The sequence below is a fragment of the Pelodiscus sinensis genome, chromosome 10 (genome assembly GCF_049634645.1).
Source record: "Pelodiscus sinensis isolate JC-2024 chromosome 10, ASM4963464v1, whole genome shotgun sequence".
Lineage (NCBI taxonomy): Eukaryota > Metazoa > Chordata > Testudines > Trionychidae > Pelodiscus > Pelodiscus sinensis.
The window spans coordinates 29090431-29212326 of record NC_134720.1 but is presented as its reverse complement, the minus strand read 5'-3'; the positions used below and the strand labels follow the sequence as shown (position 1 = coordinate 29212326).

Sequence of the window (121896 nt, the reverse complement as noted above, 5' to 3'; positions counted from 1 at the left end):
GGGATAAGGCAAAGAAACTCCTATTCCCTTTTGATAGCGTGTTCACAGACTCAAGCAAATTTGTGTGAACCATGTTTAGTTTCTGAATGCAGGCTGGGTTTGATCAAAAGACGTGTGTGTGTGTGTGTGTGTGTGTGTGTGTGAGTGTGTGTGTGTGTGTGTGTTGTGATTCAAACTGAATGTGTTACATGGCTTAGCCTTTAGTAGGCCCTAGTTCAGGGGTGGGCCTGCGAGCACAGTAGGAGCCTCAATTCCCTGCCTGCCCCACCTCCTGATGCTGCTCCGAGCAATTTTCTGAATGCTGCAAGCCTGGAGGGAGAGGAAGAGAAGCTTTGTATGCTACTCCCACCCCCCAGAACAATCTTGCAGCTTAGTTGGTTTGTGACCAATGAGAGCTGCCTATTTGGAGAATAGGCAACACATAAAGATCCCTTTCCCTCTCCCCCTGAGCATTCAGAAGAGCACATATGGCCCCCTCCTTGCTGAGGAATCTGCTGGGCAGGGCTGCTGGTCATGAGCCTCCCAGGTAAGCGCCTCTCAGCCAGAGCCTCCTTTTAGCACCTCAGCTCCTCCCTCCCTCCAATCCTCTGTTCCCTCTCCTGCACCCCTACCCCATTAACCCAGACCCTCTGTATCCTTGCTCCTTCACCCATACTCCTTCCCAGACTCTGCACCCCCTCCTATATGCCTTCTGTAGATCACAACCTCCTCTCAGACCTGGCACAATAATCCCCTACCCTCGGTCACAACTCAAAGTCCTGCACCCCCTGCACTCCTGCCACAGGTCTCAACCCCCTCCCAGACCCTGCATACCCTCCTAAACTCCTCCTCCAGGTCAGAATTCACCTCTGCACCCATGCTTCCTTCTGGACTCTGCCTCAGGTCACAACCTTTTCCTTCACCCATCCTCCATCTCAGACCCCACACCTCCTCCATTAATATAATGGAAGAGTGTGGTCCTTGGAGTAGTACCTAATCACAAATTATTGCCCACCCTGCACTAGTTGGTGAGTGTCAGAAAGAAACCAGATAGCTCTCATCAAGTAAGGGATATTACAGTGAGAATGAGTTCTCCCAGTTCTAGGATGTGTCTTGAGGGTTCTGGACCTGAATCACTGGAAATATTTTAGCTATATTGTAGCTTTGTCCAGGGACCTCTTCTTGTAGTCAGGGGGTTGATTTTTAGAGGTTGTGAAGTTAGAGATGCATTCAAAAGGAATGGCAAATCCATGAAATGAAACTTTATTCAAGTGTGTAAACTGAAGATTCAGCACCTAGCATCATGTACGCTGACTTTATATTTGCAAATTCAGTTATTCAGGGAATCAGGGAAACATTTTGAGAGATTATTCACAATACAAATCAATCCAGGACACACTTACTAAGTACCTGTTAGACATGAAAATGAGCTAACAATGAAACATAAAAGGGTAAATTTTGTGTTGATCTTAGCTTTATTAACCTAGTTGAGAAGGAAAATGTTGATGTCTCTTAAGGAGTTTTCTACTGAGTACTTATAGAATAGGTAGGAAAATGAAGCTAAAACTGTGTATAATGAAGAAACTGCTTGTTAAAAGAATACTATTTCTACAAAGTGCTAGAAGAGATTAAATTATGGAAGGCTGCCTTGACTCAGACACAGAGGACATGCATGGTTAGGCTTTATAATGTGCAACATCATATGGTACATGTTTGACTGAAGAGAGTAGTTTTTTATTATTTAAATTTAGATTTTTTTGGTTCAGCTGCTTGGTACTCACAACCGCGCATGTAGTATTTTCCAGCGCTAGTCCTCTGGTATTATACGTTGTTTGTATAAAAAATGAACACCACTTTGATATTATAGTTGCTCTTGCTTTGAGCTCTTTTTGTTTGCTTTATTATCACTATTTATTGAACTGAACTGTACACATAGACACTAGCAAACCCGGAGCAATGCCAGTGTCTTATCTGCTATATTAACAGTTTCAATTGTTGCAAATTCTCTCTTGTGTTATGTTAATGGACTTTTAAATGCTTATCTGTTGTATAATAGCTGGGTACACACAGTGTTTCATGCTGTATTTACAGTGCTTGGCATGTTAAAGTTAAGAGTTAGAGCATGTCTACACTGCAGGGCAAAAGTTGAATTAAGATAGGAAACTTCAGCTATGTCAATTGCATGGCTGAAGTTAAAATAACTTAATTCGGCTTTTGGCACTGTCTACACAGCAGGAAGTGGAAGGAAGAACACTCTTTCTTTGACTTCCCTTACTCCTCATGAAATGTGGGTTACAGGAGTCAGAGTAAAAAGTTCTCTAGCTCAACATTATTTCAAAATAACGGCTTGCTGTGTAGATGCGCACTATGTTATTTCAAAATAATGTCAGTTATTCCAAAATAACGCTGCTGTGTAGACGTTACCATTGCCCAAGACTTCACAATGGCAGGGAAATTATTATGTGAGATGTGCCCAGAAAATCCTGACAAGTGACTCACGCCCGTACACTACAGAGGAAGGCAAAAATCAGCCTCAATGATCACTGCCAATCTAATTTGAAGAAAATTCTTTTCTGAACCCACATATAGTGATCAAGTTGCATTTGTTCCTAATTATGCAATGGTCAACTGAACTTTTATATTGTCTTCCTGCTCCTCTGTCCCCTTACAATCAGAGGCCACTGTTATTGTGATGTTTGGATTCTATTCTTAACTAAAAGCTTTGAGATAATGTATTTAAATTATACCTTAGCTGATTTGAAAGAATGTATATGTATATTTTCATTCCTGTTATATTTTTTGGGGGGGAAGGGGGTAATATTGATCTTTCATGCAATCTAATGCATTTCAAATTAAACAAAAAATCCTCTTTGCTATTTTTGTGCATACAAATTGTACTCCTCATTTCTATGGCTCCTAAGCCCTGTGGACTCTTTGACCCTAGTAAATATTGTGCTTGCTTTTTGTAATGCTCTGCTCTTTTCAAGACTTAGCAATTTTAAGTGCTCAGAGCTGCATGCCAGGCAGGATGTGTCTCTTTTTCTCTCTAAGGGCGGATCTGTTTCTGCTTGCTGCATCTTGAATCAGACAGGCTGAATACCAGTGGTTATCAACAAAATCTAGGGGCAAGAATAGGCTAACCTATTGCTGCTTCCTTAAATGGTGCATCTGGAAAAACACCTTTTTGTAACATAGGAATTTGGCAATAACTCATTTGGCTATGATGATATAGAAAAAAAAGTATTTTCTTGTGCTGCCTTGGGTGGCTGAAAAACTGATTTCAAAGAACAAGCTTAGCAAATTCAGTTTGTCTTAAAATGAAGTCTGGTCCAAGTACATTCTGCCTTTTAAACACCAAAATAATTTGTTTTATGGATGGGGGAATGTAGTGCACTAATATACCTGGACTTCAGGAAGGCTTTTGACATAGTCCCACATGACATTCTAATAAACGATCTGGAAAAATGTGGGCTTGGAGGAACTATCATTAGATGGATATATAATTCATTAAACATCTGCAAAAATGGAAAACTATTAATGGAGTGATGTCAGATGGGAAGGAGGCCTTAAGTGGGAATCCACAGGGATCTGGTCTTGGTTGGGATTGATTTGGTCTTGTTACGGTGTTGTTTCACATTGTTGTTAATTCCCTGGCTATAGGAATAGAATGCATACTGATCAAATTGGCAGACAATACAAAGCTGGGTGGGTGTGCTCACAAACACTTTGAAGAATAGGAAAACAATTCAAAGGCATCTTGATCAATTGGAGAACTAGGCTATAGACAACACAATTAAATTCAAGGAAATGTAAGTTTCTACATTTAGGGAAGAAAAAACATATGCACAAATACAGACTGGGAGATAACTGGCTTGGCAGCAGCACTGTTGAGAAGGATCTGGGAGTTATGGTGATTTACAATCTCACTATGAGTCAACAAAATGATGGTGTTGCAAAAATAGCAAATGCAGTTTTAGGCTACTTTAACAGAAGCAAAACATGCAAGTCATGGGAGAGGATAATACTGCTCTATTCAGTGCTGGTTAGCCCATATGTCCAATTTTGGACACCACTTATGGAAAAGATTTAAAGAGCGTGAAAAGGATCCAGAGGTGAGCAACAAAGATGATCAAGGGGATGGAGTGCAAAGTCCAAAGGAATTGGAAGAGAATTGCCACAGAAGGAGGGACAAAAGGTGACGGGTTCAAACTACAGTGTAGAAAATTTAGATTAAATATCAGGAAAACTTTCCTGATTTTCAGAACAGTTTCCTTTGTTGTGAAAAATAACCCCAGGTGGTGACCATTTCTCTCCATTCCTCTACATTCTTAGTAGAGCACAGAGAACTGCAGTAGCAACTTACTTCTATCCTTCAATCCCCATACTTTAGAAAGGAACGATTAAATCCAACAAAAACAGTAGGAAGCCGATGATTGCTCCTTCCTCTGCCTAACAACTAGATCATGAGAAAAGTGAGGAAAATCCCTTGGGCGCTCATTCCTCCAATCTAAACCAACGGGCTGGGAAATCTAATAGCTCATTTTCTTTCTTCTACCTGCCTGTTGGGCAGAGGTTGGGAAAATTTAGAGGGTAGGCCCAGTCATTGGGAGCTGGGGAGAGAATGAAGGGTGCTGCAGAATTCTATCAACATTATTAGTGTGACATTATTAATATGCAGCAGGGGCGGTCCGTGAGCCTAGGCAAGCTAGGCAGCTGCCTAGGGCGCTGCTGGCCCGGGTGCCCGATGATGACGTCACAGGGCGCTGGGGTGCCCCATAATGACATCACAGCCATTGATGGCCATGCAGGCAGGGGCGCTGATTGCACCACCCTGCCTAGGGCGCCAGCTGCTGCATCCGGCCTCGGGCCGCTCCTGATATGCAGTATTAGTATGACTTTTTTTTGGAAGAGAGAGGAAGAGTACCCCGGCAGGCCACCCTGTAACACATACACATACTACATTTACTCATAAGAGATAAATGTACTGATAAGCTGAATGATTCTACTAAACCAGGCATCAGTGAAATAGTTAATGTTGGCCTTTAAACTGTAATCATTGAGCTTCGGCAGTAACACCAGGTAAGATTAATGGAAAAATGTATCTCTCTCGTGCTGTGTTTTTCAGTCTCAGTAGGTAGCAGCGGTGGCTCATATCTGAAACTTATATTTGATTAGAAGAGCCGGAAATTTAAATAAAAATTTCCAAATGTCTAAAGTTAGGAAGTTAAATCCCCTATCTTAGGACATAAGTAAGTGGCTAGATTTTTAGAGCACAAGGTCAGGCCATTTTGGTTGGCAACTTGAAAGTCAAGAGGAGCTATGCAACAGACTTCAAAGAACGTTGGATCAAGCCCTTAATTAGATGCCTCTGTATGAATTAACTTGTCTAATTTTAGGCACTCGGATATGAACATTTTGGCTTTTTATGTTTTTTTAGAGACCCCGAAGAAACTAGTGTGGGCTGTGTAGTGTCCATTCTTTTCCACATCACAGATCTATTGCTGGAAGAAGCATGACTTAGACTTGATTACACAAGAATTCTTACTGTGATTTGGAACTCAAAGAGAGAGGGATTTCCTTTCTCTCCACCTTCCCGCATTTTTGTACACAGGATTCATGCCGTGCAATCCTTGTATTTTGTCATCTGGCATAAAAAAGACCCAAAAGAATTTGTTCAAATTATCTCATTGTATAGGGATGTGGAGCTAGCTAATCTGTGACATGGAAACAGATCTCATTTTTCTTTCAGTCTATGTGCTTACATCATTGGAAAGGGGAAATGAGATTTCAGTGTAGGTTTTAAACACAGTGTAAAAAGTATGGGTTGAAATTCTATAGCTGCACTGATTTGTTGCTTCTATGGGTAAGGTGTAATGGTTTGTTATTTTGTAGGGTTGTAAAATATTTGTCCAGTGCTCTAGATATTAGTTTGATACAATGTAGATATTTTTCTTCCTATAGCCAGATTCTGCACCCATTACTTACATCCAGCAGTGCAAGGGGTATTCAACATGATGAAGACTGGCACAATATAGTCCTTAGTATATGGTACATTGTAACATGGCATGACTCACTGCCACAGCACCTCCTGCTGGACACTTGGGAAATTATCTCTTCAACTCTGGAGCGCCTTCTTGCAGCTGGTGTCACACCTACTATTACCTGTTAATGTCTCCACCATTTTATGTTAGGACTCATCTCCCTCCCAGACCATGGTGCCCTCCCATCTGAGTACTGCCCTGCCACAGTGCCCCCACAGTTTAGGGTCCTCACACTCAGGGAACCCCTAGCCCCTATGCCCACCTTTGCCTCAGTGACCCTACTGCCAGTCTTCATTTAGCTTCTGCCTCAGGGACAAACTGCAGCCTGAAATGGTCACTCATCATTAGCAAGGGGATGTGGACCTGCTGCCTTCTGCCTCCCTGCAGCCCTAGTACTCTCAGATCTTGCTTCAGGCCCTACTACCAGGGAGTTTGCTGGGCCAGAGCTTCCCCCACCTCTGCCTGCCTTTCTCCAGCCCTGCTCTAACTCAGGAAGCCTCTTACTTCCCTGGCAGCTAGCTAGGTCCCCCCCTGCTGCACAGCTAGAGAAAGAGTGAATCTGTCTCAGCTCTTCAGGAACCTTTATTTATACAGCCCCAGCTTGGCCCTAATTGGCTGCATCTGCCTCAGTTGCTGGCTCCACCACTCCAGCCCTCTCCCAAGGCTGCCTTTTAACCCTTAAAAGGCCAGTGCGGGCCAGATGGCCTGTCACACTTCTTTTCCACCCATTTTTTGTATGTTTTCAAACACAACTCATTCCTTATTCCAGAATCTCAAATCTTCATCTCTACCCAAAATCCCAAATGTCTTTTTCTTCTACTAAAACCAAGTCCAAGATTTCCTCTGCTGCAGGCTCTGTCTTTCATTCCTTTTAATTTAGGTCTGGGGAGCTTTTCTACTGCAAGGCCTGGTCTTCGCTATAGCAGAAGGTCAAAGTAAGAGACGCAACTCCAGCTATATAAATTGCATAGCTGGAGCAGACATATCTTAAATTGCATTTCTGTACCATCCACACAGTGGCAAGCCGATGGGAACAAACTCTCGCATTGGCTTCCCTTACTCCGCATGAGGAGCAGCAGTATTGGCACCAATAGGGGCACCTTCTGAGTTCAATTTAGTGGAAAGATTGACTGTGGCAGGGTTGATCTTCCATGTAGTGTACATGTGCCCCCAGATGAAGTATGCTGACAGAGTGTGTATCGTATCCTGCTCTAGTGACCAGTTTGCATAGAAGATAACAGTTTACCATAGATTTCACTTCATGATTATGCTCTTTCGGGTTAACAGAGGTCACAAAACTTGCTGCAGCATGTGAGCCTTTTATTTCTGCAGTTTAAATCCTTTACAAAATAAAAGGAATGCTTTGCAAATATTCATGTCGTGCTTGTGCAGAGGCCATGGTAATTGTCTTTGCATTGTTCAAGCATCTTTTACGGTGCCATTCAAGCAGGGTTATTTCCTAAGGGTGAGCCAATTAAAGAAAGTTATTTCAACTGAAAGAGGGGCCATGCAATGTATGAAAGCTAGCCAGAATCCCTCCCCCACATAAAGATACAATGTGACAAATGGGTACTTAAAGTTGTAGGTTGTTTATTTTGTGATAGGAATTTTTTCACTCCCAAGACCCAGACTTTCAGAGGAGTTCAGCCTTCCTCTTGTGTTTCCAGTCTGCTTAGTTTCTGCTCCAATTTTCATTTTGTTTTCACATTGGCAATGTCCTCTCTCATACTCTTTTCTTCCCTTTTGACAGTATCTTCTAAGTATGAAGTGAACCAAACAATGTTCAAGGTTAAATCAAACCCTTGAACTCATAATGTTTCAATAGGCTTGTAATTAGCTCCTACTGAGAAAAGAACAGCTTCAGAATTTGCCAGGATTTTCAGAGGGATTTAGTAGCCTGCTAACAAACCTCGTAAATGTCCCTCAGCTCATGTAAGCATCAGATATTCCAAAGACCACACCACACTGAGACCAGAGAAGTTTTTGAATGAAGCTACCTCAGACTACACACAAAAGCCAAAGGAATAAGGGAAAAAAGTTAATTTTCTAGAAGGATAGTTTAAGAAAATAAAAATGAGAGAGTTTATAAGTTTTTTCATCTTAAATGGAAAATGGTGTTTTAAAACTTTGTAAAAGTTAGAGGGGATTTTCAAAAATCAACATGGAATATTTTTGCTGTTTTGGTGCCAAATGGCATCAGTTTTCTGTAGTGTTCAGGTTGGCATACAAACAAAAAAAGGTGCATTTAAAAGGTATGCCTAGCAGACTGTGCACCTCACACAGGCCTGCTGACAGGGGAAACAGAAGGGGCAGTTGCTCTAGGGTCTGGGGATTCAAAGGAGCCAAAGGCTCCTGGCCACTGCTGTTGCTACAGAGCTCCGGGCCCTTTAAATCATCACGAAAGTACCATGCTGTGTTTGCTGAGTGCTAGAACTGGGCCTCCCCCACCTGGCTCAGGACCTGCAAGGGCTTTTGATTCTCCTGACCTCCCACTATCACTCAAACTTCTCAGACACTTCGCCAAAGAATCAATGCACATAAAACAGACATCAGGCTCTCTCACAGAGAGAAAACTGTTGCTTGCCATTTCTACCAGACTGACCATTCTCTCAATGGCCTTAAAACATACACATTGCTTCAAAGAGGTTTTAACTCCAGACTTCAAAGAGAAGCTTCAGAACTGTCATTCATGCTTAAATTTGACACTTTACATATGGGCCTTAACAAAGATGCTAATTATCTCACCCATTACAAAGATAGCTTCCCCAATTATCACCCCAATGTCATTACCTCACAGACACTAACCTTCTCCCCTCACCCCTCCTCGTTTTTAAATCTGATTCGTCAATTTTATATGTGTTCACTTTTTTTTTATTGTATCACTTTGGTATATATGGTTGTGCCAATTTTCTTCCACAAAGTGATCTGAGGAAGTGGGTCTGACCCACGAAAGCTCATTACCTAATAAATCATCTTGTTAGTCTTTAAAGTGCTGCATAGTCCTGTCTTTTGACTCTGCTAAAACACAGTGTTTGTGAACAAGGAATCTCACAAATTCCCTTTTGCCTGGCAAGAGTGTGAGATGAGTTTCAGTGTTTGTCCAACTCAGAAAGAGATCTGCTACCCAAACCTTCACCCTTTTAAGACCCTCATATTAAATTTATCTGATAAGTAGCAAGTTTTATTACTGTGTTTGTATTAGGAACCTACTAATGACCATACTTGGTCAGACCAATGGTCCATCTAGCTCAGTGGTTTCCAACCTTTTAAAGTATGAGAGCTCTTTTTGAATTTAAGTGCAATGCAGGATCTACCTCAAACCCAAATACTTTTGCCCCACCTCCTTCATGCCCCTTCGCCAAGGCCCCACCCCTGCTCACTTCATCCTTCCTCCCTTCTCCATCCTTCCTCCCTTTCATTAGGCAGGGGCAGAGGGTTGGGACACAGGCTTTGGTTTTGGGCTAAGGGATTCGGGGTGTCAGATAGGCTTTGAGCTGAGCCTGGGGCAGGGGTTGGAGTACAGGAGCGGGTTTAGGGTAAGGGTCTGTAAGGGTGTTTAGGTCTAGGTGTGCTCAGGGCTAGGGCAGTGACTTGGGGTTCAGGAGGGGTTACATGACTTTGACAAGGATTCAGGATGCAGGCTCCAGCTGGACACTGCTTACCACAGGTGGATCCTGTATAGTGGTGCAGTGGGGCTAAGGGAGGCTCGCCTCTGTCCTGGCTCTGCACCACTTCCAAAAGCAGCCAGCAAACTCCCTCCATCCCAAACCCTGTTGTGCCCCCCAACCCCATTCTGTGGAGATAGAATACAGCGTGGGAGAGGGAAACAGCTCCAAGGCAAAGGGCAGGAGTTATGCAGCAGTGAGGGGAGGAGCAGCTGAAGTACTGCACTTGACAGCCTCTTGGCCAAACCAGTCAATATCACCTCTCAAAGGCTCCAAGATCTACCAGTAGATCCCGATCTACCGGTTGGTGACCACTGATCTAGCTCAATGGCATGCCTGTGTTCTGACAGAAGCAAGTACCAGATGCTTCAGAGGGAATGAACAGAACAGGGCAATTATTGAATGATCCATCCCCTTATCCATTCTCAGCTTCTGGCAGTTAGGGTATGTCTACACTGCCACCCTAGATAGAACTAGGGTGGCTAATGTAGGCATTCGAACTTGCAAATGAAGCCTGGGATTTAAATATCCTTGCAGGAGGAATAACAGTAGTTCGAATTAGGAGCTTTAATTCGAACTACCTAGTCCGTGCCGTGTGTAGCAGGTAGTTTGAACTATGGGCATTTAAAAAATGGCGCACACCTGGGAACATGCAAATGAAGCCCGGGATATTTAAATCCCGGGCTTTATTTGCAAGTTCGAATGCCTACATTAGCCACCCTACTTTGAACTAGGGTGGCAGTGTAGACATACCCTTAGATATTTATTGACACCTGGAACATGGATTTATGTCCTTGACCATCTCAGCTACTAGCCATAAATGGAAGTATGCTCCATGAATTTGTCTATTTCTTTTTTGCACTCAATTATACTTTTAACCTTTACGATACTCCCTGTCAATAAATTTCTGACTTTAGTTATCTCTTTTTTAAGATTAATAGTCCCAGTCTCTTTGATCTCTTCTTGCGTGGTAGCTGTTACATAACTTTAATCATTCTTTGTTGCCTTTTTCTGTACCTTTTCCAAATCTAATATATAATTTTTGAGATGGCGTGACCAGGTTTGCATGCCGTATTCAATATGTGGATGTAGCAGGGATTTATAGTGCGGGATTATATTTTCTGTCTTCTTGTCTATCACTTTCCAAATGGTTCCTAACATTCTGTTTTTGACTACTGCTACACATTGAGCAGATGTTTTCAGAGAAATATCAGTGGTGACTACAAGATCTCATTCTTGAGGGGTAACAGCTAATTTAGACCCCAGAATTTGTATGGGATAGTTGAGATTATGTTTTCCAGTGTGCTATACTCTCCATTAAGACCATGAAAAAGTAATTAGCCCGATCACATTATTCCTGACTGCAAGGGCAGACCTCCACCGTAGTTTTACTGTTCAGGAAGAGAGTACAAATCAAGTTTTTTAACTGTGATCTAAATGCCTAGCCTACTTCTTTGTGCTGCAGGTTGAAAATAGCAGTGTGTGTATGTTAAGATAAAAGGATAGAAACAGAGCAAAGAGTGGCATCTGAGGCAGCATGACACTGCTTTTTCTTCCAATTTGGGCATGGTCCAAACTGCAAATAGGCTCTTCCTCTTTCATTTCCAGTCAATGCCCTGTTAAAAAACCAAAGTCACAGAGAGAAAAGATGGAGAACTTAGATGACAAACTGTCAGAGTGTGACTTAGATTTGAACTGTCTATATCTGTGTTCTGACTCAATGTGAGATTGAGCTGTAAAACTTGGATCCAGATCCAAATCCAGACTTTTCCAAGGTTCAACAGAGAGTGGGATCCAGGGTTCTGATTTGAGCCTATTTCTAGTTTTATTGTCCAACCAGACTTTCTTGCTGATGTATATGTCTGCATTCGTTCCCACTGAATTCATGCCTCAGAATTCTTAAATGAAATGAAATGGGTGTAAATGAATGACAAATCACTAAGCTTTGCTTCAACTACTAGCAGTGCTTCAATTCACAATGTGTTTGTCATCTAAGATGGCTTTGCATCCAAAAAAAGTGCATTTAAAAGCTGTTGCAGTAGCCACTCCATGTATACCTTTGCTTCTCCATAACTGAACTGCTGACATCCGTAGTACTGTGAACAGGCCTAATACTATTAATATATATATATATTTAAGAACTAGTGCGCCTGTGTAGTGGGGTGACTGCTCCCTCTACCCAGAAAGGGTTAAAGCAGACCAGAGGCAACCTGAGCAGAGGCCCAGCCAATCAGAAACAGGCTTGTAGGGAGCCAATCAGAGGGCAGCTTATTGGATCAGCCCTTTTATGAGGACCTGCTCAGCAGATTAGAAGACAGTTGTGTTCTGTCAAGCAAGGGTGCAGGACTGGCTCCCAGTGATGGAAGAGCACCTTCGTAGAGCAGTACTGGGCAGGCTTTGGGGAGTTAGAGAGTGAGTCTCTGGCCTGATACTTCATAGGCTGTGGCTTTGATACTGGACCAAGGAGGTGGAAAGGGTTACAGGAAAAGAGGCCCAGGAAATGATAGGCAACAGAGGGCAAAGGAGGAGGGCAGGCAGCTGCCAGAGGGGCTGAGGGCCAGGACCCAGAGTAGCGGTTGGGCCTGGGTCTCCCCCTTCTCTCTTGCACTGCACCCAGCCCATGGAAGAGTGGCCTTTATAGACTGTGGCTTGTCCCTGAGATGACAGGCTAGACTGGGGCTGCAGTTGGCCAAAGTGGCAGACGCCCAGAGCTAGAAGATGGAGAGAGCACAGAGTGACAACGGGTGAGACACCGACCAGAAAAAGGCGCCCTGCTGAGAGTCAGAGCTAATTCTGGAATGACCAGCAGGAGGTACCACTGTGGTGAGTTGACCCCATTACAGCCTGATACTGAGATACATAGGACAATATTAGGGTTTTTACTTAGCTATTGGCCTATGCCTTGGATGTATAATGAAACACAGCTAAAGCCATAGATCCAAATTCTATGCTCATTTACATAGTTCTTCTGTTACCTGCAACTGACCACTACAGTCCTTGGAGTTATATTGGATTTACACTCACAATCATATAACTGGGGGTAGAATTTGGCCCTTATTATTTAAATAGTAGTAGCAGCAGCAGCAGTTTATAGTTCATTGTGTCACACTGTGAGCTCCCAAAATGTAGCCTGAACTATAAATCTGAGGAGTGTCTGGAAAATACAATTGCTGTTTGAACATCAAGCACACACTGTCCCTTCCTCTTCCTTCACTGAGTTAGTTTTTAAAAGGCCAAAAGCTGCTGTTGAGATAACAAGGACTAAAGAACTTACAGCAGGTGGTACCGACTGTGCAAGTATAACTCCAAACCAAAATAATATGGCACCCAGCTGTGGAGAAGCCTAGGGGATCTGAGAGTGACTCGGTTAGGAGGAAGTGAAAATAGAGAGTCTGGCTGGAGCCTTAGCCTTCCAGAAGTGTGTTACTATTTTCTCTTAATCTGTGAGAGAGCCCCGGGGAATGCCATGGTTAACATTAAAATAACCTCCTGGCTAGGCAGGAAGCAGATATATTCAAAAATATTCATGAACCAATTAGACAATCTCCATCCCAATATACAGCGAAATTGCAGAACAAAGCTACGAAACATTGTGTCAGACAGTGGGGCTCTCAGTATGTTTTGACACATAGAAGTTCATAAACATTATAAAACCATGCCATGCCATACATGCAGCTAAGAAACAGCCATATTAGTAGTAAATATGCTACAGGGAGCCAGGAAACACTACTGAGTTTGATTTCTGCCTATGCCACTTATTAGCTATGTGGACTTGAGTAAGTCAAGGTAATATTGCCCAGAAATAGCTGTGAGGAGGTTTCTGTTCTATGTCTGGCTCTGCCACTGAACCACAATTGTCTTGGATATGTCATTTAACTGCTCTGTGTTTCAGATTCCTCATCTATAAACTGAGAAAGATGGGACTTTTACTGAATCTACCTCTACAAAGCACTTTGAGGTCTAATGGGGGATGTGCTAAGTGTTAGCAGTAGGAAGTAACAAGTAATGATATTTTAAAATTATTAAAACATCTCTGTGTTTCAGGTTCTCCTCTGGTAAATTGGGGATTGTAATACTTATCTACCTAGGGTGTATGAAGATAATTCTTCACCTTTTGTGGAACTGTAAAAAATCCACATTTTAAACCCCAAGACATAGCTGCTTTATGTTAAAAGCATGAAATTCATAGAAATTTTATGTGGATTTTACTGATAATTGCTGTCAATTTTGTGAAAATAATGGGAATTAACACAGCACTGTGCTGGACAAAGTTCCATACATTTTCACAAACCATTTACCGGAGGTATCCTGGAAAAAGTTTAGACATAGCCTCAGTGGGATAAAGGAAATAGATAGGCAATAGCTAGTTGCATGACAGCCAAAGACTTTCCAAAATATTATCTTAAACCTTTTTGGAGTATTGTAGAAGTGGGGGAAAGATTATGATTCCAATCTAGTTTTCAGTGGCATCATATATGGGAGATTGATTCTGCTTTCCTACTGGTTCTATGCCCATGTAACTCTATTGACTTCAGTGAAGTTGCTCCTGAGGTAAATGAGTGATGGTTGCAAAATAATATTGGATCCACCTTAACTACACTTTTACTATGCCTTATTCCAGGTGTATGTCCTCTCAATATTGTAATTCTTTATACAATTTTCAAAGAAGTGATCTTTCTAGCTAAAGTTTTCTGTTTTTATTTTTTGCATGGAATTATTAATGTGTCTTCGGCAGTTTTTTCTTTCACTGAGTGAACCAAAATATGTACAGACATTGAAATCATCTGCTAGAAGATATCCAATAGTATGCTCACCCTCAGGAAAATCCAACATAAGCTATGCCAGACAGTTGAGAAAGCAAAGCTCATGTGTGTGTTTGTTATTGCACAATGAACTTAGAACAGTACCAGTGATAAAACCAAGGGGAAGATATTGAAAACTATTCCCTGCTTTTGCTTAGTCTTTCAGAACAGATGGTATAGTTGTGCTGAGGGTTGTGTGATCTTGCTGTAACCAGAGGTGCATAGTGCAGAGCATTCACCTGAAAGTCAATGCTAGTGGTTGAAAGAGATGTGTTGTAGAATGACCATTAGTGAGCTCTGAAGCTCGTAGAGTTGTTTCTCAATTTGTCCACATACATAAAGTCTACTCCACCTATGCTGCATTCAGCCTAAAAACAGATAGATAAAAAAGAGAGCTAATATGCAGTAAGCTGACTTTATGTTTATCTTATTCTGTGCCAGTCTTCTCCACTCAACCCAACATGGTTCTGAGTAAGGTGTATGTATATGGACAACTAACTCATTCTGCAGATTTTTCCCCCCATCCGATATATAGCGTATGTCAGTGGTCACCAACCAGTAGATCAAGATCTATTGGTAGATCTTGGGGTATGTCTACACTACAGTGCTATTTTGAATTAACTTAATTTGAAATAGTTAATTCGAATTAAGCTAATTCGAAATAACGCATCTGTACACAAAAACTATTTTGAAATAGCGTTTTGCTATTTTGAAATAGCACATCCACACTGAGTGGACCCTGAACCGAAGTTAAGGCTGGCTGGAACCAGTGCCGGCAGGGCATCAGGTTTGGACTTAGTGTGTGGGGCTGCTGCCTGAGGCTAACTGAACTCCGTGCTTAAAGGGACCCTACTCCCACCCTGGACAGACAGTTCTCAGGGTTCCCCGCTTGCTTGTCTACCTCGATGAGGGACAGCAAAGCAGTCCTGTCTTGGAATGCCCTGAGTGCCCGAACTCGGGACACCACAGCACTCGGACACATGGAGCCAGAGGTGCCCCTGGGCATGCCGGTCTCGTGGGGTCGTTGCCATCAGTCCGGCTGCACTTGCTACATGCTGCCATCCGGGGGATCCACCAGGGGACTGTCAGGATTCAGGAGGCCCTGAGGGAGAGTGTCCACCCCGAGGAGCTCTCAGAGCCTCCCTGGTCCTTCCCACTGGTGGCTCGTGCCCCATTCCTCCCTCACATCCATCCACTTACCCCTCGCTAGCCCCCCTTCCTGATGTCAAATAAAAGACACGTATGTTCAAAAATAGAAACTGGATTTATTGAACAATACTGGGGAAGGAGGGATGAACCTCTGGGGAGACTGGCAAAAGGAGGTGAGAGAGGGAAAGAGAGAGGATGGAAGAGGGGAGGGGGAAACCTGGGAGGAGGGAGCTGGAAGGGGGAAGCAAGGGGAAGAAGGGGCAGGAGAAGCTCAGGGCTCAGGGTTAGGGGTCTCGCCAGACCAACTTGACTTTCATGCTAACCTGCTCCTGGGTTCGCATGTGGCCTTGGTGGCCAGGCTAGCAGCTATCCTGCCATAGACGGCTGCATTCCTCCATCTAGTGCAGAGATCATGGACGTTGGGGGTATCCCCCCCAAACCTGAATAAGGTCCATGATCTCCACCCTAGACCAGGAAGGCACCCACCTTCTCCAGCCGCTGTCAGGCTCCTGGGAGCTGGAAGACTGCTTCTGGGGAGCGGTGGAGGGCTGGCTGCCAGTGGCTTGCTGGCTCATGTTTTGGGGCCACTGGGTCTGGGGCCCTGGTGGTCACTGCTGGCTTTGGGCTGGCAGGCTTGGAGCTGGCACAGGTACTGTGGCCAGGGTCTACCCCTTTAATGGCTCCAGGGCTGGGGGAGAGGAGAGTAAGTTTTCCTGGTTGTGCCCAGAGTGGCCACCAGGGCTCCCTGGGAAGGGCTGGAGACCCCCTATATCGAATTAAGTGTCTACACAGCACTTAATTCAAAATAGCTATTTCGAATTTGGTGTTACTCCTCGTAGAATGAGGTTTACCAAATTCGAAATAAGGGCTCAACTATTTCGAATTTATTTTGAAATAGTGGTTTGCCTGTGTAGACGCTATTAAAGTTAATTCGAAATAACTCCTGTTATTTCGAATTAACCTTGTAGTGTAGACATACCCTTGAAGCCTTTGACAGGTGATCCTGAGAAGTTTGGCTGGGAGACTGTCAAGTGCTGGCACTTCATCTACCCCTCTCAGCACTGCCCTGCTACTCCTACCCTCTGCCTTGGAGCTGCCCCTCACCCCAGGAGCCTCTTGCTTGCTGTGGCCATCTATGGCAGGATAGCTGCCAGCCTGGCCACCAAAGGCCACATGCGAACCCAGGAGCAGGTTAGCATGAAAGTCAAGTTGGTCTGGCAAGTTCTGATGTCAGGGTGCCTCTTCCCCTACCCTCTAACTCATCTCCATGGAGTCATGGAGGGCAGGGATGGAGAGAGTTTGCTGGCTGCTTTTGGGAGTGGTGCAGGACCAGAGTCTGGAGGTATTCCAAAATAGCTACCCTGTGTCTACACAAGCTGCTCAGTATTTCAAAATATTTTGAAATAATGGGCGTGCTATTATGGCATTCTGGTAACCCTCATTCCACGAAGGTTAAAGTATGTCTCAATTTGCATTATGCAAAATTGCATATCTTATTTCGAGTTTAGAGTGCTATGAAGATGCACCTTAAGAGAACAGGAAAAAGAACAGTCATTGTCACTTATAATGTTTCTGGATTCAAATTTCGAGGAAGATAAGGAAGTGGCTGGATAGATTTTGTCAGGGAGTTTTCTCAGGCATAAGAGAATGTGATGGGATATATAAACTCCAAACAAGGCATAGAAGGGTTAACAGTAGCTAAAGAACTTTATTAGCCTTACTAGTGTACCTGAAGTGAGTGGTAGGCTGAGAGAGGAAGCTAGCACAGGGAAGTACTGAGCAGTCAAAGGGAGAAGGTCCAGGAGGAAGGTAGTCTTGTATCTTCTCCTCTGAGAGGAGTTGCAAAAGACAGAGATAAGGAGATTCAAGAAAGCTTCAGGAGACAATTCATTTTTTGGTGAGCCTGGGCAAGGACAAAACTCAAGAGTTAGAGTCAGAATCCTGAGAATAGGATGGTGGGACGAGGGGAATTGGAAGAGAGACTAGAATTTCCCACGGGGATGGAAGTGGTCTGGAGATTGGTTTTTTGTTTGTTTGTTTCTTACTTCTCAGCAGAGACACTGGGACTGAAGAGAGACTTGAGGGGCAAAATACATTTGAGCAGAGTATATGATTTGTCTGCTGTGGTGGACATTATTTAGAATTCTAAGAACAATTGAACACTGACAGTGTTGGGGCTTGAATGTGACTAGGCCAAGACACCACAAGGCCATATCACAGAAGTCCTGAGGGAGGGCCACATCACTGAAGTTATAGCACAATGGAATAATGAGTCAGTTACAGAGAAAAAGTGTGAAGGTATTTCAGGGAGAAGGTGACTGTGATGGCTTAAAATCACAGAAGTCCACTTAGGTTTGTCCCCTGGCATGCTGATCATGCCACTGATGCTGCCTTCCTACTCTCTTACCCCATGTAAAAGTGTTACACAGCAAAAGCATATTAGGTCCACCCACTTTATCAATGAAAGAGAGCTATGCGTAGGGTTTGCTCCCTCCTTAGGTAAACATTATTTACACAGTGCTTGAAAGCAAACAAAATTGTTTTTATGAAGCAAAAAAAAAAAAAAAGGGATTTAAATGGTTGCAAGTGAAAACAATCAGATCAAAGTAATTTGCTATATTAAAATGAACAAATGATTTTTAACTAATTCTAATCCACTAAGCAATTTGTTACATGCAAATTCATACCCTAGTAGGCTGATCTTATTTTAAGTAAAAACTTCAAGTCAAAGTTAACCTTTACTCTGACTTCGATCTACAGCTTCTTCAAAATTCCTTGACTTTAGCTGGCCTTTGAAACTGCCTGGCACAGCCTAACAGGAAACAAATGACTGACTGCTTCCCATTGCTTAAATAGACTCTACCTCTAGGCAGTAACCCTTTGTTTCACACTTCCCATCCCCATGGAAAAATACCAGGTTCAAGAGAGATACCAGTACCAGAAGTCATCACATGTCTTTCTAGGACCAACCACAGTTTGGGCTTATAGGACATACACCCGTGGTCACCAACCAGTAGATCGCGATCTACCAGTAGATCTCAGGGGCTCTAAGAGTAACTCTTGAGCCCTCTCTGAACTGCGCACCTGTGCAATACATTTACATTAGATTTCCTCATTTGAGGAGCAGCTACTCACCGAGCAACAACACAGGTGAGTAGCTATGAGGAATGGTGGGAGCTGGGAGGTTGGGAGGGCTGAAACACCCCAGCCAGCTGACTGCAGCTTTCACCTGAAAGAGGCTGCCCCGCACTCCAGCTGATTGGTGGCTTCTCCTCTGTGTCTGCCCACGTGGAGCTTGGTGCACCCTGGCTGAGCGCCATGGCCAGCTGGCCAGGCAGCCGCTTCTCTTCCCTCCAGCCTGGCTGCCCTGCGCTTAGCCCAGGGAGGCTATGTCTAGCTCCAGCTGTGCTGGAGCAAGCTTCCCAGGCTGAGTGCAGGGCAGCTGGGTGGGAGCAAAGAGAAGCGGCTTCCTGGCCAGTTAGCCATGGCACTCAGCCAGCGTGCACCAAGCTCCACGTGGGTAGGCGCAGAGGGGAAGCCACCCTATCAGCTGGAGCACGGTTCAGCCTCCTCCAGACTGAAGGCCACAGCCAGCTGGCCAGGCAGCATCTTCTCTGCACCAGCCCACGTGGAGCGTGGTGCACCCTGGCTGAGCACCACTTCCAAATGTTAAAAAACCTCTTCCAAATGTTGGAAAAACCTTTTTAAAAAAGCAGCAGTATAAGGATTGGGGATAGCAAGTGATGGAGAGGAGGAGAATAGAGAGGGTGGGGCTTCAAGGAAGGGGCGGAGCTTCAAGGAAGGGGCGAGGCAGTAGATCTTGGCTTGGTCTGTCATTTAAAAAGTGATCTTGGGTGTAAAAGGTTGGAGACCACTGACATACACGAACATTCTCAAGATGGTGGTCTGAGTACTGAGTTGTTAAGTACCAGAGTATCAGTATGCCTCTCATTAGCACATTTAGAGTTATAAACAGATCCACACTTCATCTTTCTAACTTCACATATAAGTATGATACATGCACAAAAATAGGATATACACATTCGGCAGACTGTACTATTAACATTGGTAGGTTATATAAGGTATTTTGTCAAAAGCATCTTTGAGTTATGCATACTCATGTTCATAAATCAATTTTCATACAGCACAGGGAGGCCTGTGACTGTAACTGATGGGTAACATGGACTGGGAACATTAGAGGAGTGGTGTTGACCAAGAGGATGCTGTGCTAAATTACAAGATTAGCTAGTTGGAATAGGCTTAATTGTGAAGGACCTTAAAGACATTTGGGTGGAATCATATGCTTCTCTTTCCAATTGGATCTCTATATTTCATATAGAGATACCAGACCTGGCTGACTTTCATATAAATGCAATCTGCAATAGTAATGATAATAACTCCAAGCTTCCCTTTTGTTCAGCCAGAATACTCTTCAAAGACCTTACCCTATTTAAGTGATATATTAATGCAGAATATTTTCCAAAACGTTAACTTTAGGGGCATTTGTAATTGGTCAGATTCTATATATACATGATAGAACTAATGATTCTAAGAAATGATAGAAACAACAATAATAATAAAAATGGCGGATATCAAGAAGGCAGACTTTAGCAAACTCAGAAAGTTGGTAGGTAAGATTCCATTGAAAGCAAGTCTAAAGGGAAAATCAGTTCAAGAGAGTTGGCAGTTTTTCAAAGAGACAATATTAAAGCACAAGGGTATGTCTAGACTACATCCCTCTGTCGCCAGAGGGATGTAAATTAGAATAACAACATTGCAAATGAAGCTGGGATTTAAATCTCCTGCACTTCATTTGAATAAAAATGGCTGCCACATTTTGCTGAGTCAGCAGTTTGTCAGCAAAAAGCAGCTGTCAAGACGGGAATTGGGCGACAAAGAAAGCCTTTGTCATCCGTTCCTGTAAACCTTATTTTACGAGGCATAAGGGATCTGCCAGCAAAGGCTTTCTTTGGATGTAGTCTAGACATACCCCAAGAGCATATTATCCCACTACATAGGAAATATAGGAAGTATGGCAAAAGATTATGTTGGCTTAGCCAGGAGATTTTTAATTATCTAAAAATCCAGAGTGCTCTACAAAAAGTAGAAATTAGGTCAAATTATAAATGATGAACATAAACAAATAACACAAGTACGTAGGAACTAAATTAGAAAGGCCAAAGCACAAAAGGAGATAAAAACTAACTAGAGACATAAAGAGTAAGAAAAAATAATAATTCTATAAATTCATTAGAAGTAAAAGGAAGACTATGGACTGGGTAAGATTCAATAAGGGAAGGGGAAAGAATAACAGAAAATGTGGAAGTGGTGGAGGTATTTTCTGACTTCTTTGGTTTTGTTTTTTACCCACCAAGTTTGTGGTGACTGGACATTTAACATAGTAAACGCCAATGAAAATGAGGTACTATCAAAAGTTGAAATAGGAAAAGTACAAGTTAAAATTATTTAGACAAATTAGATAGCTTCAAGTCATCTGGGCCTGATGAAATGCATCCTAGAACACTCATGTTAGACCAACCTGATAGCTTTCTTAGTCAGGGTAACAAGCCTTATGGATAGGGGGAAACGGTGGACATGGTAGTTTTGGATGTTAATAGCACTTTTGATATGACCTGGTCAAACAAATTAGGAAATGAAGCTTAGATGGAGTGACTATAAGGTGGGAGCAAAACTGGTTCCCAGAGAGTAGCTAACAATGGTTTGCAGTCATGCTGGAAGACATTATGAGTGGGTTTCGCAGGGATCAGTTCTGGATCTGATTCTGCTCAATATCTTCATTAATGATTTAGACAATGGCATGGAGAGTACACTTACAAAGATTCCAGATAATATCAAGATGAGAGGGATTGGAAGTTTTTTGCAGGATAAGATTAAAATTCAAAATAATCTGGAGAAATTCTCAGAAGTAAACAGGATGAAATTCAATATGAACAAATGCAAAATACAGTAAAGCTCCATTGGTCCGGCATCCAATGCTCCGGCACTCCTGATGTTCTGGCACAATTGGGAACCCGGAAGTGCTCCAGGCAGCCTGACAATTGGAGCTGCTCTGCACCCGGCTTCCCCAATTCAGCCGCTGCTGAAACTGACCAGCAGCCGAATCGGGAAAGCCGGGGGCAGAGCAGCTGGGGTGCTGCCTGGTTAGTCCCGTAGTGCTGCCCCTCGGGGCTGCGGGACCAACCCGGAAGCACCCCAGCTGCTCTTGGGGACGCCTGGGGCAGAGCAGCTGGAGTGCTGCCGGGTTGGTCCCAGAGCGCTGAGTGGCGGCGCTATGGGACCAACCCGGCAGCACCCCAGCTGCTCTGTCCCAGGTGTTCCCAAGAGCAGTGGGGGTGCTGCTGGGTTGGTCTCGCAGCACCGAGGGGCGGCACTACCGGACCAACCCGGCAGCACCCCAGCTGCTCTGCCGCAGGCGTCCCCGATTCAGCTGCTGCTGAAACTGACCAGCAGTGGCTGAATCAGGGATGCCTGGGGCAGAGCCGGACTATCAGAAGGGGGGGCTCTGAGAGGTCTGGGGTGGCATCCCCCCCTCACCCCATCCTAGACCCCTTATAGCCCCCCCTTCCGATAGTCTGGCATATTTGATAATCCGGAACTCCCTGGGTCCTAAAGGTGCTGGATTATCGGAAGTTTACTGTACTCCATTTAGGAAGGAACAATCAGTTGTACACATACAAAGTGGGAAATGATTGCCTAGGAAGGAATACTGTGGAAAGGGATCAGAAGTCATGGAATATGAGTCAATGGTAGAACATTGTTGCAAAAAACAAACAAAACAAAAACAAAAAATTTAAAAAACCGACTATTATTCTGGGATTTATTAGCAGAAGTGTCAAAAGCAACATACGAGACGTAATTCTTTCACTCTGGTCGGATCTGATGAAGCCTCATTTGAAGTATTGTGTCCAGTACTTGGTGCCACATTTTAGTAAAGATATGGACAAACTGAAGAAAGTCCAGAGAAGAACAAAAAAATAATTAAAGGTCTAGAAAACATGACCTATGAAACAAGATTGAAAAAACTGGGTTTGCTTAGTGTAGAAAAGAGAAGACTGAGAGGGCACATCTTTCAAGTACATAAAAAGGTTGTTACAATGAGAAGGGAGAAAAATTTCCTCTTTAATCTCTGATGATAAGATGAGAATCAATAGGCTTAAATTCCAGCAAGGGAGGTTTAGGTTAGACGTGAGAGAAACTTTCTAATTGTCAGGATGGTTAAGCACTGGAATAAATTGCCTTGGGAGGTTGTGAATCTCCATCATTTTTTAAGAGACTGTTAGACAAACGCCTGTCAGGGATGGTAGAATGTGCTTGATTTTGCCATGAGCTCAGAAGACCGGTCTAGATGACCTCTTAAGGTCCCTTGCAGTCCTATTTGGGTTTTTTTCCATCTTGGTTAGTCAGCTAGCTATGAGAGAAACTTATATTGAACTTCTAGGTTGATATTATTCTTGGCCTTATTTCTCATGTGATTATTATTTTGGATATATGGTCCATTAGAGATGGAAGCAACCTGGAAAGCTATGCCTACAAAAGCGACTGGGCTACTACATCAGGCAAAGAAAGGGTACATTCTCTTATTGGGTTGACATCTTTTTCTGAAGAGGGATGAATTACACTAAATTAATACAACAAATGGTCTGGTAGCACTTTATAGACTAACAAAACATGTAGATGGTATCATGAGCTTTTGTGGGCACAGCCCACTTCTTCAGATGACCGGTGTAGTGGTCAATTGCGGAAGAACTTTGTATAATTTTAACTTGTTCTTTTCCTATTTCAACTTTTGATGGTACCTCATTTTCATTGATGTTTACTATGTTAAATGTCCAGTCACCACAAACTTGGTTGGTGAAAAACAAAACCAAAGAAATCAGTAAATACCTCCACCATTTCCATATGTTCTGTTATTCTTTCCCCTTCCCTTATTGAGTCTTAAGATACGTATTATTGCCAGGATAGCAGGAACAAGTAAAGATAAGGGTAAAGGGCAAGAATGCATAAACAATTCTGTTTACCCTAACGTACTGATCACGTAAACAGGGCCAAAGAACAAGAAGATCCAGATCAGAACCAGATCGATAACTAACAACTAAGCCCTAGATCAGCATGTAATGAGTAAGCCCTGGAAATTTCCAAACTGCCAAACAAGGCAGGAAAACAGTATTTAAGGCTGCCTCAGAGCCTAGCAAATTGGACTTCACCGATGGGCTTTGGGTACCGGTGCCTTGGAAGCTGAGACAACCTCCCACTTCGTCCGCAGCCTACCTGGGGTCCCAGGCTTGCAGGAAGGGATGTTAGATATGCCGTTTCTTTGTTATGTTGTTCTTCCATTTATGGGACACAGCTGTTAGCTGTCAGGAAATAAACTCCTTGTGTTTGACAGATACCTGTGTGGCATATTTTGTACCTTGAGAGCCCAGTGTCAGACCTTAGACTTACTCTGGCTGGCTACAACCGGAGAAGAAGTGGGCTGTGCCCATGAAAGCTCATGATACCATCTACATGTTTTGTTAATCTATAAAGTGCTACCAGACCATTTGTTGTTTTTTTCTGTACAGACTAACTCAGCTACCCCCTGAAGCTACAAAATTAATACTATTGGATCACTTCAAATTTCTGTACCATTTTTAAGGAAAAGGTTGAGGATATGCAAATGGGATATTTAGAGTTTTTTCAAGAATAGGATCATATAAAAACTGATTTAAATACATTAAAGACATTAGCTACCATTATAGCTCAAGAAAATGTTGTTTTGCACCATTTCTTAGAAATTTCAGCAAACAAATTAAGAGCTGTTACCCTTCACAACCCAGTTTTGGAAGAAGGATTAGGAGGTATGATTGCTGTTATTTCTTTGCAAAATCTTTTGGAAGTGACAGTAGCAACAGTTGAAACTTCCCTATGTGTTGAGAAATTATGTAGTCCTCCAGATGTAATTTAAGCTTATGTACAAAATTATGGCTCTATGGGAAAGTAAATCTGCTGAATGTGTCTGAATGTTTCACTCAGTTGTTGTGAAAGACGAAGTTGCCTCATGTTTTAAAATGGGAAAAATAATTTCACTTGGAAATAACTAGAGGTTGAACCTCTCTAGTCCAGCACCCTTGGGACCTGTCCTGTGCCAAACCAAAGAATTTGCCAATTCACAGGAGGTCAATATTGTCTAGCAGCATTACCAACACTTCCACTATTTATTGGTCTCTTAGAAGACAGAGTGAAATTAAAGCTAAATAACAGCCCAGAACACTGAGAGCCAGGACTAGTGGCTATAAACAAACTTTGTGGGACCTTGGCTATACCCATAACAAGTGGACATCTGGCTAACTAAAATCATGCCGGACTATGGATGTTGATGGACCAGAGAGCACCAGACTAGAGAGGTTCAATCTGTACTAATGTTCTCTATTACTGATAGAAAGACTTGGACTAGAGGGTTAAGACTCAAGCTTTTCACATATATACAAATATTAAGACTAATATTTCAGCCCTAATGTTTTATATTGTGTTAATTTTGAGAGTAAAATACTCTTAAAGAGAAATGTTTTGTTTTGTCAGTAAAAACTTTTAAGTCTGAGCCAAGAGAGCCTAAGGCAATATACAATAATATTGGATTAAAATCTAAAAATTAACCATTCCTTGCATACAGAATTATAGATCATGAGACATATGAATCATCTGCTGTTCCATTGCTATAATCTTCATGTGTATTAAACACTTAATTCTGAGATCACAGAATGAAGCATGTTAAAAGTTTTAGCAAATTATACTTTGTTCTTCATTGCCTGTTCTGGATGTGACTGACTAGCATGTTGATGTCACTCCATACAATCAGGATGAGTGCTATTGTTCTCAGATATGGTCTGTCAAATATTTTTAAAAAGAAAAATAATCTGCACTATGGAATCAAAATATATGTGGAAATGAAGTTCAAATGTATTTGTTCAGCTGCTCAGATACCTTGGTGAAGAGTGTGGTAGAAATTCACAGATAAAGTCTTCTAGTTAGTAATCACACACTAGAGGAAACATAAACAAGCATCAAGATTCCTCTGCCACTGACCATGAAATATAATCACCTCACATGCGACCCTATCTGAGATTAAACAGACTGAGAGGCTTGGAGGTCTAGTTTTATGGAGTATCAAGAACTTCTGAATTCTATTGTCATTACTGCTATTGAAATTCTTTGTGGCTATGGGAAGAAGTCACTTCTGGGCCTGTTTTCTGTTTACTGATCTGTAAATAGAAAATATGAAAATAAAAATTACCTATTTTACAGTGATGTTACAAGAATCACTTATTTAGTCCCTGATTTAGCAAAGTGCTTACGCATGTGCCTGACATTAAGCACATGAACAGTCTTATGCTGAAAGTTAAACTCATGCTCCAGCATCTTGCTGAATGTGTACCTTAAAAGTTTTTCTAAGGAAATAGTACATAGCAAGCTGGGTTGTAAATCTACAGCACACTAGCATTCTGCACACCACAGGCATGTCTACACTGTGGGGGCTGTAGTGGAATAGCGATGGTGTTGTAGCCATGCCAGCATAACTCTGCAACATAGACACAGATTATAGTGACAACGATGGTTTTCCTTTATTGTAGAAACTTCCCCCTCCTGGAACAACAGTATCTTAGGTCACGAAAAGCCCTCTTACATTGATCTATCTGCATCACTGAGGGTTAGGTTGTTTTGCCTATGGCACTTAGAGATGTGAAGTTTTTACATGCTGTTCAGTATAGTTAAGTCAACCTAAGTTTTAAGTATAGGCCAGGCCTAACTGTCCAGTCAGACTACACAAGAAAGGTTCGCTAATACTTTGAAATGGTAGTAGATTGTTATGTAGTAGGAAGTTTGTAGTATACATGGACAGGTACACATTGATAGTTAGTGCCTCTCATGTTAGGGAACTGGAGGCTTATATCCTTGCTTGCCATGTGCTAACAGTTTGACTAGCAAAAACCTTAGCACTTATACAGTGCTTTCAAACTGGAAAGTGTTCATTAAATAGAATTACTGAAGTCCACAAATATTTGGTAGTTCTGCCAGATGAGTCAAATGGAATCTCTCTCTAGGCTTTGGTCTACACTCGGGAGTTATTTTGAAATAACTCCCCTTATTTCGAAATAACAAGAGGAACATCCACCCTACCAAACCGATTATTTTGAAATAAGGGGCTGGTTATTTCAAAATAATAACTTCTGTTTTCTAGAAGGAATAACGCTTATTTCAAAATAGTGATTCTGAAATAGTGATTCATGGCTGCTCCACTGCTGCAATTTTGAAATAACTATTCCCCAGCGTCATTCAATGTAATTACTACACAGTGCTTCCTGGGACTCTAAGGGTGCATCTAGACCAGTGGTCCCCAACCTTTTGAGGTTGTCGGGCGCCAGGGGGCGGGGACACTAGCGCGCCCGGGAGGGCGGGGACACTAGCGCGCCCGGGGGCGGGCCCCCCCTTGCCGCATGCCCGGGGGCGGCCCCCCCCAGCTGCACGCCCGGGGGCGGGGGCGGGGGCGGGGGCGGGGCCCCCCCATAGCCGCGCGCCCGGGGGCGGGGGCCCCTCCAAGGGCCACGCGCCCGGGGCCGGCGCTCCCCCCGCCGAGTGCCGCGCGCCCGGGATTGGCGCTCCTCCTCCCCCCGCCAAGTGCCGCGCGCCCGGGGCCGGCACTCCCCCCCTCCCGCCGAGTGCCGCGCGCCCGGCGCTCCCCCTCCCCCCGCCGAGTGCCGCGCGCCCGGGGCCAGCACTCCCCCCCTCCCGCCGAGTGCCGCGTGCCCGGCGCTCCCCCCCCTCCCGCCGAGTGCTGCGCGCCCGGGGCCGGCGCTCCCCCCGCTGAGTGCCCAGGGCTGGCGCCCGCCCCTGCCGAGTGCTGCGCGCCCGGCGCTCCCCCCGCCAAGCGCGCTCTCCCCGCAAGCGCCCGTGCGCCATGTGCCCGGGGCCAGGCCAGCCCTGAGCACCTGGTGGGCGCATTGAAATGCCCCCGCGGGCGCCATGGCACCCGCGGGCACCGTGTTGGGGACCACGGATCTAGACTATACCTCTCTGTCAACAGAGAAATGTAGATTAGGCACGTCAAAATTGCTAATGAAGCAGGGATTTATTATAATTCATTAGCATAAACGTGGCCACTGCTTTATTTTGAAACAGAGTTTTTTCGAAAAAAATGGCAGTCTAGATGCAGATCTGTCAAAAATAAAGCCTTTTTCAACAGATCCTGTAAACCTCATTTTTTGAGGAATACAGGATCTGTCAAAAAGGGTTTATTTTCACGGATCCACATCTAGACTGCAGGGGGTTTTTTTTCTTCGAAAAAACTCTGTCTCAAAAAAAAGCAGTGGCCATTTTTATGCTAATGAAGCATGGGATATTTAAATCCCTGCTTCATTAGCAATTTCAATGTTCTGATTTGCATCCCTGCAGTCTAAATGTAGCCTAAGTTGAGGTAGCATGTCCACGTAGAGGGAGCCTGCCTCTTCCTAAGTTTGAGGCTTCACTGTAGTGTGGACATGCTATTTCAAAATGGTTATTTTGGGAGTTATTATTGTGAAAAAACTTATTTTGGAATATGTTCCTAGTGTAGACATGCCCTAGCTGATCTGAGGTAAATCTGGCTCACCTAGGAGTTGCTTTTCCCATCTATACTGCCAATCCATTCTCCATGCTCAGTTGCTACTTCAATATGATCTTTGTCATTCAATAAGTTGGCTATCAAAGTAGTCATCCCAGTCTTTTGTAGAGTCAGTTATTACCCAGTTTTCCACTAGACTCTAACGGTGAGAATTTAACCTCAGAGACTTATTATCTAGTTTGCTTTGAAGATTCCTAGACAAGACAGTTTGCATTTTTAAAATAAGAGCAATGTTATATTTTGTTTTTATAAAAACATCATGAATTTGTTATCTTTTATTAGATGATTTCCCTGTGCATTCTAGGATTCCATATTCATAGGCTATGTCTACACTACAAGGTTTTTGTACAAAAATGGCTGTTTTTGTGCAAAAACCAGCAGAGCCTCAAGCACATTTTTACACAAGAAAATTGACAGAACAGAGGGCTTTTGCCAGAGGAATAACTCATTTTTGCACTACAGCTCCTGCTCAAAAAGGCAGGTGTGGACGCTCCGAAAGGGGTTTTGTGCAAGAAACCCCTATTGGAAAAAACACAGGTGCTCTGATGGCCATTCTGTGAATGGCCATCAGAGCTGTCTTGCACAAGAGTGTCCATGCAGTGTGGATGCTTTTTTGTGCAAAAGCACATAGGTTTTGCGATGCGCTTTGAGGTCTTTTGCACAAGACATTTTTGTGCAAGAACTGTTTTGCAAAAGTCTTATTGTGCAAAAACCCTGCAGTGTAGACAAAGCCATAGAAGTGAATGATTTCTGATCAGTTTCCTCTGTTTGACTCATTCTTTTTAGAATCCAGCTTTTCTAAGCACAGTATTCCTACTGCAAGACAAAAAGGAGCACACAGTATTATGCTGATGTAGCAGAGAAAAAACAACATAAAGGGCACTAACGTTTGAAGAGCTCCAAAAAGGCATTTGGGGTGCACATGACTTGTGAGTCCATAATAGCCAAGCACCTACACAAAGTAATATATAAATGTATGTGAATTGTGACGAATGAAATAAAAAGCTTTTACAGTCAGTCTATGACTATCCAACAAAGCTCTCAGTGCAAAGAAAGGACTCAATTCTGACCAGTTTGCATTAACATTAATGAGATTACTCCTGATTTACTTTGGTATGAGATGCCCAGAATGTCCATTATGACAGTTGCTATGGTTGCTCCTTAAGGAATAATAACAGCTCTTCCATACAGGGATTTTCATTCTAAAAGATTATAGCAACTCATTATACAAATGGGCACACAGGGTCTGAGTGTATCCATGCAGGATGCAGATGAATTAGCTAATGTTCTATATAGCAATATATATATTTTTAGAAATGAAATCTCTGTCTGTCTGCCTGTCCATCTGTTTGTGCAAGAACTCCTCCTAAATGGTAACAGCAAGGGCCACCAAATTTGGGAGGCAGCTTCCTGTTACCCTAACTTAAAGCAAGGTCAGGGTTTGGTTGTGCCGCGAACACAGGAAATGGTGGGAATGGGGCTTCTCCCCCCAACATGGAAAGGGAGGAACAGAGAGAGGAGGGATAAAATCCTCACACTCACCACAGGGGCAGCAAGTGGGGCCGGGATACTGCAGAGTGAGTGGTGGAGACAGCCACACCAGCACAAGACTAACTGGTTGGGGATGGGGCTCTGCATGTTGCTGGCCATGCTACCTTCTATGGGTAAGGTTCCCCTCCCACACCCTGCAGCTACAGGGCCTGGGCATCCCCCCCACACTGCCTTCGGGGCTTCCCCACTGCTCCACATGGATGCATGGAGATTTCTTCCCTGCTGTGAGGCTCTTGTGTGTCCTAGTGATTTCCCCCTTCCCCTGCCACTTCATCCGGAGTGTGGTGATTCCCTTCATTCCCTCTCCCTTGCCTCCTCATGGGGATTCCTTTCCCTCTCCCACATGGCTCCTCATGGGACCAGGCCATGTCCTCCTTACCCCCCTACATGATGCTCCTCCTTTTATTTCCCAACAAAATTCAACCAACCACTTCTGGGGGCCTGGACACCCAATTCTCACTAAAGTTAAGTGCAAATTGAGCAGCTTTGATAGTAGCTGCTCTTAATAAACTTTGATTCATATTTGACTATTGTCATGAAGATATTCAGCCAGAAACAAATTTATCCCGGACTAGATGTTTAGGAGACAGCTAATGTAATATGGATCTGAGTCTTTGGATATCTGAGGGTACCAGCCTTCAGCTGACCCATATTTGATCAAAGTATTCAAGTAATTCTCTTTGGACTAAGATCCCTCAATCCTGTTCTTCTGCCACCTTCTTCTGATAGTTGCAAGGAAGGAATTGCTCCTCATGTGCTCTCCACCTCATGCCCCACCTCACCCATCTTCAGGAAGAGGGGCCACCCAGACTCGAGAGAACGTCTCATTTTCCACTTTTCCAGACTTAAGGAAGGTTTGAGCATTCTCATCACTTGAGGCATCAGGAGACTGGCTTGCCAGGATCTTACTCCCTTTGCAGCCAGGGAAGGCAGCCAGACCACTTGAATAGTCACTATCTTCCTCCAAGATTTGAAGAAGGGGAGCAGTACAGGTGTGCATCTGATGGGCTTACACTTCTGAACTAGCAGTATGAGGGGCAGCTCTATGCCTCTGCCTATCAGGTGGATACCAGCTGGGTATAAAGGAGCACTGATTAGCCTGTCATTCTGCCTGTGGTCTAAGGAATTATGCTCTTCCGAATCACATTTCCTGTCCCTGAATCATGACTGATCTAAATACCATTGAAAATAAATGATGTTTGAACCCCGCTGTCACCAACTTAAGTATATTTGAGTTATTTATTAGTCACTAGGCCCACCTGTAGTCATAGATTTAAATCTAATCCGAATCAGCTATCACTGTAAGGGTCTATCTCTGAAGATGGTTCCGTGGAATGAACCATTGGCCAGTATTTTAGTGTTAGTGGTAGGGAAATAAAAGGTTAACTGGTTAACCTCACTCTTAATGGGTGAGACTCATTGGTTCGGGTTAACCAGTTGGGGCTGGAGCAACTCCCCGCTCATCCTGAGCGAAAGGTTTCTCCAGCCCTACGGGGCCCACTGCAGGCAGGGACTTCTTTGGCCAGCCAGAGGAGTCCATGTATGTGGTGGGCCTGATTCGCTCCCTCCCCACAGCAGGTTACATGCCGGGGATCCCCAGAAGTGGGGCTGGCAAGGACTTGTTCACTGTGTTCAAAGCTAATATTTCTTCTGCAGAGCCCACAGCCCCTGAAACCGATAAAATTTTTAGCAGTTACACAATTATCTTTGTTAACGAATTTTTACATCCCCAGTTAGACAGGTCAACACATTGCTACAATCTTCTGAAAAATGAAACACAAAGCTGCCTTAAAAAGAAACAGCTGAAAATTCCCTACCAGCACAGGAAGAATCAGGAATGGGACGTATCAGTTTGTGACGGGGAGGAGTCAGACTACAGTGTTTTAAGGTGATCACGGACTGGCTGAATGGTCCTTGAAACTGCTCAAACAAGTATAAATTTCAGCAATCCTGTGGCCACTCTGATTTACCCCAAGAGCTGGCTATTGGATTGGGGCCAAGTGAAAGATGGCTAAGAAGCCATACATGTTTGAGGCACTTTCCAAACACAGAGGAAGATATAGTCTCTGCCCCCAAAAAGCATAGCATGTTTTTTTTTCAGCCGGCCATAACTGATGATGTGCTGTCCTTCCAAAGGTATTTTTGTTTTGGTGGCTATATCTTAATTACATTTGAAAATATGCAATTTATTTGTGGAGGGAAGGAATAAAATTGGAATTTTAAAAATGTAGATGACTTTGGTTTATATCGTCATTTTACTTTCCCTTTAACCCCCCCCCCCTACTGTTCTGACACTTTATCATAAATATTAATATTGTTTTTTAAAAATAAATTAACAGAAGGAAGACCCTGGAACTCACAAAGCTACAAAAATTCTTTCTCAATAGTGTCCCATAGTGCATAAATAGGCAATATGTATTAAATACATGTAATAATATATGTATATCAAATCCACTATAATGGTTTACAGCTATGTCCCAGATAGCTTGCATGAGCCCTGATTTGTAAACTCTCACATCTAATTAGGATTTTCCAGAGACTGGGAAGGATGGGATGGTATCACAGAAACCCAGCTGGCCTATAGTATACCTGCCCTGAGGCTCTTCTACCTCATGCTGGGGCTGAAACCAATATTGCCTAACACTTAGTAGCATGGTATCATATTCAGATTTGTGATGACTTTCTTGATCTTTCCCTGAGTGGATCTCAGATGCAGGAGAGAATGAAATCCATATTTGTCACTGGAATACCTATTTTGACTAACCTGATTTATTACTAATACCATTAGCTCACAGACATTTACCTTCCCCATCCTCCCGCATTCCCCTTCTGTTCTGAAATCTGATTTGTCCTTTTCATATGTGTTCATTTTTTTAAATTGTATCCTTTTGTATAAATGGTTGTGACTATTTTCTTCCACTATTTGATCTGAGGAAGTGGGTCTGGCCCACGAAAGCTCATCATCTAATAAACCATCTTGTTAGTCTTTAAAGTGCTACATAGTCTTGTATTTTATTTCAGCTACACCAGACTAACACGGCTACATTTCTATCACTATTCTACATGCAAGGCACTACATTTAGCCATTTGGAATGGAAATCCATCAACCATATGAAGAAACTTGCACAGATACAGACAGACATCATCTTTCTATCCAAGAGCAAGAAGATGGACATCGTACCCAAAGGACTGAAAGTGAACAATCCATTAAGATCAACATACTATACTGACTACAGTGAAAGACTCTGCCTCACACTATCCAAGAAATTAAGGAATCACCTGATGAGTATTTTATACAAGAAACAGAAAAACATCAAGAATGACATTTCTAACTTAGAGAGTCTCATCTCAAGACAAACATCCACACCGACTGACACTTTGCAAGACTTTTGTTTCACCGGACAAGAAATTTACTATACACACTTCTATTCCCTACAACAAAGAAAACTTACTATTATCAATAAACTATAGGCTGGTGATATCTAAACAGAGAGAATTCAGTCATTTTTGTAGCTCTTTTCATTATCTCATACTCAGCCATTCTATTCTTCAGAACAATACACAGTGACAATCCTGGAATCTTATTATGTAGATGGAATTTGGTAGCACCATGTTATAGGGACTCAGAATAGATTGCAATAACACAATTCAGAAATGTATTATTATACTTTTAAGTGCATCAAAATATTCACTGTATCACATCATACATGTTCACAATGAAGAAAAGATGAAGTACACTTGTATTATCATACAACTTTTAAATGTTGCTTTTGTTATATATATTACTTGTTCCCTTACCTAAAATAATATAATTGGTGTTTCCCAGTAGAGAAACTTATAGTTTCCATATAAATCATGATGTAGAAAAACATTCATGTGGATGTTTTGTGTTCACTGTAACACTCTTTCATTATGGAGCTCAGATTTTTGTAATGACCTCAAGGCTAGGAGATTTTAAAAAGTTTAAGAGACTATAATCTGAAAGAATGATAGGATTATAAAGACTCTTTTTTTCCATTCATCCCAGTTAGTTGGAAAGATATAGTCCAATCCAACAGAAACCAAGAAACACAAATACCACAGGACCAAAAAAGGAATGTGTCAGATTTAAATTAATGAGGAAGAATGGAAGCATGGTGATAGATATAGGATAGATTTTGAGGTCAAAGTGGGGTAGCACCCACATTTTTACATTAGATTTGAATTTACAAAGTGTGTTGATTGAAATTATTGTTCGCCACAGACCTGGTTTATTTAAGGTACAATTTCCCATACATTTATCTCCTTTCTTTTCAAAAAAATTAAATTGCTGATGAGTTAATCATCACCTCTTGAAATGGCCAGATACGATGAATAATTGAAATGAAAAACTTTTTATCTGAATGTAAAAAAGGAACAGAAAATTATTCATACAAGTTTTTTGTACAGTATATCAAATTCAAAGATCTGCTAACTAAGGCATGTTAATTCAGTTTGCTATTTCTTCCCACTGTCCATCTTTCTTTCATCAAATACAATTAAAATTAAATATTAAACAAATTGCTATTCACGGTAATGGAACAGGATGAACTATATTATAATTTAAGCACACCTAAGTGGACTGAGTGAACAGATCAATTTCAGTGATTAAAGTAATCACAAAAGAAAGAGGAACAGCCATCTCATAACCTAAGCAGTTGAGGGAAAGAATATTAAAAGAACAATTCCTGTGATCAACATTAAGTTTTCATTACTGCACTATTTACTAAATTTATAAAGGGGGCTCATATTTCAATATAAAAAGGGCACCTTGGTTAAACAAGAAATGATCTAGGGATATTATGTAAGTGATTTTCTAAAATAGATATTTACTTAAGAGAAAATTAATGAGTATGTTTCACAGGAAATAATGTTTTCTGTGATGCTGAAGTTTAAAGGTGGAATCCATCAAAATAAACTCAAAGAAATACCGCTGGGATACTTACATCAGTATATTAAGTGCTTACAACTAGCCATAACAATCTTTACTAAATGGTTCCAAAAAGTTGTCAACAGGATTTCTGGTCTCTGAACATAAATATTGATAGTTTATTAAGTAGATTTATGAAGAACTGAGCTGATACAGTGTTCTACTGTGCTAGGAAAGAAAATGCATGAAACTCTGCTTCCTAAAGGCCCCTCACCACTATCACTAGGAAAGGTTAAATAAGCATAATATTTGTACTGGTCTCTTTCATTCTTGGAAGACTATGTAAGTGTTCTCATTAAATATTTACTATTGCCAAATTTAATCAGCCCTATTATTTCATGGCCGTTTTAATAGCATTACCAGTAATGCTTTATACAACCATTTAGCTTCAAAAATATTTGTTACAGGCTGCTACCATAAATCTCATTGAGCATGATTTTTATTTATATTATAGCTTCTTTACATCACTCTGGCAGAATAAAGGCGATGTAACATCTACCCTGCAGAGAGCAGTAAGGAGGTCTTATGGTTAGGTATACACTACAAAAATGGTATTTAACCATAGTGTTTTAATCTGAGTTAGGTTCCCTGTGTTTTCATTCCGGTTAGTTAGCAGTGTAGATATTGGTGCTTGGCTTTTAACCTGGGTTAACAGTTTGAGATCAAGCCAATAGAGCAGCTTGCTGTAAACTTGAGTTGCTCACCCACATTAAAAGTTGAGTTGCAATGTCTTCCCTACTGTTTTAACCCAAGTTAGCTAACCTGACACTCCCTTTTTTTTTGCAGTGTAGACATACCCTGCATGTAAAAAAACATCAGGACCGTTTTGTCTATATTGTTTCTGGAGGGTGGAATGGAGATAAAAGACAGATAATCAGCAAATATGGGTGAAATACATTTGTGATTGCAATTTACAATTCTACACAAACAATAAAGCAGAAATCGTGGGGTATGTCTACACTACAGAGAATATTGAAGCTGTCATTGTTGATCTTCCAGGGTTCAAATTAGCGGGTCTTGTTAAGAGAGCTAATTCAAATTGAGAGGGGCACTCTAGTCCTGCTTCCACTAGGAGTAAGGGAAGGCAAAGAGAGAGTGTTCTCCCTTCAATTTCCTGCAGTGTGGACAGCACCAAAAGTCGAGTTAAGGTACTTCGACTTCAGCTATGCAATTAATGTAACAGAAATTGTGTATCTTATTTTGATCTTGTCCCATAGTATAGACATATCCTTATGGTATATTGTTCACTATTTTTTATAGATAGATTGAGCTGTATAGCTATAAAAACACATTCTGCTTAGTATTGATCATCAAAGTATCCAGAAATGTGTGGTTAAATGCTGGCATTTCGAGACATTTGGCTGAATAGATCCTTGACTGCAGAATGGAAATTTGGGTACCAGAACACAACTTATTTTGATATTTAAGGTAGCAGCACTTATTCTACTGTGCAAAATTATTTTTACACCATATTTATCAATATAAAAATAGATTCTATTTGGCATCATTATGTCATAATATTTTGCCTAGGATTTTGCATGAGAAATGCCTCAACAGGACTTGGCTATTTTTGTGTTCTTGTCACTTCTTTCACTATGAAGAGGAAGCTGTAATCATGCTATCTTTCTCTGGTGGTCCAGCTGAAAGCACTCAGATGTTTGGTCAAGAGTCAAGTCTGAAATTCATCCATGTGCAGAGAATCAGTACAAAGCCAGCACACCACTTATAGCCTAACTCCTTGAAATACTAGAGGCTGCAATTCCTCCAACATGGGTGTGTCTAGACTATAGGGATGTTTAGAAAAAAATGGCCTTTTTTTGAAAAATATTTATCTGCATCTACACTGCTGCTGCGTTCTGTTGACAGTAAATTGAAAGAACACGACGGTTTTGTCGACCGTGGAAAACCTTGATTTATGAGGAATAACGCCTTTTTTCGAAAGTGCTCTTTTGAAAAAAGGCGCTATGTAATACAAATTGTGCTTTTTTGAAAGAGAGCATCCAGACTGCCTGTGTGCGCTCTTTCAAAAAAGCAGTTTGCTTTTTCGAAAGTACTGATTGTAGTCTAGATGCTCTTTTTTGAAAGTATCTTTTGAAAAAGCTTCTTTTGAAAGAAGCTTGCAGTCTAGATGTAGCCTATGTGTCCATACTAAAGTCTGGACTGGAGTCTCCAATGTAATATATTTTGCTTAATCCCATGAAGTACTAAGCCCTTTCCTTTCACTCATTATGAAAAAAGCTTTTGACCACATTGAATGGGAAGTTCTACCAGGTCTGCTAGGCACCTTCTATCCCATGTGACATGGTCTTTCCACCACCCTGAAAATTTCTCTTCTCTCTTTGATTGCCCAGATAACATTCAAGTAGTTGCTGTCTCCATTTGTTCAATGTTTTTGCAAGAACTATTCTTCCCCCCCCCCCCCACACACACCATGGTGGCTCCATGCTATAGCTGTTTTGTGACCCTGAATCAGTAAAACATCCCAAATGCCCATACTTAATTCAATGGGACTTAAGCAGGTAATCAAAGTTAAGCATGTGCTTAATTGCTTAAGTGCCTATATTTGCTGTGGCTCCATGCTGCATTCTCCTGAGCCAGATAGGCAAAGCACTGGAACGCCCAGTGGCGATTTGTTTCTCCTTCCTTTTCTGCTCCCATGAGCAAGGCCTGAGGAAGCCCATAAGAACATAAGAACGGCCACACTGGGTCAGACCAAAGGACCAACTAGTACAGTATCCTGTCTTCTGATAGTGGCCAGTGCCAAGTGCCCCAGAGGGAATGAACAGAACAGGAAATCATCATGTGATCCTCCCTTGTCACCCTTTCACAGCTTCTGACAAACAGAGGCTACGGGCACCACTGATATTCATCCTGGCTAAGAGCCAGTGATGGATCTATCCTCCATGAATTTATCTAGTTCTTTTTTGAACCTTGTTAAAGTCCTGATCTTCATAATATCCTCTGGCAAGGAGTTCCACAGGTTGACTGTGCTTTGTGTGAAGAAATCCTTGTTTTTGTTTGTTTTGTTTGCTAGCTATTAATTTCATTTGGTAACCTTTAATTCTTGTGTTATGGGAGCAAATAAATAATTTTTCCTTATCTATTTTCTCCACAACAGTCATGATTTTAGAGACCTCTATCATATCCCCACTTAGTCTCCTCTTTTCTAAAATGAAAAGTCCCAGTTCTATTAATTTCTCCTCATATGGCAGTGTTCCAAACCTCTAATATGTTTTGTTGCTCTTTTTGGAACTTTTTCCAATGCCAAGATATCTTTTTTGAGATTGGGGCAATCACATCTGCATGCACTGTTCAAGATGTGGGCATAACATGGATTTATATAGAGGCAATAAAAGATATCCCCTGTCTTATTCTCTATCCCTTTTTAATGATTCCTAACATTCGGTTTGATTTTTTAACTGCTGCACATTGAGTGGATGTTTTCAGAGAACTATCCCCAGTGATTCCAAGATCTCTCTCTTGAGTGGTTTTAGCTCATTTAGTCCCCATCATTTTATATATATACAGTTGGGATTGTTTTCCAATATGCATTACTTTGCATTTATCAACATTAAATTCATCTGTCATTTTATTGCCCAGTCACCTAGTTTTTTGAGACCCTTTTAAAGCTCCTTGCAGTCTGTTTTGAACTTCATTATCTTCAGCAGTTTAGTATCATATGCAAAATTTGCCACCTCACTGTTCACCCCATCCTGCAGATCATTTATGAATATGTTGAATAGGACCGGTCCTAATAGAGACTTCTGTGGGACACCACTAGTTACTTCTCTCCATTCTGAAAACTGGCCATTTAGTCCTACCCTTTGTTTCCTATCTTTTAGCCAGTTCTTAATCTATGAGAGGACTTTCCCTCTTATCCCATGGCAGTTTATTTTGCTTATCCTTTGGTGAGGAGCCTTGTCAGAGGTTTTCTGGAAATCTAAGTACACCATATCCACTGACTCCCTCTTGTTCACATGTTTGTTGACCCCCTCAAAGAACTCTAGTAGATTAGTAAGGCATGATTTCCCTTTACAGAATCCATGTTGACTTTTCCCCAACAAATTATGTTCATCTGTGTGCTTGACAATTCTGTTCTTTGCTATATTTTCACGCAGTTTGCCCAGTACTGAAATTAAACTAAGTCTATAACAGTATTTCTCAACCAGTGGTATGAGTATCCTTAGGGGTACTCGAGAGAATTATGAGGGGTATGTCAACACAACTGAAATTTGAAGAAAACTGAAATTTTGTTTTAAGTTTTACAGTGCTTTATTATTTTTGTACTTTTTACACCCAAAAATTTTATTGCCCACCTGACTATGATTAAGTTATTTAAACAAATGTGTTGCAATGGTAGAAAAAAATTTGCGTCTGAAAACTGTAGGTACTGGGGGTACTTATAATTTTTTTTTGAAAAGGGGGTACTTTATAAAAAAAAAGGTTGAGAAGCACTGGATCACCTCTAGAGCCCTTTTTGAAAATTGGTGTCACATTAGCTATCTTCCAGGCATTTGGTACAGAAGTTGATTTAAAAGATAAGGCTAGATAAGGCAACCAGGAGGGAAGTGGAAGGGGAGGAGCCAGAGAGTGACTGAGTATAATCCCCAGTCAGCTAGCGAGGGTAGGTGAGTTTGTAGCAAACAAAAAGCTCGGTAAGTAGAAGGTGGTGAGAAACTGGCATAGACAATAAAAGGCATGGGTGATTGCACAAGTAAGGATCTCCAGTTGATTTGTGACCAAAGAAGGAGTCCCCAGGTAAGGGGCCTGAGTGAGGACCTTGTCACAAGACAAATAGGAAAGTCAGTGGAAACTCATGCTCTGCAAACAGCTGTTTTTCTTTTCCTTGAAAGTGTTCTTTTTAAAATAACCTTAATGGGACTTCTTTTTTCCCCCTCCTGTTTATGAGAAGTCCTGCAGGGATACTTTGCCAGGAATATAGGATACAATAGACAATGTTTTCACATGAGGGTGCTAAGCACTCAGCACCCTAAGGGACCTAAATAAGAGAGTGGATGTTTTGAGGTGCTGAACAGTTGGCACTGAGGTCAGTGGGAGCTGTGATTTCCCAACACGTCTGAAAAGTGTACTCCCCTCAGTCTTAGTATAATGGAACCCACCGACATGGGGGGCAAAGTGTGCGATTGCCCCAAGGCCCGATGCTCCCAGCCACCACCACCGCTTCTGTGGCAGTGGCTGGAGCTCTGGGCCTTTAAATTACTGCTGGAGCACTAGACCACCTCTCCACACACTCTGTGTGGCTCTCAGGGCTGGAGTGGGGGCAATGCCACAGTTTGTGAGGTGCTGAGGGCTGGCTGCCCTCAACCCTGTCCCTTCCATCCAGGGCCCCACCCTTTGTGGGGAGCTTGGCGATGGGGGTCTTCCATACCTTGGCCAGGGCCCACAGAAACTGTCAGCCCCCCTGAGTATAATACACATGTGAAAGTGTCTCTGCAATTTCACCACTATATCTGGAGGTTTCTAATAGTGCCAATTTTTTTCCAAAATATTCTCTTCTAGAGTTTTTCTATACTCTCCCATGGAAAAGAAAAGCAATTCCAGAAGGTCTGAAAACCTGCAATAGATTAACTCTTCAATGGTGTGAAATTCCCTGTGAACATATGACTCCAGTACATCCTCCTTTGACAGGATTAATAGCCTAGGGAATGGGGGAAGCTGTAGACATGATACATTTTAATTATAGTATGGCTTTTGACATAGTCCCATATGACTTTCATATAAGAAAACTAGAGAAATGTGGTTTAGATGAAATTACTATAAGTTTCGTGAAAAATGGTTGAAAGACAGTGCTCAAGGACTAGTATCAATGTTTTTCTGTTAAACTGAGAGGACGTATTCAGTGGGGCCCAGCAGGAGTCCATACTGGCTCCAGCACCATTCAATACTTTCATTAATGACCTGGATAATGAAGTGGTAAATTTGAATATAAATTTGGATATTAAACCAAGTTGGGAGAGGTTGCTAGCACTTTGGACAATGGAGTAGAATTGAAAATGAGCTGGAGAAGTTGTAGAATTGAACTGAAATCAACACAATGAATTTCAATAAAGACAAGTGCTAAGCACTACACTTAGGAAAGAAAAATCAAACGTAAGAGTATCTGGATTAGGAGAAGGAGCTTTAAAAAAGATTTAAAAAAAGATCCATTGGGTTATAATGGATCACAAATTGAATATCTTGACAATGCGATGCAGTTGTGAAAAAGGCTATTATTATTCTGGGATACATTGTTAGAATTTTTGTATGAAGCATACTGTGATGGAAGATAATTGTCCAGCTCTACTCAGTACTGGTGAGTCATCAGCAGGAGAAATGTGTCCAGTTTGGGGACCACACTTTAAGAAAGATGTGGACAAATTGGAGAGAGCTCAGAGGAGAGAAAGAAAAATAACCATAGAACTAAAAGGAACACTGAGAGGTCATCAAGTCCAGTCCTTGAACTCATGGCAGGATCATGCACCATCTAGACCATCACTGGCGGGCATCTGTCTAACCTGCTCTTAAAAATCTCCAATGATGGACATTCCACAACCTCTCTTGGAAATTTATTGCAGTGCTAAATCATCCTGACAGGAAGTTTTTCCTAATGTTCAATCTAAACCTCCCTTTCTGCAAGTTAAGCCCATTTTCCCCCCTATGATCAAAGGTTACAGAGAATAATTTTTCTCTCTTCCTAGTAACAACCTATTAGATACAGAAAGCTATCATCATTTCCCCTCTTGGTCTTCTCTTCTCCAGACTAAACAAACACAGTTCTTTCACTCTTTCATCATAGGTCATGCTTCTAGACCTTTAATCATTTTGTTGCTCTTCTCTGGACATTCTCCGATTTGTCCACATCTTTCCTAAAATGTCACACCCAGAACTGGACCCAATACTCCAGTTGAGGCCTAATAAGCACAGATAAGGTTGGGAAAACCTAACCTTCTAAGGAAAAGTTAAAATATTTGCACATTTATTCTTGAAAAAAGAGGACTGAGGGGGGATTTGATAAGTCTTCAACTATGTTAATGTCTGTCATAAAAAAGGGAAGTGATCAATTGTCCTGAAGGTAGGATAAGAAATAATGAGTTTAATGAGCAGCCAGGAAGATTTCAATCAGATATTAGAAACTGTAGAATCCCCGTCATTGAAGATTTCCGTTATAAGCATTTTCAGAAAAGAGCATCTAGATTGGCACGGACGCTTTTCCGCAAAAGCACTTTTTGCGGAAAAGCGTCCGTGCCAATCTAGACGCGCTTTTGCGCAAAAAAGCCCCAATTGCCATTTTAGCCATCGGGGCATTTTTGTGCAAAACAGTATTGTCCTGTCTACACTGGCCCTCTTGTGCAAATGATTTGCACAAGAGGGCTTTTGCCCGAACGGGAGCAGCACAGTATTTCTGCAAGAACACTGACCATCTTACATGAGATCGTCAGTGTTCTTGCGGAAAGTCAAGCAGCCAGTGTAGACAGCTGGCAAGTTTTTCCGGAAAAGCAGATGATTTTGCAGAAAAACTTGCCAGTCTAAACACAGCCGGGATGTGTGAAACTAATTGTTCCTTCCTAAGTGGAGTACTTTGCATTTGTCCTTATTAAACTTCACTCTATTTACCTTTGACCATTTCTCTAGTTTGTCTAGATCATTTTGAATTATGGACCTATCCTCCAAAGCACTTGCAACTCCTCCCAGCTTGGTATCATCTGCAAACTTAATAATCATACTCTCTATGCCATCATCTAAATAGATGAAGATATTGGACAGAACTGGTCCCAAAACAGACCCCTGCAGAACTGTCCTTGTTATGCCCTTCCACCATGATTGTGAACTGTTAATAACTACTCTCTGAGAACGGTTATCCAGACAGTTATGCACCCATCTTATAGTAGCCCCATCTAGATTGTATTTCCTTAGTTTATTGAGACCGTGTCAAGTGCCTTACTAAAGTCTAGGTTTACCACATCTACTGCTTCTCTCTTATCCACAAGACTTGTTATCCTATCAAAGAATGCTATCAGGTTGGTTTGATGTGATTTTTTCTTGAAAAAATCCATGCTGGCTCTTACCTATCACCTTATTATCTTCCAGGTGTTTGCAGGCGAGGTCCTTAATTACTTGCTCCATTATCTTCCCTGGAACAGAAGTTAAGCTGATTGGTCTGTATTTTCCTGGGTTGTTCTTATTTCCTTTTTTATAAATGGGCACTATATTTGCCCTTTTCCAGTCTTCTGGAATCTTTCCTGACTTCCATGACTTTTCAAAGATGATAGCTAAAGGCTCAGATACCTCCTCTATCAGCTCCTGGAGTATTCTAGAACGCATTTCATCAGCTCCTGGTGACTTGAAGACATCTAACTTTTCTAAGTAATTTTAACTTGTTCTTTTTTTTATTTTAACTTCGAAACCTACCCATTTCTATTAACATTCTCAATGTTAGACATTCCATCACCATCAATCTTCTTGACAAAAAACAAAACAGAGTATTAGTATTATAGGTAAAGCCATGCCAGGATACTGGGGCTATGTCTAGATTACATTCCTCTTTCAAAAGAGGAATGTAAATGAGACAAATTGAATGTTCAAACAAAGCACGGATTTAAATATCCCATGCTTCATTGACATATTTGTGTCAGAACGCTTTTTTGAAAATGGGTTTTTTGAAAGTGAAAGCACAGTCTAGATGGGGTTCTTTAGGAAAAAAACCCTTTTTTGAAAGAACTTGTACTCCTCATATATTCAGGAGTACTATATGGTGTACAGGAGAGCCAACAGCCCTGCCAGGTTCCTGGGCAAGGTCAGGAGGGCCCAGCTCTGTGCTCCCAGAAGGGGCAGAGGCTCAGGCAGAAAGATTGGGCTGAGGGCAGCCAGCCCTCAGCACCATCCAGACCATGGAGTCCCCCCTTCACTGCCTGGATCACACCACCCAGCACCTCACCTCTCCAGACAGCCCTAAAAGCTGCCTGGAGCATGCCAGGCAGCTTTTGTTTTTTACAGTGCAAACATTTGTAATAAAATAAATATAAAGTGAACACTGTACACTTTGGCTATGTCTACAATGGCATGATTTTCCGGAAATGCTTTTAACGGAAAAGTTTTCCGTTAAAAGCATTTTCGGAAAAGAGCTTACATGAGATCGTCAGTGTTCTTGCGGAAATTCAAGCGGCCAGTGTAGACAGCTGGCAAGTTTTTCCGCAAAAGCAGATGATTTTGCGGAAAAAATTGCCAGTCTAAACACAGCCTTTGTATTTTATGTTGTAATGAAATCAATATATTTGAACATGTAGAAAACCTACAAAATTTTCAAAATGGTGTTCTATTATTTTTAAAGGTGAGATTAATCATGATTAATGTTTTTAATCATGAAATTAATCACAATTTTCAATCCATTAGTCCTAGAAATAAGGCATACATTTTAAAACATTAAATGTTATTAATCCATGAAAGAATTTACCAAGCGTGTGGTGGATTCTCCATACTGGAAATTTGAAAATCAAGATTGGATATATTTCTAAAAAAAATATTTCAGGGAGTTACTATAGCTTGGACACAGGAGATCGGGGCAGATGATCATACTGAGTCTACACTGATACTGCCCTTTCCAGGTATGTCTACACAGCACCCTAAACTCGAAATAAGATACGGATTTTGCACTACACAAATTGTGTATCTCATTTCAAAACGATTTCAAAATAGCTTATTTTGAAATTTGACACATCTACACAATGCCAAATTTTGAAATAACGTGCTTTTTCAAGCCATCTCTTAACCCTTGTGGAATGAGGTTTACCAATACATAGCGCACCCATTATTTTGAAAAATATTTAGAAATAACAGGCACTTGTGTAGACGAAGGGTAGTTATTTTGGGTTACCTCCAGTATCCCTTAATAGTTATGCAGTATAGATGTACCCTCCAAAGAATTCCACCTGGGGAGGACACCTCTGAAATCCTCATGCAGTAAAATTCTCACTCTTGAGACTGCAATACACAATTCAAGGGTGATGGTTTTTGGCAGTTTGCACCAATGAGTTTTCATTCCAGGTGGATATTATATGTATATATGGGGCCCATCTGTGGACTAAGTAGATAAAGACAGTGCAGCAGCCATTGTTTTCTCACTTGAATGTGAAGAATGTTCACAAGTAGTTCTATTAAATGGTATGACTACTGATCCTTTATTTAAGTGTGTAGTGTTCATGTGGGTAGACTTTCCACACACCTTTCCAACATAATCATTTTCCATATGATTTTTTCTTCAGAAAGTAATTTTGGGGAGTGGAGAGAAATGTCTATTATTTTAGGCTCTGAAACCAAGAAATAGTAACCTTGTAGTGAAGAGAAAGCATGTTAACAGTGTCCAGTCATGCTATAAAATATAGAGAATACAACCAAACACTGGTGCATAGCAAAGAGGTCCCAAATCATCTCTGAAAAAGAACCAGCTGTCTTTTTTTCCTAATAACAGACTTCCCACCAAACTCTGATAACAATAAGCTATCAAGTGTCAACACTTCATTGAGTATTATGACAAGTGTATCCTGCAGAAAATGAAATGTTTGTCCCTTCCTCTTATCTACTAATCACTCTCAGGGTATTGCTTCTTATTGGCTATTGGATCTGGAGCAATTTAGATGAACAACCAATGAAATTAGGTTAATCATGTGATGGGCGAAAACATAAGTAAGATTTCCAGTCCTGCTTCAATGGTTAGTTAAATAGGAACCAAATCCATTGCGTATGCTGACATGAGACCAGCCTGAGATCCCTAACACAATATCAATGCTTGGTCACAACCAGCTTGAACCGATTTGTAGCCAAAGACCTGAATATGGAAGAATCTGTATCCTGTTTCAAAGTCAATGCCTTATAATAGACCTGTTAAACAAAATGTTACTGAGCTGCTATATTTACATCATGTGTGGATCCTTTTTTTCCATCTGGATAACTGTGTACTTATCACTGCAAGTTCTTGAAGATCAGGTAGTGAAAGGTATTTCAGATTTAGACAAAAGAAGATTGAGCAAGTCATATGATGCAGAATTCAATGCTTGAATGCTATTGACAGCAGGGATGGGCTGCAAGGACTTCAGAAACAATTGGGACATCAATCTTAAAGTTTTAAATCTAATACCAAATGGGATTACCTGGTATTATAAAAAAGTTCAAAGTCTCTTCTGATGGCCCTGATGTTCTGTCTGTCACTTACCTTGGGTTATTTCTCAGCAGAGCATGATAGGCTGTTTCCCTTTGGGATAACAAGTAGGTATGGAGGGCTCCCTATGGGGTGACTGTAGAATGTCTGGCATTTCAGAGCTGGAAATGGCTCACGTGGTTAGCAACTGACACCTCCTGATTAGATGTGAATGCCAGAAGAATTGAAATCCCTAAAATGGTCAGTTGGTTTCTTCCTCTGAAATATTTCCACTTTTATTCTTTCTCCGGCCATAGTCTTCAGCACACCAGTCATTGTGATGTACATAGCTCCCTTCCTCTCTGGTCCTACTGGCAGACAAGAGTGTCCATCGACGGCTATTAGCCAGGATGGGCATGGTGTCCCCAGTATCTGGGAATGGATGACTGGGGGGGGGGGGGTGCAACTCACTTGATTGCTTGCTCTGTTCACTCCTTCTAGGGTACCTGGTATTGGCCATTGTTTCAAGACAGGATAATGGGTTAGATGGACCTTTGGTCTGATTCAGTATGGCCATTCTTGTGTTCTTATGAAAAGGAGGGCTAGATTCTGAGTTAGGAGAATATATCTGGGGGAACGAGCCATCAGAACAGTAGAGTCCTAAGATCGGCTTGCTCTGCTTGTACTTAAAGCGAGCCTTAATAAAAAAAATACAGACATCCCCTAGTTTCATTGTCAGGGACGTCAGACTCCCAAGAGCAGAGAACTTCCATTTCCCATTGGAGTGCAAGCAAGAAACAAGGGGAAGAAGTGTGTGTGTGGAGACCGGGGAAGGGGAGAGAGAGAGTCTTACAGATACAGGAGCTTTACCATGCCTGACTCAATGCTGAGTGATGCCAAGTACAGTACCTTCCATTCTCAGATGCTCTATTGGGATTTGAGCAGAATTCAACACCTTGGGGGAAACACTTGTCATTGCAGAAAAACAGACCCAGAGATTATGCTGAGATTTTGTGTAAATTAATCTTTCACACTAACTTTTCTGGCGTGGCTCATTTCTTTTCTTTTGGAAGACATGGTGAAGTGGGAAATATAATTGGTTTCTCTTTCTTTTCTCCCCAATTCCTTTCCCCGCCTTCACCTTCCTTGCCGTGCAATGCTGTATGAGCGGCAAGAGTGCCCTCAGATGCTAGCCTTATTTTTGTATCTCAGATATGCTCCTGTCATGCATAGTCCTCAATGATATAGATTGCCTTACTGTTTTTCCTTTCTTTTCAATGCAGACAGCTTAGGTGAGTGTTCTATTGCTGCTGTAAACAAGCAACACATGAAAAAAACGTAGTTTTCAGCATGTTTATGAGATGCAGAGGTCAGTGAAAGGGAGGTGTGATTTAGGGCTCCTGATTCTCTTCCCAGCTCATTCTTTGGTGGCAGCTATACTTTTAATGCATTGTATATTAGCCCAGGGACAATTGTACGAGCATAGCTTTCATAACCACATGCCAGCAGGGTAAAAGAGTAGATATAGTGCATATAATAGTTGCTGGAAATTACTTTAAAGTTCCTTCGGAAGTCAGTGGGAATTATTAAAATCATTGTATTTTGAACTGTGACAACCTTTTACTACTTAAGATTGTAAGTCTTTTATGCAAATATTTTAACTAATGTAGCAAAATTAGCTTACAAAACCATTTTTATATTTGTAAAGACAATACTTTACTCACTGACAATTCCCATTAGAGCCTAGTTAACACTGATACAGTATTGCTCTATTGCATTAAATTTGTTTTACATGTTAAACTATGGAAAATGGCTGTTATTAAACACAGATGCTGTGAACTGTTTACAGAGATTTAAACTCTGTCGCACTAGGGTGAGGTGCCAGACCATTTCAAACCATTCCAAGTACAGAAGGCAAGGGAGATGTTAAAAACTTTAAGACAGTGCTCAGTCAGAATCAGGTCACTGCGTTATGATCTAGTTCTGAATCTGACTTTTACGGGTGTGTAATTTTCGAACATCACACAGAGTTGGAGAGCTGAAAGCATGCATTAAACCCCAACCGAACTGTTATCCTGTAAGTGCTTTTATACAAGCATGAGACACATTTGTGAAGCAGAAACCTTATATTCAGCCTCCCAAAGAGCTTTTCTAAGATGTTTAAATTTGTCTAGGGGACACTGGCCTGTCTTGTTTTATTTTACTTACTTATTAATTTCAGGATAGATTCTGATCTAAGAGACTTTAGTTTAAATCAACAGTGATTCCAGTGACTTTGGTGGCAAGTAAAGGTACTGTAACTTGCTCTCCTCCACATTCCTGTGGCTTGTTAACACACATTGAGGAGCACATTGAGGCTTCAACCAGGCTGGGCCCCAATTTATGCTAGATACTACACAAATGTAAGTAAGCTAGTAGATTTACCCGGCATTGCTTGAGTCCATAATGCAGGAATTCCATCAAGTGTATTTTGTTTCTTCATCCCTATAAATTCTTATAGTTTGCTATGTTTTAACAAAAATGGGCATAACAAAAAAAAGGTCAATATTCTTACCAATAACATTTCTTCTAGTTTTCAAACCTTAAGCATTGATTTACCTATGCCAAAACAGAGCACTATTCCAAATATCTCCATTTTATCTCTTTTTCCATGAAGTTTATTGAGAAGCAATTTTATTCCAGGTTCATCCTGTTTTTCTGGATCATCTTGGTTCAGTCTCTTTCAAAATTCACCTAGTTATGTCAATTTGAGGACTGTACTGACTTTGGTTTTACGAGAAGCAATTCCATTCCGGGCACATCCCATTTTCATGGCACAAGCAAACCCTTCTGTTGCTTTATCTTATGATAAGAGCAATAATTTTTGGAAAAAGGTAGAGGGCCGCACTTTTCCATCATATTAATGGAGAAGGTGCAGGGTCTGGGATGGAGGTTGGGTGCAGAAGGGAGTATGGGGTAAGAGGTTAGGGTGCAGGAGGGAGTGTGGGGTCTGGAAGGGAGTTTGGGTGAAGGAGGTGGTTGTGACCTGGGACACTGGACTGGGGTGTAGGGGTTTGGGTTGTGACCTATGGCAGGGGATTGGGGTACAGAAGGGGGTGCATGGGTTTAGGTTGGGACCTAGGACAGGAAGGGGTTGTTACCTGAATGCAGTGGTTTGTGTTGTGGCCTAGGGCAGGGGACTGGAGTGCAGGTTCTGGGAGGGGGTATGCGTGGAGGAGGGGGCAGAGGGTTTGAGTTATGTGGGATAAGGGATCAGGAATGGAGGGCAGAGGGGGAGGCTGAAGTGCCAGAGGCAGGCCCTGGCCGGGAAACTTACCTGGGTGACTCCTAGCTAGCAGCCCAGCACATTTCTGAGGCAGCCTCCCTGCCTGCCCCACCCCTGTACAGGCTGCAGAGGCCATGTGTATGTGTGAATAACTATAAGCCTCAGGGGAGTGGGGGGTGTGGTGCTTTGTGGGCTGCCTGTTGTTCAAACAGGCAGCTCCCATTGGCCAGAAACCAGCCAATGGGATTGTGCTGGGGGTGGGGCAGCTCATTTATTTAGGCTCACAGTTGTGTGAGAGAAATGGCCCTGCAGACACTTTTTTGAGTGGCATGTGGGTGGAGGGAGGCAAGCAGGGAGCCTGCCTGGGGCTCTCTGCTGTGTCCACAGGATCTGGTGGCTTGGTGGGCCAGATTTGGCCTGCAGGCTGTATTTTTCCCAGCCCTGGATAAGAGAAGCTTTATATCGAATTTGATGGTCCTAGCTCTTACCATTACTTTTTAGGAGATCTTGAGCAAATAGACTCAGGAACAGGCTGACAGGAAATGCACATTTCTAAAAGAGGGTATGTCTACACTACCCCCCTAGTTCGAACTAGGGGGGGTAATGTAGTCATACGGAGTTGCAAATGAAGCCCGGGATTTGAATTTCCCGGGCTTCATTTACATGAAGCCGGCCGGCGCTGTTTTTAAATGCCGGCTGGTTCGGACCCCGTGCCCGCGGCTACATGCGGCACGAACTAGCTAGTTCGGATTAGGCTTCTTAATCCGAACTAGCTGTATGCCTTGTGGAATGAGGAACTAGCTGTACGCCCGTGCAAATCCCGGGCTTCATTTGCAACTCCGTATGACTACATTACCCCCCCTAGTTCAAACTAGGGGGGTAGTGTAGACATACCCATATATAGTAAAGTAACAGCCCTAGTCCCAAATACCTGGCCTTACTTATTTAACTATAACACTAAAATGTTGTTAAATGAAGACAAGACAAAAATACCAAGCACCGTTTTTTTAATAGTGCCCTTACATTTTGAGACTTGTGAGGAAGAGAAGACAGGGAACCCGGGACATGCTGCATTGCGCATACTGTTTTTCATCAGAAGGAAATAGCTTAAGATAGCTTAGGAAATAGCTTTTTGCGGAAAAGTGTCTGTGCCAATCTAGACGTGCTTTTCCGCAAAAAAGCCCTGATTGCCATTTTCGCGATCGGGGCTTTTTTTGCGCAAAACAAATCTGAGCTGTCTACACTGGCCCTTTTGCGCAAAAGCTTTTGCACAAAAGGACTTTCGCCCAAACAGGAGCAGCATATATTTTCACAAGAAGCACTGATTTCAGACAGTAGGAAGTCAGTGTTCTTGCAGAAATTCAAGTGGCCAGTGTAGACAGCTGGCAAGTTTTTCCGCAAAATCAGCTGCTTTGCAGGTTAAAGCTAAAGGTATGTCTACACTTGCACCTTAGTTCAAAGTAGGGATGCAAATGCAGGCATTCAAAATAGTCAATGAAGCGGGGATTTAAATATCCCGTGCTTCATTAGCATGATCTCGCCGGTGCGCTAGTTCGAATCACAGCTGATTTGAACCAGGAAGTGCGCGCTGGGACACGTTAGTTCGAACCAAACTCCTTGGTTCGAACTAACGTTACTCCTCGAAAAATGTCCCATGCAGGCAGCTAGTGCAGTTTATAGAGGGTACTGGTTTTATGTTCTTGAAGTGAAGTTCCACTTAAATAGCAGGCAGCTGCATTCTGCACCTGCTTCCGACTCCAAGTGATCCCAGGATGTAGAACTGTATGCAGAGCACATTGCAGCCTTCAGATGAGAAACCCATGATTAATTATTGAAATTGGATAGAAATACATGCACACAAATGAAAAACTGCACTCTGCTTCAGCTACCAGCTGGGCATCAAGAGCAGACTTTTGTATCATGCAAGATCACATAAAAGGCTGTTATAAGGGAGAGGGAGAAAATTATTGCTAAGTTCTGAGGATAGGATAACAAGCAATGGGCTTAAATTGCAGTAAGGGTGATTTAGGATGGACATTAGGAAAAACTTCCTAGCTGTCAGAGTGGTTAAGCACTGGAATAAATTATGTAGGGAGGTTGTGCAAGTTCCATTATTGGAGTAGATTAGACAAATACCTGTCAGCGATGGTCCAGATAATACATAGTCCTGTCATGAGCTCAGGAGACTGGACTTGATGACCTCTTGATGTCTCTTCCAGTCCTATGGTTGTATGATTCTATGTTTTGTTATGCAAGATTCCATAGATGTGGTAGAGGTAAAACGTGGTTACTTTGAGAGTGAATCTAAGCACAATGACTTTTAGGAGCTACTGCATCAAGGGGTCAGTGGACCCTACATATCAGTTTGGAATCTGTTCAAGCCATCAACTAAGTGGTCTACTGGCAAGGTACATGATTTCAATATAGCCACTAGGCAACCCAGGAAAAGCAGAAGGGAAAATATCAGAGTCATTCAGTCTTCCAAAAGTGATGGAAAGTATAACTGGTGTAGCTAACAGTTACATACTTTGATGACAAATTCAAATGTGATTTTGATGGAGGTGTTTGTTTATATATGACTGACTTTTGTTCAGTGACTCAAATAACCCTGAACTCTTAGGAAATTGTAATAATGAGGGAAAAAAAGCCTACAGAGCCTTGGATCACATGGTCATTGCTACAATATGGCTCATGTCATAGTGACAAACAGGCACCCTTCAGCTGTTCAGAGCCCTATGTCAAAGGATTTCCTTACATCTCAGTACTCACCATTCTTCATGCACAGATGTCTATCACAAAACCCACTGCCACAACAGACCCTGACTGGCACTCTCATTTTCGTGTCAAAGGAGAGGCCAAGTACTGAACAAGAATGAAGTATAAATTGAATTTTTAACAAGGTGTGATTCTTCCAATTCAGGCCCAAGGCCTCCTGGCAGGGGAGGAACAGCTACGCTTCACACAGAAGAGTTTGGTACACTCTTCAGTGACCTAGGAGTGCTAACATGCTCTGTGATTTTTTTAATGGAAAGTTTAAAGTAGTCTATTCCTCTTTCTGCTTTTTTATTGGGTAATGTGAAACGACTTCAATTTAATAATTAAAGGCCAGCCTGTGCCCAGCATTGGCTACACAAAAAGGTAGGGTAAGTGTGTAGAATCTCATATCACTGTGTAGCTGCTGTACATAAGTCTCTGTGCACACACAGGGGACAAGGCACAACTAAAGGGGGTGCGGAGGAAGCAAGAGGAATTATTGAACAACTCCTGAAAAGTTGTATCACCAGGTGCAGGTGCATTCACTATCTATAGGCAAAAATCCCCTATTTCTACAAGTTCCTTTTGGGGGTGCTGCAGCTTCTTTATCATCCCCAATGCATGTCTGGACCCTGAGTATTTTTTTCGCATAATTCAATAGACATATTGATTGTGGCCATCTGAGTCTTCTTTTAAAACACGTAGAGCTTATGTTTCTTTCAAGTAGTTTAAATTAAACATGGGTGTGGAGAGACTGCGACTATGTAGTTTAATAATTAAAGATACCATCACAAACATAGTTTGCAATCTGCACAGTGCTTTTCTCTGGCCACCACTATGTTCAACTTAAGAGAAAAAGCTTTGAAACATTTAAAGAGTGTTAGGATCTTCTTGATGAGAATAACGACATGAACCACATTCACTGGAAAGCTCTGACTGCATTAGGCATCTGGCCTTATAAGGCATTATTATTAAAAAAAGTGAGTCTGAATATAGTCATAGCAAATGTCTGTATTTTGCCCCCATGGAATGAGGTGTAACAGTTAACTCGAACTAATTCCTTAGTTCGAGTTAACGTTTGACTGCTGCATGTAGCCACGGGCAGTTAGTTCGGACTAAGGGGATTTAAAAATGGCGCCCGGACGGAAGATGCAAATAAAGCCTGGGATATTTAAATCCCGGGCTTCATTTGCAACTTCAAATGCCTACATTAGTCTCCCTAGTTCGAACTATGGGGCTAGTGTAGACATACCCATATAGCCAATGCCTATTGAATAAGAAATGCTTGACCTTTTAAATATCAGTGGTGGATACCTTTCAAATATAAACTGCTAGTTTCATCTCTAGGGCTGATCCTCAGCTGGTATAAATGGCCATAATGTCATTTATACTAATTGAAGATCTAGCCCTCTGGCTTTAAAAAAAAAGACTACATGGCAAAAGAAATATCCTATACTATGAACATTTAAACATTTGGTCAGATTTCTTTTCTGAAAATATTGTCTCTGACAAATTGGAAGAGCAGAGAAAATGGAAGTTTTACCTTGTTCCCTCATTTTAGTCTAGCAAACTGGATTTCTAATCTTTCCTCCCATATTCAAGTCTCTCTCCCTTTCTCCTGCCTCATCCTCCTCCACACTACAGATCTCAGCTTTGGAGCCATTGTTGACTCCTCTCGTCATTTCTCTCATCACACCTAATGTGACACTTCCCAGGACTAACCAGGGCTGTGAGGCACCCCACTAGTCACTATCATCTGCTCTTACCATGAGGAAGCCCTGTCTATGCATGCTATGGATCAGCTGCCCCCTCAAGGCTGTGCAGGTCCTGCTGTTACTTTATAGGTTAGTAATTAGCACAGTCCAACCCTTGAGACTTCCATGCTTCTCCCTCTGACATCTCCTATCCCTGGTCCACTGGACACTTGAAATGTTCACAGGTTTGCTACTTCTAAAGAAACCTTGAATTGTAGCTTTCACGTCAGCAACTTTCACATCAGACCGTTGTTCCACTTAACACAGAGCACTTAGATTTGTACAGCATGAAAACAAATATAAGTTTATTTAATAAAGCATAAAAAATCAAGTAGAATATTGTATACAAATGGTTGCATATAAAATAAAACCATATCATTCATTCTAGAGCCTAGACTTAATTAACAAGACCTCCTTCATGTCTTGCTCACCCCAAATCCTTTCAGCACTTCATAGCCTGTTAGCTGTGACCCTCCTTTCATGAAATAAATATGCATTCAGTTTGCCTAATATGTGAAAGATTCCATGTGTCTTCTTGCATTTCAGGATATAACAGAATAATTTCTTCTCTTTATCATAAACAGAACACCCCTGCTGTATATTTCATCTTGTAAATTTCCTTTCTTGTAGATTTGCAATCTTTCATTCTGCCCCGGGCTCAGTATCCACATAAGAGGCACACAATATAAAATATACAAAAGCACCTACTGCCTAAAAGGAACATTGCTGAGGTATGTCATTTCCTGGTGACTTTAAGAACACAATTTTCAATATAGATGTGTAATGTGTGCACGCATCATAGTGGTTATGACAACCAGTGGGCTATGGGCTGTTCGTAGAGACCTCACATTGTAGGATTGAAGAATGAAATCATCCATTTAATGAATTATATCTATCAATATCATGTTATGTAACCTCATGGATTATGGAACAATTTTTTTATTAATAGAATTTTATAAATGAAAGAGTGTTAATCACTTTTGGATTAATTTGTTAGTAACCTGCTAAGAATGGCATTTGAAGAATCTGTTACTGTAACTTTTTTATATATTGTAAATAAAACCCATTTAAAAATGATTAGTCCATTTGAACTAAAGTGACTCCATATTGTAACTGAAACCCTATTTTAAACTTTGAACTGTCTTACCTAACTTGAAACAGACTTATGTGTCTGCAACCTCATTTAAAAGTGCGTGTGTGTGTGTGTGCGCGCGCACGCGATGGGGTCAGTCCTGGACGTCAGCCTGTCTTAAGGGCCAGCTGCTAGCACCACCTTGATGAATAATGTGAGCGAGCCCCACAAAAGAACCCACCCACCCAAGAAAGAAAGAGACAAAACCACATCCAGAAAAGAAGATCAAAGTTGCATCTGCCATTAACTGATGACTCATGGTCATACAGTGCCCCCAGGCAGTGGGACAGAACAGGCTCTATGGACTAAAACATATAAAAAGATGGGTGCAGAACTATACGATTGGGTCTTTTGGTTCTATCATCCTTTGGGAGCATTGGTGTGCACTGACATGACCTGGCTCCCCTCCTCATGTCTAACCACCTGGCTAGTGGACTAACATGCACAACTGAGGCTGGTAATTATGTCCCATCTGTAGAACTGTGTGTATGAGTGTCTGTATGTGCAGTGAATAATTTTAGTAGTTAGGGACCGTAAATGAATTCTGCATTCACAATAAATGCTGCATATTGCTTTATCCCCTAAATAAGATTCCACTAGTAATATTTCTCTAAGTGTAACAACACGCAACCTGTAAGTGAACTATTACACTTATGTCTGACCCAAGGGATATCTGCCTTCTGCCAGCTGGCACCCAGAAGTCAATGGGTCACATCAGGCTCTTGCCAGTTTCTCTTACTACTGCCTCTATAACAGCACCCAAATCCACTTCATCCTTTCTATCCTCATTGTCTAAACTCTCATCTGTACCTCACAATCAGCCTCCTGTGGCTGTTCTCAATGGTGCTCCGGTAATGAAGGCTCTAGATGCCACAATCAGCACACTCCACCCCATTCCCTGCTGTTCTCACCATCATGTTGCTGGAGAAGAGAGATTTTTCCATAAATATTTGTGTGTGAAGAAATAAAGGGCAGGAGATGTAATTGGTTTACACCCCGAGCTCTAGTACCAGCTGTCACTTGTAGCAGGTATAGAAAGGATTCACAGTTGGACAACAAAAATGACTAGAAGCATGGAATGACTTCTGAATAAAGAAAGAATGAAAATAATGGGATTGTTTAGTTTAGAGAGAAGATAATAACTGGTATAGGACTCTCTGATTTACCTTCCTATACCTACTTTTTCACATATACAAGAACAAGAGACAATGAACGAAATTTAAAGGAAACATTTAAACTTAAAAATATAGTTTTAATAGCTTTCTATTTAATATTATTCAATCACATATGACACATCTTCAGCAAATACAAAAAGGAAAACACACACTAAATAAAACACTACCACCCTCCATATAAAAATGTCAGTCATAACTTTACAAAAAAATCTCTTTATTGGCACAAAGCTAAAATGGCATAATATTCAGAGATTTAATTACTACCAGGGTTTGAGGAAAATATTATAAACATTAACCGTTGAGATGGTGATCTATCAATAAAAAAAAAAATCCAATGTGCTCTCAGAAGCTGGAAAACTCTTCAATCCACAAAATGAGGTAGCTCTTTCAATACTCTACATTTATGTCTTGTGCAAGGGTTCGTGTGCAAGAACTCTTGCACAAGAACATGTCCACACGGCCATGTGCTTTTGCACAAGAGCATCCATGGCAGTGTGGACACTCTCTTGCACAAGAAAGCTCTGATGGCCATTTTAGCCATAGGGATTTCTTGTGCTGTGTGACGGGGCAGAGGTGCCCTGCACTGAGAGCCCCCGGCGGACCGCTTGTCTGGCGGTGCTTGGGGGAAAGACGGAGAGCCCCGAACGGGGCAAGCCGCGGCTGGCCGCTCCCGCGCAAGCCGCAAACCGCTGCGCCGGCTGCTCGGACGCGTCGGGGAAGCCCGGTGATGTCACCGGACTGGTGACATCACCCGGCAGGCATAACTCTGGGCCAGAAGTCCACCCGCGCCGTGCTGGGCGGGGCCCCGCCGGCGAGTCATGGCACAGGGATTTAAATGCCTGCCAGGGAGCGGGTGTGGGGGGGAGAGTGCCAAGAGTGCTTGCCCCCAGGACCGGACAACGGATGGGCCCAAGCCGCGGAGGTAGGCTTAGACTCCGTGGGCCAACTCCGGGTGGGGAGAGGAAGTAGCCCAGGGCGGGCAAAGGGAGCCTGTGGACTGGCGCGTTGCAGCTACGGCCCCATCAGTCAGACCGGACAGGTAACACGTCCGAGTCCTTAGGGCCCTGGGCTGGGGTCCGTGAGAGAGGGCGGGCCCGGACCCCTCTCTCCCCAGCAGCAAGAGTAACGTGCCTCACAGGTCTCGGGCAAAGTGACAATACTGTTGACTGGGATGCTGAGAGGCGATCTTAAGGGGGACGGGACCACGGGACTGGTGGGTGAAGGGGGGCACGTTTACATGCAGGAAACCCCCGCTGCGCGTCCACACTACTCTCTTGTGTAAGAGCTGTTGCACAAGAGAGCTTACACTTGTTAGAAAAGAGTGTAGCTCTTGCACAAGAAGCCCTCTCTTACCACACTTTACTGTAAATTTTCTTGCGCAAGAGCGGGCGGGCAATGTGAATGCTCTGTGGAATAACGGCCGTTCTTGCACAAGATCCCACCAGTGTAGACATAGCCCAACATTCTCTGGTCCAACAACATCTGTGGTCCAGCCTGACCATGGATGTTGTAGGATCAGAGAGTCCTGGCATGCTGCAGACGGGAGGTAAGCTGGGAGGCAGTGTGCAGCTCAGCTGGGCTGCAAGGAGGAGCTAGGAACCTGCGTGTGGCTCAGCTGGCTGTGAGGAGGGAGGAAGGTGGGTAGGGAGCTGGCGTGCAGCTGAAGTGGGCTGTGGGGGGAGCCGGGAAGCCTGGTGGAGGAGGATCAACTGGGGGAGGGAAGGTGTGGAAGCATGGGGCCTGAAATGACCTCTCCTGATCTGGAAAAATCCCTCCTCTGGGACCAGTCAGGTTCCGTTGGGGTGCTGGACTAGGGAGGTCTATATAGATGTGATCCAAAATGGCAACTCTTAGGTTCCAATACTCTTAATGAAACCAGTAAGGGCTGACACTCAGATAAATACTCCCATTCTGCCTCAACAGTACATTATGGCTGTGTCTACATTGGTGCGATCTTGTGCAAAAGCAGCTGCTTTTGCGCAAAAACTTGCTGCCTGTCTACACTGGCCGCGAGTTCTTGCGCAAGTACACTGACGTTCTAATGTATGAAATCAGTGCTTCCTGTGCAAGAACTCTGATGCTCCCGCTCAGGAATAAGCCCTCTTGCACAACTGTTCTTGCGCAAGAGGCCAGTGTAGACAGGCAACATGAATGTCTTGCTCAAGAAAGCCCTATGGTTAAAATGGCCATCGGAACTTTCTTGCGCAAGAGAGTGTCTACACTGGCATGGATGCTCTTGCGCAAAAGCATATCTCTTGCGCAAATGCACATGCCAGTATAGACACTCTCTTCTGGAAGAGTTTTTGCACAAGAACTCTTTCCGCAAAAGAGTTCTTGTGCAAGATCATGCCAGTGTAGACATAGCCTATAGGAATTGCATTGACCAGCATAATTTCAGAATTGTATAAGTGACAGTAAAGGCCCTATAAGGCAATCATTGCTTATGGAATACATTCTCATGTCATATATCAAGGAACATAAAAGAGGAAATGTATTAATGTAAAAATGATGCAATAGAGCTTAGTTTTCAATTACCTTTAGCAGAATTTAATTAAGTTTGATGTTAGTCTAGAACTATTCAGGATGTACTAATTTTGTGTTTCCACTCATCACCCCAGCTAAACTGTTGTGTTTTCCTAAATTTTAGATATAGAATAGTCAAAAATTGGAATAAGCCAGTGTATCAAAGGGTTAAAGTGACAGGAGAGCAACCTGACAGTAAGGTTGACAAATAAGCTTGTCAGGTAAGAATCTAAAAGGCTAGCTGGGACATCTTGTTGTGAAGAAAAAAAGTGACAATGAAAGACTCTCGGTTTGCATTCAGAGATATTCTGCAGGCCAACATTCACACACCTGTGCATACCTCTACACCACATCTAGCTCCACTCCACCATGGTTGATGATATCATTGTACTCCTGGAGGGGGAGGAGAGGACGTCAGAGCACTGAGTTTCAGCAGCAATTCTATCACAACCTCTGCCTTTTTTGGGGAATGAAATTAGAAGCGGAGATATTGTTGGTGCCACAAGTGCAGAACAAGTTGACCTGAATTTTCAAAGCTGATGGAGGGCCCTATTGAAAAATGATGACCAGTAGCTTAACCAGTGCTCTGGTTGCATACCAGGAAAAAATTATTTAAGGTATTAAGTAACTTGATCCCTGCTAGCATCACTGAAGTAAATGTAACACACTCACCTTCTGGGTGTGGTGTACTGTCCCATCTAATGGCAGTGAGACCACTTAGAGAAAATAATGAGTCTGTTCTATAGTCTTAGCTAATAGTCAGCTGGCTTTTAGCTCAAACTGTAGAGAATAGTGCACTAAGCTCTAGAGGTCATAAGTTCACTTCTACCTGCTGGTGACTGGGATCTATTGTGGTTACATAAATATGTTGGAACATCATTTGAGAAGGCAGCTCTGAAGTTTTTCCTAGTGTTCCTGTTAACCCAGCACTTTGCCAAGTAAAGTCCAGTAACTGTGCCTGCATAATTATTAGAACCTAAGGGTCAGAATATGTGTGTCTTTGGATGTTTTTCATATTAGGTTTTAAGCTGGTGAGCTATTTTAATTCCAAAAACTGCTATTTATTTATTAAACTTATATGGCACCTATCATCTAAGTGCAGCACAATCAGATCACAAATAAAAAAACAACACTAATCATAATAATTGAAAAAAATCAAACAGCTCAAACAGATCCCCAGCCAGACCCAAAGGGCAGATGCTGCAGTTCTCAGGCAAGACATATTGCCATATAAGGTGTAACAATTCTCAGTTTACATGCAAAATATTGAAGAAATGCAAAACTGAAGGAGTCTAATTCTCTCATGCCACATTCCTTCCCGTCCAGCCTGATTACTTCAATGAGAGTCAGGATTGTTGACTCCCATTATGTCTCCTCCCCTCTTCGCCCCAAGCAAGGGAGGCCAGGTTCTTTTCAGTGGGAGAGAATTCCACAAGCAAAACTCGGAACAAGAAAGCTGAGCTGCTGCCTTCGTTCTGGCCCTGAATGGATTTTGTGACTAAGCCCCCACCACCTGGCTGCCTGACTGACTTACAGCTGGGCAGTGACTTATGGAGAGGGCATAATTCAAGTCTTTAAAGCTTAGATTCTGGAAAGCTTTATATACAGTGTATAAAATCCTTGCACTGTTCTGAATTAGTTTACGTATCACTGAGATCGGCTGTGCAGTTTTATGGGCAAAGAAGAAACCTACAAACCATAATACTGATTAAGGGAGAAACAGAATCTTCACTGACATCTTTTGCTTAGTATTCAGCTGGCTGCTAAATGCAATTCATGAACTATCAGTCTGGAGTGAGCATGTTTGTATCATGTTATGAATTATTTCCTTGTAGGATATTTTAGTTTATTATTTGGACATTTCCGTCCTGACCTCTATCAGCTAGATAGCTGTATGTATGGTACAGCTCAATATTTGAACTAGTTTTTCTGTGCTAGAGCTTCAGTTTTTTGAAGTCAGTGGATCTATACCTGTTTGTATCATCTGAGGATTGAAACCTTAAAGTTCAATATATGTTTTACATCCATTGAAGAAATAGTCATGCATCTGGTAGGACTCCTCATGTTGGACATTTCCCAGGTGGCTGTGACTGCATGCCAATGCTGAAGGCCACATGGCATTAGCTTGCTGTAGCTGGGCAGTTTAGATACTGTTCTAACTTTGGGTTTCTAGGCAAGTGCTCCAGATCTAGTGTCCTGTTGGCAGTGGGAACCCATGGATTGAAACAATGTTTGTTTCCTGCAAGGCTGCCAGGCAGTTCTAGCATGTTCCCCAGAATCCCACTGCAGATGGGAGCCTCCCGGTTTACAAAATGCTTTTTGAGAGAGATGTGGCCGTGAAAGACAACAGATACAGACTGTGCACAAGATTCTAAGACATTCTTACTATTTACTTATATTTTACAGGAAATACACAGCTCTATGCAAAATAATAAACACACATGTACAAATGTTCCCTGCCACAATCTAACTCACCACGTGGGAGAGTTCTTTGGATATAGTTCAGAGTCCTAAGAAGAATCCAGTCTTCTTCCTCATCCATTTGCTCTTCTGCATATAGAATCTCAGGCTGTTTGTTCACCTTTGGCCCTTCCCCCTGACTTCTCTCTCTCAAAATGGCTGCTGAGAGACCCTCTCTTTTGTAACCTCCAGCCAGCTTTGGCAGGTGACTCCTTGATCATCCTCAACAGGTAACTGCAGCTAAATAACTGGTGCAAGGCAACCTCTGCACTGATAAACTATTTCTCCTGGATAGGAGCCAACCTATGGACTAGAAGCTTCTATTTGAATAGAGACCCATCCAGATTTAATCACATTATCTTTAACCCTCTCTCCATTAACTTTTGGAATTCCAGTCCAGCATAGAAGTAAAGGACAACAGTGAAGGATAAAAAGCTGCACATTCAGGCCGTGTCCAGACTCAGGGGTTTTTTTGGGAAAAGTAGCCTTTTCCCGAAAAAACTTCCCCTGCGTCCAGACTCAAGCCGTGTTCTTTCGAAATTATTTTGAAAGAACGCGGCTTTTCTTTCGATGGCGGTAAACCTCAATTTACGAGGAAGAATGCCTTCTTTCGAAAGTTCCTCTTTCGAAAGAAGGCGTTCTTCAATGTAAATAGGCCATCTTCGAAAGAGAGCATCCAGACTCGCTGGGTGCTCTCTTTCGAAAAAGCGGATTTCTCTTTCGAAAGATCCGCCTGCAGTCTAGACGCGATCTTTCGAAAGAGGCTCTTTCGAAAGATGCTTTCGAAAGAGCCTCTTTCGAAAGAAGCCTGCAGTCTAGACATAGCCTCACAATGGGGTTTTCATCGTGACTGAGATACATACAGAGAATTCACAATTGCTCACATGATTAATACGTTGTGCCTCCCAAATCATGACAGAAATAAATAACAATAATTATGGTGTCTAAGAGCTATCAAGAGATTTAGCACCCATATCTAGAAATGAATCCCCCTTGCAATAGAATCCTGTGATTCAAAATGATGGATTGAGGAAGAGAAAATATAAAAATTGAGCTTCATTGCAAGTGGCTGGCTGCTAGTATGTCTCTGTGTGCCTCTGGCATGTGGGCTGACAAGTGCACAGAGACCCCCTGCTCACTCTTTCTCCCCATCTCTCCAGGGGCATGCAAAGTCCTCCCACAAGCCAGCCACTTCTGGGAGTCATGTGGCGCCACAACAAGCACACAACCTACCTGAGGCCTGCTCTACCACTGGCCAGGGGCTGCCTGTGGTAAGCATATTTCAGCATGAGCCTGCACCTTGCACCTCCTCCCATACCACAAGTCCATTCTCCAGAGCAGAACCTCCTCCTGCACCCAAACTTCCTCCTAAGCCCCACATCCCCATCTACGCCCTAAACCCCTACTCAAGCCTGGAATCCCCTCCTGCACCAAACTTCTACTCAGAGCTCACATCTCTTATTCTCTTCTCCACCCCAAATCCCTGCACCAGCTCAGAGCTTTGTGTGTGATGCAGCTTTCAAAATAGTTTGGTCAAAGACAAACGCAAATTATCTTCTCTTCTTTGAAAGGTTGCCAACCCTTCGGATAGACAAAATATATCTCATAAACATTGCCCTGCTTTGTAAATGCTTCACAAATGAAAGAAGTCTGAGTGAACTAAACAAAAATGACTCACAAAATCTATTTTGTGGGTATATTTTCCTCATACTTTAGGGTATAAAAAGTACTCAGCATTGTTATAACTCAGCTCCCACAGAGTTCAATGGAACATCTCCTATTGACTCTAGTGGGGAGCCTTTTTTGGCCAAGGTAAGTGCCTTTAAAAATCTTACCCTGTGATTTTCCTTAATTATTTATAATCCCACCAGTCTCAGTTGTTTTGATCTCTCACTGCATACAAGGGTTCATTGTCCCTCATTAAAGTAACTCAAAAGTCTCAGAGGGGTAGCCATGTTAGTCTGTGATGCTATGTTTACACAGGAGCATTATTTCAGAATAATGTCAGAAAAAAGAGGAGAGATGGGAAGGGAAAGAGGGAAAAAACGCCCCCAAAACCTTGTAAATTAAAATGTCCATGCTAAATGAGGCTAATAGAGTGGGGTATAAGTGCTTTTGATGTCATTTGGGTGTTGAATATGAACTGGATGGGTTGTTATGTCTTTGTTCCGACCTTGGTTAAATGTGTCAAATTTGCATATAAAGGCAATTTCCGCAATTTCTCTTTCTAGCTGGTTTCTGAAATTGCTTTGTAAGAAGACAGTCACTTTTAGATACATTAATGAGTGCCCAAGCAAGTTAAAGTAGCGGTCACTATAAACACAAATTTTCCTGTGTGTCTAAATCTGATGTTCCTTTTTGTTATTAGTACCTATTCTTGCAAGGTACATCCTTCGGAAAGCAAACTCGTGAGACCAAGTTGTGGGAAATATTAATGAGTGAATCCCACATAATTTAAAGAAAAGTAATATATTATTATTATCAATAATAATAATATTACATGCCCCTCGTCAGAATCTTTGTATGTCAACAAGCCTGTTTATAAAAGAACACAATTATAAATAGGGTTATGTTACTTAATTGAGCCCTTATTTCTGAATCAGGACCTCTCTGGGGTGTAACTAGGGCAGGAAGAGTGGGGCAATTACATGTGGTACAAATCTAGAGGGGCGGGAAAATAAGACAGAAAAATTATTTAAAAAATGGAAGGGGGTGCAAATGTGCTTCGTCACCCCAGGGACTAAAATGTCTAATTACAGCTCTCAGGCTGCTGATTAGAGTCAAGCTGGTATGGGAAACTGACCATAGTATGGAATTGTAACCCCTTTTATTCTGACTTTAAGGGTATGTCTACACTACCACCCTAGTTCGAACTAGGGTGGTAATGTAAGCAACCGGAGTTGCAAATGAAGCCCAGGATTTGAATTTCCCGGGCTTCATTTGCATCTCGCCGGGCGCCGCCATTTTTAAATGTCCGCTAGTGCGGACTCCGTGCCGCGCGGCTACACGCGAACTAGGGTGGTAGTGTAGACATACCCTAACATAGGTCCATACCCCACTAGAATAGTATCTACAGGGTTTTTTCTTCTATCATTTTCAATGGTAAGAATCCAGGTTAACTCTGTAGACTGAATGATAATTGGGCTCAAGCCAAATGATTAGCTTGTTTTCATCAACTGGAATAATTCACCTTCATATTTAAATGGATTTTATTCATTCGTTTTATACATTTAAAGCAATATTCTCATTATAGCTGGACAGGCTAAAACAACTAGAGACAGAGAATTGTTCCATGGCTTCTATTAACATTATGTTTACATGAGCTCTGGGCTCATTAAATATTTACTAGGTATTTTAGATAAACCATCTTTTCTGGCGGCTGTATGGGGAGGTCATATTTATTTAATTCATGCATTTTAGTGTATACTGCATAAACAAAAACAGATTTCTTAATTAACATAAAGTGGGACTAATTTCCATAAACTCAGATGCCAAAGGCAGCACACGCAAATGCCTAATTTTCACATGCTCACCGTATTTCAATGCACAAATCATATTAATTTTGCACACATTCTGAGGTGTTGAAAATCAGGCCCAGGGAGTGTAGAGTTGGTATGACTTTCTTAACATACTGTGCATTTCTAATGAATTGTGATAAGCCAATTAATTTGTCCACAATTCATATTGTATATGGAGTAATCTGAGCGACACCTGCAAAAAGGCATGGATACAAAGAGCTGTGCAAGAAGTAGACAGGCTTGTAGACATGTTATATTTAGTTGAGGTGCTAACATGCAAGGGAGGAACAGGAACATAGGATTTGAACAGTTCAGGCACAATTACAAGAATGTTTCTGGAGACAGACCTGGGATTTACCACTTGGCTGTAGAAAGCTGACTGCTGTTATAATATGCCAGGCATGTCAGAGGAACCTGAAAGGGTTGTGTGAGGGAAAGAGAGCAGTCATGAAACAATTGGATATATGTGCTTCTGACACATAGTGAGTGGCTGAAAGGGTCAGGAAGGAGAAAAGGAGAACCTCACATGAGATGTATTTACCTGTAGCTTAGCTCAAGCCAGTTATGAAACTGGATATGTTCTGTACTATATGTATTTTGGCATAGGTAGATTTTCTTTATATAATCATAATAAATCTTGAGGTTTTTTTTTAACCTTTTGACGGTGTTGAGATAAAGTCACTGAGATATGTCCTTGAAGCAAAGATGACCTTGTGACCTCTTAGGAAAGGAAGCCGGGGAAAACACAGTGCCTATCCTGGAGCCCTCAACTGAGGCAAGCCTCTAAGAAATATTATCTAGGCCTGTGGTTCTCAACTGGTGGTCCATGGATCACTGGTGGTCTATGGTGACTTTTTCGGTGGTCCACAGGAACATTGTCCAAAGTCACACGAAGTGAACAGGCGCTGCCGTTAGGCTGTTTTACACCGTGTTCACAAGCACGCGGTACATCATCCATAGCGTCACCTAGGATTCAACCGCATTGTGTTGCCAGTAACTTCTTTCTGAGGTACTGAGCCTCAGTGTAGCTGCCACCGTCGTGCTGAGTGGTTGCTGTGTCGTTATTCAAAGTAGGAATAAGAGATCCTCCGGAATAGGGCTTTATTCTGGAGGATCGGGCCAGTCTAGACCCTTTTTTCCGGCTTTTCCCCAAGCCGGAAAAAAGCGGTGGACATCTTTATTTAAATCCCGCGGGGGATATTTAAATCCCCCGCGGATTTCCCTATTCCGAAGTTTAAAATTAGCATGCCCCTTTCGAAAAAGGGGCCAGTGTAGACGTAGCCAACGGGTGTAACTAAGGGCAAATCTTGAACCATTATATTGAACTTAAAACAAGAATTCTTGAAATAAAATGTCTAAAAATAAAATGTAAGAGTCAAGTGTTTCTGAGGCCTCCTCTCGTCTCTCTTCATACTAACCTGGAAGGTTGATTGGAAAGTCACCAGTGCATCTGTCAAAATGTGGATCCATAGACCTAGCTCCCCCCATGCAGAGCACAATAAACCTTACTGTCTCAAACTATGGGCTGTGAGTGATTGTACAGTGATAGCACACAATCTTGGAGGGGTTCTTACCTCCTGCCCCTCTTAGATTCTTTTTTGAAAGGCCATTTACTAGGGCAACTTGCAGAGAAGAGTTAGAGCAGCAATTTGACTCAGAGGCTGGCTGTTGACTGCTGTATTATGAAAAAGTGTATTATGTTTTCTTTTAAAAAATTTTTTTTTTCTTATTGAAACTAATAGCTGCAAGAGCATCCTGCGCTGTGATCTTTTCAGTTTGTGTAGCTAATCAGAATTGGTTGCATGATCACATAGAGAATGTGGAGGATTGTACAGGTTGAACCTCTAAAATCCGGGACTCTTTGATCTGGCAACATCCATGGTCAGGCAGGACCACAGATATTGCTGGACCAGAGAGCCCCGGCTGGCCAGGTTCAGAAACACAGCCACGTTTGAGCTGGCAGTGAGGAGCACAGTGCTGGCCAGGGCTGACAATAAAAAGCATAGCCCCAGCCGGGGCTGGAGGCAGCAGGTTCAGTGGCCAGGAACACAGTCCTGCCCTGGGCTGGCACAGTGGGGGACACAGCCCCAGTCAGAGCTGGCATGGTAGGGGGCTGAAGGCAGTGGCAGGGAGCACAACCCCATCTGGGAGCAGATTCTATAGCCGGGTGGGGAGCCTTAACCTCCCCTTGTATGGCAAACTCCATGGTTTGGGACCACTCAGGTTCCAAGGGTGCCAGCAGGGGCAGCATGTCCATATAGGTGAACTAGGTAGTCGCCTAGGGCACCAAGTTAAATGGGGCGCCAAATGGTGGTGCAATATCATTGAGGGGTTTGGAGGTGGGGGCGCCGATTGCATGGTTTACCTAGGGCGCCAGTTGCTGGCAGCTAGTCTAGGGCCGCCCCTGGCGTGCCAGACAAGGGAGGTTCAATCTGTAAGCAGCACGGATGCTGTAGTAGATAGGGGCTGGTTGCTGGAACTCCCAGAGACAGCAGGGCTGGTGGCTGGGATCCCTGGAGCTGGCACCAGGACCCCAAGTGTCAGTGGGGCCCCTGGGTACAGGCTGGTAGCTGGGACCCTGACATAGGCACAAAATCTGGGCAGTCCTGCAACACCCCCCATCACCCTTACTTCTTGCATCTATGTCTCTAGATCAGGCATACTGCTCCAGTGCCATGTTTCCCTCCTAGAAGTGATTGTGTTTCATTAGGGCGTGGATTTATCCTTACATCTGCAGAGTGAAATTCACCCCCAGAGCAACTGACCCACACATGTAGAGCAAAGTCATGTAAGTACTCTCTGAACAGGAGTCTATTTCATTCACAGTCTGCAGAACATACCAGTTGTCATTGTAAATTATTATTAGTTCATATCAATATATATTCTTCATATGAATTGTGTTAACTTTTATTATCCCATGTCACTGTTAATACAAAACTAATATGCACATGTCAGATGAAAATGTAATAGACTTGCCACCTTTTGACAGCACGCCATTAAGTTGCTATCTGGTTGTTTGCACTGAAAGAGAAAATAAGTTTTCCACCAGGAATAATAATTTATTTTTCTGTTAATAACCAGAAATGTCTTCAGTGTGAGTCTAGTATTTATCTAGGAAGAGATAAGACCAATCGGTTTTCTTGTATTAGCTCTTTTTTATTTTGAATGGCTTGTTGCCAGTTTGGCTAGTTGTACAAGAACAAGAAACATTTCTCATGATGTGCATTTATGTGTTCCTTTGTGTTTCATATTAATCCCCAAGCAGTGTTGTCTGAAAGAAGCTCAGTAGTGCTGCAAGTAACCGTATGTACTAAGATCTGCAGTGCACTGCAGCTACTGTCTATCCTGTGTAGGATGCTCATGTAGATCCTTCTAGAAGAGTCTGTCATCAGGAACTAATATCCATAACATAGGCGAGTAAGGATTCAGGAATGGCACCTCAAGGGAAGGGAGGCAGGATGCCTCATAGAATTGTATTAAAATGGTGTAATGGTTAGACATGGAAGTGCAACAGTGCCATAGCGTCTGTTTATTAGACTGGCTAAGTGCAGCTCTTTTTGGCTGCACCAGTGTAAAAAATTGATGTCATCTGAAGCCCCATTCTTCTCTTTCTCTCTCTTTTCTATGTCTCATCTGCTTTCTGTGGCTTCATTTGTTTTTTCCTTGTTATGGGTCTCTCATTTACTTCTACCTGTTGGCTACCACTCCCCTTTGGCTCCACCAAGTCTTATAATTTGGAATCATTAGATTTCTACCCACCTTTTCTTTGACCTGCCCAGTCTTTCCCTTCATATACATGCTTGAAAAAGAATGCTAGCTTTCAGGCTGTTGTTTAGCCAAACTGGCTCGTTACCCATTTTAATTTGATGGGTTTGTAGTAGAGCAGCTGTGGCTGAGTCCTGCCAGAGAAACAATGGGGATTTTGTTCTGGAAGTGTGAAATGACATATGTTCTTGGAAGCAGAGAAATCATCTACCTGAAGTAGTTACTATAAAACCTGAAAGCGCACCAAAGAAGACAGTACTTATAATAATGGGATGACACATGCATTCTCCAGTAATATTTTACCCAAAACAGTTATCTCTGACCAACTCTGCATATACAATGTATGCCATGTAAATGAACATGCTAATCCGGGACCAATCTATTATTGGAATGTTTCCCAGGGCATCAAGTTAGTGTCATGATAACCAATGGCATCTGCATAGTCTGAAGAATTCTAGCAACAGTTCTGTGTAACAGGAACATGGTCAGTGCCAAGAAGATTAGTGCACCTATCACAGTATTCTACTGAAATGAAACACTAAGATCTCCACGCTTGCTTTTTATTACAAGCATCTACTGACATCAGTAGATCCACGTAAGGGAGGGGGAAAATGGGTCTTAATTGTTAATGGGTGGATAGCGTAACACAAAATGACAATGAAAATCAGAGGCTCCTGGTGTATTATTTATATTAATTAATCACATTTAGCAGTTGTATTTGGTAAACATACTGGGGCAATTTTTTCTCCCAGTTATAGCTGTGCAAGCCCATCACATCGGTACCATAGATGTAATTGAGGGCAGATTCCTTGTAATGCATACTTCTTTATAAAATGTATTTAACATACCAGTTTGGACATCATTGTTCCTTTATTCTTATAGATCACTATCATCATGACTATGACAACAGCATAAGACTTGAACAGAAGAGAAATGGGACTATGAAAGACACAGCGTGAAGATTATTGCTGCTAGATGGACCCAGTCACTGTGTACCGAGGCATCCAATTAAGGAAGATCTAGGAAGAACACTGCGGGTTTTTTTTGACTTGGCTTTGTGTTCAGATTGAAATGATATTCTATGACACAGTGATTGTCATAGATTTCTGTAAAGGGTTCCATATTCTGTTTTTATCTAACTGGCAATCTGTTTGCTTTAGTTTCTGTAAGCAGGGAACTCATCAAACTGTCTTTCCCTAGTAATATCTTGGGTTTGTCTGAGTATTTCTCTGAAAAAGAACTCTCTCTTACATCATCTTTAGACTTTTTAGCTGTGGGCCAGATGGTCTGGTGAGTGTTAAGAGCCCCTCTATCTTCCTGCATGTGTAAATCCCACCTTATTCTGCAGAAGTGTGGGGTGGGGGTGAGGGGAGGGAAGGAAGCTGATACCTTCATGGTATCAGTACCAAAGTTCCCGAATTTCCTCTGTGGGATCAGAAATCTGGAGATTGTAAGAGGGGGGGAACGGACAAGAAAGGGAGGGACAGGGTCATGTGTGAGAGAGACAGAGTTAGCTCAGCATTAATTAAATTGTCAGTGGATCATAATTCAAGGTAGCCCTTCTGCCAGCTGTTGTCAGCAGCAACATGATCCAGGTTGAAATACCTAGGGATTCCTCTTAAAATTAACATACCATTGGCTCAAGACCCCATCCACAGACCTAAGAAAACAACATTTTTCCTGGGCATTCTTAATAGGCAGTACTTCCTCACTCAGAAGTATCAAATCGGCATGTAAAACAAGAAAAAAAAATAGTAAAGGACAAGGGGACATGGTATTAACTTAGGGAAATAAATCAGCAGTATATTTATGTGAATCATCTTATGTTCTTTTTCTTAGGTTCTTATACGTGAAACTCACAGCAGTGGTAATTTTGGGAGTCAGCCTCTACCTCAGTTCCCCACCAACTAGTGTGGACATCTGATAGGTGAATGCCCCTTCAACGTGTCTCTTTCCACCATGCCCCTGAGTTACACCTTACACTATGGTTGGTGTCAGTGCTTAGTTCCAGAGTGCTCTTCAGCAGGCCTGTCTGCAGCCACTAGGCAAAGTGATGGTGGATCCAGTCCTGAGGTTCCACCACCTAGCCCTGCTGGTGAGTCTTCAGCTTGATTTGATGCTAGGTAGGGAGGGCCTCAGCAATATGTGCAGCTCCATGGCTGTCCCGTGACTTCAGCAAAAGCTACCTCCATGCTGTATCTCAGTGTAAAGCATAATTCTATCTCAAGTTCTTCAGATCAGAGTCCCTTTCCTCTTCCTTTGTCTCCCAAATTCCACCACCCCACCACTTCCCATCACTCTGACACCCCATCTGATTTGTATCACACTTGGATGGTTTCTAGGTGGAAAGCTTATGTAAATGCACTCTCTATAGCCATACGTTGCTCCTGTTTATGGGTAGATGGCAATACTGTGTTCCTTAGCCTAGGGTATGGACAGGGATCACACTTTATTTTAACATTACCTTCTAACTGGCCGTTTTCAATTCTAGGAAGGTTTGAGTGGTCTCATCTCCCTGTGACTTTAGTAGCAATAAGTCACTTTGCATTATTGCGCCCTTGAGGTCAGCAATAATAAAATATAAGAAAACAATGTCAGAGCATGAAAAAAGTGAAGGACTTTCCCTACTGACCAGCCATCTGTCTGATCTGCTTCACCATGTCAGCCACAGTATTTACTGAGCTACCTAAACACACCCAAAGAATTCAGTAGTTCTGCAGTTACTGCCAATGAAGAGAATGCTGTGGGCGGGTAACTTCAGAAGTCATCATGACACAAGAAATATAAGATATCGCAATCACTGACCTCCAGAAGAGCGAATATATTTGTTTATATTCAGTACCATCATAATTTTGAGGAAAGTCAGAGGAGAATGTGTGACTGAGCATCTATAATGCAGGAACTCTCTAGTCGGCTTAATAAAACGCCTGACTACCCAAACTTGGGTCTGCGTCTAGACTGGCAAGTTTTTCCACAAAAGCAGTTGTTTTTGCTGAAAAACTTGCCAGCTGTCTATACTGGCCACTTGAATTTCCGCAAGAACACTGACTTCCTACTGTCTGAAATCAGTGCTTCTTGCGGAAATACTATGCTGCTCCCGTTTGGGCAAAAGTCCTTTTGCGCAAAACTTTTGTGCAAAAGGGCCAGTGTAGACAGCTCAGATTTGTTTTGCACAAAAAATGCTTTTGTGGAAAAACGTCAGTGCCAATCTAGACGCTCTTTTCCGCAAATGCTTTTAACGGAAAATTTTTCCGTTAAAAGCATTTGCAGAAAATCATGCCAGTCTAGACGTAGCCAGGGAGTCTGTACATGGTCAAGATGTATTGGTGACTCATGGGGATAAATTTTAGACAGTAGCTCCCCCTTTTATAAGCTTAAAGATTGTGTTGTAAAGGCTCTTTGTTTGAACAAAAAACATCCCATGATAATGAGGGATAATAATGATAGTAGATTAGAAAGCAGAGAATGAGATGATTTATGCAGTGGGATGATTACTTTATTCATGTTAGCTGTATTTCTGTTATTGTTTTCCCTTCTTCATTAAGCAATATGCGTAAACTGTCTTTGGACTTCCTTTTGCTTCTAATATATTTGTAGAATGTTTTCTTGTTCTCCTTTATGTCTCAATCTAGACTGAGTTTGTTTTGTGCTTTCGTCTTCCCAATTTTGCCCCTATATACTTGTGTTATTTGTTTATATTCATCCTTTAGCCTAGTTTCTACTTTTTATAGCAAAATGCAGGACAATGTAGCACTTTAAAGACTAACAAGATGGTTTATTAGATGATGAGCTTTCGTGGGCCAGACCCACTTCCTCAGATCAAATAGTGGAAGAAAGTAGTCACAACCATATATACCAAAGGATACAATTAAAAAAATGAACACATATGAAAAGGACAAATCACATTGCAGAACAGGAGGGGGATGCGGGGAGGGGGGAAGGAAGGAAGGTAACTGTCTGTGAATTGATGATATTAGAGGTGGGGAGAGTGGGATGTTTGTGAGTTAATGGTATTAGAGGTGATAATTGGGGAAACTATCTTGGTAATGGGTGAGATAGTTCAAATGTTTGTTCAGTCCTTTTTGGAAAGTGTCGAATTTTAACATGAATGACAGTTCAGAGGATTCCCTTTCTAGTGCAGATGTAAAAGGTCTTTGTAGCAGAATGCAGGTGGTTAAGTCATTGAGAGAGTGTCCTTTCTGGTTAAAATGGCAAGAAACTGTTTTTTCTTTGTGATCTTGTCTGATATCTGTTTTGTGGGCATTAATCCTTTGGCGAAGTGTCTGAGATGTCTGTCCAATGTACATAGCAGACGGACACTTTCGGCACATGATAGCATAGATTATATTTCTGGATGCGCAGGAATATGTGTTCTTGATCTTATAACTCACTTGGTTAGGTCCAATAATGGTATCAGCAGAATGAATATGTGGACAAAGCTGGCAATGGGGTTTGTTGCAAGGGAAGGTACCAGGGTTGGTATTAGTGTGGTATGTCCTGTGGTGGTTGGTAAGAATCATCTTGAGGTTAGGTGGTTGTCTATAGGAGACTATGGGTCTGTCTCCCAGAGCCTCTTGGAGTATGGTATCCTGTTCCAGTATAGGCTGTAGTTTATTGATAATGTGTTGGACAGGTTTAAGTTGGGGGTTGTACGTGATGACAAGTGGTGTTCTATTGTTGGTTTTCTTGGGTCTGTCTTGAAGTAGATGGTTTCTAGGTATTCGTCTGGCTCTTTCAAACAAGCAATTAGAAACACTATCCCAGAGGACACTACTGCCAACCTGATAGCAGACCTATGTAACTTTGTTCTCACCCACAATTATTTCCAGTTTGAGAACAACTTATACCTCCAGATCAGCGGACAGGGGACTCATGTGGGTGAATAAGTCCCTGATGGCATGGCTGATGTGGTTAGGCCCTATGATTGTGTCACTTGAGTAGATATTTGGGCTGAGTTGTCAATGGGGTTTATTGTGGGGATTGAGTCCTGGTGTTTCTGTGGTTTGGTGTATAGTTACTGGGTTAGTGTCTCTGATGTGGTGTGTAATTGCTTGCACTACCACTGACTTACATTACCACTCCCAACCTTAACTTCCTCCCCTAAAATTTGCAAAACTATATTCAAAGTAACACATTACCAAGAGAGCTACATAATTCCATTTCCTATGTGAGCAGACTACAGCATTCCTAGCTGTATGTCGAGGGGCATGCCCCCTCAACAGTCCCAATGTTGGGTTATTGTCCCCTTTTCCGGGGCAAATATGTCCCAAAGGCCTAGTTAAAAGGCACAAGTCCCTCTATCAGGGTATGTATGGCTCAATAGCCTGATTCAAAATACAGTTCCCCCTATCACGGTATGTACGGCCAGAGGCCAAGTCACAAACACAGCCCTTTCTATCAGTGTATATGCAGCCCAGAGGCCTAGTCCACACACAGTTCCCTCTATCAGGGTATGTATGGCCCTAAGGCCTAGTTCACAGGTAAGCCTCTCAACTGCTAGGGAGCAGGAGTTTTCGGGGGGAGAGGAAGAGGAGAGGTAGGGGGACCCAGGCCCTCCCACTCCACCGGGTCCCAGACCAGGGGCCTGTTGATAGTGGAGGATTTTGCTGCCTGCTCAGCAGGAATTCTGGCCAAAGCGCGCTGAGCTCCCATAGGACAATCCTCCATCCTGGGCCACTTCCTACCATTCCCAGCGCTCTGCTCAGCTCTTGCAGTGTCACTTGGTGGGACTGGCCCTCCTGGATGGCTTCTCTGGCTGGGGCTGCTGAGGTTGCTTCTGCAGAAGCTGTTGCTTCTGGGGAGGCTGCAGCTGGGGCTGCTTGGACCTGAGCTTCTTCCCTTCTGGCAGTCAGCCCAGACTGAATGGCTCCATGAGCTTTTATATCTGGTCTCCCTTGCGAGCATGCCCAGCAGGGCTGTGGGGGCGGAACCCTCTCAGCTAGCTGGGCCAGGGCAACTCCCTGCTGTTGGTAGGTACACCCCGTCACACTGTAAAAAAAGCTTGACATAGGAGTTGCTGCATAATGTTGTTTAAAAATTGTAACCATTACGTGCACTTATTATTCCTGCAACATCATAGAATTAATGGATGTCATCACACCAAACAGATAAATTGTTACATTTCATGTCCTACTTCTGGATTCAAAATTGGTTTTTTTATTGTACTGTATTTTTCCTTCTAAATTTTTGTGCACTTACATTTTGAAAGCCGGTATTAATTCTTTGTCATAACTGATTGAGACCTGAGTAATGAACAAACTGTGTTGCACCTTCAGCCATGTTGTAAATGGGCCTTCCACTTTGTGCATGTAATTTGTGCTCACTAATTTTATGCTAACAGTTTTCTGCCAGTATAATGAATGTTAGAGGCACAAAAACACAGATTTGTGCCTAACCACTTGCCTGTATGAAAAAAGCCCTGTAGTAATTGTTAGTGAAGAGGCAATAGGGTTCTATAGAAATTAAAGTGGTTGATATAGAAATTATTTTAAAAATACCCTAGAAATTATTAGCAGAATATATCTTTGTTGAATTTTTAACACAAACTATAGCAACTAGGAAACACTGAGTCTCTGAAGAACTCTGTTCCATGATATATAATAGATGCAGACCTCCTACATGAGTTCCTTGTGTCCTGTTCCTGCCCAGGAAACAGACCGTTGCGTCCTGAACACAGATATGCAGAATGGGATGTCTCCATCCTTCTGTATCCATATCTCTCAGTCACTGAGTTAAATATTTATATGGGTTAGAGTAGCTCTGCAGCAGAGAGATTTAAAAATATTTTAGGGTTGGAGGAAAAGTCCTTCAGGTTGGAACTAAAATGGCTGGCAAGCCTTGAAATATTGCAAGTTTCTAGGCGCTGGTGTGGGCTGGAAAGGAGAACTTTTTGGCTACGTCTATATTGGCAAGATTTTGCGCAAATACTTTTAACACAAGAGTTTTTGCGTTAAAGTATTTGCGTAAGAAAGCGTCTACACTGGCATGTGCTTTTGCGCAACAGATGTGCTTTTGTGCAAAAGCATCCGTGCCAGTGTAGACGCTCTCTTGTGCAAGAAAGCTCCGTTGGCCATTTTAGCCATTGGGCTTTCTTGTGCAAGAAATTCATGTTGCCTGTCTACACTGGCCTCTTGCGCAAGAGGGCTTATTCCTGAGCAGGAACATCATAGTTCTTGTGCAAGAAGCACTGATTTCACACATTAGAACGTTAGTGTTCTTGCTCAGGAACTTCCCGCCAGTGTAGACAGGCAGCATATATTTGCGCAAAAGCAAGCCAATATAGCCTCTTAGTTGGAGAGGTAATAAATGGATGCTAGGGGAAAATATAAAAGATCGGCGAATTTTCTAAATTCTTTCTGGGAGGTATGTGAATGTTCTAAGAGAAATTAAAGAGCTAGAGACTCTCTTAGGCTATGTCTACACTGGAAGGTTCTTGCACAAGAACATCTTGTGCAAGGGTTCTTTGTGCAAGAACTCTTGCGCAAGAACACATCCACACTGCCATGTGCTTTTGTGCAAGAACATCCATGGCAGTGTGGACGTTCTTCTCTTGCTCAAGAAAGCTCTGATGGCCATTTTAGCCACGGGGATTTCTTGCGCAAGAAACCCCTGCCGCGCGTCCACACTGCCCTCTTGCGCAAGAGCTCTTGCGCAAGAGGGCTTACACTTGTTAGAAAAGAGCTTAGCTCTTGCGCAAGAATACCTCTCTTACCAAGCTTTACTGTAAATCTTCTTGCGCAAGAGCGGGCGGGCAGTGCAGACGCTCCGCGGAAGAATGGCCATTCTTGCATAAGAACCCGCCACTGTAGACATAGCCCTATTAATTTAAGGATTGAAGGTCATTTACATTAACTGCAGGAAGTTATGGCCAGTAGAATAATACCAAAATATGTTAGGCGCTCATGCAAGGCAAATGGATTCTGGTCTGGTGAAAAGGGGTTAGTCCTTCATATCAGTGGACCCAGACTGCTGTCAGGATATAGCGATAAAACATTTGTGGCAGTAGTTGCTGTTTGCCTGCTCTCTACACAAATTATACTACTGCATAGTAGATTAAGCACTGGACTGTTCAGCTACCACGGCTGTGATTTACTAGGGAACATTTTTAGCCACTATACAATTATGGACAATGTGGCCCAGTAAAATTACTGACTTTGAGGAGCATGCCTGTAATATACCATAGAGCAGACTGGGGGCAATACTGAATTCAGTGAGTCATAGCAGCTGCTGTTCAGAGCAGCATCACAAGGGAGTAATGCACCTTCAGAATCTTTCAACTCCTACACAGTATGTGCTTTTCAATATGATCCTCCTTCCAGCCAGATTTACAACTGAGTTGATTGAGTCATAAAGAGGTTGTGAACTTGCATATCTCAGCTTACCCTCTCTAAAACCCTTTGCTGTAGCCAGCAGACCATAATGTTCTTCTTTCTTTCACTCTCTCTTCCCAAACAAACAAAAGGATTGTATGTATTTTAAGCATAAAGCAAACATCAGGATGAAGTGAATTAATTTTTCATGACTTCCCAATATGGTTTGCAGCACATGGTACTTATGTTATTAAAATCTGGATTTATCTTCAATTTAATGAGCATTTAATTCACACTGTCTCTGCATAATGAAATACAGGCCTTAAATGATAGAAGAGCGAAATATTTCTATTGGAGATGTTCAGAACAGGCCTCAGCTAAATTAATGTACATTCATTCTGGACCTCTGACAACATACATGAAAAAGTGCTTCATCAGTTTACTCCATTTAGTTTGATAAGAGAACCTTGGGTGAACATTGCTTCTAAATGAATTAAGAGAACCAGCCACTCTAGACAATAACCCTTTTGAATGTTTAATTTTACAGGCACATAATGCACCAGTTGATGTGCATGTGGTCTCAGAAGATATCTTACAAAGCAACATAACACTAACAATTAAAGAGGGGAGAGATTTTATATGTCTGTCATTTTTTGTTTGTATAGTGGTTTGGATGCAATTCTGCAAACACTACAGACTTTAAAGGGACTTCTCATGGCAGTCAGTACTTAGGATCAGTGATTTTCTTTATTTCTTTTTCAGTTGGGGGGAGGGGGGGAATGTAAGCAGGGGGAATGGCCCTGCTATTGTGGGGAACTTTTTTGGCTTCTACACTACCCTAGAGAAATGGGCTAGTGAAAGGATTTGAGTCTCCACTCCCACTTCCTTTACCCAGAGGCCTCCCTGACCTCCAGGGCTCCCCTTCCACTCTCCTGTGTGGCAGAGTCCTCATAAACCCAATAAGGCTGGGCCCAAGATACCTGCGGCTCAACCCCTAACCTTGTGGCAGTCACCTAGGGCAAGGGCTGAGTGTTGCCACTCTGGGGTGCTCTTTTCTCATTGGATGTTTCTCTGACCCACAGATGATTACATACAATTCAAACAAATACAATTTATTAAATAGCAATTAATTAAAAAAACAAAAGAATAAGAAAAAATAGAAAAAGTTACTGGAAACATACACTCTGCTTTATGGCACAGAGACCTCAAACAGCCTCTCTGCAAATGTCAAGACAGTTCAGAGTCTGTTTCTGGTAGGTCCCAGGCCGCTGCCTCAGTGCTGCAGGAAGGCTGCAGGTCAGACACTTGCTGTGGGTGGCAGGGCCCTTCTCCCCAGCATCGGCCCTTCCCCAGTTGGAGTTATCATCCCCCTCCAAGTCTGCAAGGCCTCTGGTGGAGATCCCCTGCTCTGGGCCTCTACCCAGGATCCACCCTCTTGCTCACTGCATCCAGCTCCAGACTGCTCCAGCTCCACTATCTGCTTCACTGCCCCCAGTGCCTGAGCAGCTTCTATGGGTCTGTTGCTGAAGCTCTGCTCCCACCATGGTTCTGTTGCCTGCGCTGTGACTCAGGCTCTAATATTTGCTCTGTGGCTCAGGGTCTGTAGCTGCCACTTTGCTCCCAACATGGATCTGCCCTCTGTGTTGTGGCTCAGTGTTTCTGGCTGCGCTGGCTCCTCCCTACTCAGCTCAAGCACATGTCTTCATAGCTCGGACCCACTCAGTCTGACTGAGCAAAACCCAGCTCACACAGGAGCATGGAGGAGGAGACTCTTCCCCAAATTTCTCACTCCTTCATTGGGCTACCTGTCCTGTTGATGCTCTTCTCTGGACCTTCTCCAATTTCTCCACATCTTTCTTGAAATGTGGTGCCCAGAACTAGACACAATACTCCAAATGAGGCCGAATCAGCACGGAGTAGTGGAAGAATAACTTCTCGTATCTTGCTCACAACACTCCTGTTAATGCATTGCAGAATCATGTTTGCTTTTTTTGCAATAGCATCACACTGTTGACTCATATTTAGCTTGTGGTCCACTATGACCTCTAGGCTACATCTATACTGCAGCCTTCTTCTGCAAAAGCTTATGCAAATGAAGCACAGAGTAGACTATCGCTGTGCTTTATTTGCATAATTAATTAGCAACCATTTTTGCGCAAAAGGCTGTTGCACAAAAAGGAGGTGTGTAGATTGCTCCTTTTTGTGCAAAAAATCCCTCTTGCACAAGAGCCATTCTTCCTCATTTTTTCAGGAAGAATGGCTCTTGCACAAGAGGGGGTTTTTGCGCAAAAAGGAGCCATCTACATAGCTCCTTTTTGCACAAAAGCCTCTTGCACAAAAACAGCTGCTAATTAATTATGCAAATGAAGCATGGCGATATTCTACTTGGCGCTTCATTTGCATAAGCTTTTGCAGAAGAAGGCTGCAGTATAGACGTAGCCCTAAATCCCTTCTCCAGTATTCCTTCCTAGACAATCACTTCCCATTCTTATGTGTGAGACTGATTGTTCCTCCTAAGTGGAACACTTTGTATTTGTCCTTATTAAACTTCATTCTATTTACCTCAGACCATTTCTCCAGTTTGTCCAGATCATTTTGAATTATGACCCTATCCTTCAAAGCACTTGCAACCCCTTCCAGCTTCATATCATCTGCAAACTTAATAAGTGTACTCTCTATGCCAATATCTAAACAGTTGCTGAAGGTATTGAACAGAACTGGTCCCAAAACAGGCCCCACTTGTTATGCCCTGTCAGCAGGATTATGCATAGTTAATAAATACTCTCTGAGAATGGTTATCCAACCACTTATGTACCCACCTTATAGTAGCCCCATCTAAGCTGTATTTGCCTAGTTTATTGATAAGAATGTCATGCAAGACTGTATCAAATCCCTTACTAAAGTCTAGGTATACCATGTCCACCACTTCTCCCTTATCCACAAGACCCGTTATCCTATCAAATAAAGCTATCAGATTAGTTTGACATGATTTGTTCTTTACAAATCCATGCTCACTGTTACCTATCACCTTATTATCTTCCAGGTGTTTTTAAATGAATTCCTTAAATTACTTGCTCCATTATCTTTCCTGGCACAGAAGTTAAACTGACTAGTCTGTAGTTTCCTGGGTTGTTCTTATTTCCCTTTTTATAGATGAGCAATATATTTGCCCTTTTCCAGTCTTCTGGAATCTCTCCCGTCTTCCATGATTTTTCAAAGATGATAGCTAATAGCTCAGATACTACCTCTATCAGTTCCTTGAGTATTCTAGTATGCATTTCATCAGGCCCTGGTGACTTGCAGGCATCTAAATTTTCTAAGTGATTTTTAACTTGTTCTTTTTTTTATAATCTTCTAAACCTCCCCTCTAGCATTCACTATGTTAGGCGTTACTTCATCATCAGACTTCTTGGTGAAGACCGAAACAAAGAAATTATTAAGCACCTCTGCCATTTCCAAATTTTCTGTTACAGTTTTTCCTTCCTCACTGAGCAGTGCACCTACCTTGTCTTTGGTCTTCTTCTTGCTTCTAATATATTTATAGAATGTCTTCTTGTTTCCCTTTGTCTGTAGCTAGTTTGAGCTTGTTTTGTGCCTTTGCCCTTTTAATGTTGCCCCTGCATACCTGTATTGTTTGTTTATATTCATCCTTTGTAATTTGTCCTACTTTCCACTTTTTATGAGACTCCTTTTTGAGTTTTAGATCATGCAAGATCTCCTGGTTAAGCCAAAGTGGTCTTTTGCCATACTTTCTATCTTTCCTATGCAGCAGAATAGCTTGCTTTTGGGCCCTTAATAATGTCCCTTTGAAAAATTGCCAACTCTCTTCAGTTGTTTTTCCCCTTAGTCTTGCTTCCCATGGGACCTTACCTTTAAACTAGATTCATCGGGGGACGGTGACCAAAACCCTGAGGGGAGTGGGAAAGTCGGATACCGGGAAGAAATGCAGAGAGGAAGGGGCAAGAAAGGAGGACCCATGTTTCGAATGGAGAAGATAGGACGATCAACTGGTTACCTGAAGTGTTTGTACACTAATGCGAGAAGCCTGGGCCACGAACAGGAAGAACTGGAGGCCCTGGCCCAGACCAAGAAATATGATTTAATTGGGATAACAGAGACTTGGTGGGATGACTCGCATGACTGGAGCGCTGTCATGGAAGGGTATAGACTGTTCAGGAACAACAGACAGGGGAGAAAAGGAGGAGGAGTTGCACTATATGTAAGAGAGCACTACGATTGCTCTGAACTCCAGTATAAAGAGGGAGAAAAACCTGTTGAGAGTCTATGGGCTAAGTTTAAAGGAGCAAACAACAGCATTGATGTTGTGGTTGGTGTTTGCTACAGGCCACCGAATCAGGTGGATGAAGTAGATGAGGCTTTCTTCGGACAACTGAGCGAAGCTTCCAGATCGCAGGCCCTGGTTCTCATGGGGGACTTTAATCACCCTGACATCTGCTGGGAAACCTATACGGTAGTACACAGGCAATCCAGGAAGTTTTTGGAGAATGTTGGGGATAACTTCTTGACACAGGTGCTGAAGGATCCGACCAGGGGCCGTGCGCAGCTTCACCTTCTGCTCACAAACAGGGAGGAACTAATAGGGGAAGTGGAGGTAGGTGACAACCTGGGAAGCAGTGATCATGAGATGGTAGATTTCAGGATCCTGACCAAAGGAAGAAAAGAGAGTAGTAAAATACTCACCTTGGACTTCAAAAAAGCAGATTTTGACTCCCTTCGAGATCTGATGGGCAGAATCCCCTGTGATGTTAACATGAAGGGGAAAGGAGTCCAGGACAGCTGGCAGTATTTTAAAGAAGCCTTATTGAAGGCACAGAAAGAAACCATCCCGACATGTAGCAAGTGAGGCAAACATGGTAGGAGACCAGACTGGCTTACAGGGGAAATCCTTGGTGAACTTAAGCACAAAAAGGAAGCTTACAAAGAGTGGAAACTTGGACAAATGACCAGGGAGTAGTTTAAAGGTATAGCTCGAGAATGCCGGGGGCTTATCAGGAAGGCGAAAGCGCAAATGGAATTGCGACTGGCTAAGGACGTGAAGGATAACAAGAAATGTTTCTACAGGCATGTTAACAAGAAGAAGGTGATCAGAGAGGGTGTGCGGCCCCTAATGGATAAAGGAGGTAACCTAGTGACAGATGATGTGGGGAAAGCTGAAGTACTCAATGCTTTCTTTGCCTCTGTATTCACGGACAAGGTCGGCTCCTGGACTTCTGCGCCAAGTGACGCAAGATGGGATGAAGATGGACAGCCCGTGGTGGGTAAAGAACAGGTTAGGAACTATTTAGAAAAGCTAAACGTACATAAATCCATGGATCCGGACTTAGTGCATCCAAGGGTACTGAGGGAGTTGGCAAATGTCATTGTGGAGCCTTTGGCTATTATCTTTGAAAAGTCGTGGAGATCGGGAGAAATCCCGGATGACTGGAAAAAGGCAAATGTAGTGCCCATCTTCAAAAAAGGGAAGAAGGATGATCCAGGGAACTATAGGCCCCAGTCTTACCTCAGTTCCTGGAAAAATCATGGAAGGGATCCTTAAGGAATCCATATTGAGGCACTTGGATGAGAGGAAAGTGATTAGGAATAGTCAGCATGGATTCACAAAGGGCAAGTCGTGCCTGACCAATCTGATTAGCTTCTATGATGAGGTAACTGGCTCGGTGGACATGGGGAAGTCAGTGTATGTTATATACCTTGACTTTAGCAAGGCTTTTGATACGGTCTCCCACAATATTCTTGCCAGCAAGTTAAGAGATTGTGGATTGGATAAATGGACGGTAAGATGGATAGAAAGATGGCTAGAAGGCCGGGTCCAGCAGGTAGTGATCAATGGCTCGATGTCAGGATGGCGGTCGGTTTCTAGCAGAGTGCCCCAAGGTTCGGTTCTAGGACCGGTTTTGTTCAATATCTTTATTAATGATCTGGATGAGGGGATGGATTGCTCCCTCAGCAAGTTTGCGGATGACACTAAGCTGGGGGGAGAGGTAGATACGCTTAAGGGCAGAGATAGGGTACAGAATAACTTAGACAAATTGGAGGATTGGGCCACAAGAAATCTGATGAGGTTCAACAAGGACAAGTGTAGAGTCCTGCACTTGGGACGGAAGAATCCCAAGCATAGTTACAAGCTGGGGACCAACCGGTTAAGGAGTAGTTCTGCAGAAAAGGACCTGGGGGTTACAGTGGATGAGAAGCTAGATATGAGTCAACAGTGTGCCCTTGTAGCCAAGAAGGCTAATGGCATATTAGGTTGCATTAAGAGGAGCATTGCCGGCAGATCCAGAGATGTCATCATTCCCCTTTATTCGGCTTTGGTGAGGCCGCATCTGAAGTACTGTGTCCAGTTCTGGGCCCCCCACTACAAAAAGGATGTGGACGCATTGGAGAGGGTCCAGCGGAGGGCAACCAAAATGATTAGGGGGCTGGAGCATAAGACTTATGAGGAGAGGCTGAGGGACTTGGGTCTGTTTAGTCTGCAGAAGCGAAGAGTGAGGGGGGATTTGATAGCAGCCTTCAACTTCCTGAAGGGAGGTTCCAAAGAGGATGGAGAGAGGCTGTTCTCAGTAGTGACAGATGGCAGAACAAGGAGCAATGGTCTCAAGTTGTGGTGGGAGAGGTCCAGGTTGGATATTAGGAAAAACTATTTCACTGGGAATGTGGTGAAGCACTGGAATGGGTTACCTAGGGAAGTAGTGGAGTCTCCATCCCTAGAGGTGTTTAAGGCTCGGCTTGACAAAGCCCTGGCCGGGTTGATTTAGTTGGAATTGGTCCTGCCTAGAGCAGGGGGCTGGACCTGATGACCTTCTGAGGTCTCTTCCAGTTCTATGATTCTATGATACCAGCTCTCTGAGCTTACCAAAATCTACCTTCCTGAAATTCATTGTCTCTGTTTTGCTGTTTGTATCTTTCCTTTCATACTGGAAGCTAACCAACCAAAAACCCCCACTGAGTTTTAGTAAGGCGCCAACAGTTCCCTTACACAATTCTACAAACACTACTGACTTTAAAGGGTCTACTCATGGTAGTCAGTACTTGTAGGGCCAGTGCTTTTCTTTATTTCTTTTTTGATAGATGAATTTATTTTTTGAGGGGTGGGATGGCATAAACCAAACCCCATAGAAACCAATTGAGATACTCCCATTGATTTCAATAACTTTTAGAGAAGGCCCTTGATGAAAGGATTGTGAATGCTGGGTCTGATCCTTTCATCCATATTTTATTTAAACCAGGGGACTTCCTGCAGAGCAAGATGGTATTCATCACGAGTAAGGGATAACAGACATTGCCCATTCATGTGAGAAAGACAAAACAATAACACTTGGAAAGAAAAATGGAGGCAATCTAATTTTTTGTTGTCATCATGAACTACTTAAAAATACTCATTAATATCCTCTGAATAATACAGGGTTCCTTTAATAATAAAATATGGTAAAAATTGTTTAAAGAAAAACAAAAGATCCATTTATTCTGTAAAGCAATACTAGTTTCCTACCACTGAGCATTAAATAAAATGTAGTGTAACTGAATGGCTAATTAAGAATTTTCTTAATGTATTTTTTTTTTCTTCTCAGATGTTTGTGTCTTCCTCTTCCTCTCCAATAAACAAAAAATATTGCTTTGAACACCAGCTGATATCTGGTGAAGCACTTTTTGAATTTGGACAATGACAATGATTCACTGGGGTTTTCAAACATAATTCCATAACAAACAAACAAACAAACAAACAAACAAATAAATAAAATTAAAGCATTTTCTACATATAAAGTAAAAAAAAAAGTCAGCTCTTCAGGGTAAAATTGATAAGCTATGACAATACAGTCACAGGCACAGAAGAAACATCTTTTCAGTTTTCTGATTTTTTTTTTTTTTGGACACAGCTGCAAGAGTTTCTGAAGCACAGGAAACAGGTATGAAGCAATCAGTAAAGGCAGAATGTTTCCTGTTTATTAGAAAGGGCATGTGCCATTGATTTACATCTGGCTATAGTTAGAGACCAACTTGAAAAAAAAATGGTTTCACTTCATGAAACTACTTTGGGCTGGGGTTCTTATGGGGGTACTAATTTGCTACATGTTTCCTTCCCCCTTCTCCTTCACCTACAAACCAATACACAAATTTGGGGGGAAATGCTAAGGAGAGTCTTTACAGTGTAGAATGACTTACCATATGGTATTACATTCCCAGAGATTAACATTTATAGTGTTAATGAACATTCATTTCACACTAAGCCTATTTTTAAATATCATATTACATAAAAAAATGAAGGACAAGATTCTACATGCCCTCTTGTGATGAGGTGTTCACCCAACATCAGCCTAGAAAGGATTAATGAGGCTGAGAAGGAATAATTAACCAGATGGGCCACCACTGAGGAGAATTAGGTGGCCTAAGTAAGTCTTCAGTGATGATGGAGCCCAGATGAGAAGGAACAGGGAGGGCTAGTATAAAGCCAGGTGACTGGCAATAGAAAAGAGCTGTAGGGAATAAATATCTAGTCACTCTGTAACTATTAGCAAGAGGAAAGATAGCGCTCAGGAATGGCTGGAATAGAAAACCTAGAGAACCAGTCCCTGAAGGAAAGGTTTATCCAGAAGGATGATGTAGGGAAAGGCTTGGGGAAACAGCAGCAAGGTGGAGCTCTGCAGAGCTTGGCTGCTGACTCAGTCACTGAGAAGGGGCAATACTTAAAGTTTTTAAGAAACTTCAGGCTGTACTTGAGTCAGTCACAGCTCTGAATTGGGGCTGTGACAGTGGAGCCTCTCTGTTCGTGGGTTTTCTAGTATCATTGTGTTTCCCAGAGACCCTGTCATGGGGCACATTTGCTGTTATTTCCCTTCAGGGAATGCAACATGTGGCCTCTTATGAAAGCAGCTCTGCTGGCCAGTGTGGAAAGGGGTATAGATCACAGCCCCAATTCCTTCCTTTTTTCTGAGGGAATTTGCATCCCAGGGGAAATTAGAGAATATGGGGATTACTTTAATTGAAGTCTGCTCGTGTGCGTGTGTGCATGCTCATGCTTGTTTTGAGGGATCTTAAGGACCTGCATGATCTTGATATAGGTACCAGTGGTGAAAAAGTATATAATCTAGAGATAACTATTTCAGAATAAGATTTGCCACATGTTTACAACATGGGACGGCTACGCAATAGCCTAAGTAAGTGGTATATTGCTCTTCAGTTGCTTTGCATACACTTTGCTGTTTGAATCTGTGTTCAGAAATATAGCAAGAAGTGGCAGTTATCCAAGATATGTGTTCTCTATATTTGGGTATCTGTTAAAGCCTCAGACTTCCAAGAAGTGAACTAATCATGTGTGACCACTAATTGCAGACACGGTATCACAAATTTTAAAGCTTGGTCAGGGTTTGATTCTAACTATCCGTATGTCCTGAGCCTGAAGGTCTATATCACAATTAAACAGACCCAGGGCCTGACTGCAAATCAGCTGATATGGTCCAGCCATGAAGAGAGAGCACCCAGAGTTGCAGAGAGTGGGGCTGCAAGACACATACATGAGAAATGGCAAGGGGCATCAGACCATAGGGAGCTAATCTCCAAAGCAACCAGGAAGAGGCACTTTAAAGGTCTTTTCAAGAGAATTCCATGCACAGAGGGTGAAATTCACCATTGCACAGATTGCCAGTATAAAGTTTACTACTTTAACCCTGTCCCCTTGGATCATATGATAAATCAGTCCATATTCTGAATCCTCGCCTTTTTTGAAATTCAGAAGTGCATAAGCTAATTCTGCTCCCCTGCTTAATGGTGACTCTCACCCACAGGGATTTCAAGACTAAACCCTAAAGTGTTTTTGTTTATGAATGTGATTAAAATGATTAAATGTAAAATAAGTTACTCTATCTATATTCTTTTTTGGGGGGAAATATTTGATTCTCATAGAAATTGAGAACAAAATGAAGTAGCTAATAGTGCAGCAAGTATCATAAAAGCTTTTTCACAAAATTCTGATAATATACCCTAATCCTAGGTAGGCAAGTAATCCATGACATTCCAAGTGTAATGAAGTAATATTAATATCTCAAATTATGGAAACTGTTCACAGTAAGATCACCAAACCATACAAAACTCCACTTGTCAGGTTCCATCATAATCTCCACATTCAGTTCATGTTCTTTGAAAATTTCATAAAGATTCACATGTTCTTGAGCCGAACCTAAGCAGGTTTATAGTTTTGTATAAGTATCAAAGAAAATGGGCAGTTTTTAATGTGGTTTTTTTTTTTACATGAAACCCAGTTTGAACTGAGTTTTGTTTGAGATTTTTAGATTCATTTGGCTTAGAAACACAGGAAAATACAAAGGGGATATGAAAGCAAATGCAATCTTTGTATGCTGTCTTACAAAGAAAACCGTTGTATTGCATGAAACTCTAATAATAATTTATTTAGATTACTTAGCTTTGCTGTCTCACTCTTCTTCATCACTGCATTCTTTCAGCAGTAGATGTCTGTTAGAAATGACTAAACTTTAGGAAACCAGTCAGGTTTTCTCAAAGAAGCCATGGAGATTTAAAATGTACCATATCCAGAGCCAAACTTTACTCATATTGTGTGGGTATCAAATAGACAACCCATTATTGTATTTTTAGAACAGTTTAGGCTTTTTAAAAACATTTTAGCACTCATATGAACAGCAGGTAGGGTCAAAATCTAAGCATGTTGCCTATCTGAATATTATGCTACATGTCAAAGGGGCCCTACTCGGACAGTATATAAGGCAGCTTCTCCACCCAGATGCAAATGCATCACAACCTTATTCTGAAAGGCACCAGCACTGTACACCACAGAACCCTGTGTTTTAAATCAGGATGATTTCATCTACCTTAGAATCATGCCTAACATGAAAGACTAAACCAGAATCTGAGACTGTTGCACCAATCATTACTGAATGTCTGGTGACAATAAGTAACATTTAAGATACTAGTACACATTAAGAAGACTGAAATTCCATAAGACATTTTCTGCTTTGCCATCACCAAAAAAAAACCAAGCTTTGATTAGGATAGTGTGAAATGGTTGTTTTCTTGTAATCTGACTAGTGTAGTTAACACTTTTTTTGAACAACCTGAAGAAATAGAATATCAAAAATAGTTTTTGATGAATGATATTCACTGTTTCACAGTGTGAAATAGCACAGATTCTCACATCAGTTTTATACCTATTAATTACTTCTAGGCTACATCTACACTGGCCCCTTTTCCGGAAGGGGCATGTAAATTTCACGAGTCGTCGTAAGGAAATCCGCGGGGGATTACTTCAAAGTAAGAATAAGAGCCTCCGGAAAAGGGCACTTTTTCCGGAGGATCGGGGCCAGTCTAGACGCTCTTTTCCGGCTTTTTTAAAAGCCGGAAAAAAGCGGCGGACATTTTTATTTAAATGCCGCGGGGGATATTTAAATCCCCCGCGGATTTCCCTACGACGACTCGTGAAATTTACATGCCCCTTCCGGAAAAGGGGCCAGTGTAGACATAGCCCTAATGTACAACAGGAGAACTAGGATGTTCTCCATGGCTGCCAGGGAGTGGTCAGTTAGTTATGGAATTGGAGCAAGCTTTTGAGAGTGCCCCCCTTAAGTAAATATTTGCTTACTATACTAAAACTGATGAACAATTCCACCACATCCAGAGTCAAGAAAACTAAGAAAGATGAGAAAGGAACCCAAGAAAGAGTTTTAGACATTATAGAGCATGGAGGTGAAATATTTGGTAAAAGAATTGTGACTAAAGGCTAAGAGACTTCATTAGTGTGATGAATGATCCACAGCCCATTCCTGAAGAAATTATACATGACCAGTTCATTCCCCAAACCAACATCAGGTTAAAGTGACCCTCTGTATCCACCCTCATGAAGAGGAATAGCCATTTTCTTTGAACTAATTTTCTTCAAAAGAATTAAAATGGCAAACAGACAGGATGTGGCTGGCTAATATTCAATAGCATTACGTGGCACATGAACTGTTATGTCTGAAAGCTCTCCTTGCCTAGCAAAACAGTGCTGACTTTTGAACAGTTGTTGAACTAAAAAAAAAAATTCAGTGTATTGGTCAGAATGAGAAAACTCATTGCACCACAGGCTATTCATGTGCTTCCTTCTCTTTCAATCAAAACAGAGTACCTGCATAGCCAAAATCTTTGCAGTCAGTATGAAGGCAGAAAAAGTAGTGGAGAGAAGTGCTTTGGCAGCCATATCCACAACAAAGCTTTTGGCCAAACAAAATAGACCCTTCATTACAGATAGTGAAGATTTTTTTCACTCTAAATAATGGAAATTAACTAGTGTACATTGTGACACAGCTTCTAATTTCACCCTGTGGATCCTGTGCTCCTGGTTAGCAGTAGGTTGAGTATTATCTCTCCTCATCTGGGGGAAACAGCAACTTCCTGTCTAATTGCTCACCTCAGTGGCTCACTATAGCTCTTAGTCTAACCCCTTTACTTCAGGGATAGGACACAGTCTGATTTCACCACTCTCATCATTGGCATAGCAGGGGGAAAAAGGCAATGGAAAAATGTCCTAGTCTGTTGTAGCTTCTCTCTCTCTTCACTCACTACATTTCCTGCTCACCAGTAGCTTCTTGAGGGCCTTACTCAGTTTTTATTCAGCCATAGGACCAACCTCCCCAGAACTTGTGGGACTCCCAACTGGCTTATGCTCCTCACCCCAAGGGCTCTCTTGTCCAGCAACATCTGTGCTCCTTCCTTCTGATCCAGAGATGTTGCCGTACCAAAGAGTCTCAGATTTGGGAGGTTCAATCTGTATTTAAAATCTTTACTTACAGAAGCTATGGCTCATTTGGATTCCTCTTACCATTCACCCAATTTCCAATCATGTTATTAAGCACTTTATTATTTATACAGAGATGGAAGTGTGCTTTGTGCTTTATAGTTGTATTCCTTCTCCCAGGAGGTATTGGCAGCAATAAGAGCCAGGGTCAATATCTAGAGATCCCTTAGGGTATGTCTACACTACCCCGCTAGTTCGAACTAGCGGGGTAATGTAGGCATACCGCACTTGCAAATGAAGCCCAGGATTTGAATTTCCCGGGCTTCATTTGCATAAACTGGGCACTGCCATTTTTAAATCCCTGCTTGTTTGAACCCCGTGCCGCGCGGCTACACGCAGCACGAGCTAGGTAGTTCGGACTAGGCTTCCTAGTCCGAACTACCGTTACTCCTCAAGGAAGCCTAGTACGAACTACCTAGTTCGTGCCGCGTGTAGCCGTGTGGCACAGGGTTCGAACAAGCAGGGATTTAAAAATGGCGGCGTCCAGTTTATGCAAATGAAGCCCGGGAAATTCAAATCCCGGGCTTCATTTGCAAGTGCGGTATGCCTACATTACCCCGCTAGTTCGAACTAGCGGGGTAGTGTAGACATACCCTTACACAACAAAACTGACTCAAGCCCCCAGTCAGGGAAAACTAACATCCTACCCCAGGCCTCATGATATTAGTTTAACAGAGAGAAGATTAAGAGGTGATTTGATTAAAGTTTATAAGTACCTCATCCAAACCACCAATTTAAAGTTGACATACAGCAATGTTTTCATTGGATTGAAGTCTATTATTCCTGTCTTTGGAACCAAATGCTATATCACATTCTAGTCATTTCTGCACATCCATTATACGGACAAGATTCAACCTAGAAAAAAAGGACACAGGGAATGACTGTGAAAATATCTGATGCTGAAAGGATGCATTTATCTTATCGCAATGGGCTGTTCAAGAACAAAATATGTGTAACTATCCTCTGGATGCTGAGTCGTGGGATATCCTGGATCTGTATATTTCTGTTAGAGAGAAGTAATGTCATGAAAGGACCATCAGGGATCATTCAGGAAACTGCACTCATGTCTCCAGTTACAGCTGACAGCTTTATAACACCCAAAAGAACATTTGCCTCTAATTTTGATGTTACTGAAACTGCAAAAAAGCTTATTAGAATCTCATTATTACTATGGCCCCTTTACAGTCCTCTGGTGGTATCAAGGAGCCTTAAGGTGAGTGTGAATTACCTCATTAAGTACAACAGCTCCAAATTGCTGTCCTGTAATCAAAGAGATTAATATCTCCAAGTCTTGAGGAGGGAACAGTGAAGTATCATTGGTATAGGTGTGGTTCAATGAACAATTTATTAATTCCAAATGCTCTCTTGTTAAATTATATATTGAATTTAGCATCAATGAACAGATCACAGCATTGGAGACTAGAGTTCTCTCTTTAAATCCAGAATAGCATGGGCAATGTTAGTACAAGCTATCCCATATCACCCTTTTGAGGCACCTCAGTCTGAATTTGGTAGAGCATCTAAAACTTTAGGCCTTATATCCTCACTCAGTGGCTACTCAGTCCTTGATCAGAACACACTCAAACCAATGCTAATGGGAATTTTAGCTGAATAAAAACTGAGTAAGGCCCTCAAGAGCTGTGTGTCCAAATGACATTTCGATTTTTCGATGAGCCTGCCAAGCAGGGTGTCACGTAGGCATGCTGGCTGTCAGCTAAAAACTAGATGGAGATTGCTGGCATACCTGTATATGAAAAGTTGGCAAACAGCTGCTGAAGGATATTGACTTTTGGCAACTAATAAAATGCTGGATTTAAACCAGTGAACTAGAGATGAAAGTCAGTTTCCTATTACCAGTTCCCTGGGTTTCCTACTCCTTCAGAGAGCTTAGCTATAAGTATAAGTAGTTAGCAGTTTCATCAATGAGATTACTCACATAGGACAACATTGCAGCTCAAGGAATCTTCTCCTGAATTAGAGCCCTGTCTGAAGGCCATTCACAATGTGGACGGTTGGATGTTGCTGGAACTGCCTATTACCAGCACAAGCTCCTTGGCTCTCCCTCCTCTCACAATAGCCAACAAAGCACCTGATGTAGCTCTGATCTTGACCAAGTAACAGCCAGCCAGTCTATTCCTTTTACGTCACAGCATGCATAGGAGAGGGCTCCAATGGGCCAGGTTCCATTGTGTATGTGCGGAGGGAGGATTCTGGTGTTCCCAGTCATAATGCCACCTGGGGTATCTGTGACACACTATGCCTTCCTTTCAAGGATGGCAGCATGACCTTCTCTCTGGAGCCCAGGAGGTGAAGGAGGGGCATCCAGCCTGAAGCTTTTCCCTACTCACAGCTCGTCTAAATCAAGGGGGCAAATCCACATTTGTCTTGTTTTTTTAATTAATCCCCTCCCCATCCCAAGAAAGTGTTAATCAGCTATGTCCCTACCACCTTGGGGAAAGTTAGCATCCATGATGGTACCAGCAGGAAATAACCTATCCCTGAAGTGGATTATACCTAGCCCCGACTTACCAGCTCAAGCAATTGATCTTTGCTCTAGATACAATTTAGCTCTTCATCTATCTGGAGTGCCACACAGGGAGGATAATAACACTTACCTACCTCACACTGGTGAAGTAAGACTAAGTTTATTCATTCTCTAGTGACACCAGCTCACAAGAACCAGTCCCTGCATCAGCCACATGGGAGCAGCAGAGACATCCCCAGCAGCAAGAGTGGTGGGGTAGAAAGAGGCCCAGTTGGGGCCTTTATGTCCCAGATCTAGCCTCAATGGGAACCAGCCCTCTAGAGTCATTCCCCTGGAGCAGCTGGGCTCAGTCTGGCCTTCAGTATAGATGTGGAGCTGGAGAATTGATAAGTGTTGGTGCTGAAACTAGAATTAGTGCTGCAGAGAAAAAGACATCAGACCTGAGTTCCGGTCTGTGTGGAACTTTCCATTTGAATTATTTCATATTTTTGCTTTTAGTGACTGTAACCAGCTCATCTCACTGATATTCTGCATCACACTCAGCAGAGGGTAGTAAAAGGGTATGTCTACACAGCAGGGCAAAAGTCAATTTAAGATACGCAACTTCAGCTACATCAATTGTGCAGCTGAAGTCAAAATAGCTTAATTTGGCTTTTGGCACTGTCTACACAGCAGGAAGTCAAAGGAAGAACACTCCTCACTCCTTGTGAAATGAGGGTTACAGAAGTTGGAGTAAGTCCTCCAGCTTGACATTATTTCGAAATAATGGCTTGCTATGTAGATGCACTTTTTGTTATTTTGAAAAAAATGTCAGTTATTCCAAAGTAACTCTTCTGTGTAGATGTTCTCAAAGATATCTGAAGGGTCCCCAAACCCAGAATCACGAAATAGCCATGGTTTTGCTGCAATTCTTCCTCTATACTGAGGCATGGTGGGAATAGATGGAGAATTGGGGCGTGGAGAGAAGAGCTGGAGAGCAGCCACTTTCTGTGACATGTTCACTTTGTCTCTGGCAGGACTTCCAAATGGAAATTCACCTGGCATTGGTTTATAGCTAGACCAACACTGATTTACTCAAGAGAGTTTTCAGTGCTGCAGTGATTGAGTAGAAGACAATACCTTTGCCCTGTCAGGAGCCATGCTGACATGAGGCATACTCTGCTTCCTACAGAGTGGAGCTGAGCGAATAACTTATTATTTTGGTTCAATCGCTGACATGAAAAATCAAGGAAAAAATAATTTGTGGTTGACTTCGAATGAAGTTTTTGTTTCTGTCTCAGGGATTTTTTTTTAAACTGTGACTGTTTGTAAATAAATTTTGAAAGAAAACCTTCTTTTGACTGTTTTTAATCATTTTTTTCCCCAGCTGAAACTGCTCATTGAATTCTGTCCAAACTCATAAACAGTTTGTCAACCACAAACTGCATTTTTTGGTGAATAAACTATTCAACTAAACAGTGTCAGCCAGCTCGAACTGCAAGCACTTTGCAGTGTTCCTTCTCCTCCTCCCCTGAACATTGTACTCTGCTCTCCTGGCGAGGGAACATTAGGGAGACCCAGCTTTGCTGAAAAGAGGTTTCTGAGGAAATGCTCCTGGAGCTTCTCCTGCAAATCCTGATCTCAGAACTCCCTCATGTCAATACAATTCTTGATTACACTGAATGAAAGATGAAATGAGGGTGCAGATGTTTAGCTTTGTCTCCCACACTGTGTATCTGGAATATTAATTTCCTCTCTCTGGGTTTAGGATGTGTACTAATTAGTACCAAATCCTCTCAGGCTGCTCACAGCCTCAGCTACTCCTATCTGTGCAGATCAGTGATTCTGTCCTGTCCCTTGCTAACCACCTATTCCTGTGTCATCTGCAAATATGATGAGAACTGACCAAAAAAAAAAAAAAAAAAAAACCATCTGAGAGAGAAAGAGGTGAGGCAGTCTTGCAGGGTGAAGTTCACTCAAACTTCTGGAAGTCCCTACAGAGGGCCTTTTTAGGAGCCCCTGATACAATTAGTCCTGGTTGAAGTCTGACAGAAGCAGCACCACAGTCCAGCTGGAAGTGTTTCATTAGAACCACAGATCCTACCTAGAACCACAGATAATGGATGGTAGAATGCTCACTGGCTGTTGCAGACAGGGGAGTGATGCTATCAAGTAAGAGTCTGGGGGAGTTTATTAATCAGCATAATTCTAAAAAGATGTGGCTCATGTATTATCCATGATCCAATTAAAACACTTCATGGTACTTTCATTTAAACAATCTTGGTTTAATAATATGTCATCAGAACATCAGTTGCGAGCAAAAAAGCAGAGTTCAGCAAGTCTTTTATTATCCCCTTTCCTTAAATTTTATCACTTTTTGCAGTCTCTTCCAATTCCCAGTCAGTGTTACTAGCATTTCTTTTGCGATCAGCTAAAAGTACAGCCATTTCCAACACTTGTAGAAATTTTCAAGGTATTATGGGAAGCAATTGTTCCTTTCTGTAACAAAATATATAGGAGGTGACACATGTTCATGATTTGGTCTAAAAAGTAAATGGGGTAGCTTTTCCAAGAAGTCTTGTTAGAAATAATAGACTCTCAGATTCATTACAAAAAGAATGTTACTCACAAATGCGAGATTGTACAGAGAAGCACATAGCATTACAACAGGTTTGAAAATTTAGCACAAACATTTTTTGTTCAAAAACATCAATTTGTAGAAACTGAAATATTTCATGGAATCATTTTGGTCTCAGCAAACTTCTGCTGAAATACTTCTCCTTCCAGCAAACTTCTCCTTCCATTGAAAGGAGGCCAATGGAAAGGTCTAGTTTTCAAAGTGTTGGAATTTCCAGAGGAATGGAAATTCCAAGTTTCAACCAGCTAGAGATAAGATACTTTTCTTTAAGGGGCAAATATATTTTTCTCCTCATTGCCAAGTATCACATCTTCTCATTATCTTTTTTTTTTTTGCCTAGTCTTTTCTGATAATAGTCAGTCTCTTCCACATTGAATATCAGTCTAATACCTATTACAGAACAGAGAGTTCAAGGGATGCTATGAGCCAATACCTACATCACTAATATGAGTTTGGATTCATTTCATTTGGAACAACATTTAATCCACAGGTGTCCTTGTTAAAAATCCTATCAGATTTGGTCTCCACATTTAAATCTCTTTGAAGTTCAAATAAGTAATTTCAGCTGAGACCGTGATACAATTCAGACCATTAATTGCAACCTCGATTCTCTAACACAAAAAGACAAACTGGATTACTAATAATAACCTGGACAAATACAGAGAAGGCAGGAAAGTGTATGCTTTATACAAGCTATTGTTGCTGACCAAGAGACTTGATCTGCTTTGCAACTGAGTGATTTGTGCCATCTGTAACTGAAGTTGTACTTTAAAATGATATCATTCATCCACCCTGTACAATAACGTGTACAAATCATGGTCAGTGAAAATGAAATGGCCTACAACAAATGACTCCTCAAAAGGAATGGGTTACAGGACTTGGTCACAGGAAAACCCACATGTCAATGAGAAAAAGGCCCAGAATGCATCCTGATCATGTGCTCACCACGAACAGTTTAAATACCTCTATCAAAAGTAGACTTTACAGAGAAAAAATAATTTGATTTCTACCTCACATTTCAACTTAACCCTTCCCTCATTGCTATCCCTGGGATAGATTTATACTTTCAGGCCATGTGGGTTCCTCAGTATTGAGAGTCCATATGAATAAAGTAAACTTAAGTGGCCCAAAACCTTCCTTTTATTTAGGATCCAACAGTCTTTTAGTCCTTGCCTGGAAGTGTGCAGGGCTGTCTAGGGAGGGTGTACAGCCAGTCAGAATACTCTTCTTATAAGTTGTGAGTTGGGCAGCCTTCTACTTAGCCCCAATAGTAACTTAAAGCGCTTCCCTGTCTGAACTCTGAAGGGAGGGAGGAAGCAAACCCCTTCCTGTTTATGAATTCCCTCAGGGCACAGGGAAGTTCATGGAACCCACCCGCTTTCTTGTTACACTGTTTGGTGTGCCTCTGGAGATTGCCTGTGCTGCCTGTGCAATGCATGCATCTTATAGTTCATTGAAAACACAGGAGTTGCATTTTGTACACGAGACTTAACTAGTTACACTGCCTACCAACTGCAGTAGCATTGTGAAGCCCGCACTGAAACAAAAGAAAACACTCATTCAGCCAAATTATTCTTTCACTTAAACTCTCATAAACCCAGAGGAGTCAACAGATGGCAGCAGTGGACTTGAGAGGAGAATTTCACCCTTTTAATTTATCACAGATCACTGAAATGCTCACTAACTTCTGAACTTTATAGGGGCAGAGGATGGGAATGGAAACTTTTCAGTGATGTGACTATGAAGAGGCCAGACTCAAGGGCTGAATCTAGCTGGATCCAGATGTCAATGCGTAAAGGTCAAAGGAGGCCTCAGGTAGCCATCTTCTCCACAATTTGCTTCCTGATGCAGGATCAGAGTACCTTGGGATCAAGTGGTGCACCTTGACAGGGTATAACAAAAATTTGTGTGGCCAAATACATCTATTTTTTAAATTATTATTTGTATTTCAGTGAGTAGGCCCATTTCTCAATGTTGGGGGGAGGAGATAATAATAGAACACGTGAAATGTTAGTAGTGACTGTATGTCTGACATAGTGAAAGCCAGTGAAAACGAGGTAGGATCTGAGGCTCAAATAGGGAAAGAACAAATTAAAAATTACTTATACAATTTAGATGTCTTCTAGTTGGCAGGACCTGATGAAATGCATTGTGGAATACTCAACAAGCTGGCTGAGAACATCTCTGAGCCATTGGTAATTACCTTCAAAAACTCATGAAAGATGGAAGTGATTCCAAAGGGTTGAAAGAAGGCAAAAATAGTGCCAATCTATGAAAAGGGAAGTAAAGATAAGTTGGGGGAATTACAGAACAGTCAGCCTAACTGAAATACTTGGAAGATAATGGAGCAAATAATCAAGCAACCAATTTGCAAGGACCTTAAAAATAATGTGATAAGTAACAGCATAGATTTCTTAAGATCTAGTAGTGTCAAATGAACTTAATAGCTTTCTTTCACTGGGTAACAAGCCTTGTCAATAAAAGGAATACCTTGACTTTACTGAGGCTTTTGATACTGTCTCATACAAGCTAGATGGAGCTCCTGAGTGATCCTATGGTGTCCTGTAGAGAATAACAAAAAAACAAAAAAAAAATTGAAAAAAAATCCCATTCTCAGGGAGAAGATATCTGGGATTGACAATCAAGCTGGAAGAGTGTATTGAGTGTGGTCCCACACAAATCAGCTCAGGTTCCAGTTAGGGATGTATGAGTAGTCAAGTCAACCACTCAACTACTCACCTTTCCCCCCCACCCTCGCTTCCTTAAAATTGCCCCTCTCCCCCCAGCCCCATCTCCACAATGCTGCCTGCTTCTGCCCCACCACACCCCATGCTGCCTCTGCTGTCACGAAGCAGCCTCTGTCTGCAGCAGGCCCAGGCTTGTCATGGGCAGAGGCTGCTCTGCATCCCATGGAGCAGCCCTTGTCTGCGGCTGGACCTGGTGAAAGCCAGGTTTGAGCAAGCTCAGATCAGTCCCAACTCACACCGTGTCCAGGAGCTACCCCACTGCAGCTCTGCCGCTTAAATATAGTAAGAGCTGGGTGGGCAGGCAGCCTGGCTCCTACTAGGGTATGTCTAGACTACACGCCTTTTTCGACAGAGGCTTTTTCAAAAGTATCTTTTGAAAAAGTCTCTGTCAAAAAAGAGCGTCCAGACTGCCGGATGCTCTTTTGAAAAAATAAAAAAATAAAAAAAAGGCACCCGGAAGTGCTTCTGGCAGGGCATGGGAGCAGACTTTATTTCCAGGTGCTGCTGCGTGCTGTTTGCAGAGACTCGTGCTTAAAGGGATCCCCCTGGACAGCTGTTGCTCTCCTGCTTCTGGCTTGCCTACCTCCTGGAGGGAAAGCAAAGCCGCTGCAGTGCTTGCTCTGGTTGCCCTGCTTCCTCAGACACTACAGCAGTTTATTTTCAGGGGTTTTTTTTTCTGCTTTTCGCTGTATTTGTGGCCATGGAGCCTGAGCTGCCCCTGGGCAGGCGATGGCCCCACACTGTGATGCTGGAAGTTCTGCTGAATTTACATGAGACCATCATGATGTTTGTGGCAGAGCTGGATTCAGAGCCCAGCTTTGAGCCCCTTGCTCAGGCTGCAGCCCCCACTGCCCTTGACACCGAACTTATTCCTGCAGAGGCGAGTTTGGAGGCTGGACACCAGTTCAGACTGGTGAGACCAGCTTGTTATGGAGAAGTGGGACAATGAGGCTTGGCTCCAAATCTTCCGTAGGCGGAAGTCCACCTTCCAGGAGCTGTGTGCCTGGCTCACCCCTGCCCTACAATGCCAGGACACCCACTTGCGGCCCGCCATCCTCCTGGAGAAGCGGGTCGCTATTGCTCTGTGGAAGCTGGCCACCCCCGACAGCTACCGCTCTATGGGACACCAGTTTGGTGTGGGGAGGTCTACTGTTGGGGCCATCTTGATGTAGGTAAGTCACTCTCTGGGGACAGTCCATGGGGGGCAGTCTGGACCGGGCAGAGGAAATGGGGGATGGGAGTGGCAGAGGTAAAAGTCGTCCTGGCCTCCCCCTGCCATGATGGTGTGTGTGTGGCGGAGGGTCATGGGGGCTTGTTTGCGGGGGGAGGAGCTCTTGGTGTCTGGGACAAGAGGGGTGGGGAAGTACCTCTCAGCAGCTCACGGAACTCCTCTAATATCCTCTTACGTGTGTTTCTATTTGTCCCTTTCTGCAGGTGGTGACGGCCATCAATTCAGAGCTACTACTGTCTGCCTTGGAGACCTGGATACCATCGTGGCCGGATTTGCAGGGCTAGGATTTCTGAATTGCAGTGGAGCACTCGACGGGACTCACATCCCGATCCACGCACCACCCCATCAAGCAGCCTAGTATATTAACAGTAAGGGTTACTTTTCTATGGTGCTGCAGGCCCTGGTTGACCACTGGGGACAATTCACAGACATTTATGTCGGGTGGTCAGACTATTTGACCTATTGAGATTCCTTCCAGTCCTACACAGCTATAATTCTATGTCTGTGATGTGTGTTACTTTGTTGTCATTGATACAGGAGCCAGATACAGGAGCCAGAAGAGAGAACATGGGCATCCAAGTGCATAGTGTTTGGGCATTTTGTAGTAAATCATCTTTGATACGATGTGGAGGCAGTAATGAGTTTTCTCTTTTTTACTGGTCCCATCCAAATGAAGGACTGGGACTTGGGCTCAAAGTTTGATTGCTTCTGGCATCATCCTGAATGCAGACACCAGGGATTCGGGAGTGCGAGCAGATGTAAGTCAGGGCCCATCTGGTGATGGCCACCGGATGTGTAATTCAGAGAAAGAGCATAGAGATAACAGCTGAGGCCAGACTTCAGGCTGCAGGTTGAGAAAGAGACTCAGAAATTCTTATCTTTTTCACATGGCCTGACTGAACATTTGACAACCACAGAGGCCTCTTGCTAGGTGTTACAACACATTTAATAAAGCAGCCTACAGTCTTTCTGCATTTAAGTTGTGTGTTTGTGTTTCTTTCTTATTGCACCTCGAGCTGCAATGGCAGCAAATAATAAATTTCAATATTGTCTATAGAAAAACAGGGATTCATCTTAATCCTCTTTGGCTGCTCTCTGTAATGAAGAGTTGGGAGTATCTAAGTATATCACACCTTTCAGCCCAGCCAGGAAGAAAGGAATCTGGCTGATCAACATGAGCTGCACAAAATGAGAATAATGTTGAATATGTGGTTTGACATTATTATTAAACAACAGTTTCCTTGGTGATTTTATTTTAGTAACATCATGTTCTTCTTCCTCTGATACGTGGGCACAAAACACACAAATAGAGTCTCCCATGACAAGGCATCCAAGACAGCTGTCCCTCAGTTAACCACCCATCTTCCTTCACAGTAGATAAGAAGTAGGGAAAGACAAGATGTTGCCATCCTAAAAACCCATTCATAAAGTTTGGCTGAAAGTTAAACCCAGGCTCTCCTGGACCATGTGAACCAGATTGTCTGACCCTGATATGTGAATTCCTGCAAAGAGGCTCCATTCTTTATCAATGCTTCCAATTGCCTATTTGAGAAATATGATGTGGAACCAGCTCCCTCTAGTGATAAGAAACAACCATCCTTTCCCAACTTCCTTTGAATAGCAAAGCACACACACACACGCACAGGTTGAGGCTCGGATTCAACACACCATTTAGAAGCATACGACATAGGGGACCTCTTGAGTTCAATCCCCTGCTATTGAAGGTAACCCCATCATGATAAGCTTGTCCATAAACTTATCAAGTTCATTTTAAAACTAGCTAGGTAATTTGTCCCAATTGTTCTATTGGAAGATTGTTCTGTAACCTCTGTCCTCTGATGGTTTGAAACCTAATTTTCATCTTATTTTTCCATGGGTAGTTTACACCCATTTGTTCTTTTTCTCAACATTGTCCTTTAGCTTAGTTCTTTACCCACCCAGCTGTTCCCACTCCCCCCTGCAATTTAGTTGGGGAGAGTAATAACTCTCCTCAGCCTTCACTCTGCTAGACTAAATAAGCCATGCTCTTTTACTCTTCTCTCAACAAACAGGCCCTCCATTCTTTGATCATCCTAGCAGCTCTTCTCAGTGCTTGCTCCAGTTTGAATTTGTCTTTCTTGAAGTGGGTAATATTCCAGATGAGGTCACATTAGTGCTTTGTACAATGTCATTGATGCTTCCTCATTTCCACAGGAAATGTCTGATACATCCACCATCATTTGTCTTTTTCGTGTCTGAATCGCATGGGTGGCTCATAGTCATCCTGTGATTGACTAATAATCCTGATATTTTTCCACTTCTGTTATTTTCAAGTTATGAGCTCCCATTTTATACCAGAATTTCCTGTTTTTAGTTCCTAAGTACATGACCTTGCACTTGGTACTATCACATTTCATCCCAGATGGTGCCATTTAAATACATGCATAATTTCAAGCATGTGAATAATCCTGCTAACTTCAATTTGATTACTCACATGCTTAAAGCATGCTTCAGTGCTTTGATAGAGTGGGTCCTGACTGTATAGTCAAGTTATTATTCATAGTATAATATTAGCTTATTTTGTGTGTTAAATAACATAATTCATATTTTAAAACTCAGAAGGCATTTCAGTTATATTAGAGGTGTGATAGAAATTCATAGTAGCTTCTGGAGGTTCTTGAGTTTTTGTTTTGTTCCTTTAACAGCTTGATTGGTTTTTAAGCCCACAAACTAAAATTAACCAGCTAGCCAGAATGCTAAATGCATTCCTTATGCTAAAATTTACCAGCAGTTACCAAATCTTATTTTCCATAGACTGTGTTTCTAATTCTTCACTTATTGGAAAAGTAACAGAATCTACAAAAGCTTATATGGTGAGGTGTGTGGAACCTCAATCCAGCAAAGCACGTAAGCATGTGCTTATCTTTAAGCACACGAGTAGTTCTGTAGCAGTCTACTATGTGCTAAAAGTGCTTAAGTGTTTTGCTGAATCAAGCTAGAGTTCTCATTATCTTACAAGATCAAACCTCTACTTTACTCTTATATCACAACAAGTTTATAAGAGCATGTCTACTCTAGGAAATTATTTTTAAATAACTAAATTCAAATAATTACTCCTGAAATAACTATTTTGAAATAAGCTTATTTCCCAAGAAAAGCAGGAGTACAGATTTCAAAATAATAGGCTTGGTAGTGTGGATGCTCCACTTATTATTTCAAAATAAGGGGAGTTATTTTGAAATAACTCCCAAGTGTAGACCGAGGCTAAGTGAGTATTATACTCTAGTGAACATGCCAATGTCACTTATACGATAATGAATGTATGAATGTAATAAGGCTGGCATATTTAAATAGTATTTTAGTTTTGAAGAGTGATTTTTTTTCTAAGGGTCAAATCTTTCAGTCTTTACATGCTGGCACTCACCAGTATCTCTTTACATTATCTTTCTGTATACTTCACTTTTACTTTTCTACATTGAAAAGCTGGTCCCATTTTCTGAGGCAGATCTCATGGAGTATATGAGCCATGTCTCCCCCTTTGACATGTTCTTAACCTACAATAAAAGTATTTGAGACTGAATGAATGTGCTACTCTTTGTTCAAGAGAAAAATACTTCATTACATAGCCTCTGATTCTGTAGGTCTTATTCTGAATGTCTTTTGAGTTTTGCCAGAGTAAGTACTGCATGCAGAGTTAGGCTTCTTAAGAAGCAATATAAAGTCAGCACTGCTTTCAGGGTGAGCCTAACTTTATCCTGATTTACCCCAAATCAAAGCAGTTATTTTCATAACACTTTTACCAGTCGCTTATAGCATCATTGTTCTCCTTTGCTCTGAATGATGTTTACTGGTCCTGACATGTTCTACTTTTGCATCTTGTCCACTGATTATTTTTAGCTAACTGACAGCAAAATCTATTTTTATGGAACCAACTAAGTCTAATCAAACACCTTTCACAGAAAACACACTGGTTATACATAAAGAGGCTCAGTGGAGAATCAATAATGAAGAAGTATAGGAAATAAGGTATTTTACTGCACACTGGCAAAATGTCATATTCATTTGAGAACACAAAGCAAAGCACAAGGTTAAAAAATAAAAAAATTATAAAGTAAAATCACCACTCGGAGGTAGATAATTTTTCTGTGATGCTCATAACTTGGCATTGGTTCTAAATGTTAACCTAGGGATGAATTCAGCTGACTTTGCTCACTTGAGGTAGATCCACTGATGTCAGTTGGCTAAAATTCAGCAGTAATGTAAGTGATGGTACAATTGTAAACTGGACTGAAAATGACGGCTAGTCTACTTGCTGGGGAATGAGCAGTATTGGGAATGTCATCTTTACCATATCACCTTTACTGAACAATGATTCCTCCAGATGCCATCTGTGCAGTGTAGTCAACTTTAGTAGTAGAATCAAAGGTCATCTCTCTCTTCATGGTCTTTTTTGTTTGGAAATGGCACAATATATACAAACGACTTTCAGGGTTTGGGTTTTTTTGTTTGTTTTTTTTTCACTCATGTTTTTCCTTCCTATCCCATCCCCATATTCCTTGGACATTTCCCAACATGGCCACCATCCTGCCACCATTGAAGAGTATGGGAGTTTTGTTGTGATTGATTTTGTCAAGAACAGAGCTAGGTTTTGTGTGATTCTTAAACTTGACAGGAAATGGCTTAATTATTCTTAGATGGAGCAGTGCGAGGAACTTTTAGCTGTGATCACTCTGCATCCAGAACTCTGATTTCAGCAGGTTTTCCTGCAGAACACTAGTTGATCCAACATGAGGATCACTGTGTAAAATAGTAATTTTTTGATGAAAAAGGTGCAGTCCTGTATAGCTACTAAGTACTAAGCAGCACCCTCAAGTCCCAATGGGAAGAAGAGTTACAGTTAAAGGTGTGGAAGAAAACATTGTCCTCACTCTGAGTTTGTAAGCAACAAGTAGCCAGAGGCAGTTTTATTACGAGCTGCAGCAAGGGAAAAACTGGTTCGGACAGGGGGGGGGAACCCCCCCTCCGAGGCAGATCTTCGAATACAAGCAATTATGAAGCAGTTTATATACTGTCTATTAGATATAATAACAATAACAATTAGTCTCCTTCCCATTACAAACACCAATGGCTAACAGTTATTTAGTTCCACCCAGATGCTCCTTATCTCAAGGTCTCTGCCAGAGTCAGCATTCTATCCTTATCTCCGTATGGAGGCGAGAGGCAAAGGCAGCGTCTTACAGATCTCACGTTGTCAGGCCACAGACTTAGCCTGACTCTTGCTCTCTTGTTAACAAGACCAAGATGGCTGCACACAAATTCCCTTATTCCCTTTTCCTGCCTCCACAACGGATAGGACCTTTAACAAAGAAACACACTGCAGTTTTATAAGCCAAATCCTTCTGCCCTTACTTACCTAGATATTTTCCTCTTGACACTGATTTTCTTTCTACCAGTGATAACCACAGGGTAATTCCGCGAAGCTCACAACTGGTGATGGTGTTCATGACCTTACCTCTGTATGTACCTTGGCATGGCCTTCTGCCTTTTTTTAGCCAAGCTAAACTCAGACACAAACTGCTTCAATTCATTTTCAAATATATTTTCATCAGTTAAATATAGTTCTGCTTTCAGACTCTCAGCTGAAGGCAGCTTGGTTAGCACTGAGAAACATGCAAAGAGGAAATGCCACATGAGCGCTAAAATTTCATAGTTTAGGAGAGACATAGGCCAAGAAGAAGGAAGCAGTTTGGCACATGAGCTGAAAATCTTTTCTCCAGGATTGTACATAGAACAAAGCTAATATCATTCTGGGATGTATTAATATAAGGGAGATAATTGTCTTGCTTCTACTTGGCATTGGTGAGGCATCAGTTGGGGTACATCTAAACTACACTTTATTTTTGAAAGAGGATATGCAAATTCTGTTGGAATTTGTATATCTTCTTCTGATCTCACTTTCAAAAGTGGGGAAAACCGCTTCTTCAGAAAAAAAACTCGCTTTTTCGAAAAAACACGTAAACCTTATTTTTTTAAGGAAGAGTGTTTTTTTGAAAGGTTTCTTTCCCCCAAAAAAACTGAATCGAGACCATTTTCACTTTAGAAAAACCCTTGAAGTGAGATCGGAAGAAAATAACCTCTTTCCTCTTTTGAAAATAACGTGTATTCTAGACATAGCCTTGGAGTGCTGTGTCCAGTTTTGACTGCCACACTTTGGTAAAGATGTAAACAAAGAAGAGGAACTGAACAGGAGACAAAATGATAAAAGGGTTAGAAAACCTGAGGAAAGATTTAAGAACTGGGCATGTTTAGTCTTGAGAAAAGAAGACTGAATAGGGTCCCGATACCTGTCTTCAGCTATGTTAAGGACTGTTAAAGAAGATGGTGATCATTAATTTTCCCTGGCCACTGAAGGTAGGGCAAGAAGTAGTGGGCTTAATCTGGAGAAAGGGGAGATCATTTAAGTTATATATTAGGAAAAACTTTCTACCTATAAGGATAGTCAAGATCTGCAACAGGCTTTCAAGGGAGATTGTGAAATGCCCATCATTGGATTGTTTTAAAGAACAGGTTGTACAATACCTGTCAGAGATGGTCTAGGTTTACTTGGTCCTACCTCAGATCTGGGAGTTGGATTTCATGACTTCTTCAGGTCTCTTCTTGTCCTACATCTATATAATTATATCAGAGGTAAACTCTGAGCGCTAATAGGTTAGAATTTATCTCACATTCTGGGCAGAAAATTCTCAACAGCTGAATAAAGAATAGAATAATCAAATACATCTGGTATTCCTGGGTTAATAAAATAACTGGAAACCCAACCAAAACAAATTAAAATGGCAAATGCCACACTTCCAAGCCTGAGTGCCCATGCTGGAGGTACATGCTGAGTCAGTTGTCTTGTACCTTCAGGCCATTAGCCTATTTTAATATCTTCTCCCATGCTCCAGAAGGGACACAGGAAGCAGCAGGTATAAACATTACAATATTGTGGTGGCAAAACTGGCAAAGAACATATTGTTTTGCAGTGAGCCCAGAAGTGACTTCAGATTGTTCTACCTGAAGTAAAAACCTGTGACCTTCCCCATGACCAATTGCGAAGTATATCCTACCAGCCTCCGTTTTTGGTTCTAGGCTTACAGTCTAAGTAAAATATATTTAATTAAATGGGTAAGGCTTTATATTTTAAAAATAACGTCTTTCACAAATTCTCTCATTACTAATTCATGTCTATCTCAAACTGTCTCTTGAGAGGAAACCTTTCCTTCAGCCTCAGACATATTGGCTCCAGGTCTCTGAAATCTTTTAACAGCACAATATCTCTTGACAGGAGATAGGACTCTAATCCATTGCTTCATGTATCTGCAGACAGAGATATAAACCTTAACCCCATTTTCTGGCCCCAGTGCATTCACTGAGGAGACTGTTAACAAAAATTGGTTTCCTTGACTCCACTGGCTGATATTTGGCTGCAAAAGTTGTTTTCTTGATGTTCCCACCCTACTTTTAGGGCTGTTTTCTTTATCCTATGCACCGAGAAGATAAAAATAGAACAAAACAACACTCTTGAGCAGTGATTGCTTTGTGCTTAAGATGATTATAAGAGCTCGGCTTTATTCTGAGTCTGGTTTCAAATGGGTGTGTATAACAAGAATTTCACAGCACCTTCTGTTTCTAGCAACTCCCTGGTCAGCCTTTAAAGGCGGGCTCCCTAATACCATGGGACTACATTAATGCAAATTAGGTTCCTTTTAGTTTGCCTCAGCAGCGTCCACACAGTACAGCTGCCACCCAACACTTTGGTGTGCTCTGCAGTTCATGCCCTGTAGTCGACATTAAGGTGCAGTGTAAACATAGCCCAAGCTAAACATGTCACGAAGCAAGCATAGCACAATTGAAATGTGTCTGTATCTCAATACATCTCACATCATTTCCTTGCTTTTATGGAAGAGGTGTTTACAAAAAATTCAGCACTACACTATCAAAAATGGTGTTTCTATATTTGGGTTTTGTCCCTAAGTACTATTGCAGAAATGTTTGTGTTCTGTACCGCTCTTCAATTTATTTTGTTTTTCTAACACCTTTAAAAGCAGTCCCTGCTGAACACACTGTCAGTATCTTCTTTCTGGATCCACTTCGTGCAAAGGATCTTTAATCATCTTGACCTTGAACCTGAATAACTCCCTTGAAGTCAATAGAGTTACATTGGAGCAGAAATAAGTTGAGAGTTGAGCACTATTAATTCTTTAACTTTTCAATGGCATTGGCAAAGAGAATAGTGATAGAAATGTAGCCGTGTTAGTCTGGGGTAGTTGAAGCAAAATGCAGGACAATGTAGCACTTTAAAGACTAACAAGATGGTTTATTAGATGATGAGCTTTCGTGGGCCAGACCCACTTCCTCAGATGAAATAGTGGAAGCTTCCACTATTTGATCTGAGGAAGTGGGTCTGGCCCACGAAAGCTCATCATCTAATAAACCATCTTGTTAGTCTTTAAAGTGCTACATTGTCCTGCAATTGGCAAAGAGGGTAGCTCTGTTCTTCTTGCTTCTCATGAAGCCAGAAAAAAATCCATCTTGATGTTCCTATCTGGACACTTCCAGGTTCTGATTGAGAAGTGAAATGTACGTGCAGAAGCATATAAGAATGCAGATAACTTCAATAAAGTTCACTGAACTTGTCCCGTCACAGAACAGTCTCCCTTTGGGCTACATTCCAGTGTTAAGCAGAGGCTTCAATCAGTTCTTATTCTGTCTGAACAATCTCTGCTGCATGCTCACCAACTTTCCATTGCAAACTATAAAGGACCATGAAATAAGTATACCCTTTTCATCTGTCATGTCCTTGCTACTAATGGGCAAAAAGTTTCATAGCTCTTGTCAGAGGGCAGTGAAATATATGCCAAATTCAACAGAAACATCTGACACATCAGAGCAGGTAATACAGTTTCATGAGTATCAGCTTCATCCGCGAACCAAACTGGAGAGAGAGAAGTCTGTAATAGCAAGGTATACTTGGCACTTACAGTGTGTTCTGTAAGAGAATCTCAAAGATATTCATAAACAATAAATTGAGTCATACGTCACCTTTGTGAGGCAGATCACTATTGTTATCCCCATTTTACAGATGGGGAAATTAAGGGCAAGGAAATAATGCTACGAAGGGCTGAGTTCTCTCAACTTCCACTGAAGCCAATGGTAACTCCAATTAGTTGCTCAGCGTCTCATTGTCTGAGTCAAACTCAAGTTTGTGGTACAGCTGAGAACAGAACCCACATCTCCTGTTTCCCAATTCTTTGCTTTAATCACAAAGTCAATCCAAAGTTAAATTTGAACACAGTTGTTTCAAAGTCTTCATTGCTATACAAGGTACATTATCTAGCACTTTTAGCTGTTTGGAACTCATTTGATCTGACATTTTAATTAGCAAATTACAGGCTCTCTCACTCCCTATCAGTGACAATGAACAATCTGAAATCTTAAGAAAAACAGAAGCACAGGGAAAGACCTTCTCAAGTGTAATTTTATTATCACAAGTAATTTTAAAACATAATATAAAGAGGTTCAATCATCATTCTTGGAGTTCTCACATCTAGCTTCCACCATGAGGTGTAAATTACTCTCTGAAATACCGATAATACTTTATGAACCTTCTTCTATTAAAAGGTGAACAACTCTTTTTCTTTCAAAGTTGTCATTTTGAGGATAGAAAACATTGGGAAAACTCTAAAGATTTTAGGGAATGTTCTTCTTAACTGTCAGGGTAGTTAAGCACTGGAATAAATTGCCCAGGGAGGTTATGGAATCTCCATCATTGCAGATAAGTTAGATAAAGACCTGTCAGGGATGATCTAGATGGTGCTTGATCCTGCCGTGAGTGCAGGGGACTGGACTTGATGACCTGTCAAGGTCCCTTTCGATTATAGTACTCTATGATTATACGACTAAGTACATATTAGCAAATTCTGATTTGTCATTGGGATTGAAGGCAATTAAATAAATGGAAATGTAAACTATTGTTAGTGTTATTTTAAGGGGTTTTATAATGAAAAACGTTAAATAAAAATTGGGGAGAGAAGGAGGTTTTTTATTTCTTCTGCCCCAAATTTAAAATAAAGCAGTGTGAAACTGTTACAATTGAAAATCCTAGCTTGATTTGGGCCTGATCCTGAGATGTGTTGAATAGCTGTAATGCCTATTGACTTTACCATTTTACACAAGTACAGTACTCTCCACAATCTTTTCTCAGGGTTTCCTAGGCCAGTGGCTCTCAGTCTTTCCACACTGCTGTGCTGCTTTCAGAAGTCTCATTTGTGTGGCATACCCCAAGTTCCACCTCATTTAAAATTACTTCTCTAGGCTCTGTCTAGACTGCAGGCTTCTTTCGAAAGAGAGCGTCTAGACTGCACGGAGAAATTTCGAAAAAGCGGCTTGCTTTTTCGAAAGAAAGCACCCAGTGAGTCTGGATGCTCTCTTTCGAAGAAGCCCTATTTACATTGAAGAACGCCTTCTTTCGAAAGAGGAACTTTCGAAAGAAGGCGTTCTTCCTCGTAAATTGAGGTTTACCGCCATCGAAAGAAAAGCCGCGTTCTTTCGAATTAATTTCGAAAGAACGCGGCTTGAGTCTGGACGCAGGGGAAGTTTTTTCGAAAAAAGGCTACTTTTTTCGAAAAAACCCCTGAGTCTGGACACAGCCTAGAAAAGTGACTTTCCCTTTTTTAACCATCTTCTCCCTATATAAGAAAAATTTCCTGTAGCATGACAGAACAACATCATCACGTCATCTGCATCCTCATGCCGTCTCTGCCACCACCCACCTCTGCCTCTGTCCTCAGCCGCTTGCTGTGGCCAGCCTCGCTGACACCCCTTCCAGGCCTGGGCTGTTCCAGCTCCGCTTACCTCTCATGCCCTGGTGGGCTGCGCTGCCAGGGATGAGCTGCTTGGGCTGGGTCCCCTCCACCATCCAAGCCTGACCACTCAGTCCCACCCCTGGGCTGCATCGGGTTCCCTCTGCCAACTGAGCCCAACCCCTTCCCCTCCGTGCCATGCCGGATCCCCTCTGCCACCCAAGCACACCCTCCCGGGCCACACTGGGTCCCATATTTTTCAAAATAACAGGCGCTCTATTTCACCATCCCAGTAAACCTCATTGTACGAGGGTTAAGGGAAGGCTCAAAATAGCATGTTATTTCAAAATTTGGTGCTGCGTAGATGCACCAAATTTCTAAATAAGCTATTTTGAAATAGATTTGAAATAAGATATGTGTCTTATTTTGAATTAAGGGTGCTGAGTAGACACACCCTAAGTGATAGATTCAACTTAACTTTGAAGTAAATGAACTTTCCACTAGTGTTGCTAGAGAAGCACTGGTTCTCGAATCCCTTAATCTTTTCTCAGCATGGTGGGAGTCAGTGTTACTCACTTGTACAGATCACATAAACAGAAAAGGAAACTGGCTTTATTCTGCTGTCACACTGCTCTGTGTCTTGAGAATTCAGCATTCTCTCATGCACTTCTAAGAGATCTGTCACCATGGTATCTAAGCCTCATATCAATATACCAGCATTTGAGTCTATCCTGCTTTAATTTTGTGTCTCTTCATGTTTTCTTTTTCTTTGGCTCCCCTGTGCCTTCTTTCCTCTCTTGCCTACTTTTCCTCTTTCTTCTTTCTTTCTCCTCATCTCTTTCATCCTCTGTGAATGGTTCAGGGTGAAGGTTATGTAACAGGGGAAGGCTGAACTGTACATTTATCTATGCTGAACAGACCCTTTGGATACTAACACCATCTGCCAACATCTAGAAATTGATTAATTTGATCTTGGGCCACTGATCTCAGGACAGAAATTAAATTCTTCTCCTGGGTGAATTTTTCCTCCTCATCCTTGACAGAATCAGTTTGGAGATTCGAATTCTTGAACCTCTGTTACCACACATGCGAAGGAAGTCAATAAATTACCTTGGATAGATACCACTTCTTCATTTGTGCTAAGATTATCACACTGTGACTTGTTTGGCTTTTTTGAATGTAAAACTTTAGTTTTCTTCACTTTATTAAATCCCCATTCTACCCTATGTACCATCTCCGGGTACTCTCCCATTGATGCTGGTACTCCACCAAGACAAGAAGGGTGCATCTACATAGCAGGGCTTAATTTGAAATAACCTACACAAAGTGAGCTATGCCAACTGCGTAGCTTATTTTGAAATAGCTTACTTTGAAATTGGGAGCATCTACACAGCACTTATTTTGAAATAGAGCACTCTTCCTCCAGCTTCCCTTAGGGTATGTCTACACTAGCCCCCTAGTTCTAACTAGGGAGGCTAATGTAGTCATTCAAATTTGCAAATGAAGCCCTGGATTTAAATATCCCGGGCTTTATTTGAATGTTCCCATCCGGTCGCCATTTTTAAATGCCACTAGTCCGGACTAACTGCCTGCGGCTAAACATGGCAGTTAAACGGTAATTTGAACTAAGTCCTTAGTTCGAGTTACCTGTTACTCCTCCTGGAATGAGGTGTTTGCACATAAAACAAGTCTGTGCAGTTTTCACAGTAAAAGTCAAAGCCAGCAAGTTCAGAATACTTCATTGCCTCAACCTTTTGCCACATCCCTGAATGCTGTCACTGGTTAACCCACCACTATTCTCTTTTATTTATGTGGCCATCTCCTTTGCTAAATTTGATTTTTTCATGTCACTAGGAAACAGTTTTGGTTTGGCTTTTGAGACTTTTATACTTTTTTTGTAAAAGTTATTGGACTTGCCATTAATTCAGCTTTGTGACTGGAGTATTGTATATATTTCATAGCACTAACACAATATAGATAAATAATCAGTTCACATTAAAATGTACAAGGCTGACACGATATTTATCATACTAGTCATGTCCCATTTTGCATTGTGCTGATTGTTTGTCTCCTTTCTCTTGTTGCCCCATTTGCTTTTGATGACCTTCAATCATTGTGTCCATGGTAACCAACAGAATGGGTTGCTAACAAGAAGAAATGCTACTGAATTTCAGGGAACCTGCTTCTCCAAGGTTAGCTACATTTGTTTTATTATGTTAAATTGTGTTAAAGAAGCTACACTGAGAGAACTTGAAGATTGTATGGTAGAGCACTCAAACCCGAGAAATTACAATATTAAGGTTGCACACATGACCTTAACTCTGTCCCTTTCGGCATTTATTTTTACATTCTAGTTCTCCAAAGAAGTCTCACTGCAGGGAGCAGAGGGGACACAGAAGATAAGAGATCTGGTATCATAGCACATGACATTACCTCACAAATGTGAAAGGAATTCCTCAAGGGGAATAATGCAGAATTATTTTTCCTCTTCTCTCCTTCCCATTGGTTCTACTTTGGCCTTATATTAGAAGTGGTCTATGCCATCAAGCTTAACTTCCCGCTCTACCTGTTTTATTGAACCAAAGCACACTATATTTGGCCAAATATTTTTTAAAGACTAACACCTATATTTTTATGAGTACAATGTCATGTTACTAAAAAGGCAGAAAGAAGATCATTTAATGAACTAGATAAGTTCCTGGAGCATTGGTCTATCAATGGCTATTAACCAGGATGGGCAAGGAAGGTGTCCCTAGCCTCTTTATCAGAAGCTGGAAATGGGCAACAGGGGATGGATCACTTGATGAATGCCTGTTCTGTACATTCCCTCTGGGGCACCTGGCATTGGCTGCTGTCAAAAGACAGGACACTGGGTCAGATGGACCTTTGGTCTGACTTAGAATGACCATTCTTATGACAAAGCTGTAGCCCTGATGATATTTGGAATATTATTTGTATAGCACCAGAACTCCATTGCACTAGGTGGTTTACAAAAATAGACCAAAAAGGTAATCTCTACTCCTAAGGAGTTTACAATCTAAATAAAGCATCTTGGCTATAAATAATGTTTTTCTTGTTTTAAGACATGTTTCAATGCCAAATTGTCCATTGTCGGATAATCATTTTCCTTAGCTTATGCCTTCGAGTTCACTGAATAATTGAATAAGGATTTCTCTTGTCTCCTGATTGTTGTGTAGTGAAGAAAAGTTTTAAAAAATGAGAAGTTCTTATATCATGAGTTTTTGTGGGCAAAACCCACTCATTCGACAATCTCTCTCTATATATATCTGTTAATCTCTAAGGTGCTACAGGGCTACTTGCTTTTTATTCTTATAGACTAACACAGATACCCCTTGAAGAGATGTTTGTAATTCTTGTCAGTTTCCTTTAATACATAATTATAATTCTTTTGCAATTCTCTGCAATTGAATGACTAAAATATTCATCACAAACAATAATAGTTTAAACAACAATTATAAGGTATCTATTATGTCATAAGAACATACTCTCAACTTTAAGCTTTTGTCCATTTGTATTTCTAACTTCCATTCGTTGGCTATCTGATTCTCCATTAAAAGATATATATAGTTGGTTAAACTGAATTGCTTTGGGAGCATTCATATGGTGTCAAAAACAAAACACTTTTTCAATCCTGATATACTTTACCTTGCCTACAACATTTGGAGTCCAACATTCAGTCAATAGAAGTGATACTGCTTGGGAGGCTGGGTGGGAAGTATGAAGAAAATCTTTGTCATGACTCAAAATAAATATACCTCTTTTTGTAAACCAAGGTTAGCCACTAATGAGATGTATCTGCTTCTAGTTTTACTCAACCCCCACAGTCTATTTCCACCGGCAGAGTGTCAAGTCAAACCATTCAGATCTCTGTGTATCAGGATATGTACCTTTCAGATTTCCACTCTCCCGGGCCATAGAACTATATTAGGCTCTCCCACAACATAAGGGCAGAGGAGGAAAAAGTTACAGTGTTGAGACTAAAGGTCACATAGTGCACTGAGTAGCTGAGCAGGATTTGATGATCTATAAGAGAGACCCAGAACATTGCTGCACTATTTGGACCCAAGGTTCATTCATGCAGTGGGCCAGATGCTCTGTTTGTTCCCCATCTGCGTCTCACTATTGTTTTTCTGGAAAGGGGGCTTGTGTCAATGCCTCCGTGCCCTCAGAAACCACCTAGAGGATTAACAGACACAGAAGCTGTGTCTAGACTACAAAGATCTATCGGAAAAAGATATGCAAATTGCAAACCGCAATTTGCATATCTTTTCTGCTTTTCTTCCAAAAGATGCTTTTCTGACAGCAAGCCTGTCTACACTGGGCCAATTGTTGGGGAAAAAGCCTCTTTCTGAACATCCCTTCTTCCTCGTAAAACAAGGTTTACGGGGATGCCAAAAAATGTGTCTGCTTTCTGACATTGTTTTTGGAAAAGCAGACGTGTTACTTGGACACGGCAGAGCTTTTCTGAAATACCTGTGGCTCCGCCCCTTCCAGCCATTTCCTTTTCACCTAACACCCCACAAAGTCCACAGTGCCTTGACATTGCAGAGTTCATGGGTTGACTGGAGTAGACAAAGATAATATACAATCTAACCTTTACTTTTCTTATACTGTACTGGCGAAGGTCCACCGTCTTCCACTCCACAGTGCTCAGATCAGGAGCTTAAAAGCCACAAAGTAGCCCAACTTGTCCCTTGTAATTTAAGAGTAAAAACCATTAAAATGTAACTTGATTTTCCTATCCTGATTCAGCATTTGTTTAGCGGCTGGGGTTTTGGAGAAGTCCAAATTTTTATTAACTTACATGAGAAAATACAAATACATGGGAACTTGTAAATGAAAGAGGAATTTGGAACATGTCTGTCTTCAAGAAATCTGTAACAAGGAAAATTAATAAGCTAGTTAATAAAATGCCAAGCATTTATGAGAGCCTTTTTCTTTCAGTTGCAGCCCATGTACTGGCGCAGAGATTGCTTTTATGTTTGCATCTGAATTTCACAGAGCTGTTTGTGGTAAAACTGTGCATTTCATTTCTGATTTGAAAAAAAGAAAGTGCAAACAAGTGATCTCCCCAGGTAAGAGGTGACTTAGTGTTATAAAAATTTACATTTGACTAAGCTAAGTGAACTCAACAAAGATTCTTCTAAAAATTACAGGAAGACTTTCAAAATCATATTCCCAATCATAGGGAAAACTAGCTACGGGACCAATCTTGCTTTTATCACAGGAAAATAGCTAGCATGACCTTCAAAGGACATCCCACTCCTAGTGTCAAAATGAGATGTCACTTACAGTAGATTGTTCTACAGGGGAACACCAAACGGATACAAGCCTTGATGGAATATTGCTTATACTCCCCTCCATGTCCAGACAGAAAGTTTAATTGCCAAGGCCACAAATAAATCAGCAGCAGATTTGAGATTACCATTGTGGAGTTTCCCAGCTTTAATATCAATCCAGTAGACTTATAGACTTTAAGGCTAGAAGGAACCATCATGATCATTCTAGTCTGAACTCCTGTAACATTCCTAGCAATAGAACTTAATCCACCCTCCCCTGTAATAGACCTCTGGGTGAGTCACTGAAGTTCTCATACCATGATTTAGAGCAGTGGTAGGCAACCTGTAACCCATGGGCTGTATGCAGCCCATTGGGATTCTACACGTGTCACATAAGACAGTTTGTTTATTGTTGGCCCATGCACAGAGTTGCCATATTCCACTGGTTTCCATCCACATAGGATTTTTTTTCTACTGGTATTACTAAAGTGACACACGTGTTACGTGAGGGCACATGAAGTGAGATGCATACTGATTGCACACAACACTGACTATGAGAGCTGTGTGCTCCCACCACATCCAATCAAAGTGTTGCTATGGCTCAGCTGGCACACCCTGCAAATTCTAGATACAAATTCTATGCTGGGAGACTGTCTTGGTTACGACAATCTTCTGGCCCCCTGAAATGAAAGAGAGCCATTCATGTGGCCCACTCATTAGCCTTGGTTGCCCATCACAGATTTAAAGATTTCAAGTTGCAGAGAATCCACTATTTACATTAGTTTAAATCTGCAAGTGACCTGTGCCCCATATGCTGCAGAGGCAGGCAAAAACCTCCAGTGTCTCTGCCAACTGACACTGGAAAATTCCTTTCCAACCCTAAATACGACCTCCAGACACCTGGGAATGAATTCTCTGTAGTAACTCAGAGCCCTCCTCATCTAGTGCCCCACATTTGGCTGCTGGGAATATTTGCTATGGTGGTCTTGTCATACCATCCTCTCCATGAACTTCTCAAGATGCCCCCTTATTTTGCTCCCTTTGGACGGCAGTCTCAGACTACTCTAAACCCACAGGCTGGCTATTCAAAACTCCAAAGTGCACGGAACCTAGCAGGGTAGCTGCAGTTCTGCTCCTAAAAAGGCAACCCTTTTTTTTGTTTTTTGGGTCAACAACTTTTCCCCTGGAGTACCAGCACCTTATTTTTTACTCTGGTCCTGGGAACTAAAGGGGTCATGACTGTTTTTTGGCCCCGGTCAGTTTTCTCAATGAGTTTTGCTGCTGTGTGTGTGTGTGTGTGTGTGTGTGTGTGTGTGTGGGGGTTTCTCAAAAATCAAAAAGGGGGCATGATGCTGAAAAGTTTAGGAACTACTGTGCTAGACTCTTGTAGTGGTCCAGCTGCTGCTGCTGCCCACTACTGTGGAAGAGGGCTGCTGAGTATTTTCCAATGGTTTTTAAGGAAAATTTGAAGGAAAATAGTTGTTTTTAAAATTTTTAAATCAAACCCTTATAGCGGCTAGTGCACCATGCATAGTACATTTTATAAAGCCCAGCAGTCATCCATCACACACACACTGATCCAGGAGGAAGGTACTCCCTTTCAGAAGTGTGCCCCTGGGCAGTTTGTGTTCAGTGAACCTGCAAGGTCTTCTCATTGATGTTGGACTTCTTGAAATGGCTGTAAGAGTAAACAAGTTCTCAGACTGTCTAATGTCTCTAACACACTGTCTGTGGAGTTAGCAGGAAGATTGCCTGATTCTTGTTTTCTTCCATTAAAGGAACATGCCACTGTTTCCATCTTCCATGGAAAAATACCAGGATTCATAGTATTTTTCTATAGAAGATGAAAACAGTCGCATGTTCCATCCAGTTTCATTGAAGGGCCAATCCTGTTCTCACTGAAGACATTGAGGAGTAACAGTTATTTTGAGAGAAAGGTTTTCTCCTGAAATAACACTGCTACATGGGGCATTTTATTTCGCGATAACGCGATTTCAAAATGGCATGCGGATACGATTATGCTAATTAAGCATGGGATATTTAAATCCCGTGCTTCATTAGCAATTTTGGTACACTATATTTTCATCGCTATCTCGAGATATGGAGCAAGTGTAGACGTACCCATAGAGACTATCCAGTTTGACCAATATATATGACAGAGGGGCTTTGCTGCCATTAGATGGCATAGATCACATTAGTGGATGTGCAGTTAAATCAGCTCCTGATGTAGTGGCTGATGTGGTTGGGTCCAGTGACAAAATCACTTGTGTAGATGGGTGAACAGAGTTGGCACCAGGACTGATTGCAGAGGTGGGTTCCTGGATGATTATGACAGAGGCGTGCTGTGTGGTTACTAGAATTTGTTTGAGGTTAGGGGATTGTCTGTAGGTGAGAATTGGCCTTTCTCTCAAGACCTGTGAGAGTGAGGGGTCATTTTCCAGGATAGGTTGTAGATTGTTGATAATGCATTGGAGGGTTTTAAGTAAGTGATAAGTGGAATTCTGTTGTTTTCTCCTCTTGGCCTGTCTTGAAGTAGTTCATGTCTGAGTACTCCTCTGGCTGTGTTGATCTGTTTTTTTCACTTCTCCGGGTGGATATTTCAGTTTTAAGAATGCTCTATATAGATCTTGTAGGTGTTTGTCTCTGTGGGATTAGAGCAAATCCGGTTGTATCTTAGGGCTTGGCTGTAAACAATAGATTGAGAAATGTGTCTTGGATGGAAGCTAGAGGCATGAAGGTAAGTATAACGGTTGGTAGGTTTCTGATATAAGGTGGTGGAAATGTGTCCGTCATGTAATTGTACTGTAGTGTCAAGAAAGTGGATCTCTCCTGTGGACTGATCCCGGCTGAGGTTGATGGTGGGGTGGAAGTTGATGGTTGAGTGGAAATCCCTGTGAAATTCTTCAAGGGTCTTTTTCCCGAGGGTCCATAGGATGAAGATGTCATCAATGTAGTTTAAGTAGAGTAAGGGTACTAGAGGGCGAGAGCTGAGGAAGGACGTTGTTCAAGGTCAGCCATAAACACATTGGCATATTGTGGGGCCATGCGGGTGGCCATGGCTGTGCTGCTGACTTGAAGATACAAATTGTCTCTGAATTGGAAGTAGTTGTGTGTGAGTACAAAATCACAGAGCTCTGTAACACCGGTGTGTGTATTATACAATGGAGGACCATACTCATATTCTTAGTATATTCAATCCCTTGATTTAAGATTTTCAATTAATTATTTTCTGTAAAATAACAAGAAAAGGGGTTAAAGAGAGGCCAACAGAATATTATAGTAGCAAATTCATCAGAAATGGGAGGAAATAAAAATAAAAGCTCTGTATTTGTCAGGACATGCAGACACTTTCACAGTATCTTCTCAACAGTGGGTAGCACTGATATGATAGTGCTGACTCATCGATAATTCTTTAATTATCAATAGTAACATTAATTCTGGAAAACCTGAATCACATACCCTGCAACAAAAAGCAGTGGCAGCTGGGGAGTATTTTCCTTTCCGGTATTTAGCTAGCAAGCATCTGTTGCAGACAATGAAAGTATAATGATGTTGGTGCTTTTTGTGAGCAGAAAAATAAGTATTAAATTATTTATTTATTTATTTATTTTATTTGAATATTTTTACCCCACCTTTCTATTTAAAATAGTCAAGGCGGCTTACAAAAAACCACAATACAAATATATATAAAAATTTAAAATATGAGACTCCAGAGGGACATAACCAGCTAAAAACATATAGAGAGGAGGAACACACACATACAAACTCAAACATTAATAAAAGCAGGAATAAAAAGGGTGGCTTTAGCCTGACGCCGAAACAACGCTAGCATTGGCGCCATGCAAATATCCTGAGGAAGAGAATTCCACAGCCTGGGAGCAAAAGCTGAGAATGCCTTGTTCCGTGTAGGTGTTAATCTTATCTCCACAAGTGGGGGGAACATGAAGCAAAGCCTCCCCAGTTGACCTCAATCCCCAGGCAGGTTCATATGGAAGAAGATTGTCCTTCAGATACCCTGGACCCAATTCATTTAAGGCTTTATAGGTCATAACTAAAACCTTAAGTTGTGCCCGGAAACATATCGGAAGTCAGTGCAGCAGCCGAAGCACTAGCATAATGTGCTCCCTATACTAGTGTTAGTTAAAATTCGAGCAGCCGCATTTTGGACCAGTTGACGCTTCCGAAGGCTTTTTAAAGGCAGCCCCACATAAAGTGCATTACAGTAATCCAGTCAGGATGTAACAAGAGCATGGATCACTGTGGCCAAGTCATGCTTGTTCAGGAAGGGTCGCAGCTGGCAGATCAAAGTTGCCCAAAGGCACTCCTGGCCACCGAAGAAATCTGATTTTCAAATGTTAAAAAAGGGTCCAAGAGGACTCCCAAACTGCGTACCTGTTCTTTCATGGGGAGAGTAACCCCATCTAGAACAGGTGCCATGCCATATTCCTGAACAGATTGTCTCCTGATCCACAGGACCTCAGTCTTATCTGGGTTCAACTTCAGCTTATTTGACTTCATCCAAACAATCACTGCCTCCAGACACCGATTTACATCAGTCACTGCCATAGCTGGTTCTAATGTCACAGGGAAATAGAGTTGGGTATCATCTGCATATTGATGGCACCATCCGCCAAGATTCCCAGCGGCTTCATGCAGATATTAAACAGCATAGGGGACAAGATGGAACCTTGCAAGACTCCATAGCACAATCACCACAGGGTCGAATAGCAGCCCCCTAGTTCCACCTTCTGAAAGCGCCCTGACAGGTAGGACTGGAACCACTGCAAAACAGTGTCTCCAATACCCAACTCCATCAGGCATCCCAGAAGGATATCATGGTCAATGGTATCAAAAGCTGCTGAGAGGTCTAAGAGAATCAACAGGGAGGCACTCCCCCTGTCTATCTCCCGGCGTAAATCGTCTGCCAGAGCAGCCAAGGCTGTTTCAGTTCCAAAACCAGGCCTAAAGCCAGACTGAAATGGATCTAAGTAGTCTGTTTCTTCCAAGAAAGCTTGGAGTTGCAACGCCTCCGCCCGCTTGAGTACCTTGCCCAAGAAGGGAATATTAGCAATTGGGTGATAGTTTAAGTCATGTGGGTCCAGGGAAGTCTTCTTGAGTAACGGTTTTATAACTTCCTCTTTCAAGGCAGCAGGAACCACACCAGATCTAAAAGATGCATTAATAATCCCCTGGACCCAGCCAGTCATCCCTTCCCAGCTAGATTTAATAAGCCATGAAGGGCAGGGGTCAAGTGAGCATGTAGTGGGTCATACTCCTCCAAGCACCTTGTCCACATCCTCAGTCTCCAATAGCTGAAATTGATCCAGAGAAAATTTCATTCTGTGCCCCACTTACACAGCAACCAGAGTCCAAATCCAACCGGATGCAGGAGATCTTATTTGCAAAATGCTTTGCAAACAGAATGCGGGGGGCAGGGGGACGACAAAGGCTCCTCTATTTCGTCATAAGTGCCAGACTGCAACAGACCCCGCACTACTCGATACAATTCTGCTGGACGGCATTGTGCGGACACGATACGGGTGGAGAAGTAGCTTTTCTTCGCTGTCAGCACCGTCACAGAGTAAGCTCGCAGTTCAGCTCTAATCCACAGTCGATCAGACTCAGCTCTAGTCCTCCTCCAGTGGCATTCTAGCCATCGCACAGACTGTTTTGTTGCCGTCAGCTCCCCAGAAAACCAGGCAGCAAACTTGGCTTGACTGGTCTGAAGAGGGTGCTTAGGAGTCATCATATCCACTGCCCGGGCTACCTTGATGTTCCATGTATCGACTAAGGCGTCTACAGGACCATTTGCCATAATGGTGAACAATCCCTCAGGGACCTTAGGAAGCCCTCCGGATCCATCAGCCTCCGAGGGCGGATCATCTTAATTGGTCCTCCACCTCTGTGGAGGGGAAGGTTAGCAGATAGTCTAAACTTGACCAGGTAGTGATCAGTCCATGTCAAAGGAAGTGTAGCCACACCCCTTATTCCAAGAAGTCTGTCACCCTTAGTCCAAAAAACCAAATCGAGCGTATGACCTGCAACATGTGTTGAGTCAGCTATGTCTTGGGATAGTCCTAGGGTGGTCATGGTATCCATAAAATCTCGGGCTAGACGAGACAGAACAGCCTCGGCGTGGATATTAAAGTCCCCCAAGACCAAAAGCCTCGGCGTCCTCAATTTCACTTCCAAGACCACGTTGGCCAGCTCGAGCAGAGCATCTGCCATATAGCGAGGTGGGCAGTACACAAGCAGCATACCTAACCTATCCCAGCCATCCAACATCAAGTACAGACACTCGAATCTGACACTGTTGGACCAAAACTCTAGCCAATGAGATAGTATCTCGATAGTAAGCTGCGGCTGATGCTGTACTGAGAATCCAGCCGGGCGCAATTGGGAAAGGTCAATGCCTCCCTCCACTTTCAGCCAGGTCTCAGTGATACAAGCCAGGTCAGCCCCTTCATTCAGAATTAAATCGTGGATGACAGCTGTCTTCTGGGATACTGACCTGGCATTCAGCAACATCACCTTCAGGGCTGATGGCCAGGTATAAAAGTTCCCAACATTTTTAAGGCTGGGAACAGGACTGGAAAAAGGAATAGCACATAGCTGTCTAAACCTCATTCCCTTTGGCTGGCCAGTCCGGATCTTACTTCCATATCTTCCCCTACCTGTTGGATAAATTACTTGCAATGATGAATTTAAGCAGCTATCGGTTCCATTCTATCAACATAGCTGGATCCTTCTGTCCACAAGGAGTCACAGCCAAGTCAATGAGACTACATGTGGGCCATAGGGTCTGTTCATGCGGATCAATGTATAAAACCAAGACCATAGTTATCATCCTTCCATCCCCATTTTGGAATTTCTTGAACTTTTTCACATCTTGGATACTGAGAATATAATATTTTGAGTCCAAATATGTAAACTGGAGACTAGAAGCCAGTTTACATATTTTACACGGGCCTTTTATGACTATTATTGCTCATCATTAAAAACGTAGCCCATCAACTGCAGACCAATTCCCCTCCCCCTAGTTCCCTTCCAGGGTGACAATTGTTGGATTCCATTTTCTGTGTATTAGTTTCATACAATCTGTTGGTTAGTAACCCTAAAATATCTTAGGGAGATCTCTGCAAACTGCTCAATGACTGTCCAGTGTTTAGAAAAGCATCCATAGCATCAGGTTGTTAAGAAACATAATTATGATGCCCAGCCATGTCTAATTCAATGGTGACTTGCCAGGCCTTCCTTCAGAATGTCTATTGAGTCATTTTATTTACAATGGGCAGTT

At 42.1% G+C, this 121896-nt stretch overlaps 2 long non-coding RNA genes across 4 annotated transcripts; both read left to right on the top strand.

Moving 5' to 3' along the window:
- The first annotated feature begins 439 nt into the window (after positions 1 to 439).
- Positions 440 to 69645, top strand: LOC112545862 (uncharacterized). 3 transcript variants are annotated; one of them, XR_012906248.1, is made up of 4 exons: positions 440 to 526; positions 54325 to 54425; positions 67155 to 67290; positions 69150 to 69645. It is a non-coding gene; the product is annotated as an uncharacterized LOC112545862 (long non-coding RNA). The 3 variants fall into 3 exon arrangements; XR_012906247.1 differs by lacking the exon at positions 67155 to 67290 and having other exon boundaries at positions 69150 to 69642; XR_012906249.1 differs by lacking the exons at positions 440 to 526; positions 67155 to 67290 and adding an exon at positions 42875 to 42946 and having other exon boundaries at positions 69150 to 69643.
- Positions 3615 to 29308, top strand: LOC142830777 (uncharacterized). Its single transcript, XR_012906250.1, has 2 exons — positions 3615 to 5058; positions 29078 to 29308. It is a non-coding gene; the product is annotated as an uncharacterized LOC142830777 (long non-coding RNA).
- Positions 69646 to 121896: the final 52251 nt, after the last annotated feature.